General features: G+C 40.2%; 2 protein-coding genes across 2 annotated transcripts; one reads left to right on the top strand and one right to left on the bottom strand.

Annotated features, from left to right (window-relative positions):
• The first annotated feature begins 5,713 nt into the window (after positions 1-5,713).
• LOC108712299 (fumarylacetoacetase) lies at positions 5,714-47,955 on the top strand. Its single transcript, XM_018254547.2, has 10 exons — positions 5,714-6,672; positions 11,700-11,815; positions 15,916-16,022; positions 16,200-16,236; positions 17,144-17,193; positions 18,989-19,079; positions 19,204-19,265; positions 25,332-25,481; positions 46,362-46,453; positions 47,887-47,955. The coding sequence occupies exons 1-10, from the start codon at positions 6,460-6,462 to the stop codon at positions 47,953-47,955; spliced, it is 987 nt and encodes a 328-aa protein (XP_018110036.1). The 5' UTR covers positions 5,714-6,459.
• Positions 47,956-48,127: 172 nt separating this feature from the next.
• On the bottom strand, positions 48,128-109,172 carry adra1a.S (adrenoceptor alpha 1A S homeolog). Its single transcript, XM_018255209.2, has 3 exons — positions 108,745-109,172; positions 71,530-73,095; positions 48,128-49,240 (listed from the first exon to the last, which is right to left on the bottom strand). The coding sequence occupies exons 2-3, from the start codon at positions 72,482-72,484 to the stop codon at positions 48,726-48,728; spliced, it is 1,470 nt and encodes a 489-aa protein (XP_018110698.1). The 5' UTR covers positions 72,485-73,095; positions 108,745-109,172; the 3' UTR covers positions 48,128-48,725.
• Positions 109,173-118,615: the final 9,443 nt, after the last annotated feature.

The raw sequence follows: 118,615 nt of genomic DNA, 5'->3' as shown, positions 1-118,615 counted from the left end.
ACGCCAGGCGAATTTTCACTCTGGCGAATGGACGTAACTACGCAAATTAAGATGCAGATTTTAATGAATGTTACCTCTTGCGCCAGACTTGCCTTCACCACCTCAGACCAGGCGAAGTGCAATAGAGTAGATAGGAGTTCCTCAAAAAAATTTTTTTCCATGTTACAAAAAACGCTGGTGACTTTCCAGTTTTTCAGGATAATAGGCTGCAAAAGATCGTACATTTTTTTTTTTTTTTAGGGTACCTGGCTCCCCCCCCTACATTTCCTAACATATGGCATATAAACTATACACTGAGCTCATTTGTAGGGCAATATAACAACTGTTTTCTTTTATTAAAGGGATCCTGTCATCGGAAAACATGTTTTGTGTTTTTTTCAAAACACATCAGTTAATAGTGCTACTCCAGCAGAATTCTGCAATGAAATCCATTTCTCAAAAGAGCAAACAGATTTTTTTATATTCAGTTTTGAAATCTGACATGGGGATAGACATTTTGTCAATTTCTCAGCTGCCCCTGGTCATGTGACTTGTCTCTGCACTTTAGGAGAGAAATGCTTTCTGGCAGGCTGCTGTTATTCCTTCTCAATGTAACTGAATGTGTCTCAGTGGGACAGTGTTGTTCTTAGATCTACCAGGCAGCTGTTATCTTGTGTTAGGGAGCTGCTATCTGGTTACCTTCCCATTGTTCTTTTGTTTGGCTGCTGTGGGGGAAAGGGAGGGGGGTGATATCACTCCAACTTGCAGTACAGCAGTAAAGAGTGAAGTTTATCAGAGCACAAATCACATGACTTGTGGCAGCTGGGAAATTGACAATATGTCTAGCCCCATGTCAGATTTCAAAATTGAATATAAAAAAAAAATCTGTTTGCTCTTTTGAGAAATGGATTTCAGTGCAGAATTCTGCTGGATCTGCACTATTAACTGAATCATTTTGAAAACAAATGTTTTCCCATGACAGTATCCCTTTAAGTTTCCCTGGGCTTGTGTAGTGTAATGTATTTGCTGCAACATATACGTCCATTCAACTTTAACTTCCGGCCGTATGCAAATTAGCCAACACTAGTGCAACTTATCTTTGCTTGCCAAATTAACGCTTGCAAACTTCGCCATCGTTCGGCGCCCTGGACGCAACTTCGCATTTTTAGTGAATTAGCGTTGTCCTGCCGAATATTCGCCTGTCGATGTGAGCGAAGCAGTCGCTGGCGAATTTCCGCAGGTTAGTGAATTTGCCCCATGGTATCCTACTTTATTTAGTGCCCCATCTCCTACATCTATGACTAGGCACCTTAAAGGACAAGGAAAGTTAAACTAAAGAAGTAGCTAGAAATGTTGTACATTATGTTTTGTGCTTCTGCACCAGCCCAAGGCAACCACAGCCCTTTAGCAGTAAAGATCTGTGTCTCCAAAGATGCCCCAGTAGCTCCCCATCTTCTTTTCTGCTGATTCACTGCACATGCTCTGTGCTGCTGTCACTTACTGAGCTTAGGGACCCACTCACAATATACAGTACACATAGAATAGAAATGTCACAATATAAGGCTGATTAGTAATTAATAGAGATAATTACATCATGGCAGCACAGAAACCAGTGCAATTAACACCAGAGTTTAATAATCAGCCCTGTAGAATCAGCTTATATTACAGACCAACCTCATTTTCTGCTTGATGATTTGTGACGACCCCTAAGCTTAGCTTCTCAACAGCATCTCAGTGCCCACTGAGCATGTGAGTGTCACAAACACTTTCCAAGATGGTGACCCCCTGTGAAAAATTTGAAGTCCTGGATCATTGCTGATATTGAGAAGCTTAAACTTTACACTAGTGCAATAAATTCAGTATATAAAATATGACATTTTAACCATATTTCTTTTTAGGGTTTAGTTCTCCTTTAATGACCTCTGTTCAATATGACATTTTATTTACAAATATGCTCTCAAGATTATGTTTACTCTCAGTGCCAGGGTTTTTTTTCTTTCTCGTGGTGCCGCATGATCGAAGGCTGAAATATACATTGTATTAAAATGATGCTGTCATACAAAATTCGGTTAAGCCTTTGCGCAGTCTGGAGGGCTGTAAAAGTCACTTGGAGGGCTACCTTTAGCCAGAGAGCCTTCTCTAGCTGCAGGGCCTCCAGTTGTATTGTACTCTAGAACACCGGTTTCCACTTTTAGGGGAAGACTACACGACCAACTTTGATGCGATCCAACGATGGGCAACAAAACGCGCGCATCAAGTCGGATGCGACAGGAACAAGGTAAGTAATATAAAGTTGCCCAGCGTCGGATCGCATCAAAGGTGGCCGCGTAGTCTTATGTGTTAAAACAATGTAAAGTTTAACTGTTATTTCATAGTATATTTGTTCAAAAGATTCACCCAATGCTATTGTAACCGTCTTTTTCTTCTACAAGGAACCATACTTTCAAACAATAGCAACAGTATACTAGTTACAGTTTCATAATTGCCCATTGTGAGCATGAAGACAGAATGAAGAGATACAGGTTGCTCAGAGAGGGAAAGTGAAGAGTAATATTTTTGGTTGATGAGGGGTCAGTGAACCCCAGATTACATATTTTAAGTGGACAATGAATAGAGGCAAAATAGGAAGATCAATGAAAGCGTGCTTATAATAGTTCAGTCTGTAACTAAATAGGACTGTACTATATTTCTTTACATGTTGGGGGTTGATTGAAGTATCTGTCACCGCAGGGGTGCTTGGGTGGAGGAAAATTAAAAATGTAAATATGTGCAACACCCAGTAGCAGCAGCTCTTTCCCTTCAGATAAAATCATAGCCTTTTGCCAATAAAATTGGCAAAAGGTGTTCTAATTCAAACTCTTTGGATGGCAAATGTGTATGGGTGAGATCAGCCCCATTTATTTCTGGATTGACGCTTGGCTCAGAACCGCTGTTGATGAGGGGCCATCAGTTGACTTTTTTTTTTTAATGCAATATCTATTTTGGCCACCCCAACATATAATAGTTAAGTCTCGTTTGATCAGAATAGGCCAGATTGGACAATCACAAGGATGGTTGTATCTAAAACTGTGTGTGTGTGTGTGTTAACACAATACAGTTTATGCAATGTGCCCTATGCAATGTCCATCTTGCTTTGAACTGTATATACAGCTGGGTGCCTATCATTTTGGATATCTGTTAGCTGTTCTATTCTTGTCTAAAGCAGTGTTTACATTGCTGAAAGCATAACCAGTTGCTGGCCCATTGCTAGGGATTGGGTGCTATTCCGCTGTCCTACCAGTATCCCTCTCTATATCCTTGCCAGAATTCATTCAGCTGGAAAACAGAGGCAGTATTCTGGCTTTATTGGAGGCTTGTTAAAGGGATTTTTAATTTCATCAATTGGTCTTCATTTTGTTTTACTTTTTTGTTTTTGAGCAGAGCGACAAGAATTTCCACCCTATATGATGAACTTCTCTAAACCAGATATACCGTAAGCAGCTAGGGAAATGGGTTAGTTCATACAGAGCTCATTATCATTATAGCCACAGTAATGGCCTCTGGTGAGGGTGTAAAACACACTGCACGCTAGCGCTTGTGAAATACAACTCCCACAATGCCATGACTTCTAGTAACTGGTGTGTAATTTACAACAGCTGCTCAGCATGTGTTTCATTTGGGCAACTGCCTTAAAAGAAAAATAACATTCAGGATTGTAATGTTGCACAAAAGCTCAAGGAGCGATCCCCATTTTTAGCAGATTGGAAATACTTCTTACAAGTAGGTCATGCTGATTGCAGTCTGGTCAGTGTGTGTTTCCTGTTGGGGTGATTTTTATTTACTATTGGAGACAGGTAGTACCAGCTTTATGAAGCAGAACAACAATATCTGAGTAAACGTGGCCATACACAGGCCTATAAAAGCTGCACACTCAGCTTCTCCAGTATCGGCCATTGTATGGACTGGCTCACCTATATCTGACCAAAAATCAGCCAGCTATCTATTTGGCAGGATATGGAGGCCCATCAGGCAAAAACATCATCAGTATGTTAATGCAGCCTTTTCCCAGTGACTGTAGGCCATCAGTACTATCCAATGGCAAAATGATCAGATCAGCCTAATCTGGTCGAGCCCGTGGACAAAGGTCTAATTGTTTGTCAAGCATATGTATCATGGGCAGCTTTACAAAGAGGTTGCACCTATACAGTGCTTACTTCCAACTGCTATGACAAATATTCCCCCCTTCCTCTAGCATATTTCCCAATCCACACAATGGCACGCACTCCTTGAGTCCGAAGCCAGAAATTCAGAATAAAAAAGCAACAATGGCTCCACATGGCTGGATGATGGAACTGAAACTGCAAATTCTACTGACCAAACTAAGGAAATGTAATTTCCTGTTTATTTATTCCCTTAGGTTTACTAAAACACCAGGACTAGCCTCCTATATTGCATCTATATTGCTCATGCTTTATGGCTAATTAACAATGTTTATACAATAAAGGGGTCTATGATTTGAGTTTTCTAGAGAAGTCGCCTGATTTATTTACCTAGGTACTGAATTGCAATTTGAGCATCTGCCTCTACTTGGCAGCCAGACCTATGATTATATTACTAACTTGATGTCTAAGCAATTAGTATTGGTTACTACAGCTGTGATGTAACAACCATGTTATTAAATTAGCCCCTGAAATATTTGCAGTTTGGACCACCATGTCTTTAAAAATAAAAACTAGCTAATAAGCTTGTTTTACCACCAGTATGGATTAAAGGGGTGGTTCAAATTTAAGTTAAAGGGATACTGTCATGGGAAAAAAACATTTTTCAAAATGAACCAGTTAATAGAATTCTGCACTGAAATCCATTTCTCAAAAGAGCAAACAGATTTTTTTATATTCAATTTTGAAATCTGACATGGGGCTAGACATTTTGTCAATTTCCCAGCTGATCATGTGACTTGTGCCTGCACTTTAGGAGAGAAATGCTTTCTGGCAGGCTGCTGTTTTTCCTTCTCAATGTAACTGAATGTGTCTCAGTGGGACATGGATTTTTATTATTGAGTGTTGTTCTTAGATCTACCAGGCAGCTGTTATCTTGTGTTAGGGAGCTGCTATCTGGTTACCTTCCCATTGTTCTTTTGTTTGGCTGCTGGGGGGGAAAAGGGAGGGGGTAAAGTAAAGAGTGATTGAAGTTTATCAGAGCACAAGTCACATGACTTGGGGCAGCTGGGAAATTGACAATATGTCTAGCCCCATGTCAGATTTCAAAATTGAATAAAAAAAATCTGTTTGCTCTTTTGAGAAATGAATTTCAGCGCAGAATTCTGCTGGAGCAGCAATATTAACTGATTTATTTTGAAAAATAGTTTTTTTCCCATGACAGTATCCCTTTAACGCTTCGTATATTTTAGGCCGTTTGTAAGCAACTTTTCAATTGTACTTCATTATTTTTTTTTTTTATAGTTTTTGAATTAATTACCTTCTGACTCTTTACAGCTTTCAAATAGGGGTCACTGACCCCATCTAAAAAGCAAATGCGCTGTAAGGCTACAAATGTATTATTATTGCTACTTTTTATTACTCCTCTTTTTACTCAGCCCTCTCCTATTCAAATTCCAGTCTTATTCAAATCAATGTATAGTTACTAGGATAATTGCTGAAATTGCAAATGGGAGAAGTGCTGAGTAATGAGCTAAATAACTCAAAAACCACAAATAAAATATGAAAACTAATTGTCTTAGAAAATGACTTTCTACATCATACTTAAAGTTAATCAATGCAGCTTAGTTAGGATCAAGTACACGCTTTTATTATTGCAGAGAAAATCGGTCTGAATTATAGAACTGTTGGTTTAATAGGGCAGCATGGGATGTTGCAATCCTGTATTCCGGAGCCTTCTGGACAGTGGATTCCATATGATAGATCTCATACCTGTGTTACTTTTAGCTCCTCAGTAATCAATCCGTTTATAATTAATCTTGCAGCAAGATGAATTTATATGAGGATGTTTAAAGGCACCATTCCCCAGAGTTAGTAATAGAACAGTCAAAATGTTCTGTTGTTGTGCTATTATGAGCCATAGCCCAGAACCTAGACTTTATATACAACCCCTTTATAAAAGCATTTCATTGCTTTGTAACATTGTTTTGTGTTGGCTTGATAACCGAGTAGCAGTGGCTTGAGAGTTTGAGAGTGTAGACACCTCTCCCTCCCTGTGGCAGGGCCTGGGGATGTGAAACAGCCTGAAGAGCCTGAATTTGGGGCGGTTAGAAATGAAATTGGAGCTTTGCCCTCTGGAATAGGCTGAGTTAGGGTTGCCACCTTTTCTGGAAAAAAATACCGGCCTTCCTATATATTTATCTTTTTTCCCTATTAATATCATTGGGATCAGCCATCATTTTTAAAAATACCGGCCAGGTGGCAACCCTTGGCTGAATCATGGTGAACCTGCTTTTGATTAGTGAAATCCTGGGGGTGGGAGAGCTCACAGCTCCTGGATTGGATGTTTGGGAGGAAGCACAGCAGCAGGCCCCAAATTACTTTTCTGTGTGGCACATCTGGAGTTGTCTGTGCTAGTGTTGGGAGAAGCTCCACTCATAGCAGCTTTGCCTCTCTCTCTGTCTCTCCACAGATCATGTCCTTCATTCAAGTGGAAGCAAATTCAGATTTTCCCATTCAGAACCTCCTGTATGGAGTGTTCTCAACACACAATGAGGTCAGTATGAACCAATTGACAGTCACCGCACTCAGATTTAATTGATGTTAAGGGCAGAGACACACGTGGAGATTCGGGGAGATTAGTCGCCCGGAGACAAATCTCCTCTTCTTTGGGCGACTAATCTACCCGAACTGCCTTCCCACCGGCTAGATTCTAAATCACCGGTGGGATGGCACTCGGAGCGCTTCAATTTCCGAAATCACCCGTTCATTTCCCGAAGTCGTCCAAAGTTTCCTTGTGAGGCAACTTCAGGAGACTTTGGAAAATGAATCGCTCCGATCCCGCCGGCGATTTCGATTCTAGCAGGAAGGAAGTTTGGGGAGATTAGTCGCCCGAAGAAGAGGCGATCTGTCACCAGGCGAATAAATCTCCCCGAATCTCCACGTGTGTCTCTGCCCTAATAGGCGATAACTAATGCATAGTGTACAATGCATAGAAACTTGGACCATGGAAAGGTAACTCACAGCATTCCAGCTATTGCAGAACTACAAATCACACCTTACCCCACAGGCAATGCTTGCAGGGCAAGATGGGATCTGCAACAGCTGCATTGTATGTCTGTAAGAGCCATTGAGTGAATGTAGAGGCTGGGCAAATATATATTGTTCCGCTGGTAATCTTCTACAATATCAGAAAAGGTACCTCATGTGCCAAACACTGTCAAGTCATCAATTTTAACTAGCAGGGACAATCAGTAACAGTCTTAATTCTCTAGAGAAGTTCTGTAGCAGCTTGCAAAGCCATTAAATGCAGTTTCTAGCCAGACACACCTGGTGATTTTATATTTAAAAGGAGAGTGAACCAAAAATAACATGTTGCCTAATGAAATGCAACTTTACAATGAACAATAATTACATATTTTTAAGCTGACATTGTCCTTTAGGGGCTCTTACTGACGAGCGGTGGAAGCTGCGCTCCTCTGCGTTCCAGTTTTCTGCATTCAGCCGCAGGGGAGCGCAGGAATAGAAGCATTACGTTTTTTCCAATGGGGCTGTACTCACACAGGTGCGTGTTGGCGCCCAACGCAGGTTGAGACGCAACAAGCTGCATTTTTCCTGCGTTCGGCGCCTACATGCTCCTGTGTGAGTACAGCCACATTGGAAAAAACGTAATGCATCTATTCCTGCGCTCCCCTGCGGCTGATCACAGAAAAACGGAACGCGGGGGAGCGCAGCTTCAACCGCTCAACAGTAAGTGCCCTTTCTTCAATGCTGGTTCTGGCTCTTGAAACAATGTAGTAGAAGCTAAGCTTGCATACTTCTTCACAGGTCTGTCAATCGGCTAGCTTCTGCTACATTCTGCTACATTGTTTTCAATAGTAACACTAAGGGGGTTATTTATTAAAGTCCGAATGCCAAAAACTCGCAGATTTTTAGTGGAACAAAAAACTCGAATTTTTTTGGAATTTATTTAACCCCGAGGGTGTTAAAAGTCTGAATAAAAAAAGTATTTGCATATGCAAATTAGGGGTGTGAAGGGAAAAACATTTTTTACTTCCTTGTTTTGTGATAAAAAATGATGAGATTTCCCTCCCGCCCCTAATTTGCATATGCAAATTAGGATTTGGATTCGGTTCGGCCGGGCAGAAGGATTCAGCCGAATCCGAATCCTGCTGAAAAAGGCCGAATCCCGAACTGGATCCTGGATTCGTTGCATCCCTAATGAGAACTAATAGAAGTGATATGGGGTGATTTTATAACAGAACCAAGGCCTGGCCTGAGATCAAAATAGGCCCTGGCATTTAAAGTACAAAAGCCTCCACAGGCCCAATACATATAGACTGGAATATGTGGACACGTTTATATTCGCTAAATTGTTGGTTCCTTAAATAGGATTTATGTTCAACACGTTGCTTTTGTGATACAGGCATTTAGAATTCATCACACAACGAAAAAAAGAATAACTGCAGAAACTGGTAACTTACATAGGGAATGTGCTTTATCTCTGTGCAGCATACAGTATGAAACCTCTTGCTCATTATGTGCTAGAGATTTACAGGAGGTATTTGTTTAAATTTGTTATTTCTCCATTTGTGCTATTCGACAGACACATGGGAGCAGATTTACTAAGGTTCCAATGGTAAATTAGAATTTTCTTTTTTTCTTTTTTTTTTTTTAGGGTCAAAACTCACAATTTTGAATTTAAAAGCACCAATTTGAATCTGAGATTGATCACAACTCAACCCTGGAAAAAAGTTCTAATTGGAATATTCGCCACCTAAGGGCAGGACTCCACGGACGATTCCGGTGTTATCCGACGCGCTGTGCATCAACGCAGGTGTCAGGTTGGATGCAACGTAAATAAGGTAAGTAATGCTATTGTCGGATCGTGTCGCATTGTTGATGCAATGCGACACGACTGTCGGATGCAGACGCAGCGTGCAGCGGGTCAGATCACGCCGGAATCATCCGTGGAGTCCTGCCCTTAAACCTGCTGAGTTCATGTAGAAGTCAATGGCAAAAGTCTCTTGAAATATTTGAAAATGTTAATAGTAGTTTCGGTGTGAAAATGACTCCCCATAGACTCCAATGGGTGAAAAAAAAATGTTGCACGTCAAAAGAAATTTTTCTGGACAAAAACTCTATTCGAATTTAATTCGAGTTTTCGGGTTGGGACTATTTGAACAAATTTTAGACATTTGAATTGTTTCATAAATATAATACCCTTCGAATTTTGAAAAAAATCTAATTTATTCTAGGTTAAAAAAATTCACATTACTCTAAACTTCGACCTTTGATAAATAAACCCCATGGAGTCATATCTTAGACATAGGAGCCAGAAAGTTGCTTCATATTAAAAACCTCGGCAGGGTTGTTCTTCATAGACCCCTAATGCAGCCGCACCCCTAATAGATACTTGTGCAACAGCGACCAACTTTATTGTAATTCTCATTCTCATGTATAAATGTAGTTATGGAGAGAAGTAATATGCACATAAGGCCTATGCCCTTATATATAACTGTTTGAGGAAATGGTATAGCAAGTAGTGATGTGTGGGCAGGACTGATACCCGCGGGACCCGTGGGTGGGTCGGGTTTGAGCCAACATCGCACCCCCATTTGCAGGTGGTGGACGGGTCCGAGTCGAGCTCTTCTTTCTGCTCTCCCCACCCGCCACCTTACACTGCTGGCTTCCGACTTCCAGTTTTATAGACCCGCGCCTGCTTGCACCACTACTTTTGTGACGTCATCGATGAGACGGGTCGGTGAGGGTCTATAAAAGGAATAAGGCAATAAAGGCTAGCACACACAGAGAGTTAAACCGGGGTCATACCCCTGGTGCGTTTATTGCATCACAACGTTTCGGGGGCATTCCCCCTTCGTCAGGTGATACAGAAACGTACATGCAAACAGCATATATAGCCAAATTACCCACCCCCAATAAAGAAGGAAATGTCCAATGTATCCAAATTATCCGAATTAGTGTCCAAAAATGTTGCAAACAGGAAAATAGCTTAATAGAAAGGCAATAATAAACTATAAAAAAACATGATAAATTGAATTCTTCATTTAAGCCTCTAGGAGTTGTGTTTGCAGAGTCCAAATCCAATAACTTTTGCGTTGCAGTAGTTTAAAGTCTTGCCCTTGTATCTCATTCACTTTTTCTAGAATTTGCCAACCAATCTGTGAAATCCTATGTTTGTTCTCATAGAAATGTTTCGCTAATGTTGTTTCCTAATTGCTTATTACCGATTTGTGTTCGTTCAGGCGAAACTTGATTGTTCTTTGTGTTTGACTCACGTACGCCATGCCACACGGGCACTTGATACAATAGATCACCCCTTTAGAGTTACACGTATGGAAACCTTTAGTATTATACGGTGTCCCTTTCAGTGCGTGCATTACCTTCTCCCCTTTAATAATACCATTACAATGACCACAGTTATGGCATGGGTGGGTACCTGTAGGGATTTTTTTTGATGTAGTATATCTCCTATTTTGTTTAATCAAGTCTTCAATGTTTTTTTCTCTTTTGTAGGAAAAGATCAGAGAAGAAGAGAACAGATTCGCTACTTTTGGATCCTTCTCTAAGATGCCCCAGTATTTTAATATTGTTTGTTTAATAAACTTAGAGTTGGTATCATATGTTGATACAAATGGGATTCTTTGGAAGGTGTCTTTTTTTTTTTCTTTGTTGTAATAAACTTTCTCTCTGTATTTCATCCTGAGTTTTTTTGTAACATCTCCTGTTTGTAACCTCTATCAATAAACTTCTCTATCATTTTTTCTGATTCCTGTTTAAATAACTCATCTGCAGAAAGTTATTCTCCTCACCCTCATCAATTGGCTTTAGGGTAACCCTTTAAACAGATTTGGGGCATGGAAGCTGGTAGGTCTCAATAGATTATTACGATCAGTGGGCTTAGTGTACAAAGAGGTGACGAATGTACCATTGGTCAAGGAAATATTTACATCCAAAAAATGTATATTAGTAGGATGACTTTCCAGTGTAAATTTTATTGTGGAATGTACCGAATTAAGGTCAGTCAAAAACAGGTCAAGATGCTGCTGTGAACCTTTCCAAATAAAGAAGGTGTCATCCATATAGCGCATATATGAGTCAATACACCCCGCAAAATCTGTGTTGGGAAAAATGAAAGTTTGCTCAAAGGAGTCCATAAATATATTTGCATATGCCGTCTCCTTTAGGCTTTTAGCACCTAGCGGAACCAGCGCTGAAGAGCCTGAGTGTGCACGTGACCTCTCTGTACAGGTCTATAAAAGGAATCCAGAAGTCAGGCGGATGGAGGGAGGGCGGGCTCGGGTCGGGTTTTACCCAACACACACATCACTAGTAGAAAGCCTTCATTCCTTCTGCCTAGCATTCCTTTATTTGCAAAAGAAATATAAGTAGTAATAGAATCAAGGTAAGTAAAAAGGTTAAATAACAAGGTCAATGAGCAGCATAGTTGTTCAGTGGAATAAATTCAGTTGGCCTACTAATGGCATTCAGCTTTTATAGACAAGGACCAAGGTGCCCCAAATTTCAAGTATAAATTTAAATTTTTTTCTTTTGTTTTTGCAGCCCAGACATCGAATAGGAGTTGCAATTGGTGACAAGATCTTAGATCTAAGTGTTATCAGACATTTATTTACTGGGCCTTTTATGTCTGGGAAACAAGATGTTTTTAACCAGATAAAGTATTGCAAGCTTTGTTGTACTGCCTGAGGTTCCATAGCTGTAACTGAACTGCAGGTTCTAGATTCTTATTACTCTGGGGTGTTGGATTTGACATGCACCAAGTATATGATTGGATGGGGGTGACATAAGGATTTTTTTGGGAATTCCTCTCAGCCTGCATAATAATTTACTCCAATTTCAACAAAAAAGATAACAGTGGTATGTATTTCATTTCCCAGGAACATCTGAGGAGTGATGGGCGAATTTATTCGCCAGGCGCAAATTAGCGGGGAATTCCCGCAATTTGCCGCTGGAGAATAAATTCACAAAACCGCTGCGAAAATTCAACAGTGTAAAAAAAAATGGACCCCAGCGCATTTTCATCAGCGAATGGACGCCAGCGCCATTTCGCAAATTTTTCACTGTTTCGTGAATTTCGGGATTTTTTCGGCAAAGCGAAACTCCCCAAATTCGCCCATCACTACAACTGAGTACTGGGGTGATTTCTGAGCAAAGATTTTTAGTGAAGCAGTATTCAGTTGTATGAAATTAAATCAAATGTGAAAAACTGGCTGTGCAAAAATTTGGGTACTCTTGTCATTTTGCTGATTTGAATGCATGTAACTGCTCAATACCAAATACTGGCGACACCAAATTGGTTGGATTAGCTCGTTAAGCCTTGAACTTCATAGGCAGGTGTGTCCAATCATGAGAAAAGGTATTTAAGGTGGCCAATTGCAAGTTCTGCTTCTGTTTGACTCTACTCTGAAGAGTAACAACATGGGAATCTCCAAGCAACTCTAAAAAGATCTGAAAACAAAGATTGTTCAGTATCATGGTTTATGGGAAGGCTACAAAAAACTATTTCGGAGGTTTAAAATGTCAGTTTCAACTGTAAGGAATGTAATCAGGAAATGGAAGGCCACAGGCACAGTTGCTGTAAAACCCAGGTCTGTCAGGCCAAGAAAAATACAGTGGCATATGCGAGGGTTGTGAGGATGGCTACAGACAACCCAAAGATCACCGCCAAAGACCTGCAAGAACATCTGGTGTATCTGTACATTGTTCTACAATTCAGCGCAATTTGCACAAAGAACATCTGTATGGCAGGGTGATGAGAAAGAAGCCCTTTCTGCACTCACGCCACAGAGTCACTTGTTGTATGCAAAAGCTCATTTAGACAAGCCACAGTCATTTTGGAACAAAGTGCTTTGGACTGATGAGACAAAAAGTTATTTGGTCATAACAAAAAGCGCTTTGCATGGTGGAAGAAGAACACTGCATTCCAAGAAAAACACCTGCTGCCTACTGTCAAATTTGGTGGAGGTTCCATCATGCTGTGGGGCTAGTTCAGGGACTGGGGCCCTTGTTAAAGTCACAAAGTTGAAGTTACACAGGGGTTGGATATTCCAACAAGACAATGACTCTAAACACACTTTGAAATCTACAAAGGCATTTATGCAGAGGGAGAAGTATAATATTCTGGAATGGCCGTCACAGTCCCCCGACTTGAATATCATAGAAAATCCAGTGTCGGACTGGGGTGGCTGGGGCCCACCAGGAAACTTTATGTCAAGGGCCCGCACCCTCCCCCCCACACCGATACCGGATGATTGGGAAAGTAGGATTTTTGGAATGAATGGGCAATAATGTGGACAATAAATCTAATTAAATCAAATTAAATACAATGAAATCAAATGCTAGTAGTCACTGAAGAAATGGATAAGTAATTAACCCCAGAAATGCCAATAATCACCATAGAAACTAGATAATCAGCAATAATGCCAGACATGCCAGAAATCACTGCAGTAAATAGAGTCCCCACGCATGATACACAGTAGGCAGTAATACTGTAGGTAGCACCACAAGTATAATATACACGGTTAGAAACACTGAATAGTCACACCCAAGAACAAGCAATTTTTCCAGCATTTCTTTCTATTTTTACATATTGTTTTAACTTTTCCTATTCTTCAATAACCATTTTTTCTCTCATTATCCCCTTTTTCTTCAGAATGCAGCTCCTGCATGAATCTTTTGGGAAAGCTTTCCCAATTTTATTTTCCTGCCCTGGCCTCTTCACATACGTATGTTCTTAAAGTGGAATGTGAATAAATGACTAAAAAAGTCCTAAACTTGCCCCTGGTAACGTAAATCCACCATAGCCAGCAACAATAAGATTTCCTACCCACAGCCCCAAACATCAGCAGGCGAGAGCACATATTTCTAGCAGTACAGTAGTGATGTGTGAGTCGGGCTTTTCCCAACATGTCAGTTAGAGTTTCTAATGCTAACAGACTGCTGAAGCTAAAATATGGCAGCCTACTCAGAGAGGAACATGGGGGATCAGATTGGTAATGTAAATGCATCTGTAAATACTTTATGGCAAAATTATAGATAGTATGCAAAGACAATATTGTGATAGATATAAAAAAAGGTTTAATTTCTGGTGTCAGTATCTCTTTAAACCTAGGGGCTCACAGACAACCATTCAAATGTCTCTTCCTTCAGCTACCCATACTGGGGGTAGCAGGTGATCCCCAGTAAAAATAATAGGAAGACTTACCACCTACAGATACACATAAGTATAAAATTGCTGTCAGATACAAGTGTGATTGTGCACTTGTACGAAGATCTTGAAACCTGTATTTTCTGTATACCCCCCCCAGAAAGCAGGATAGCACAGTAGAAATTTCATGTATCAAGACCCCTAGAACAACTCAATTTATAAATACCCCCAGAATTAATCTCAGAATGGTACAATGGCAATTCCATATATAAACACCCCCAGAGTAAATAGCATGATGGCACAGAGGCAATTTAATTTATAAATACCCCCAGAATGCAAAGAGTTAACACTGAACACTGTAACTGGCAGGTAGTACTAGTAATTAAAGCTGCTTACCACCAGTAGTCTCCATGCTTAGACATGGGGGGGGGGGTGAGGAGGCTAGCCCTGCCAGAACAAACTTTTCAGCATGTCCTCACCAACAAAGCCCTGTACGAAATTCATTGTGTAACCCGATAGCTGCAACTCTTCCTTAGTTGATTTAGTGTACTGCAGCCTGTCTGTTCTCTCCCGACACAGCCTGGCTCTGGGATGCGTCCCCGTCGAACTCAGTATGCACTTGAGGGCTTTACATTAGTGATTGCAACTGAATCACGATCTGATGCCCAGGGCTGTATTGCAGCACAAAAGGTTTGCACGTCAGGGGTTTACGTTGGCTGCCTCCTGCCTGAAACGTAAAATTAACGTGCAGGCACAGACAGTGGGTGCAGCCAATAGCAAATTATAGCACCGCATGTCCTCACGCAGCAGCAGCCTCGGCTCCAGCCTGCTCCAATCAGTACTGGCAGGCACTATGGGCGGAAGTGAAGCAGCTAGTGATGGACACTAGCTGCTTAACGAAGGGGACGCTATTAGCCGGAGACAGTGGGCCCACTGCCAATTACCGGTGCGATTCTGATTTTACTGACTCTGCACCACACGGTACATAATAAATTATTTTATCACGCTATCGCTTGTCGCATTAAGTAAAGGGGCTAGGGGCCCCCAAAGGCTGGGGCCCACCGGGTATTTTCCCGGTGCCCCGGCGGCCCAGTCCGACCCTGAGAAAATCTATGGGATGATTTGAAGCAGGCTGTCCATGCTCAATAGCCATCAAATTCAACTGAACTGGAGAGATTTTGTATGGACGAATGGTCAAAAATACCACCATCCAGACACTTATCAAAGTCTATAGGTGGCGTCTAGAGGCTGTTACATTTGCAAAAGGAGGCTCAACTAAGTATTGATGTAATATCTCTGTTTGGGTGCCCAAATGTATGCACCTGTCTCATTTTGTTATGATGCATATTGCATATTTTCTGTTAATCCAATAAACTTTATGTCACTGCTGAAATACTACTGTTTCCATAAGGCATGTTATATATTAAAAGGAAGTTGCTACTTTAAAAAGAGGGGTTCCCAAATTTTTTCATATGACTGTATACTCCATATTTGTTTTTATTGGACGATGAATAAATATCTTATTGTATACACAAGGAATGTTATCTGCATTCTTACTTTTAGATATGAGCCATAATAATAGTGCCAACTAAGTCCCTAAAAAATAAGAAGATTGTTTATTGTTCCTGCAGTCCTCAACAACTTTATGGCTCTGGGGCTCAATGTGTGGAGAGAGGTGCGACAGTTTCTCCAGAGGCAGCTATCAGCATCAGAACCAGGCCCGGACTGGCAATCTGTGGGTTCTGGCAAATGCCAGAGGGGCTGCTATAAGGTCCCATAGAAAGTCAGTATCTAGTGGGCTGGTGGGGGCTGTTTGGGCCTCTGTGTGGGCTGAGTGGGCCTCTGTGAACCTGAAATGTCAGGGCCTATTTAATTCTCAGTCCGGACCTGATCAGAACCCTTGGTAAGGGACAACATAGAGTTGCGATGCAAGTGAGGCCCCATATAGTATTTTCAAATAATGATAAAAACTCACCCCCCGTTGGCCTTACTCCTCCACTTGCTCCACTCTGGAACCGGGTGCTCAGCCACCAGCGCATCAGCTGTGATGAATAGGTATAAGAACATGTAGTATTGGTCAGGGAAATTAATGGTGCATGGATAGGCAACAGTAGCCATTCCAGATGCTTTAGAACTACTTCTCGCAGCATTCCTATGGCACTTTGAATCATGTTGCACTATGGGTTAGGTTCGGTTGCACTAATGGTACCTTCATGCACAGCTGATGGTAAACTTATCACATGTAATGAGTCTCACACTGTATTTTAATTTAGGGGTGTTTTCCTGATTCATTGCAATTTTGTAGGCCACTGTCCATCTCTTCCTACTGAAACAGTGAGATCTATGTTACTTGGAGAGTGTTAGAAATATATTGTGTTCTACAGTGGTCAGTGCCAGGGACCTAAAACCTGTGCCTTTGCTTATAAGGATACTTACCACTCATAGGTTGTCCTTTCCCTCCAGATGTAAATGTGTTGCAATGAGTTTCCTATTGCATTCAAAATCATTTATTCTTATTAGGGCAGTGGTCCGCAACCAGTAGCTCGCGAGCAACATGTTGCTTGCCAATCCATTGGATGTTGCTCCCAGTGGCTTCAAAGCAGGTGCTAATTTTTGAATTCCAGGCTCGAAGGCAAGATTTGGTTGTATAAAAACCACGTGGACTGCCAAACACAGTCTTTTGTAGGCTGCCAGTCCACATAGGGGCTAACAAATAACCAATAGCAGCCCATTTTTGGTAGCCCAAGAAAACTTTGCATACTTATGTTGCTCTCCAACTTTTTTTTTTTGCATTTGAATGTGGCTCAGGGGTAAAAAAGGTTGGGGACCACTGGTTTAGGGCATTTGTACCAAAAGGTAAGGCAACACTTCATCTTCCAGCAAATATCGGTATGTCTCTATTTTCCAGTATCTCCAGCTTTAGTTTTAAATTGTTAATAACATTAATGGAGTAATATGAGAGCTGCAGTTAGTATTATCCAAAGTGATTCAGATAAAGGCCAATAAAGTCTATTTTGAGGTCCTACGACACAGCAGATTTTAGAATTTCTCAATGTGAGCCCAAATGGATCAGCTAAATGCTTTCTGAAAGTCAACAAGATGGAAATTTACTATAACGAGAACCTACTTTGTTTACCCATGATTCAAAATGTATTGCATTTGGAAATATATTTGAAATCCAGTGATTCATATCCTATTAATTTTCTATCCTTAGGCTAATGATGATTTTTTTTGTTTTGTTTGTGGAGGCTAAAAATGTTTAAGCATCTATTTGCAATGACAGTGAACAGTGGACTGAACAATAGTATTTTAGTTGATACCTATAAAAGCACTGAAGCAAAAATTCAGTTTGTAGCCAAGCAAGGTAATCTAAAAAACTTGAAAAATGTTTTAGATCTTTTTTAAGTCCATTCAATATTGTAACTTTCTCTCTGCATGCACACTAGGGGGCAGATTTATCAAGGGTCGAATTTCGAAGTGTAAAAAACTTTGAAATTCGACCATCAAATTGCATTACTTCGATATTCGAAGTTGAAGGTTTTTTTTTTATTGAATTTGGCCACATTCTGTCGAAGTAAAATCGTTTGATCGTACAATGAAATCCTTCAAATCGATCGATTGAACGATTTTACTTCGACTTCTAAAAATTTTGCCAAATGTTGGCCATAGGTTCTAGGAGGTCCCCATAGGCTAACATAGCAATTCGGCAGGTTTAAGGTGGCGAAGTGCCGAAGTCGAACTTTTTTAAAGAGACAGTACTTTTTTACTAACTAAGTAAGCTTTTTTACTTCTAATCAAAGTCGAATTTAGGCCTATTTGATGGTCGAAGTACCCAAAAATTAGTTCGAAATTCGAAGTTTTTAAATTCAAAAATTCACTTTGACCCTTCGTAAATGTGCCCCTTAATGTTGGACTAATTCAATTCTTACAACTACCTTATACTCACTCACGCACTATATCATGTTTTGTTTTGTTTTTTATAATGTTTTTCTGTCCTTCAGATCTTCTCTTGCTTTTTTTCTGTAAACTCTTAGCAGGCCCAGCCCACATAGCTTCATTTTCTGCAGTTCCAAAACTTTTTAAGCCCCCCCACAAAAACCCCTCTAGCCAAAATGCCCCCCCCTATAACGCCAGTGAAATTCAATATCCTGCCACCCCACACTCCCTATTATTTCCTAGCATGCTTTATTGTCTCCACCTCAGACTTGCCCATTATTAGGTGATTCTATAAAATTTCCCCATTCATTAGAGCCATGCAAAACCTTGCAAAGCAAATAGTTCCTTCAACTCCCATATACCACAAAATCTGTAGAAATACAAATATGTTAAATAAATGATTATAAGGGTGATTATTATTAATCAGTTATGCTCCACACATTCTCTTTCGCTAAAAAACAGGACTCCAAAATTGCACAGCTTCTGCTAAAATGACATGGCTGGGTAATTGACTTTTAAGTACTGAAGCAATTAAGGGTATCCTATGGTAGGATCTTTTATAGGGGTGCACAGTTTAGGGCCTAATCACTGAGCCCTTGGGTCATGGCAATGTTTGGTGGAGGCTGTGCTCTGTACCTTAAGCCAGTTCAAAAATGTAGCACAGGGTGCATTAGGCAGTGTTGTTGGACTTCTTGGATTTGATTGATCTCTAAAATATTCTACTCTAACTTCTGTGCTTTCCTTCTAGGGGATTACAGAGACTTTTACTCCTCCAGGGATCATGCTACTAATGTATGCATTATGTTCAGAGGGAAGGACAATGCTCTGATGCCAAATCGGTAAGTGTAAAACTGACCGTGAGTATACAGAAGCCAGTGTGAAAGTGTTTCTTTAGAAGGGAGAGCTTTCTAACGTGTTGCTAGTTTAACTTATGACAACAGTCCCCACTTGTCTTTTCAACAGGCTTCAGCTTCCAGTGGGATATCATGGGCGTGCATCCTTTGTGGTGGCGTCAGGAACTCCAGGTTCGACCAAATGATGGTAAATTTTCTAAGTGCTTAGGGAAGAACTAGTTTACATTGATATCTGTTACAAATGTGAGAAAAAATATTCCGTATTTATAACTAGCATCTGATGTCCAGAGCACCCCATTGCTTATATTATTCATTCTGTGCTGCCTTTTCATTCGCTTGTAATCCTTCTAAATGATCTTGGGACTTAGAAATCAGCAATACTTTGTGTATACACTTCATGTTATATTGTTGAGACACATAATGCCAAAAAACTTAATCAAAAAGTCATAGTACCAATGTTTAAAGTACATCCATGACACATGTAGTCTGTACAATTATGTTTCTGAGACAGTAGCATTGTTTATTATTGACCTGGAGGTGGGCACTAGTGATGGGCGAATTTGCACTGTTTCGCTGCGCCGAAAAGTTTGCAAATTTCCTGCGAAATTAGCGAAATGGTGAAAAATTCGCAAAATGAAAAACATCTAGTTTTTGCGCTGGCGGCAATCACGCATATTTGCCACGAATTCAAGCCTACCGAATAAATTCGCCTATCACTAGTGGGCACTGAAAATACTGTTTCTAGTTTTACTGATGATACTAAATTGTGCAGAACTATAGGTTCCATGCAGGATGCTGCCACTTTGCAGAGTGAAAACTGGGCAGCAAACTGGAAAATGAGGTTCAATGTTGATAAATGCAAGGTTATGGCAAAAATAATACAAATGGCAGTTATACACTAAATGGCAGTGTGTTGGCAGTTTCCTTAACCAAAAAGGATCTAGGGGTTTTTGTGGATAACACGTTGTCTAATTCTGGGCAGTATCATTCTGTGGCCACTAAAGCAAATAAAGTTCTGTCTTGCATAAAAAAGGGCATTAACTCAAGGTACGAAAACATAATTATGCCTCTTTATAGGTCACTGGTAAGGCCTCATCTGGAGTATGCAGTGCAGTTTTGGACTCCAGTTCTTAAGAGGGATATAAATGAGCTGGAGAGAGTGCAGAGATGTGCAATAATGATGTGTGGGCTTGGCCAAAACCCACTGGACCAGCGGGCTCACCCACAGGTTGGAGGGGTTTGGGCCGACTCCTGCACAAAATATTTGGGTTGCAGGTGGGACCTGTTTGAGCTCTTTTCCTGCTTTCCCTGCCCGCAACCTAGCACTAGTGATGGGCAAATTTGTCCCGTTTCACTTTGCCACAAAATTCGGGAATTTCCTGCAAATCGCCGGCGACATTTGACACTCATTAAAGTCAATGGTCGTCCGTTTAATTGTCACCAACGTCGGAACTGTCGCCGGTGTCAAAAAAATGTTGCCGCCGGTGAAAAGCGTAAATTAGAGGGATGGACGATAGAAATTATGAGGGGAGACTGTCAAGGTTGTGTTTTTTTTCTCTGTAAAAAAGATGCTTGCGAGGGGACATGATTACACTTTACAAGTACATTAGAGGACATTATAGACAAATAGCAGGGGATCTTTTTACCCATAAAGTGGATCACCGTACCAGAGGCCACCCCTTTAGACTAGAAGAAAAGAACTTTCATTTGAAGCAACATAGGTGGTTCTTCACAGTCAGGACAGTAAGGTTGTGGAATGCACTGCCGGGTGATGTTGTGATGGCTGATTCAGCCTTTAAGAATGGCTTGGATGATTTATTGGAGAGACATACAGTAATATCAAACGCTATTGTGATACTAAACTCTATAGTTAGTATAGATATGGGTATATAGAATTTATGTGAAGTTATGGAGGGGTGTGTGTATGGATGCTGGGTTTTCATTTGGAGGGGTTGAACTTGATGGACTTTTCAGTTATTCCAGGCAGTCCCCCACAAGCCCAAACTAATAGACCTGTGGTAAGTCACATTATTGCCTTTGGCATTTGCTAAGTTATCCAGAACTATTCCATGCTTGACACTAGCAAGTGATATGGAGGGACGGCCGTATTGCTGCAACTTCATTCCTCCTGCCAGTTAGACAATTCAATGCAGCATGAATCACAGGCCAGCAGTCATATACATCATAGATATACAACACACGCCATACTCACCTTCTGTTTATTGACATGCTTGTTGATTTTCTATTATTGCCCTTTAATTTGTATGTCTTTGCTCCTGCTTTCCTCCACTAACCTTTTAAAATATTTCCTTTACAGTAAGAAATCGGCACAGATGAACTGTAGGATGGCAGTGGTCACATCATCCAGTAGACTGTTGATCCATCAGGTATTATAGAGAGGCTTTTACATATTATTATTCATTGCACTTCCATAACCAGGGTCGTACTGGGCCAGTGGGACAAAGGGAAAAAACCCGGTGGGCCCCAGCCCTCATGGTTCACTGACGGCCCAGACTCTCCCTGATTGGGGCGAAAGGAAAAAGCAATGTGCTGCACGCTGTATGCAGACATTCACATGTTTTCTTGTGCATGTGCACACCACGTCGGTTTTTGCACATTCGCACGGGGGCCCCAAGGTTTGAAACCCGGTGGGTCACAAATGCATAAGTCTGACCGTTTCCATAACCAACATGGGGTATTTGAGAGCTGCAGAACAAAATCCAATAGATCAGTTGATTTCGATCCATCTTGAAAAAGTTGAAAAAGACAAAATAAGAGCAGGAGAGATCAATCACTATTTGCTCACTTCTAGCTCTACAAAACTGATCTACTGGTGGCCAAAAAGACCAATAGATACATAACAAGCTTCCATTTTGTTAAACCCTACTCTCCCCCCCCCCCACAATCTCTTTCAGTATATTAGTTTATTAAAATGAATGAGATGGAATCATAAACCTTCTTTGTGTGTTAAGTGAAATGATGGGAATAACAGTGTCCCCTGCTAGTGACTGGGTTTCTCCTAATAGAGCAATTAGTTCCAGTCAACATGAAACATTTTGTGGGGTTCACATGTGGCCCCTAAATATTATAAAAGGGATGTCATGTAATTGCTTTATCAGCAGATTAAAGAAATTAATAGTATGTCTGTATGCAACCAATCAATGGTTGGCTTTTAACAGCCAGCTGCAGATTGACCAATGAAAGCAAATGTGTTTGATTGCCCATTAAGTTTACCCGGGTATAGAAATCTATGGCAACCAATCAGCAGGTAGACCTACCTCCCTCCTCCCCCCAGGCTAAACGCCCCCCCCCTGGGGAAATGCCCCATACTCCATACTTACCCCTCGGCTCAGATTCTGCCAGTGAAGTTCCACGCATACATCTTCCACGTCCTTGGTAAGCTGACTGGGAGATCTGCAATTTCCGTGTAATTCTGCAAACTGCTCCAACTGCGCATGAGCCGAAATACCAATCTCCCAGTCATCTTACTGAGGACCCGGAAGAAGGATGAGTGGAACTCTGCACCGAGGGGTAAGTATAAAGTATGGGGAATTTCCCCGGGGGGGGGGGCAGTTAGCCTGGGGGGAGGAGGGAGGGAGGTCTACCTGGGGTGGGTGGTACTCTGTATTTTACAAATGGGTTGAATTCTCCTTTAATAAAAATAGAAATTTGAACTACATAGCAGCACAAGCTTTTCTTCAGGTATTGGTTCTTTAAAGAAACTATTTTTACATCTATCATAACTGTGTTATTTATCATTTTCCCATAACAGTAATTGGCCAATGCTTTTCCATTACCTCTCTGATCCCCAATATTCCCATATGAAGGGGCTACCATATTTGTGCAGCATTGGTCTATTAGCATTAGAAATTCTGACTCAGGTTTAGGAACTTCAGTAACAATTACTTACAAAATCTATCAGTGGAAAATTATCAGAATGACCTCTAGGTATATTTTAATGATCATTAATATTTGAAAGAGTAGTTTTTTAGTGTCAGTATCACTTGAAGCTGTTTCGAAGGTTTAGATCCTGCTCAGATGAGGCTTATATTTTCATGAATATCCTGTGTGATAGGAACTACTGAACTTTCCAGCCCTGGGTCTCACTTAGGTGTGATTTCTGGCAGGACCCTGGAAGTTTTGGATCAATGCTGGAACTGTCCTTGAGGGGAAGCAAACCTATAGATCTTGGTGATGGACACAAGAGGACATGCCTGCATGATGGGGACTGTAGCAGGTAAATCTGCAGCTCTTCAGGATTATTTCTTGACATTCTGGCTTGGAACCAACCAACAGTCTGTACAGTATTCCTATTATTTTCTGTTGACCAATACTTAGACTTCCACCGTATCTGTTTATGTTGTTATGACAGGTTACTATGAAGAAGAGGGATATCGAGTTGGATTTGGGACTTGTTGGATGAAAATAATCTGCACACGGAGGTTGCAGAGACTAAAAGTTAAAAGCCAATGGACACGTTCACTTATGAATAAATTACATAAACATTAAATATATGACAATAAAAGGGAAATCTCAATACATACTAAGTTAGGTTGAAAAAAGCCACACGTCCATCAAGTTCAACCTCTTAACTCTATTTTAACCTAAACTGCTTGTTGATCCAGAGGAAAGCAAAAAATCCCATTTGAACCCTTGACTCCAAAATGGCGATTGGAATAGTCCCTGGATCAACTTGTACAATGAGCTATCTCCCATAACCTACTTAATATTTGGGGAAAAAAAGGGCTCATCATTCCATACACAAACAGCTATGTAAATTAAAGTGTACATGCTACAAACATTCTGGTACTGGCATGTATTTTTGAACATGTTCTGCAGTATATACAATTGTCCACTTGATGGCATACACCGCATACAGTTGAACACAGGCAATTTCATTACATGCATTTTACCATAAGATGGCAGTCACAGTACGGCAGGCAAGGAATCCTCCAAATTTCTTTTCCTTAAAAAAAGTTATTTAATTTCAGTATTTGAATTGCAAATTATATGTTTAATATTCTGAACCTGCAAACGTTTATAGGTTTATTTAGACAGAATAGTATACCATGTAAATTGGCACAAACAGCCCAAGTGTTTATTTCTAAGCTCCTAAGTATCGCTGGGTACAAGCACAAATCTCTAAAGCATGCAGACAAGAGCCGAGAGTGTATTTATTATTTATACCAGACCATTTTGCTATTAGGTCATTATAAAGTTATGGGCAACATTTTTCAGAAGATTGTTGTTTTTTTCTGGCACTGTAACTAGCATTTAAGCCAGGAGAAATCTTACGCACAGGTATGAGATATGTTATCCAAAATGCTCGGGACCTGGGGTTCTTCGAATAATGGATCTTTCCATAATTTGGCTCTTCATACCTTAAGTCTACTAGAAAAATCATTTAAACATTAAAAAAAAAAACAATAGGCTGATTTTGCTTCCAATAAGTTTACTTACATCTTAGTTTGGATCAAGTACAAGCTACTGTTTTATTATTACAGTGATAATAACAAATAAAAAAAACAAATACAAAAAGTATTGTAGAAGTGATACCTATATTGGCTAACAATATATATAGGTATCACTTCTACAATACTTTTTGCATTTGTTTTTTTATTTGTTATTTTTGCTACTGGCTAACAGGGTACCACAGTTTTTGTTTTATTATTACAGTGAAAAGGGAAATCATTTTTAAAATTACTTATTATTTGGATATAATGGAGTCTATTGGAGATGGCCTTCCCGTAATTTTGGAGCTTTCTGGATAACGGGTTTTCAGATAATGGAATCCCATACTTGTAATTGTCTATTGAAGGCAGTTCCATTATTGGTCATGCAAAGGGATTATACTTATTAAAGGATAAGTAAACCTTTAAAATAAATGAATGTAAAATTAATGAGAGTGCTAGTCTAAGCACTTTTGTAATTTACATAATTCGGAGCTTTCTGGATAACGGGTTTCCAGATAATGGATCCTATACCTGTAATATTTATCACAGATTTATAGTTCTCCTATATGCTATGCTATAAGCTCCTCAATGAATAAGAATGAATAAGAGAAAATAGGAAATGGATAATAAATTGATTTAGTTGCACCTCTTCACTGCTAGAAATGGTGGTTCATCTTGTCCAATGTTTTGTTATTTCTAGGTGTCCTGTTGTGTAGGGACCGTTTAAGGTTTTTTTTTTTTACGTTTCTACATATTTTCATGTTGAAAACTTTTTTGTTACAAGGGATGCTGGATTTGGTTCTGGATTTGGCCAAGAGTTTGAATCCAAGAGCCAAAATAATTGAAAAACTTCAGCTTCACACATCGGGAAGTTTCAAGAAAGTTGCAGAAAAAGGGTTCGGATTCGGGATGTTGCTGAGCCCTGAAAAGCAGGGTGCGTCGCATCCCTATTTGTAACTTCCATTGTATGGATCATGTTTTGGCCCTTTGTTCTTCTTGATCTTGTGGTGTTCTTTTGTTGTGCCAGTCATTTAGATTCTACAACCGTGTCACACTTGGGCCTCTTGTAGATAAAAAACATTTATTTTGCTGTATTACATCTTCCATAATTCATTTGTCTTTAATTGTCCTTCATTTTGTATCGCTCATGTAGATAGGTCCTTCATCGTATATTTTTCCCCCCTCTATCGTGTGCTCTATTTCATCTTATGCCGCTCCTACCTCTCATTCTCCTTGTTCATCATCCTATGCTGTCCATTCAACTGTGCCCTACTGATTGATTCTGATCATTTATCCTCAACCAATAATTTATCATCTTGTGCACAACATACTCTTTACCCCTGTGCCAGAATTCCTTCTATACTGCTCTTTATCTCAAAGCCCTTTCATTTCATGTCACTCAATTTAATGTCGACGTGCGGATATGCATTCATCTTGCACTGCTCTTATTACTCAATTGTTTATTTTTTGCAGCTGATTTATCTTGTTCCACACTCATAATATCTTGTTCCACTCGGCTGCCAATAATTTATCTACTGCCACATATTTGTCTTGTGTCAAAGCTGTGCTGCACTGGACTTAATGCCACTCACTCAATGAACTTCCACCAAACACCTTCTTCTTGAGCTACATTCATTCACCATGCACCACTTCATTATCCAGTGCAGCACATATGCACCTTATATCTCACAGCTATTCTTCATTTCATTTGAACCATTCATCTTCCACCTGGTGTTGCCATATCTTGTTATTGCCAAAATGGGGCTTTCCGGGAAAATCGGAGGTGCACCACATTTGGTTGTGTTCAGATTTACGAATTGGACAGATTAAACTCTTGTATCTGGTGCTACACCTCTGCTTCTTTTATGTGCAACACTGTAAAAGGTGCCAATACGCATACAGGTATAGGATAAATTATTCGGAATTACTGGGACATGGGGTTTTTCCGGATAAGGAGTCATGGATCACTTTAGTCTACTAAAGAACGTTTTAACATTAAATAAACCCAATAGGATTGTTTTGCCTCCAGTAATTATATCTTAGTTAGGATCAAGTACAAGCTACTGTTTTATTATACAGAGAAAAAGGACATTTTTTAAAAAAAAAAATAGAATTATTTGATTTAAATGCAGTCTATAGGAGATGGCCTTCCCAAAATCTAGAGCTTTCTGGATAACAAGTTTCCAAATGAGGGATCCCATAACTGTATTTAGTAGTTGCTTGAAATAGAAAGGAACAGATCTTGACACTATTATGAAGGAAAACAAGCAGGTTTTGGCAGATGATTGAATATGATTAGAGAAGTAAAGGAAAGAGTAAAATCCCCATTCATGGTGCCCATCATTCATCTTTCTTGTGCCACTTACCCTTAGTTGCAGCATTGTTACACATTCATTCTGCAGAGGGTTGCACTACTCACTCATCTATCTGATCTAATTGGTTTTCCCATGATGTTATTCATTTGGTGCCACACTCATTAATCTTGTAGCACATTCATCTTCCTGCCGTACACACCTTCATTTGAAATCACTCATTCATTTTACACTCCTCATTCACTGAAATTGCATTCATCTCATGTCAATTAGATCAACCGTGAAAGATAACCTGACTGGTGCATTTTATATTTCCTGATCCTTCGCAGTTTTAACTGTTTTAAGTTTTAATACTTTGTTATTGCCCCTCGCTCCTTCATCATATTGTATCATTAGGTCACAGAGTAGAAAATATATGTAGTTTGCCTGCACCCTTATTTCACCTTGAGCCGTATATTCTGTATATCTTGACGGATGACTGTAGGATCACTTTATGAAAACATTAGGAACATGTATGGATCTTTTACAAGATCTGAATTTATTTAGATACAGTTTTGGAAAGGATATCAAGGCCCGGGCCTAGTGTGGCAGGATTTTAGGGGGCGTCATGCTGCCCAACCACACCCACATTGGTTCAGAAACATTAGATACAATCGTTTTTTACATTTCTCCAGTCCCAATGATGAAAATTGTAAATATAAAACTATTTCAATTACAGAGAGTGCCGCTGGGGAAGAGGGGTTGTTCATACAGAGTCTCTTTTGACTAGTAATTCCTTTTGATTGTGATGGCACTAATAGAAAGTAAAAAATCACTTTATTTTATTTCAGATTTTGCAGATCAGTGCAGGATTATAACAGAAGCCATACATATTTCCTAATTAAAACAATAGGCAAAAAGTATGTTCAGCACAAGTGCTATTCATTTAACTTATTTTTAAAAAGAGAGTATATTGTAGTGATGTGCAGGTTGGGATTTCCCCAACCCGCACCCGACCCTAACCTGCCCTCCCTTAGCCCGCACCTGACTTCCGGGTTGCTTTTAAAGACCTGCGCCGGCCCACCGATGATGTCACAAAAGGGGTGGGGCGAGCAGGTGCATCGCCTATAAAAGTCAAACCCGGAAGTCGGAAAGCCGGCATTTGACGGGGGCGGGGAAAGCACCAGAAGAGATCAACCCGCACCCGCCACCCGCGAAGAAGAATGCGAGGTCGGCCTGACCGCCGGGTAAACCCATGGTTTTTTTTAACATTTTGCTGAGTATTTGGTGGGCTAGTTTATCACTTGGGTAAAGGGGGAGGTGATGTATGTTTGTTTGTTTGAATTAATGAAGTGGAATGAGAATGAGGTTTCCTTAGGACAGTTTATTCAGGGAAAATGAGGAAAGTAACACTATGTTATAATATTGCATGAAGGCTCCAGGTAGTTGATCTAATTTATTAGTATTCAAAGCAGACAAAAGGAATGTGCCTGGATTGGTAAATTAGGGAAGGATAAGGAGTTGGTGGTCTTGTATCTGTGTATTAGGAAACAGAGAAAGAGATAGACTCCTGCAAGTTAGAGGGGAGGAGTAAGTGAACAAGGAACAAGGGGGTGTCTAATGTCTGACATCCCAGGTGTTTGTATATAAAAAGAAGGGGGATGTGGGTGCCTTTGAACAGTTGTCTAAAAAGCTAGAGAGATAGTTTATTCTTTAAGTACTCAGATGCCATAGAGCAGGAGTGCCTATCCTATATACTAATCGAAGGCCTATCTATGTCCCGAGTGGAGGGGAGGCAGATGCGCACGCAACTTCGGTTAGGATCTATGAGATGCGCGCGCAACTTCAGCCGAAAGACATAGATGCGGCCTTCGATTAGCAGATGTGCTGGAAGGTTAGGATCAGAACAGGTTAGGATCGGGGAGGCAGATGCGCTGGAAGATTAGGATCTAGGGAGGCAGATGCGCTCACCGTCTCCTTCTGCCTCCCGCCGCCTCTTCTTTCCTGCTCACTCAGGCGGCGACCGCTGGAAGGTTAGGATCTAGGGAGGCAGATGCGCTCACCGTCACACTAGGGGAACCGGTTGCGTACCTGCACGAAAGTCTGTATAAGCGTCGGCCATCTTGCTACTCCTCTGCGACTTTGTCATCCGCCCACTGCCAAATCCGCCCACTAAAGTCTGTATAAGCGTCGGCCATCTTGCTACTCCTCTGCGACTTTGTCATCCGCCCACTAAAGTCTGTATAAGTGTCGGCCATCTTGCTACTCCTCTGCGAGTTTGTCATCCGCCCACTAAAGTCTGTATAAGCGTCGGCCATCTTGCTACTCCTTTGCAAGTTTGTCTAATGGCGGCGCTAGCGTCACTCTAGGAGGGGAACCGGTTGCGTACCTGCGTGGGTGGCCATTTTTAGCAAAACGGGCTATATTATCTCCAAAAAATATTGATGTTGACATGATAAACAACCAAGTGATTGCATTACTTCCTGGACAAAGCTGTGTCTTTCTGAGTACTGACTGTATTGATTCTGAAGACGAAAGTGAGAAACTTAATTTCCCATTAGAATATTTAAACACTATCAACCCTGCTGGATTACCACAACACAATCTTATACTCAAAGTAGGAACAATAGTCATGCTGTTAAGAAACCTTAACACTAAGCAAGGTTTATGTAACGGTACACGGTTGGTTGTGAAGAGCATGAGACAAAATGTTATCAAGGCAGAAGTGCTTACAGGATCCCATAGCGGTGATACTGTTTTGATTCCCAGAATTGACCTTACCAGTTCTGACCAGGAATTACCTTTTAAACTTAAACGACGACAATTCCCCATTAAGGCTGCATTTGCCATGACAATCAACAAATCACAAGGACAAACATTGGATAAAGTCGGCATTTACCTATCTGAGCCTGTGTTTGGTCATGGTCAACTTTATGTTGCATTTTCAAGAGTGCAGCGTTCATCTGATGTTAAAGTCAAGATTTTAAGTACAGCTCACCAGGGAGAACTCATTCAAGGACAGGAGAACATTTTCACAAAAAATGTTGTTTATAAAGAAATTTTTCAGTAACACTTTACTACCAATAAACTCAAAATTTAAGAATTCTAATAGCAGATAGGTAATAACAAGCAATAGGCACAGATTCACTCTACATCCCCACAAATTAGCGTCGCCAGTTGCTGCCTGGGGATGCAGAGTGAATCAGCACCCATCGCATTTTGCTGCCTCACTGTTGTTACCATTCTTTCATTAACGATTCTTTAGAGAATCGGGGGTTTACTGGTACTTTACTAATGCAGGGTCTACTTGTAGTGATGTTGTCCCATTATGATCTACATCAGTGCTGTCCAACTTCTATGGTACAGAGGGCCCGAATTTTTCCAATCTACGCGGTGGAGGGCCGATAACGGAAGCCAGTGTTAGCCACTCCCTGTTTTTAGAACACACCCACTTTAAACTACACCCATGTTACCCCAAGACCATGTCCACATTAATAGCACACCAAAAAACCAATTGGTTGGTGCTCACTGCAGGGATCAGGGCTGGATCTAGGGGTAGGCAGAGTAGGCAGCTGTCTAGGGCGCCATCATTGAGGGCCGAACTTTTTTCAAGCATTTATTTAATAATTTGTTTCAGTAATCATGGTCACTCAGTCGGGTGGAATCCATCTCCTTCCCCTTCTCCCTCTTGCCGGCAAGTAATAGCTCCTTCTGTGCGGTGCACCGCGACGTGCGTACATACGTCAATGATGTCACTGATGTGATGACAGAGAGAGGCAGAGAGCTGGGGGGCTGCTTGGTGTGACTCTCGCTGCTCTCAGCCCTACACAGTAGCACTGAACTGAAGACATTCTTTCTATTACTGTGAAAGTTCGAAGCTTCCTGCTGGCACAGCCAGGTACAGATTTGGGGCCATATGTTTGTTGTTGCTGCTGGGCGCTGGCACCGTGACATAAATACCTGGGGACAATATGATGTGATCAGATTTAGTTTTGGCTGCTGCTGACACAGGTGAAGATTGGGGGCAATATGATGGCTGCAGGAGGGCTGTATAATGGATGGCTGTATAATGGATGGCTGCTGAGCTTGCTTGCACAGGTACAGGGGGCAGTAATATAAATAAAAAAATGTTGTACACTTTCTTGCTCTCTTTATTTAAAAACCATCATGGTAAGGAGGGAAATAATAATGCAGGACAGGGGGGCACTGATTGAAGCTCTTGTCTAGGGAGCCAAACTACCTTGTGCCTGACCTGGCAAGGATGTCGCTCATATGTGAAAACAGTTAAGTCATATAAGACATAAATACATACGCCTCCTCCTCCCCTGTGTATAATACAGAACCCCAGCATATGATTAAACACCTTAGGGGCCCCTAACAATAATTTTCAAATGCTAACAAACCCCCAGAACAAATACCAAAGTATGGCACACACAGGAGCATAGGGAAGGCAGAACAGAGCAGGAGACAGGAATCAGGACCAGTCTGATATGTACTACATACAGTGACACAGTGCTGGTGCTCCATTAGCATTTTGAATAAAGTGTGAACAGGTGAACAATGTGGGCAGTTTCAGTCTGGGTCTCAGGTGTGAACAGTACAGGGGGATCACATGTGTGAACAATGCAGGGGATTATAGTGTGAATTTGAGGTTTAGACAATGCAGGGGCCAGTTAATCTCTGTAGTGATACCTTTTAAAGTTTACATATGGTAAACAGATACAGCAGACAGACATGATATGAAGGGCCACATAAGGGGGGGGGGGGTCGCCAGTTGGACAGCCCTGATCTACATCCATAAAACATTGCTGGCCTTCTGTTCCATCGAAAATATTTCTTAAATATTATATTGATTTATGAGAGAATTTCTAATGATTTATTTAACAAACAACTATTTCTGTGTAACCGTAATATAATAAATATCTGAATGAAAAGTATGTAACAGGAAGGTGATTAAGACAAGCTGATTGTGGACAATGTTTTGAGATCTACTGATCACCAGCTAAAGGTCCACTGGTAGATCCCGATCTACCTCTTGGGCACCCCTGCTATAGACATAAGTCTTCATTGTAGATTTAATTGCAAAGCATTTCCAGTATGTGCCAGTTATGCAGGAGGGTGCAGGTCTCTGTTTTAAATGAGCAAAAAAGGGTTACAGATTACAGTATATGCAAAAGAGGAGGTACTTCTAAAAGTGATATGAGGGGATATGAACGGTGTATTTATATGAACGGTTAACCTATGTGCTCTGTTTTGTCCATGGGAATTAAGTAAGGTTACTATGCATTAGAAGAAGAAGAAGGAACAGAATGTGCTTAGAGAAGTTCTTTACAGGAATACAGTGTACTTGGCTTCAGATCTGTCTGACAGGTACATATTGTCTGTGTCTTTGATGCTGTCTGACAGGCGTGTATTTTCATTTTTTGGGATTTGTCTGACAGGTGGGTATTGTATACAAGTCCTTGATGTCTCCCAAGGAACAAATGTCAGAGTCGTGCACTGGAAAATGAAGTGAAATAGATGGATGGATCTCCGGTATATTATTATTCCATCATGACAGCTCTATAAAAAGACAGAACATCGTCTCTTCTCTAAAATGAACGTGTATGCAAATCCCAAAGAAGCGGCAGAGATGGTCCATCTGTTATTGCATTAAGGGATGAGCAGAGGGGCGATAAAGTATCCTGCCTACCCCAGGAGAACTCTCCTGATCTTGTTGACATTCATTCTGAATTTAGTTTGCACCCGTTGAAGTCACAGAACCAGAGATCTGACAAGGTTATAGCAATACATAAAAAGGACAACCGACTAATGAATTGAGATTTCATCTCTCTTTTGAAATCGGAGAAAGCGTTTAGAGAGAACAGAAGGAAGAGCCACCTTTTCACAGTCATTGCAGTTTCTTACAGTGTACAATTATTATCCCAGATGTAAAGTTGTGGAGAGGATGTGTTTCATTATAGAGTACTTAAGCGAAGATATCCCATGTAAAAGCAGATGTAGACTTCCTGAGAACACTCCCAAGATATCCTAGATGAAGGGTTCTTGGAATGTGTTATCCCACATGTATGTTTCCTAAGAGTAGTTATCTCCTGCAACATACATCCCAACATTTTGGAAGCAGAAAGAGGGACAAAGATAGTCTGACCACTCCCATTTTTGTGGCCACACCCCCTAATTACCATGTTCATTTTACAAAATTTGGCAGGTTATGAAAAGTTTCTGTGGCCTGCTTATCTTAAATTGTTACAATTGCTTCTTTGCTTATCTTAAATTGTTACAAATGTATCTAAGTGCACCTGCCACGTATTCTGGGCTCTCTGCCAAAAGCCAATTAAGTTTTAGAAACTTTGTATCTTTTTCTGGCTGTTCAGTGCAGGAGATCAAAGAGAAAGTCGGGACATTTCAGGAAATTAAAATCCAGAACTGTGTGCCGAGCTGTCAAAATCGGGACTGTCTTGTGGAAAACAGGACAGTTTGGAGGTATGCCTGCAGCCCCAGGTTATGCTTTACTATCCATAATGTAGAGTTCCTGGGAGAAGTTGCAGTATGTATATTGGAGTGGGTACAATTTTGATAGTCTTTTTCTTTTGCTCAAATGCTTGTGATTCTTGGTTGTTTAAGGAGAAGCTAAAGGATGGCTCTCAGTATTAAGTCAACCTGTTAGTAAGGCCCCTCAGTGACAAAGGATATGCTGAGGACTAACAGAAAGTTTATTATGAGTAGTTTAACACAACAGCAAAGAGTAATAACACATAAAAACCACATAAATGGATGTGAGTCCTCTGGTGTAGGCTTGTAGTGCAGATAATAATATGCTAAGAATTGTCCAATCATAGCACCCGGGCACAACCCTGTTAGAAAATAGATTTGGAATTGCATTGATGTCTTCCACACTCATACACAGTAACTGACAGGAACTAGGCAAAAATACATTTCAAATGTTTGAGGATAATCACATTGGTCACATATTCTTCCCTATAAATACAGATAAACCATAGGAGAAAAAGAATGGCCCATAAAGTTGCACCCCCCCCCCCACTGTATCAGTCAGAGGTTCCCACCATATGAGTGTAGTTAAAACTTGACCTTTAATCGTAAATAGATAAAAGAAAAAAAGTATGCCCAGAATTTAACAAAAAAGGTTAAAAAGAAATTAGGAGAGAAAGCTATACCAACTCAAAGGTCACCATCTTATAGACGGATTATAGAGGGTTAAATGTAAGTGGATGACTAATCTCAATCAGTACATTCTTATCCTCTATTGTACAGTACTCGGCTTGTAATATGTAGGGTGATGGAATTTTTGTTAATGTGGATGTGGGTGGTTCTCACGCTGGATACGGGTGGATTTGGGCAGATGGGACTATAGGCAGGACACTGGAACTTTCCCCTAACGGCACCTGAGTGGAGCCTGTAAAGGGAGCAGCGCCGGTGGAACAAGTCTCCTTTATACTAATCAGCATTTCTAACAGGACAGGATATGCTACTAGAGCAGAGCAGTATAATGTACTGAGAATGGTTCACATATATATATATTTATATATCTAACAAAACTAGGGTTGCACCGAATCCAGGATTCGGTTCCGTCAGAATTCGGGCATTTTCAGCAGGATTCGGATTCAGCTGAATCCTTGTGCCTGGCCGAACTGAATCGGAATCCTTAAAATCATGTGACTTTTCATCACAAAACAAGGAACTAAAATGTTTTTTTTTTCATGCTCGGCTCTCTTTTTCCCTCCCCCTCACTGATTTGCATATGCAAATTAGGGTTCGGGATTCGTCCGAATCTTTCACAAAGGATTCGGGGGTTGGTCGAATTCAAAAAAAGTGGATGCGGTGCATCCCTAAACAAAACAGAATGTATATACAAGCCTGTATACTACAGAACTATAGAAAAAGCCTTCAGTACCTTCTTTGAGGTGTTGTTGCGAATCAGTCATTTCTCCTACATATAGATAAAGAATGGAATATTTTTTTATTCTGACTCGACTAAGAGCTATTGGCCAGGGTATTGTATGCGTAAAGGCCAGTGAATGCAAGTAATCTTTTCCCAGTAGTGAGGTTCTCTAGTTAAGGGCAGTAATGTGTTCAGCAGCAGCCCTGCTTTTCTCAGATTCCTCCCTGCTCTATATGTTGCAATTAGTAGTAATGGGGTCAGTTTGGAGCTTTGATCATTACAATGTGGTTCCTGTGGCCCTTACTTTACTTCTTACTAATGGTTATATGTACTCCCCAAATCCATCCAGCTAAACTCTAAAGCAGGATCAATTCAGTAAGGTCACTGATCCTCGGATGTTTAAGGAAAGAATGTAGCACATTATATTGTATTAAAGAAATATCAAAAGTGAACTAATATTTACTATATGGTACTGTCAGCCAGCATCCAGACTGCATATATACAGGAGCAGTGTTTCAGTTCCAGTGTTTTTGAAATGGGCCTAAACTATGTGATTGATTGTAAATCTTGTTTCTATTTATTGCTTTGTTTTTACCCCGCTGTACAGAATATATGTGTGTGTGGTCTAATTCTATGTACTGTATAGGCTAGGGTTGCCACCTGTCCAGTTTTCACACCCGGTTTTGAAAGGGCTGTTCAGGAGAAAACTGCCTATCCGGATTCCCAAATTAGGAAATCTGGACATAATACTGATGTAAATGGTATGGTGATCAGCCAATCGCTGATTGCCATGTTGGAAATCTCACCCCAACGTCATCAGCCCCTCCCCTACAGCACTGGTCCCTCCTCCTCCATCACTTACCCCGCCCCACAACGTCACCCACCCTGCCCCGTGCCCAGAGTTGGGCAACCCTAGTATAGGCTGTATTCGCTAGCATTCAGGGATGTTGCCTTTATTAAAAAATCTGGTTGCTTCTTTATTTTACAGTTAGCTGTATCAATGACTTTTACTCATATTGCACAAATCAACTCATTTTTTAACCCCCCCCCCTTTTCTTCATCCTTTTACCGAGGGCTAAAGGTCATGATGGGACCATGAGAATGGCACCTCCAGGTAAATGTATTGATTGTGCAGATGGACGGAGATCGATAAGTGACTTACTGACCTTGTGGTTTATACATGGTGACCAGTTCTTGCCTGCAGCTGTCTTCTGGGTGGACACGCAGCGGGGGACACACGTCAGAAACAAGTTCTAATTCTGCTGTGGCAGGTATAATAAAAACCTTATTTTTATTCCACTAATTAATTATTGAATATAGTGCTTAGCAAGGACATGCATACATGCTAGCACAGCAGATCTTTCCAGCACGTGTAATTGTCGGTGCATTGGAGTGTAGAAGGCATCTGATGGAGCATATAAAAGACATCAAAGCAAAAGCGAAAGAACAGAAAAAGTCAACCAAAGTTACAACATTAGAAGCTAGAATATGGTAAATGCAGTACCCCAATGACAGGAACTAGTGCAATATGTTGGCGCTCATGTTAATAATAATAGTGCAGAGATACTTTACCAACTGGCAGTTACACAAACACCCTTATTTAACAGAACTGTAATACATACTGCATACTTTACATAGAATACAGTATATAATTGTTCCATTAAAGGGGTTGTTTACCTTCAAATAACAAGTTGTTTTCTGATAGATCACCAGAAATAATGACTTTTTTCAATTATTTTTCATCTTCTATGTATCAACGTTTTTCTAATATTGAAGTGCAAAGTGTCTTTTTTCATCTTCTGAAGCAGCTCTGGGAGGGAGTGTCAGCGACCCAGTAAACTATTCTAAATGGATACATATAGTTAATACATTTCTTATCTTTGTCCCTGCTGAGCAGCATCTCTGGGTTTCATTACAGACGGCTGTTAGAATTGATACAATAGTTGCTAATACTCCAGAGATGCTGCTGAGAAATGTATCAACTAAATGTTTAACAGTTTAGAGTCTGCACCTGAATTACTGAGCTGCCAGACTCAAACACCAGAGACAGGGACATTCAACTTTAAACTTAGATTTTGGAAAAACCAGTATAAAATAAATAATGGAAAGTCAATGAAAAAAGTCTTTATTTCTGGGGAACTATCTGAAAACAACTCAACTGGAAAAAAAGTGTTTGGAAGGTGAACAACCCATTTAATACAATTGCCAGCTTTGTTGCACTGTAAGCCTGGTTAAATAAAGGCTCTTTACGGTACAATGGAAGGCATTAATTAAGAGATCGGGATCAGCCCAGAAATGTGTGCAGATTTTCCCTGTATACTGTATAGAAGTTCTTCCGTTGCCATGATAACACAGTGGTTTTTTTTTTGTGTGAGTGGAGGAAGACAATTCATTAGTTATTGCAAAGTACTCTTAGCCACCCAAGCACATGGGGAGAAGATAATATGGGTTTAATATAAATGGGGAAATATCCTGTTTTAAGCATTATAATAGTTCCCTGAGCAATAATTGCTCCCTGTGAACCATAAGTGTGTGCGCTCTGTAATGTATGTGTAAAATGGCAAATATAGTCACTTGTTAGTCTTAACTCCTTCCTTCCTGCAGTCTTTTTTTATTTAATTTTACAGCCTAACATAATTTATTGGTAAATATCAGTGGTTTACCCTCAATGTGCTGGGCCCCCACAGAGGTGCACTAGCAGACCTCTGACCCCTACCTTCCCCTTGAAAGTAGCCACCAAAAGCAAACCGTGAGAGTGTAGCTACCAGTACGCTTATTCACTAAAATGCAAAGTTGGAGAACTTTCGCTAACGTTTGTTTCGTTTCATATAGGTTATATACATCTTTATTAGTGATGTTGGGGAAATGACTTGAAGTGGCCACTTTAGATGGCAAAAGAGATCATCTATCAACGTAGACATGAGCCCACCCTAAAACAAATGTGGTATGACCCTGAAATGGTTAAAAAAAATGTTATAACAAAATTTTTTTTATATCATTTACAACTTTTAAATACAATCCCACTTTAAATTATGAAAAAACGCCAGCGGCATACAGGATATGATGTCACCGACATGAGGAGGATGTAGCTTCATCTTATCAGTTCGCCAGGTCTAAGCTGGTGAAGGAAACTCTGGCGATAGGGGTAACGTTATGGAAAATTCGCACTTTATTGAATTTGCGGAGTAACAATCGTTCGATTGAGTGAAAATTAGACTGGCAACAGGCAGTTATGTCCCTTTTGCTGGGTCCATTGCATTTCAAGGTTTTACCCAGTAAGTGATGGTGTTTAAGGGTTTAAAACATGCTCAGCGCAGTCTCTTCTTGGGTACATGAGAGGGTATGAGCGGTGACAGACCCTGGTTAGGGAAAGTTTATTTAGCAGCAGAAGTTCGTGTAATAGTCACTCTAGGAGCAAAAGTTAGAGGCAGGTATTTAATGAGTAGCACACTTACACTTACTTGATTAGCCGGGCCCCCCATCCTTCTGAGAGCTGCTGACTTTGGGATGGCATGGACGTTTAAGGGGCCCTGGCCACCAATTTTCTCATAATGTCGAGGGGGGGCCCTGGCCACCAATTTTTCTGAGAGCTGCTTACTTTGGGATGGCATGGACGTTTAAGGGGCCCTGGCCACCAATTTTTTTTCTCATGTGGGGTCCTAGCCACCAATATTTTTTAAACGGGGGGCCCTGGCCACAAATATTTTTTTATGGGGGGCCCTGACCACCAATATCTTTTTATTTTTTATTAACATGTGGGAACCCTAGTCACCAATATTTTTTTTGTTTTTTTACGGTGTGGTGGGGGGCGGACCTGTGGGTGGGGAGGGCAGAACTGTAGGTGGGGCTTGCGGTGGGTGCAGCCCAGGGGGCCCAGGAAATTTTGTTGAATGGGGCCCTTCGATTTCTGATGGAGGTACTGTCCCTGGTGCTGGGGAACATCACCAAGACAGGCTGCACTACCCCCTGAGAGGGATCTACTGGCAATATCAGAAAGTGTGAAGGTTTTCTATTGTGTGCTGTGATTGTACTTGGAGAGCTATACTGCCTGCCTGCTGTGAGCCATATCAGAAGTTATCTGTTGGAAGCAATTAATCTTGACTGCTGTTACTTTCATCCTGATTGATCTGTGCACCAGGAGACACCCACGATCCACCTGAGGGTAAGGTGCTTAAAGGGGCCACTACACACTGCAGTGAGTTGCCCACAGCCAAAGGGTCTCCAGGGTACACTGTCTGCAAGTCACAGTACTCACACACTTGTAAGGACCACCCATGGGTGTGCTACACTAGCATAGGCCTTGTTTTTGTAATAGCGCACTATAATAGTGTCCGGTGAGAACAGGACAGCAAGAATATGCATCTTAGGCCCTATCAAGAAGCAAGAGGGTGTAGTGTTCCAGCTGTTAATGTGCCAGACAGGGTTGGAGTGAGTTTTCGGGATATACTATAGATAGGCTCTGATTGTTCCTGGCAGGAGTCCAACCGAAGTTTTAAGACCAACTGCAGAGACCTGGAAATCCGGTGCCTCAGGCTAAGTCCTGTAGAGTGTTGACTGGACTCCTAGAGAGGCACTGGAGGCTGATGGTGAGAGTGGGACACTGAAGGGACTTGTAATGCCTAAATGCCTGTGTTCACCTGACTCTTTAAATCTGAGCATGTCTAGATTGTGAAGGGTATACTGGTGTTATATGGAAATGTAAACGGGCATAAACTGTAAGTGAACCTTGGCAAAAAGAAAAAAATAAAACATTTCGGATTTACAAGTCTTTTACAAATCTTTGCCCAGTCAAATTGATTTAAAATGAAGCAAGCCAATAGTTACCTCAAATGGTGCCTATGGCTGACTTGGCCGATCAAATTCTGCCCATGTTACTACATATTATAACTGCCATTGATTTTGTGCCATTGCTTGTAACAGCCCTTAAGCCATTTATTCACTTGCTATGATTACTGGATACCTGGTTTGTTCCACTAATGGGAATTGTATCTACATTGTGTTTTCTATGGCACACACAGCAAAAAGCTATGAAGCACTTGCTCCAAATCCCATCAGCAGCTGAATTTAATGGCCTGTCGTTTCTAATGAATAACTGTTGTGCTTATTTCAAGTTTCACTTATTCCGATCTCTAATTTATGACCAGTTTATGTTTTTTTATGCACTGCATACAGTTAATGTGAAGGAGTCAATGACTGGTGAGAATTTCCCAGATAGTCTATAGCAGATTTCCCCTAAAGACCAAGTGCTCTGTGCTGTATTCCATTATAGAACAGCTTCAGTGCTAGCAGGACAGCTTAAATAAATGCTATATGCTGGCATCATGTACTGCTTCATTTATCACCTGGGCAGCAACCCTTAGCAACCAAATAGTGATTAGCTTTTTTTTCCAGCCAGTTACAGGTAAAAAAAGTGAAAGCAAAAATTTAATTGGCTGCCATGGGTTACTTGGGTGCCAAATAGCCCAGTGCAGGTATGGGATCGGTTATCTGGACATCCGTTATCCAGAAAGCTCTGAATTATGGAAAGGCCGTCTCTCCATATCCAAATAATCCAAATTTTTAAAAACAATTTCCTTTTTCTCTATAACAATAAAACAGTAGCTTGTACTTGATCCCAACTAAAATATAATTAATCCTTATTGGAGGCAAAACTAGCCTATTGGGTTTATTTAATGTTTAAAGTATTTTTTAGAAGACTTAACGTATGAAGATCCAAATTATGGAAAGATGTCAGACTGGGGTGTCTGGGACCCACTGGGGCTGCCGCCTGGGGGGGCCCCCCATCCCCATCCCAGTTGTGATTGCCACACTTACCCGCCAAACTGTGAATCTTGCTTACCTCTTGCGAACATGATTACGTGGGAGTGCCAGTGCCCACAGTTGCCAGCGGGGGAGGTGGATCTGGATCAGTGGGGCCCACTGGATTTTCCTCTAGTGTCCTGCTGTCCCTGCTCGACCCTGATGGTGGTTACCAGGGCTGGAAGTAGGGGTATACAGAAGAATGTTCCTAGGGTGCAATGATGAGGGGGCACTGTGCATTCCCTAGATTCAACCTGCCCTAAGTAGGTAGTTCTGTGGATACTGCACTGAGTGGGGTACCAAAAAAATGATTGGGTGTGTGTGTGTGGGGGGGTGGGGTGGAATTGAGGCTTACTTTGAGCTCCAGGAACTATAGGCCTGGCAATGGTGGTTACTGAACTAGAGAAATCACACTGACTGACCTGCTCCAGGCTTTCAGTATTTATGCTCCTGGTCAGCAAATCCCTGCAGCAGAGCCTGAAAGAGATTATGTGGTCAAACATGGCTTCCACTGACTTCCCTGGGCAGCTCATTTGGTGCACAGTTATGATGGAACAGAGAGTCTTGTTATCCAACATCATTTAAGATAGGACAGCTAGCGTTAGGGCAGCTTGCATTGAGCTAACCTCTGGTGAGAGATAGGAGTAGGCCAGCTAGCTGAGCAGTTAAGGCTCCACCGAGGAGGAATGGAGGGTTTACTGACTTTACAGCACCTACCAGTCAAGGATACAGGCAAATCCCCTTTGAGGTGTGCTAGGTGTAATAAGTAAGACATTTCTCAGTTCTCAGTTGCTATTCATCTGTGTAATTGGGAATCATTAAGGACTGGTATGAAGCTGTATTGTGACAGTGAATCAAGTCCAGGCCCAGATTTGTGGAAAGGCCACCAAGCCCGGGCCTAGGGCAGCAGAATTTTAGGGGGCGGCATGCTGCCCAACCACACCAACACTGGTTCAGAAACACTGGGGATATAAGAAGAAGATACAATTCCCTGTGCAACAATCCCCATTGCTCCGGTCCCGATGATGAAAAATTGTGCAAATAAAGGGGAGGGGATGGGGTGACCAACTGCAGCGGGCCTAGGGGCGCCCGCAATGTAAATCTGGCCCTGATCAAGTCTGTGAGTTTATCTGCAGATCATACAGATGACTCTCCAGTTTATTCAACACTACACCTCCTCTGGTATGCACAGAAAGGATAGTGGCCATTCAATTTGGCTTTGTTTCGTAAAATAGTCTCTGTGACGCAAATAAAACCCTGCGCGGCTTCATTTTTCTTATTACTTCACCCAGCACACTGAGCCTAATTCTGTGGTGTGGGAGAAGGACATGGGCTGGAATTTGACCTATTTTGGAACTTAAAGCAGCCTAGGAGCAAACACTGATCAAACTGAAGCTGCTATGGGAGGCAGGTCTGCTGTGCAGAAATGTGATGTGTGTTCCACTATAGACTGTAACTATATGTTTACATGAACATATTCATTTCCACCTACACTTGTCCTTGTGCACTTTCCTCTCTTGTCACCATTACTAAGGTCACTTTCTAGGACAATGCATCCCTAGCACGAGCTCTACAGTGTGCAACACAAGAAACAGGGCAAACTAAGGACATGACCTCAGGGTAGTTATTTAAAGGAGACATATTGTGTAAAAACACAAATGTGGCAGTGCATTATACTTTTTTAAATATAGAAGAAATGTACTGAAAATTCTTGTGATTTTTGGGCTGATTTTTTTTGAGAATTTCTGCGAAAACCCTACTAGTCCCACCCATCTGTTCTGCTTCCTGTTGCTTCCTTTTCCAGGCTGTGCACAGGAGCTGGTGGCACTCAGAACACCGCACTGTAGAACAGGAACCAGAATATAGGCTGACCTGATAGGGAACTGAAGCCTCTCTTTGCTTGTGATTGGCTGTCCTTCTCCTGCTGTGCTTTGGGTACGCATTTGAAACATTGACAGGGACCCTAGTAGATCTATAGGAAGCTCCAATAAAGGGACCCCTTTTAACGTTAATGATCATTTTTAGCCAAAAGTGAAACTAGCACAAATATTTCATATATTACTGCCTACAAGGAGGAGTTTTTAGTTATGCTAAATGTTTCCTTTAGCAACTGAATTACTTATAGGAGATCAGTCAAGGAAAAATAGCAACAGCTGTTGATATTGATCAGATATTGATGAATTTTGATATAGAACTATATGGGCATGTTTAGGCATCAACCCTCTAGGAAGAGTTTTAAACATTTTTCCCCCTTTATTTTAAATGCTGTGAACATGTGGAACTCTTTGCTTAGTGACTATCTTCTCAGGTACAGTATGTACAGCAAGTAGCAAGATGCTCTAGGCTTAACCATGCTCACAAGGGTACTGGCTGGGGAAGGGTTGCAGCCAAATCCACTGGGAGCAGTAGAAGACTGGGTGTTGGCAAAGTCATTTCCAGCTTGTTTCTTGCTTGTTGTTTTCATAAAGCAAGAACTTTCCTTAAAGAATAAGGGAAATAAAATCAACGGGGGAAGGGGGTGCCTATTTATCAGACACCCCTTGAATTCTTTTCCTGGGCTGTGCTCCTCTTTGTTGAAAAATGCACTGGCCCAGAGTATTGTAGCCGCTTCCATATGGTCATTTTGGCTATCCAGGACTGTGCACACCTGCAGTGTATCTTGCACATGTGAAGTATAGTGAAAATCAGACAGAAGTATATATTCTACTAGTCCTAGACAGTGGAAAGTAGAAAAGTGGCTAAGCATGGTGTGCAGAGCTGTTTAGAGTATCCCCCCCTATATGTCTTACTCAATATGTCTTACTCAAGCTCTTTATTAGATATTACCCCCCGAAGTATAAAACCTTTGCTGAATTTATTTATGGCTGCCGCTAAAAAAAAGCTTTTTTTTTTTTTTTACCATTGATTAAAGAAGGATTCTCCTTTGGTAACAGATATAATTTCATATCTGAATCAACTAAGCTGTCAATGTAAATTTAAATGAAGGTAAATTCAGTGAATCTTTCAAAAATACTTGGTCACTATTTTGAAGAGTTTGATTCCAAAAATAAAGATCAGATGGCTAAGTTCCTCCATATCTAATTTAACGCATTAGTCTGGAAACAATGGTTAATCTTTATTTAATTATGTCTATTTTTATTCCTTCACATCCACTGGGTATACTGATGGCACAAACTGATGTTAATTGTTTCTGAGGTTTCTTTTCAATCTTCTTTTTGTTATTCTCATAATTTGAAAACGTATCAAATGTCGTGTCATTTATGTCACTGGTTATACGATACTGCGTGTTATATCCATCACTTAAACGTACATGTCTTATTATTGTAAAACTTCAATAAAATGTTTGAAAATTGAGTATCACCCAGGCCAGACCATTTTTCAGCAAAGAGGAGCTGAAAAATGGTCATGATTTGAACGATAAGGAATAAGAATTATTACCATCCTCATAAAATGGGTTTAGTTGACATATTTGGATGTTCCTCCGAATTATATTTTTATGAAGATATATATCTTTATACAGTAGATATATATGCAGTATATCAGTTGTTTATTTTAGAAAGAAAACTAGTGATGTCTTAGCTGTTGCTGCTGCTGGTAATGGAAGTCTGGGAGTTGGAAAGGAAGCTTTGAATGAACCAAGTTAAATACAGTATTTGTGCAACTGTGTGTGTGATTTCCAATGGACCATTTTTTCTGACTCCAATCCTGCAAATTCAGGTTGTCTGGTCAACTGTGTACTTTAGATTTAGAGCCATTAGGCCCCTATGGTTTTGGGCAGTGATGTAATTATAGAGAAAGCAGACCCGACGGTTGGGGAAAATCCAGGGAACAGGGGGACCCAGAAAGCAGGGACCACTTCCTCTATAGTTCTAGAGAATCCCTCCCCAGCTGTTCACCTACCTGTGAGTGGGGACTCCAGAGAGGGAGGACATAGGAAGGCAAGAAAATGAGGGGGGGGACGGGACATCACTGGTTTTGGGTAATGACACACAGGAAGTTTTGACCATTGCTGCACTTCACTGAAGAACAACAGAGGTCCAAATACCCATCTGCCAGTCACTACTCCAAATATAGTAGAATATACAGTAAAGCACCCTGTCTGAGGCACATAGGGGTAAATTTACTGTAAAGGGCGAAGTGACTAACGCTGGCGACAATTCGCCAGTGTTACCACTTTTGGGCACTTTGCCGATTTACTAACGGTGCAGGCGACAATTCGCTAGTGAAGGAGATAGACGCTAGTGCTGATTCTCACTCTAATGACAGGCGACTTTTCACTCTGGCGAATGGACGTTACTCCGCAAATTCACTAAGATGCGGATTTTACTGAACGTTACCTCTTTCGCCAGACTTGCCTTCGCCAGCTCAGACCAGGCGAAGTGCATTGGAGTGCATAGAACATCGTCAATCTTCAGTTACTTACATAATAATTTTTGAGTGGAAAATCTTCTAAGTCCAAAAAACACAGGCAACTTTTCAGTTTTTCAGGGTGATAGGCTGCAAAGGGCATAATTATTTTTTTCGTGTACCTGGTTTCCCCCATACATTTTCTAACGTACGGAACATTATTTTAAAGTGGGCTCATGTGTAGGGCATTAAAACAACTGTATTGGCTTTATTGAGGTTCCCTGGACTTGTGTTATTAACAGTGTAAATGTAATGTATAAGCTGCAACATGTAACATACAGACCTGCATTCAAGCTTAAATTTTCTGCCCTATGCAAATTAGCCTGAGCGAAATCCTCTACGCAGACTTGAATGCTAGCGCTTCTTCGTTTTTATTTGCTCGCGTTGCCGAAGTAACACTAGCGAAAATTTGCCAGTGTCCGATGCCCAGGACAAAACTTTGCATTTCAGTAAATTAGCGTTGTTTGAGCGAATTTTTGCCTGGTGAAGTGTTGCGATGGCTGCAAATTTTGACCTCTGGTGGAGGATAGTGGCAATAAAAATGCCCCATGTGCCATAACCCTTATTCAGTTATATGACTGGAAACATCATGTGTAATGGTATGGAGCTTGTTTCATCAGTTAAGACATTACACAATCACTGAAAAAAATGGAAATACGATATATGACCTCAAATAACAAATAGCTGTTTTGCTTATTTCCATCACAAAACTGTCATATTTTCACTTTAGGAAGACAGAGTCTTCACAGATTTCTAAGGTTTAGGTTTATCAGCCTTTGGTCAAAAGCTCCTTTACATGTGCAAACGCCTCGGATGAAAAGCCTCATTCTATCAGCAGAAATGACTGCCTTTGTGAAGGTGAAAGAAAAAAGAACTGATTTAAGCTGACTTTTGCCAGAAAGTCCAAAGACAGACAATAACAGCCCTTTCAGTGTTAAACATTACAGAGGCAATAGGAATCATTATACTGTATACTGGAACCCACAATAACGCGCAAAGGCAGGCAGAAGAAGCATGAGACCCGCATTAGCTAATGATAGAGTTAAGAAAAATCGCCTATAAATCTACATCCAAGGTACCGGCCTGCAGATTAACTCCTGAGCAGAGTCGATCACTATACACGCTGTACGTACCCGCTAAACCCATAATTGTCAGTGTTCTTTTAAATCAAACAAACAACCGTGTGTTTGGAAGCTCAATCTGTTTTGTTATGTTTTATTTCCAGTAACAAAAATGAAGGACACTATGGAGTGCAATTTTACTGCAGGTTGCTGAATTTTCCATCTGCAGGCAGAGGACACTCACTGTGTTATCTAATGTGAAACATTGCATTTTGTTTTTACTTTTGTTTGCTCTGCAGTTTACATAAAAAAATGACTTCAATGAGTCAAGTTTTACTGCCCTTGTTGTTTTGTAGCTCATAAAATAGAAGTAATTGCACAGACAATTGGCATCTACGGTTTCCACCTGTTCGATTTTGGACTGGACGGCTGCGTATTGTCTGACCAGGTAAAACCCACACAACAGATCTTTCTAATGGGCACGCCTGATGTCACAAGCCACTCCCTTGATGTAACTGATCATCCACTCTGCATCATCGCATTATCATCAAACTTGCAATGGTGCCAGTCCTACTTGCAACTTTAAATATACAGCTATATACTAACTGCCATGTATACAGACACAGTTATAATGGTAACTTTCTTACACATTTAAAAGGCTTGCCATATACTTATTTCCTGCAGGTATGTGCTGAATGCCAATGCTGGCATAGTTTGTGGCATTTCGCTCTGTACTGGCACTGAGAAAACTTAGGAGTTATTCTTGATTCGGCAGCAGCTATGCGTGGATCCATCTTTGTTTCATATTCACTGACCACACCCTCTTAGCCTCCCCTCCCTCTGGCGCCTTGTAAGGGAGAAACAGCACAACAGTAAGAATATGGGTACAACTACACGGACGATTTCCCCTTGATTATGCCGGATCCGACTCTGTGCGCCAAAAAGCAGGCGTCAAGTCAGATGCAACGGAAAACAAGGTAAGCAACAGGAACGTCGGATGGTGTTGCAACATTTGTCCGACGCGACAGGACTGTCGAATGCAGAGGGCAGAGCGTCGGATCCGGCACAATCGCAGGGAAATCGTCCGTGTAGTTGTACCGTATGGGTGATGAGTAGCTGTATGGCAACTATGCCCAGGTGCAGAAACCCATACCAACTTAACTAGGAAATGCTACCAGCTGATAAGGTTGCCAACTTTTCTAGAAAATAATACCGTACTATATTGTATTATACTATATTTTTTTCTTTTTTTCCTGTTAATTATTTTGGCACCATTTTTACCAGCCAGACTTGTAAAATACTGACCACGTGGCAATCCTACTAGCTGATTGGTCCTTGAAAGTTACTCCACTTGGGCAAAATTGAGCATCTTATATTACATTATCCCATTAACCTGCAAACTACAATAACACCTAGTAGGGAAATAATGCAAATATATATTATGCAGCCATCTTTCCATAAGACAATGAAAAAAGGGAAAGCTAAAAAAAGAAATCAGGGCTGAGTGACCCTTAAATGCTTAAAAATAATTCAAATACCAATAATGCATTTTTACAGGACCTTATGGTTAAATCACATGATTAAAATTGAACACTGAGAAAAATAGCTTACCAAAAATAAATATTCAAAATAAATTGGACATTTTGATGTTATCATTGAAGGTCAAGTTCACCTTTAAAAATACTTTTAGTACGTTATAGACAGACCTATTCATTGCAGTTGCTCTTCATTTTTTTTCCTTTGTTTTTTGGATCATTAGCCTTCCTGTTCTTCATCTTTCTAGCCTTCAGCTTCAAATTGTTTGTTGTTGGGTTTCATTGATGCTGGCCACCAAACCATTTTATAGATCATTTTTTTAATATTGCTTATATTTGTTTTCAGGCCCTCTACTATCCGTCTGCCATCCTGACTTCTAAACTGCATGCTGGAGGCCTGGGTAATAATACCTAGAAACTCCAAGAGCTACACAAAAACAAATCATTAATATATAATAATACAAAATGAAGACCAACTGCAACTTGCATTAGAACATTGCTGTCTACATCATACTAAATTAAGGGGAACTAATATTTTAAATGACTCGGTATGCACATTTGATGTTTGGCATATCATACAGCACATACATAGTCATATCGGTCACATTGGCGCAATAATAAAGCCAATATGGTGGTTGTAAAGTGCATAAGTGAATAAAAGACTTCAACCAGAATTAGCCAGATCCTCTCTGTTTTAATGTAGAAAGACGCACAGACCTGTGTTAAACACTGGATTTTTAAAGGTTGGTGGTTTTGCCGGCATGCAAATCACCCCGCAGGTGTTCGCCACCTGGACTGAACACTGATGAAGTGATGCTATGTGAATACAAAACTGGGCACACTATAGTCACCAAATGAACTTTTGTTGGTTGGCATCTGGATGCCTTAAAGACACTGCATTTCCCATGCATGTAGCACCATTCGGTCCTTGAAGGTAAGTTATGGTGCAGTCAGGTGGAATGATAGCAGCATAGTTAAAATTGTCAGTGCTGGTCACACATAAAGGTGTTATTCTGAACCACTTACACATGGGGAAGTTGAGGTTCAAAAAAGACAAAATGGAATGTAACCAGCTCAGGCTGGAACGGATCGGTCTCCTGTGTATGTCCCATGAAGTGTATACTCCACAAATACAAGTATTAGAAATGCCCTAGGATAATCCCATGTCTTAATACGTTTCCTTGTTCAAACGGCTTCACCGTTCTCGCTCACAGAAATGGTATGTATCTTGATGGTGGGCACGTCATGGCATGAGCGAGTCTGTTGAGTGCCAACACAACAGCAGGTTCTCAGAAAAGACTTACTGCTCACTTTGGCCGAGCAACAGTTACCAAAATCTCTTGGAGCACCATACGACGTGGCCGGGCTGGACAGGGGGGTGAAATATTTCCATTCACAACCCTCATCAGACTTGGAGATCCTGTAAAACATCTCCCCCGCACCCACTGGAATTCTCACCACATTTTTGTTTTCCTCGGAACTCCGGTGCCCCGGGCTGTTCAGGAGGAAACCAGAGGAGTACTTGCTTGCAGCCTGCCTCCTGTGCGAGCAGCGAGCGTGGAGGATGTTTTGGAAGGCCTTCCGGAACTCTGGGCTGGAGCAAGGATAGATCATTGGGTTGATGCAGCTGTTAAAATAACCCAGCCAAAACGTAATCTTGAAAATAGTATCCGAGGAGTTGGCTGCGGGATAAATGGATCCTGTAAAAAAATAAAAAAAGGAAAGGCAAAGCATCACTAAACACAGTATAATACATCAGATTGTAGCTGCTGAATCATTTAGCATTGAATTTATACACAAACCCTCAGCCTTTAAAAAATTGCTGGAGATTCTTTGCTACGTATAACATTGTGACCCACCCTCCTATTCATATTACTTTGTGCTTAAGTCATATACAGTAAAACCTCGATTTTACATACCCTGATTTTATGTTTTCAGTCTTAAGAGTCAGTAGACGTAGCACAAACTTTTTTCTGTTACAAGGTTTTTCGGCTTCACTGTATTTAAATTCCAAGGAAACGCAAAGGAGATTGCCGGATAAGCCATCAGAGGATGAAGCATCAATGTGCTACACTATCACTGATACTTGGCAGGCCATTGCCCCTGGCCCTTCTGAAGTGAAAATTACATCTCTCACGTACCTGCTATAAACTTATCTTCCTTAAAACTTGTATTATTTCTCCAATAAGGTAATGCACAGCTTTGTTCCAATAGCACTGTACGATAGGGTGCTGAAATTGGCCAATAACCGGACATCCATTTCCATATGGTCAGGCAGCATGGCCAAAATCAGCCAAACTAAATATAAAATTTTGTTTACAACAGCTCCACCCGCTGGTCAGTTCTTCTGTCCGGTCTCAGAAAGATGTTCAGAAGGAAAACAGAGAACTGTTCTCATTTGCTCTGCTCATGAAAGAGATTAGAGCAATCTCTTTTCTGATCAGGACAACACCATAACAGTTGTCTGTTTCCTTCTGAGATTATATCTTTCCTAACTCTCTAAACATAGAGTCTGAGGAACTGACCAGTAGGTGGTGCTGTTGTTACAAAATTCATTATATGAGCGGTTAATAAACAGCTTAAAGGAGAAGGAAAGTTCCGAACCAGTTTATTGCCAATAGATTAGCCATGATAGTGCAATCTATAACACTATATTTATTCTGCAGAATGCTTTACCATACCTGAGTAAACAGCTCTAGAAGCTCTCTGTTTGTTAAGGATAGCAGCTGCCATGTTCACTTGGTGTGTCATCACTTCCTGTCTGAGTCTCTCCCTGCTCACTCATAGCTCTGGGCTCAGATTACAGCAGTGAGTGGAGGAGGGAGGGGAAAAAAGGGAGGGGAGAGGGAGAGAGGAGCAAATTGAGCATGCTCAAGCCCTAGCCCTGGAGGTTTATGCTGAAAACAGGAAGTCTGATACAGAAGACCATGTGTACACAATAGAAGGAAAGAAATGCTGTGTTTCTTTTTACAGAGGACTCAGAGCAGCATTACTTTGAGAGTTTACTGGTATATTTATATAGACCTTTCTGATGAAGCTTACTTAGTTCTAAACTTTCCTTCTCCTTTAATTAATGCAAATTACAAAAGTGCTTAGAAAAGCACCCTGAGCAATCAAATTCATTTTTTCAAGATTCACATATCCTTTACAAGGTGATATTTTCACATGTGTTTTAAAATGTACACAGATCTTGGTCAATTTAGGCAAATGGTTATTTGCAAATTAAGGAATAGTCACTGGTAGGGCAGGGGCTTTTTTTTGAAGGGCAGTTTATATTTAAGCCCAGCTTGAAGCAAAGTTAAGATGAGATTTGGGGTGAACATGTACTCGCTCCCTCAATATTCTTGGTTGATTCACCAATGTTTTCCTATATATCACCTTATTATGAGCCAAAGGGGCCCTGACTGAATACTGGACCACCAAGGAGTAGGGGCTTGAATGGAAAAACAGCTACTTCATTAGAATAAACATGATAAATCATACTACTGTCATTACTGGTGAGAAGTTTTAGTATACAAATACAAATCAAATCATCACATCATTCTAACGTCTGGGAAACTGATGGAGGGGGCTGAAACATTTTCTTGTGAATCTGTTAAGGGGTGTGTATCATCATGCCCCACCCCTAGAATTCATATTGAACAGAGTTGTGAGAGTTTTGCTGAGGATTCATGTTCTTGTTATTGTGTTTAACCTGCTGATGAGACAGATGAAGTTTATATATGTTGATGTCTTTGGAGAAAAGATTTAAGTAGTTGTCTTTCTACTTAATAAATGAGGCCAGTGTGTTTTGATTATCTCCTAATGCTTTGTACTAAGTACTCCCCAGGGGATACATAATCCTTTTAGCTCAGACTGGGTGTTTGTTTTCTTAGATTTGTTAATAAGAGGTTAAACAGTTGGGGTGAGATGTATAAACTGACTCACTGAGATAAAAAGATTCCCATTAAAGATGCATAGATTGTTATGGAAGTTATGCTATCTACATAAGAAGAAATTACTTTTCATCAGGTTTTTCTCCAACTTTCTCGATCTGAGAATTTAGCTATACTTTAAACAGACAGTTTCTCTGATAGGAGATTAAAAAGAGGAAATATTTGAACAGCAAATCTATCAGCCAAAATCAAAACTGCAAATGAATCCACAATACAAGCTGACATTCAAATCATCAAAGACCACAGAATCAATCTTATTGGAACAGATACAACACTTGATTTCAGTTTTTTGCATAAAACTGGATTGTGCTGAGCCAACAGTGCAGCTATGAAGTGAGCCTGGGAGCTCTGACTCCAATATTGTATACGCTGAAGAAAAAATCTGATTTAGCACATTTGCCATTTCTGTTACAACCATATTGCTACCATTATTTAAAGGGGCAACACTCTCAATCCACATCTTTTTACTATTAATATATTTAAAAAACTTTTCGGGGTTAGTCTTAGCCTCTGCCGCAATGCACTCCTCATTTCCTATCTTTGCCTTCCAGATTGTGGTTTTACAACCTTTATTATAGTGTTTATATACATTAAAGAGCATGTATAGTCTAAAATAGAATAAGGCTAGAAATGCTGTATTTTGAATACTAAATGTAAACATGAACTTACTGCACCACAAGCCTTATCAAACAAATAATTTATGCTTTCAAAGTTGGCTACAGGGGGTCACCATCTTGTAACTTTTTTAAACATCTTTGCAAGACTAAGACTGTGCACATGCTCAGTGTGTACTGGGCTGCTTAGGGATCATCATAAACAAAGCTGCTTGAGTTCTGCATGGCTGGTAAGTAAGGTGGGGGCTCCCCCTGCTGTTCATAAATATGATTGTTTCCCTGCTCAGCAGTTAGGGACCGTCTGACAATTCCTATCCACAGCAGTAAATGAAGGGAGAATTTCACTGCATACAGTCAGGTTTCTTTTAAAAACGGTACACATTTTTTAATTAAAGTATATTGGAGATAGGTTTCTTTTTCATTAAAGAAAGTAAAAATGGGATTTTATTGTTTTGCCTTTACATGCCCTTTAAATGCAGCTTCTGTCTTAAGGTAATACATTGAGAGCAGTAATGATTTAATATCATTTTAAATGACAACCATTTCTGTTCTGGGTTTTTAGTTGAAAACATAATGCCCCAATCACGGGTGTCCGCAAAGGGGAGGCATCTTCAGCAAGTTCCAGGACATTGTTTTTAAATTTGATTTCCGACAACACAAAATGTTTTTTAAACTTCCTACCCCAAAGCAAGCCTTAATCATCTTTTACTCGCACAGTGATATTGTAAGGGACAGACCGTGTCGGCAGCTTATTGGCCCGTGTATGGGGCCCCCCGACGGGCTTCACCGATCGAGATCTGGCCGAAAGTCGAGGCCGATGCAGTAGGGATGTTCTGCCCTTTTCCCTTACTGATGCCTGGCAAGTTCTCATATAAGCAAATAAAAGGCACTAACATACCAGGGGTCATTTATAAAGTGTGTGCATATTTATAAACATACGGTTATTTTCCGCATGTTCTCCCCTAAACACTTGGAAATATTGTACTGCTGTGCAATCTGTGAAGGAATTTTTTGTGCATTGTGCACTAGTATTCGCAAATGTGTTTTATAAGTGTGGCCATTTTTGCGAATATGAATTCACAATTTAACCATAAACATTCACAATTTGTGATTATGCCATATTGAAGAGGCTCTTCAGGACAATCACAGTGCTAATGACAACTCATAATTGTGTTTGAATATTAAATGAACCAATCTTGTCTCGTGCGAATCATTCTGCGATGTGCACAGTTTATAAACGAGCCCCACTGACTGTGATCTGCTGCTGAATCAGACCCGCTGATGAATAGGAAGGGTCAGGCAATTCCACTGCTAAATCATCATGACTTAAACATTCTTACATAAATAAGCTGAATACCCACTGGCTAATATTTCTGCGCTGTTAATATTTTACACTTTGTGCTATTGTTTTCCTTCTGTTTCTTCCCATTTTGATTCTCTCCTGTGAATGGAACATAAATTCTACAGGTTTCTTATGAAATATCAGGCAACATCCATAAAAACACAGATTTTTCAGTGAAGGATACATACAGAGCAATCTATGTCTGTATAATGTCATAGTGGTTTATGTATAGTTCAGGTGAACTTTTAGCATTTATCTTGGGATGAGCCAGAAATAGTTCTACATAGTAAAACTGAATGACTTGGCTATAAATATGGCACAAAAATGAAGCGTGTGATTGAACAGAAAGGGAAAGCGTTCCAGTTGCTGTTTAGGGAAAAGGAACTGGATTAACATAAAGAAGATGGAAAGGAAAGCGATATGATACAATAAGGAAGTTTGGTCCACGTGTGTTTAGCTTTCAGAGGGTTTGGGCTACAGGGCCTGTGCCTCTGGTTTTTCAGGTGCTCAAATATGGAAAGAAAAATCACAGGAAAGGGATTAAAGCTGGTTCTCAGTCATGTATATGAATATTTTTATTTACATAACGCTATTTGTATAAGCGACAGACAGAGGGAACAAGAATTGGAATAATATATATATATATATATAGACAAATACAAGATTCCTCTGCACTCAACCCATTATCAATATATTTAAGACAGAGACATTTTGTGCATACTGCTACTGAAAAATGCCTTACCCTTTAAACAAAACAGGGATTGTTTGTCCATATATTGCAATATATTTAAGCTGGCCAACTACGTCAAAGTCATCCCATATCTGGCCAGTCCTATGCTCAATTTTCATTTGATTCATTAAGAATTCTATGGTTTCATTATACATTTTATAAAAGGGACGAATACGTTTTACCTGCAACTTACTAGCTGCTTTCAAAGTAAAACTCCCAAACTTGGCTGCCCTTTTATTAGACACCAGTGGGATCACCTGACTATAGTTGGAGGGGGTGGGAGCTACAACATAGAGCTGGTCACTGCTCTTGTAGAACTATAACAAACAAGGGAAAGTTGTGCTCACCACTAGTTTTTAAAATCATTAGGCGGGGGTGCAATGAGGGTGTGACCACAAAATACATATAGACAAATACAAGATTCCTCTGCACTCAACCCATTATCAATATATTTAAGACAGAGACATTTTGTGCATACTGCTACTGAAAAATGCCTTACCCTTTAAACAAAACAGGGATTGTTTGTCCATATATTGCAATATATTTAAGCTGGCCAACTACGTCAAAGTCATCCCATATATATATATATAGTTACAGAGATTAAACAGCGCATGCACATATAACGATCTCTGTAAAATATGACTATGTAGATTTCCATTCATCCAGGTCATGGTATATCTAGTATAGGTAAATCTAAAACCAACTGGACTTGCTGAATAATCATTGAAGACGTTTCACTACTCATCCGAGCAGCTTCTTCAGTTCAACTGACTGGTGTGGAAGTCCTCGGCATAGTCTTGCCGTGTAGAGTTCGAGACAAAACAACTGCTCACCAAACTAATGGCTCAGCATAGGAGGGAGAACTCTACAGGGCAAGACTCGGCTGTCTTCCTACACCTAAAAGACAAGGGACACTCCTTTGAAGATAGCAAGGTCCAAATCTTGGATAAAGAAGGCCGCTGGTTTGAACGAGGCGTGAAAGAGGCGATTCATGTCAAGGTGGAGAAACCATCCCTGAACAGAGGCGGGGGCCTTCGACACCACCTGTCTGCTACATACAATGCTGTTCTAACATCTGTACCCCGGCGGATTCAGAACAATTCACGTATCCATTTATGCAACTTTCACAAGTAACACCTGTATCTAGGAGTTGCATGACACATTGGATAATCCTATCACAGTAACTACACAGAATCAACACCTCTGTGAATTTCTTCAAATGTCACCTCTATGAAGAGTTACAATGTGCCATTGTGATTGGATTAGTGGAACAGTTTATATGCCGAGAATTTCCCACACCAGTCAATTGAACTGAAGAAGCTGCTCGGATGAGTAGCGAAACGTCTTTAATGATTACTCAGCAAGTCCAGTTGATTTAGATTTACCTATACTAGATAATCTCTGGGATGCCAGGGGATGGGATGCCAGGGGCCCACCAGAAAACCTTAGACTGTTTGCCCACTTCCCAAACTATTATTCCAACTCTCCCCACTCAACCTCTTTATTCTCCTAGTCTTTTATATCTACCTACTATTATATTCCATTATAATGCATTTTTTCCCATTAAGAAATAGGAAAGAACCATGAAATAGGCCAAATGTTTAGCAGCATGAGGCCCACTGACACCTGGGCACACCGGGAATTTTCCTGGTATCCCAGAGGGCCAGTCCAACACTGGTTATTGTTCATTTATTAAAATAAGAGCTACACTGCACAAGTACAGTTGCCATTAGCAACCAATATGCCATATGGTTTGTTCAGGGTACGACTAGTTAAAGGGACAGTGTACACCCCATTTCAAACTGAACTCAATGAATAAGGCTTGTGCTGAACATACATTTTGCCTATTGTTTTAATTAAGAAAGTGATAAGGGGTGATATAATAGCTATGTATAAATATATAGGGGGATCATATAATAATCTCTCTAATGCTTTATTTACTAGTAGGTCTTTCCAGCTGACACAAGGTCACCCATTCCGATTAGAAGAAAGGAGGTTCCGCCTAAATATTCGGAAGGGTTTTTTTACAGTGAGAGCTGTGAAGATGCGGAATTCTCTCCCTGAATCAGTTGTACAGGCTGATACATTAGATAGCTTTAAGAAGGGGTTGGATGGCTTTTTAGCAAGTGAGGGAATACAGGGTTATGGGAGATAGCTCATAGTACAAGTTGATCCAGGGACTAGTCCCATTGCCATTTTGGAGTCAGGAAGGAATTTTTTCCCCCTCTGAGGCAAATTGGAGGCTTCAGATGGGGTTTTTTTGCCTTCCTCTGGATCAACTGGCAGTTAGGCAGGTTAAAAAAAGTTAACAGGTTGAACTTGATGGACGTGTGTCTTTTTTCATTCTAACTTACTATGTTACTATGTAAATAGCTAGATTTTTGTCATTCACCGAAATGCATTGAAATCTACGGCCGACAAATTTTTGACCATTATAGAGTCCATGGCGTCATTTTTGCAATTTCACTCATCACCACTAACAATACCAGTCCACTGAGAAATCTATGATAATAGTTTGTCTCTTTTATCATTTTACACAAGCATTAATAGAGTCCTGTTATTGTCTAAGAGCTAATGCATCCACAACATATGATAATGAGCCATTCAAGGTAAAGGGTAATTGATGCTGCTTTGGCTTGAGGGACAGCAGCTCTGATCCTGTGAATATATATAGAAGACAGGACTGTGGGAGAATGCCAAAAAGGAATCAATTAGCAGTAATAAAGGAAAGCATCAATTTCCAAGTCTACACACTATTGAATAACTGACCTGAGGCAAATGTAAATATCTTTTATTCTGATGACAATATTTGACTTACCAATACCATATGGGTACGTGAATAAAGGGGAAACCTGAACACTGCTTGCTCAAGCACACTTTACTCAGTCACTGCTGGACTATAAATCCCATTAAACTTTAATCAGGGGTTAAACCATTCTGGGAACTGTAGCAACATCAGGGTTTATAATAAAACTTTTCCCCAGCTCTCCAGAGTCAGAGAGACCATTGATGCAAAGACATAACTACTGCCCCACTTGCACTCAGTTCCCTACCTTGCTTGTACCCACGAGAAAGCAAATACAGGTATGGGACCTGTTATCCAGAATGCTTGGGACCTGGGGTTTTCCGGATCTTTCTGTAATTTGGATCTTCATACCCTAAGTCTACTAGACAATCATGTAAACATTAAATAACCCCAATAGGATTCATTATATCCCAAAATGATTCATTGTATCTTAGTTTGGATCAAGTACAATCTACTGTTTTATTATTACAGAGAAAATGGAAATCATTTCTAAAAATTTGGATTATTTGGATAAAATGGAGTCTATGGGAGACGGCCTTTCCATAATTCTGAGCTTTCTGGATAATGGTTTCCGGATAATGGATCCCATACTTGTACTGTGCTTTCTTTTTTTTTTAGAAGATTGCACTGACGTATCCCCAGTGGACCCACAATGGGGGGACCAAGGTGCAGTTTTTTTAAAAAAAATCCTGGCCACAGTGTTGTTTTTAACTTTTACAGAGGGAAAGCCCTGACCACCAATGTTGTTTTTACTTAAATGGGGGACCCTGGCACGCCCGGATTTACAAACGGCGTGCCCCTAGGCCATCTCCGCTCATTGCTCCCCCCATATGCCTCCCCCTCTCTGTCTGTGTCCCCTTCCGCCTCTGCTTCCCCGTCTGCTCTCTCTTCCCTTTCTTTCCCTTCCCCCCCGTCTGCATCACCCTCCCCCTCCGCGTCACCCTCCCCTTCCTGTCCGCGTTGTCCTCCCCATCCACTTCTGCCTGCACATGTATACGCATATGCGCAACTTACTGCGGCAAGCAGCCCCTGAAATTCTGCCGCCCTAGGCCCAATCCTTTGTAGCCTTGCCACAAATCCACGCCTGGACCCTGGCCACCAATGGTTTTTTATCTTGGGGGGGCTGGCCACCATTTTTTTTTACTTGGGGGGAGGGGGGCTGGACAATCTATGCATTTTACACTCTCACCATGTCATTGTAAATCACATAAAGAAGAGCAAGAGTCCTAATACTGCTTAGGCAGTCGAAGGCACCTGTAAAAGGAAATTTAAAATAAATGCACACTGACATTTACGTGATTATTATATGTGTATTAGAAAATATAACTGAATATAAACACGATGAAAGAAACTATTTACACACAAAACAGAACAATAGATCCCTTTTAAAGGTTTACTTCCCCTTTAATAAAGACACCTACTATTTGCTAAATTCTTGAAACTGTATTGTACTTTATATATTGTCGGGGCCTGGGGTAGACAGTTTCAGATTGATTTAGTGTAGTTTCCCTATAAAAGAACTTCAATTTATTTTAGACTTTTATGTAATAACCTGCAAAATGAGGGATTGGTAGGAAAACATCTGCCTGAGGAACCTTCCAGCTTTCCAAATGAGTCACGAGTTCTTGTAAAATTCATTCTGTGTTTTTGGGGGACTGGGAGATAAGAGGGTGTGGGTGAAATTGTGTAGCAGCTTCTAAATCTTTCACACGAAATGAGATTCAAATTGAATAAGTTGAAGAGGAACAGTTAAATAATTTCGTTTTAAGGCCTTTGATTGGAAAATAAAAGAGTTTATTGAAAAGCGCCTGCCATGCTCTTGTCTGTCTCCTTTTGTGATTCTAAACATCTTTACAGATCGTTCTGTAACAGCCAGCCTATGGGTGCCCACACAGACAGGGTTTTATAGAACTGCCTCCTATTGTCTATAAAGTACAGACATTTTGTACAAATACAATTAGACACATATATATAAATATACACCCAGGAAGAGATTAAGGTATTATCTGCCTTAAAATATAAGGATATTATGAGTCATTGAGGAGTTCCATGCCCATATAAAGGCTGAAGGCTAAGTGCTTTTATACAGGTCATGGAACTTTGAGGTGACTTCTAATATCCTCTTATTTTATAACAAGGAACTTTATTTGTTATAATACACAAGTAGTTATAATGTGTCATGTGACACAAATTACATCAGTAAGTACCGATTATAACTGATGACATCACTAAGCACAGTGTATAATAATATAGTGTACAGAATATTCTTGGCTCTTGTTTTTTAAAGGGGAAGGAAACCTAGTCGGCGCATATCCCCCACCCCCCTCCCGTTTGTTGCCCACCCTCCCTCCTCCCCCCTGGCCTACCCGTCCCACTGGGCAAATGCCCAGTTACTTACCCTTCTGCGCCGGTCCAGTCCAGGGAGTTCACCGACGACATCTTCTTCCACGCGATCTTCTTCCTGCTGTGAGCGGCGTTTTGGCGCATGCGCAGTAGGATAATTTCGCCGGTATGGATCTACTGCGCATGCGCCAAAAGTCACGCGCATGCGCAGTAGATCGTACCGGCGAAATGATCCTACTGCGCATGCGCCGTTCAAAGCAGGAAGAAGATCGCGTGGAAGAAGATGTCGTCTGTGAACTCCCTGGACTGGACCTGCGCAGAAGGGTAAGTAACAAGTTAGGGGCATTTGCCCAGCGGGACGGGTAGGCCAGGGGGGAGGAGGGAGAGTGGGCAACAAACGGGAGGGGGGTGGGGGGTTTGCGCCGACTAGGTTTCCTTCCCCTTTAAGGATATTCTATATCAAGGATAAATTCCAATACTATATAAAGGTATCAGGTTGTTCGTAGAGATGGGGTTGAAATTATTCGGAAGGCGCAAATTCGCTGTGAATTTCCGCAGCGTATTCACACCGGCGACGATTAACACAATTCTCTTTTTTCCCTTCGGTAATGTATGGAGGACCTGCCCAGTGGCCACTCATTGTTGCTCCCTAGGCAGACGCCTCTTCTGCCAACACCTAGTTCTGACCCTAGCGTATGCGTGATTCAGTTAATACTGGACTGGCATCACATGTGCCAATAAGTTCAGCGTCGGCGCATTCTTAGCTAAGATATCTGCTGAGATAGAAGATGGTGCCCTTGAGCCCGCTGCCCTGCTCTTCATTGATAGGTCAACGTTACATCCCAGGACGCCTTTTCAAGTAATAGACTGTGTGGGGGGAAGCGGGGGGAGCTCAGTGCATGGCGGATTTTCCCTTTATGGGGGTTTTATTAAAGAATATACAAAGCCATGCTTTTAAATAAAATAATTCACTGATACAGTGCAACCTCAATTTTACATCCACTCATGTTTTGGTTTTTCTGTATTTTACACCAGTTTAAAACGCATAATGCATATTACAATTTCCAGGATTTTACACCATTTTTTTTTTGGTTTCCCGAAAAACAACAAAAGTGGCTTCTGTTGTATATCAATTAGCTATTTAAAAAATGTGTAAAAACTAGGATATTAAAACATCAAAGCAAATACATACATTAATAGAATACATTAAAACTGGTGAACTATAAAAAAAGTTTCAATGGGGTGTTCTCTCTCTTCCACGATCGGCATATTGTCCTCAGCGATGAAGGTCAGGTACCTTGGGCAGCAGCAGACATAAATATAGCACTGGTGACATACTGAAATCACACGTCTGAATAGGACTCCATGTTATTATTATATTATAGGCGACAGGCCCAGGGGATATGTGTGTGTGTGTGTGTGGGGGTTCCCTAATGTGGTAGCTCCAGTGAACCCTAGAACCCCTAGTCTGGCATTTTAGAGAATAACTCATAATAATATGTCCAAAATGAATGGCCGCAGGCAGCTTTGATTTGATCAAAGATTATTTTGTCTGTTTTCCTTGTTGTCCATGTAATATTAAAGGTCTTCACCAACATTTTTGAAGGTATTAATTTTTCTGTTTCTATTTCTGTTCATCTTCTTTCACATAAGTAACCTTGCCAGGACAATGCTGATCTACGTTTTTTTATAGACATTGAAGATTCTTTGTAGGAACAAGTATGTGATCCCTTAGCCATAATCCCATTATCCAGAAAGCTCCAAATTATGGGAAGGCTATCTCCCATAGAGTCCATTTTAAGCCAATAATTCTATTTTTTTTTAAATGATTGCTCTGTAATAATAAAACGAAACCTCGTAATTGAGCTACATGAATCCATAATGGTGGCAAAACAATTCTATGGGGGTTATTTCATGTTTAATGATTTTTAACAAGACTAAAGTCATGGAAATACAAAATAATAGAAAGATCCCATATCCAGAGATCCCCAGGTCCCCAGCATTCTGGATAATAGATCTTATAACTGTATTTTTGTGTGGTTCTACTTACTGCCAGTCTGAGTATTATATTATTGTATTGTTGAATTGATTCGAAGAGGAAGAATCTGTAAACGTACAGTAGTTCATTCCTGTTTCTTCATATGTAGCTGTAGCATGCGACATAGAGGTTATAATGAATGTTTGCTTTGCACTTGTATTAAAATATACTTATTTACGCAGTAAAATAATATATTCATGCCTGCAGCTGCTGCTGTTTAAATAAACCGGCAGTTATTGCAAACAGTTTGAGCGGACAGTAATATTCTACAACTTATATCTTCATTTGTATTTCTTCAGGCAAAAGGAAAATAATGGAAACTCTGCATGAGACCCTGGCCTAATATATACCTATTTATAAAGCAAATATCCTGTACCTGTCAGGCCTCTGTAGGTGTCCGTTCTCATTAAGAAAATGAAATAGGAGTAATATATAGTATTGTCTATCTACTGCACATAACATTTCAATGTAAATGATTCAAGCATTTTAGCAGGGCATTATAACAGATATGTGACTTTATTCCAGTAAATAGTAAATTGAAGTGCTTTTTTCCTTTCTTTTCCAGGCAGAAAATATACTATTTTTCAGATGAGATTAATAAAAGGCCACTTCTGGATTTAGAATACAAAACATGATTTGCAGTTTATTGGAGGCACAGTGAAACAATATTTTTACATTTGCCCATAAATGATTCCTTCGTGAGCCAGATAAAATATTCTGTTGTTTTTTTTTTTTTAAATAATACTCTGGCCTCCATGGATGTAGGGGATTTATAGGAGGGCGACGTTAGTAAACTGTTCTGTATCCCACTGGAATTCCCTTGGGTGCAAAGCTCTAAGCTATATCATTAAATACAAAAGTGCTACTGTATGTCCTTCATTTACATTCCTCACATGTAACACAACCTACTGCACTTCTACTTTCTGCCACACCCTTCACTGTCTAGTTGAGGATCATTCATGGTGCATATGTGGCTCCATTGCTCTCCCCCCCCCAATGTTCTTGACTATACTATATACTCCCAGCTACATTTGTTTGCTCCTGCTCTTTCAGCACTGACAAAGCTTTGCACAGCACTGCCATGAAGCAGGCACCACCTATCCAGGAAAAAAAATTGTGACATTCCATCGGCATGCCATATACTACCATTAAATTCCTGTTGATCTCTGCATAAGATCAACCTTATCGGAGCTGTACCAGGTATGCTGGTAGAATTAAAGGAACAGTAACACCAAAAAAATAAAAGTGTTTTAAAGGAATGATAATGTAATGTAGTGTTGCCCTCCACTGGTAAAACTGGTGTATTTGCTTCAGAAACACCACTGTAGTTTATATAAACAAGCTGCTCTGTAGCCATGGAGGGCAGCCATTCCAGCACAGGATACACAATAGATAACAGATACTGTGGGGCAAATTCACTAAGCGCCAAACGCTAGTGTGAATTCGCCAGCGTTAGGCATTTTCGTTACTTCACCAATTCACTAACGGACGCTAGCATAACTTCACTAACGCGCGCATTGTTCTGAACGCTTCCTTTTACGCCAGACTTTCTTCGCCACCTCAGACCAGGTGAAGTGCAATAGAGTAGATAGGGATTGCTTCAAAAAAAGTTGAAGTCCCAAAAAACGCTGGCGTTTTTTTCCTTTATTATGGGTGATAGGCTGAAAAAGATCGAAAATTATTTTGGGGCTCCCCTCCTTTCCTAACTCATGGCACCTTAACTATACAGTGGGCACATGTGTAGGGCAAAATAACAACTTTATTTGCTGTTTGGAAGGTTTCCGAGGCTTGTGTAGTTCTGCTACATATACCTCCATTGTAACTTGAATTTGGTGCCGTATGCAAATTAACCATCGCTAGCGTAACTTCGATTTGCTTGGCGAATTAACGCTAGCGTGACTTCGCAACCTTACGCTACTGTAAGGGGTCCCTTACAAGGGCAGCCAGGAGTGTGGTCGTTCTAAAATATTCTCAAAAGTGCCCAGACGTTACACTTATTCATTAAAGGGCATGTAAAGTCTAAAATAGAATAAGGCTAGAAATGCTGTATTTTGTATACTAAATATAAACATGAACTTACTGCACCACAAGTCTAATCAAACGAATAATTTACGTTTTCAAAGTTGGCTACAGGGGGTCACCATCTTGTAACTTTGTTAAACATCTTTTCAAGACTAATGGTGGCCATACACGGGCAGATAAAGCTGCCGATATCCTTTGGACCGATTTAACAGCTTATCTGCCCGTGTATGGGGGCTTCCGACGGGTCTTCCCGATCGATATCTGGCAACGATATCGATCGGGAAGGTTGGATTTTTACCCGACCGACCCGTCGGAACCGCTTGGCGCATCGTAATTCGATCGTTCGGCCATACGGCCGAACGCTCGAATTACCCCCGATATAGCCACGCAGTTTAGTGGCATATCGGGGAAAGATCCGCTCGTTTGGCGACATCTTTGAGTCTATGGCCACCTTAAGACTGTGCACATGCTCAGTGTGGTCTGGGCTGCTTAGGGATCGTCATAAACAAAGCTGCTTGAGTTCTGCATGGCTGGGAAGTAATGCGGGGGCTCCCCCTGCTGTTCATAAGTATGATTGTTTCCCTGCTCAGCAGTTAGGGACCATCTGACAATTCCTATCCACAGCAGTAAATGAAGGGAGAATTTCACTGCATACAGTCAGGTTTCTTATAAAAACGGTACACATTTTGTAATTAAAGTATATTGGAGATAGGTTTCTTTTTACATTAAAGAAAGTAAAAATGGGATATAATTGTCTTGCCTTTACATGCCCTTTAAAGGGATGGTTCACCTTTAGGTTAACTTTCAATTGGTCTTCATTTTTTTAAAATATTTTTTTTAATTATTACCCTTCTTCTAACTCTTTCCATCTTTCAAATGGGGGTCACTAGCCGCATCTAAAAACAAAAGCTCTGAAAGGCTACACATGTATTGTTATCATTACTTTGTATTGCTCATTGTTGCTTTTTTTACAGGCCCTCTCATATTCATATTCCAGTCACGTATTTAAATTGGTTGCTAGGGTAATTTGGACCCTAGCAAACAGATGGCTGAAACTGCAAACTGGAGAGCTGCTGAATAAAAAGCTAAATAACTCACAAATAATAAAAAAATGAAAAGCAACTGCAAATTGTCTCAGAATATCACTCATCATACCAAAAGTTATATCAAAGGTGAACAACCACTTTAAGAAAATGAAATAGGAGTAATATACAGTATTGTCTATCTATACATGTTCCTTGCACTTTGGTATAGTTGTACCAAGCTAGTATACCCATTGACTGAGACTGTTCCAGATCACAGTTTCATCTTTAAAGTTCCAACTTAATAGACTGCTGCTTCTTATCATATTTGCAACACTGAGACAAATTGTGGAATAATAATGGATATATGACTTTATTCCTGTGATTTTGGAATATCCTTTTTCTTTGGCCAAGCAGCAGCAACAGCAATCAGTGGGCAGAAAAAAATACTGTTTTTCAGATTTTCAGATTTATTCAAACTGCTAAGAACAGAACGGTAACAGCAAAATTGCCCCTAAATTACTTTCAACAACTGTCAGGCTACTAGAATTACAAATTGAGTATACTGCTATACATATATATATCTTAAACATCACCTTTGGGTTGTTATTTTCTCATTTCTGCATCAATAGGACAGTCTCTCATCGCTACGCTAAAGAGTGGAAATCTTCCTCGCAGCGCTGGGCTGTAAAAGGCTTTCACGTGTTAAGGCAAAGGCTTTTAGCACATCAGATCTGCAAAGACTACAATGTACTTTCTGCCAAAATATACAGGAGATAAAGACAAGTGTGATAAACTCCCAAACACCTTGGCTTAAGAGTAACAGACACGGTTTATGGAAATATTAACTAACACACATTTTCTTTCTGAGATGACGTTTGCTCTATCCAGACATCAAGGCAGAAGCTTAAATTGTTGTCTTAAACTATGATTGATTTTTAAATATTTCCTTCTTGTAAAATATGTATTTCTACAGTGACTTGTCTTTAGCACCTATATAATCAGGTACGCAGGGCCGCCATTAGAAATCACGGGGCCCGTACAACAACATTTTTGGGGCCCCGCCCACCTAGGCCACACCCCAGATCCCGCCCACTCAACACCACAGTTAAAAGTCCACACAGACATCAGCGCTAAAAAAAGGTAACCCCCCCCCACATACAAGTTATAAAAAGCTATTGATGGTCAGGGCCCCCTTATAAGTAAAAAAAAAAACTGTGGTGCCAGGGCCCCCCATAAAAGTTTTTTTTTAAAAAAAGTTAAGAAAAAGTTAAGGGTACAGATAACTTTATAAGATTTTTTTTATGAAACACAGAAAAAAGTATTTTCTTAATATTTAGATGAGGGTGGCTGTTCAATACCTCTGTCATTTACTAAACAAATCAGGTGTAAATATAAAAATGTGTGTGTGGCTCGCGGTGTGTGTTTAGGAAAGTGTTACTGATTAATGAACGCATTTGCGTATGTGTAGAAATTCATAGCAACTAATCCAAGACGGCTTTAACTGTGCAGCTAGAATCATGAAAGCAAACTTTTGATTGGTTGATAATCACTATATAACCACAAAACACGTTTTGTTAATATTAACACTAGCACAGGTTTAAAGGAAAAGTACATATGAACTGTATATAAATAGCCAGCTTATAAAGAAAAAGACAGAACCTAATAATATTGAATCTGTTATCTGGCATGCTTTGTACCTGGGGCTTTCCAGATAAGGGATTTTTCTGTAATTTGGATCTCCTTGCCTTAAAGAGGTAGTTCACCTTTAAGTTAACTTTTAGTATGTTATAGAATGGGTAATTCTAAGCAACTTTCAATTGGTCTTTATTTTTTCCTTTTTATCGTTTTTGAATTATTTGCCTTCTTCTTCTGACTCTATCCAGCTTTCAAATGGGGGTGACTGACAAATGCTCTGTGAAGCTACACCTTTATAGTTATTGCTACTTTTTTATAGCTCGTCTTTATATTCAGGACCTCTCTTATTTACAGTCCAGTCTCTCAATCAATGCATGGTTGCTAGGGTAATTTGGACTGTGGCAACCAGATTGCTGAAATTGCAAACTGGAGAGCTGCTGAATAAAAAGCAAAATAACACAAAACCACAAATAATAATAAATGACAACCAATAGCGAATTGTCTCGGAGTAACCCCTTTAAGTCAGCTAGAAAAATCATTTTAAGCTTAAATAAACACAACAGGATTGTTTTGCCACCAATACAGATAGATATGCAGCTTAGTTACCGTCAAATACGAGTTCATGTTTTTACAGATAAAAGTGAGCTCTTCCCAATTTCATTGTATCAGTTCCTTTATACTCACAATGAACATTTTTGGAAGGCACCGGAAAAAGGAATTTACATTGGAATGCATTTAGTATGGCAGACAGAATTACTTTCTGCCGGAGAAGTATAAAGGGTTTGTACAGAAGCTGCATTGTGTAGTGTAGGTTATTATTAGAACATTATTTTCATACATGGTAAGTAATTTAATTCCTTGTACTCAAAACACTACCTTGGATGTTAGTTATTTCAGGGAAAATAACTGCACATAACACTCTATTCTTCCTACACACTCCTCTATCCTGTATAATGCTTTGTATGGTTCTCCGTAATGCCCCCTTTGTCTGCTACCCACTCCTTTTAGCTTGTACACTTGGGGGACTGTCCTTCCCCCCGGTTTCCAAATTGACTCTCAGTCAACGTCCCCTATAATTTGCAACGCACTTACTTAATCATGCACATATTATAATAATGATGATAATCACAATATTCAATCAGAATCTGGGTCTTTGCTGATTTTTTTTAAGGCAATTGCGAGTGGTATGTGCTAGATGGCTCTTAGGATGCTGACACTTGCCCATAGAGCCCATATACAAAAACCAATGTGCTGTCATTTTACTTCAAGGTTTTTTGCATTACTGAAAAACAACCTATTTGGAACTTGTGATGATTTTCTGGGCTGCCGATGCTTTCCAGCTGCTTTATGTTGGTGCGTGTGCAGCTGAGCTATGTGAATACCGTATATACTCGAGTATAAGCCGAGTTTTTCAGCCCCCAAAATATGCTGAAAAACTCTACCTCGGCTTATACTCGGGTCAAGCGCAAAAACGGTCGTCGGCACCTAAGAATATTCTCCGGCGCCTAAGAATATTCGCCGCTACCTTAGAATAGTAGCCGGCGCCTAAGAATAGTCATCCAAAAACGAGATTGAAACTTACCAGAAGCTGCTGCATTTCTCACCCTCGGCTTATACTCGAGTCAATAAGCTTTCCCAGTTTTTGGAGGTAAAATTAGGTACCTCGGCTTATACTCAGGACGGCTTATACTCGAGTATATACGGTACTCACACTTAGTTTTTCCGTACTGTGTGCTACTGCAGTGCAACCGGGCAGTGACTGGCACTATTTAGTAAGTTCTGCACTGAGTGTTCTCTGGGATGGTTCTGGATATATCTTGGTTCACCTGGGACTATCCAAGTCTAGAGAAGGGCTTAGTGCAGGGGTCCCCAAACTTTTTTTTTACTCGTAAGCCACAATTAAATGTAAAAAGAGTTGGGGAGCAACACAAGCATAAAAATGTTCCTGGGTGGGAAAAAATAAGGCCTGTGATTGGCTATTTAGTAGTTTCTATGAAGACTGACAGTCCACAGGAGGCTCCGTTTGGCAGTACACCTGTTTTGCAACTATAATTTCCCTCCAAGACAGGAATTCAAAAATAAGCAAATGCTTTGAGGCCACTGGGAGCAACATCCACAAGCTACTTGTTGGGGAGAAGTAAAGGTTAAAACTAAGTAAGCCTTATCAGAAAGGTCCACCTAAATATACCAGTAAACCCTCAAAGTAGTGCTGCTCTGAGTCCCAAAAGAAACACAGCATTTCTTTCTTTCTATTGTGTACACATGGGCTTCTGTATCAGACTTCCTGCTGTCAGCTTAAACCTCCTTGCCCCGGGCGTGAGCATGCTCAGTTTGCTCCCCTCCCTTCTCTGCTGTAATCTGAGCCCAGAGCAGGGAGAGACTCAGGCAGGAAGTGATGTCACACCAAGCTAATACTGCAGCTGCTATCCTAAACAAACAGAGAGCTTCTAGAGCTTTTTACTCAGGTATGGTAAAATATTCTACAGAATAAATATAGCATTCTAGCTTTCACTATTGCAGCTAATCTATTGGCAATAAAATGCCTCCGTAGCTTTCCTTCTCCTTTAAGAACACAATAGGGGTGGTGCAGTAGTAGTGACACTGCACAAAACACTGGAAGTATGCTAAGTTCCCCCAACAAACTACTTTCAGCAGCTTGTGGAATGCTGGGAAAGTACAATGAGCATATGGTTGCCACCTGGTTTTTGGATGGACCGTATGAGGTCAAAACTGCCTGTCAAGTTTTTCAAATTAGGAAACCTGGACAGGACTCTCCTTGAGCTTGCAATTGTCATTCGCTGTGTAATAGTCCCAACCCTGACATCAACCACCCCGTGACATCACTGCCCTGCCCCTGTGACTGGAGTTCCAGAAGCAGTAATGTGGCAAGCCACAGCATTTTAATATATGACCCATTTTTATATATCACTGAGTAACCTTACTGAAGGTAAGGAGACGATTTCCCTTGTCTAAAGTAAATTTAAAGCCTCAATGCAAATAAATGCAAAACTAGAGCACTGTTTTATGCATCTTTGCAATTTATTTGAAACAAGAGCTCCATATGCTGTTTGTTATGCTGACAAATTACTATAGAAATCAATAATACTTTGCACACTTTTGAAAAGTTATTCTTAAAAGTATTATGTCATGGTTTTTATGGTGTCGTTTTTATTTTTACATTTTTTTAGTTGTAATGTTAGTGTGTAGGCTGCTATCCCAGGTCATTGTGCCCGAGCCTGTGCTTTCAGAAAAAGCCAGCACTGCACAATGGAAATGCTTTCAGATAAGCTGTTGTTCCTCCTGTAACTGGAGGAGTCAAAATGGGATTTTTACTATTGCGTGCTATTTTTATATCTACCAGGGAGCTGTATTTGGTTACCTTCCATTTGTTCTACTGAAAGGCTGCTGTTGGGGATACGGGGGGGGGGGGGTGATATCACTCAAACTTGTAGCACAGTAGTAAAGAGTGACTGAAGTTTATCAGAGCACATGACTAAGGGCACCTGGGAAACTAACAACATGTTATGCACTTTGGCAAAAATAATATAAATGCAAGTTATACACTAAATGGCAGTGTGTTGGGAGTTTCCTTAAATGAGAAGGATCTAGTGGGTTTTGTAGAAGTTGTCTAATTCTGGGCAGTGTCATTCTGTGGCTACTAAAGCAAATAAAGTTCTGTCTTGCATAAAAAAAGGGCATAAACTCAAGGGATGCAAACATAATTATGCCTCTTTATAGGTCCCTGGTAAGGCCTCATCTGGAGTATGCAGTGCAAGGCGCTTGTGAGGGGACATGATATACACTTTACAAGTACATTAGAGGACATTATAGACAAATAGCAGGGGACCTTTTTACCCATAAAGAGGATCACCGTACTAGAGGCCACCCCTTTAGACTAGAAGAAAAGAACTTTCATTTGAAGCAACGTAGGTGGTTCTTCACAGTCAGGACAGTGAGGTTGTGGAATGCACTGCCGGGTGATGTTGTGATGCTAATTCAGTTAATGCCTTTAAGAATGGCTTGGATGATTTCTTGGACGACATAATATTAAAGGCTATTGTGATACTAAGCTCTATAGTTAGTATAGATATGGGTATATAGAATTTAATTAAAAGTATGGAGGGGTGTATGTATGGATGCTGGGTTTTCATTTGGAGGGGTTGAACTTGATGGACTTTGTCTTTTTTCAACCCAATTTAACTATGTAACTATGTAACTATGTTTAGCCCCATGTCAGATTTAAGAATTAAATATAAAAAAAAAAATCTGTTTGCTCTTTTGGAAAACAGATTTCAGTGCTTAATCAGTACTATTAACTGATAATTTTTTTTTAAAAAAAAAAGCGTTTCCCCATGAAAGAATCCCTTTAATAGTGCTTGTCTGAAGACGACTACATAAGCCATGAAGACATTTTACCATTTTCATAATTCAAGTCTACAGGATTTTATACATTATAGCATTCAGTGCAACCAATATGACACGTTTCACTCAAGTGAATAATCATGCAAATATATATCTGACTCCTAAGGAAGAACAACCGATAATACAATATACAGAAATATACTTAAGAGTTTTATACATATAGAAAATGATCATAATATTTATAAATGGAAGAGTACATTTTACCTCTAATTATAACAGCTAAATATTTAGCATTCATTTCCTTAAATGAGCTTAAATAAATTTTGGCACACGGTAACTACTGACTAATTTACCTAACGTATTTGATAAATAGGACATTATGACTACAGATGTAAGAGTTAAAATAATGGTGATATTAATGGGAATGTTTTTTTATTATGCAGTTAACAAAATAAGGATTCCGACAAACCCTAGGAGCAGTTTACCTTTAAATTAACATTTTATTTTTATTTAGGCTTCTCAGACCGGGGATAATATCAGCCCCTATTTTCCTAAAAGCTTCATGATGTGCCTGCACCCAGAGCCATTGCGTTGACCAATGGAGTCGCACAGGCTTAATTTTGGCACCAAAATCTGCTCCATGTACCTTCACCCAGGCCAAAGCAATGGTTTTGGGTGCAGGCACATTAAGAAGCTTTTTTAGGAGAGTAGGGCAGATTCCTGTCTCATTGCCAATAGCCTTAGTGTTTTTTTCAATTCTTTGTTGCACTGTTTGTTCCTCAGATCTCCAGTTTTAATTGCAAATTATCCTAGCAAGGTGCACCAAATCCAGGATTTGGTCAACATTCAGACTGAACCAAACCCTGAGTACTTGACTTCAAATTAATGGACAACTGAAGGTGATGTTTTTTTCTAGATAATGCAGATGTTTGATTATTTGTTCAAATATGAACATACAAAGTAGAATTTGTTTTTTGGCCAAATCCAAAAGTTACTGATTGGGTGCACCTCTACTGGAACTAGGCAATAGCTTGAATGAATGGCAGACGAAGATGCTAAGGATAGGGTACACATAATAATATAAATAAAATCTAAGTTCTAGGTAAAATGTAAATGTTAAAAGAAATTGTTCCTTACCTATAGGCATGACAAGAAAAAATGGAAGCCAGCACAGCACAAAGCATCCTACTACAATACCCAAAGTTTTGGCGGCTTTCTTCTGTCTGGAAAACTTGAGGAGACGAACTGAGAAATTAGTCTTTTGCTTTGAACTAGAGGTGGAACCAATGCTCTCTGGAGTACATTTTCGATGGATTCTTAAGGTTACCTCCTCAGAATCAGACTTCTCAAGTTTCATTCCACTGGTTAACACTTTGCTTTCCCTTTTGGCCACAATATAAACCCTAAAGTACATAACTAGAATGATACTGAGAGGCAGGTAGAATGACCCAAAGGCTGAAAAGAGTGCATACCCTGGTTCTTTAGTGATTTCACAGATTGTATCATCTTCTGGGGCTGGTTGTTTCCAACCAAAAAGAGGTCCAATTGAGATCACAAGGGACAAAACCCATATACAAAGCAAAGCTAGAACACCTCTCCTTTCAGTCATGATGCTGGGGTATCTAAGTGGGTAGCTAACGCCTATGTACCTGTCAATGGATATGGCACATAGGCTCATTATAGAGGCCGTACAACAGAGGACATCCACAGCAGCCCAGATGTTGCAGAAGATGCGTCCAAACAACCAGTAACCTTGGATCTCAAAGGTTGCAGAAAATGGAAGCACCATGGACATTAACAGCAGATCAGCAACAGCAAGATTGGCAATAAAATAGTGAGTTACAGTCTGCAGATGCCGATGACAGACCACCGAAAGAATAACCAAAATATTTCCAAGAAGTCCAAAAGTGATGAACACGCCAAAAATAACACCAACCACAATGGCCTTAGAAATGTTGATAGTTGCCACCGGATGGGTGCAGTTTAAGCAGAGCTGGATGCTTTCTACTGTGTTATTTTCATGAAGAATTATCATATTGAAGGAGATGGAAGAGGATCTTGCATAGATGTTGTATCTCCAGCTCTTAATCATATCAAATCCAGAAAGGTATTGTTTTTGGTTGTTGAATTATCAATCCCTAGAAATGTTTTGCAGTAATACTGTACATCTAACAAAAATAGGCACTGAGGAGCAACATTTAGTATGCAGCCAATGCTATATTTATACTATCATTATTTACGACTGGTTAGAAGATGGCAACTCAGATTCTTCTCCATGACTTTTTGGACATTTCCCAGTTAGCTTGATGAATCGCAGATGTTATAGACTTGAATGTGACATCTTTTTTAAAATTACTGAAACTTTTATCATGAGCCTCACAGCAATGTTTTTATAGCTTTTTTGGTTCAAATATCTCTGTTTTAGGATTATTTTGGCAATATGAGCTTAATTATGACTTATACAAACTTGTTTTAAATTCTTCTCTGAATGCTAGCTTCTTGTGCAACACATTTGAACAGTCTGATAGAGGTACTTTCAGATGTTCCATGGACCAAGGGGGGATCCTTTTTCAGGTAGAAGGCCTTCAATGAGTAGTACAGTTACAAACCCATACACTGAATGGCTGCTCTGAAATGTATTGTTATCAGTGTGAAGAAATAAGCCGGTCATTGCATCTTCCGAAATTTCTTATAATTCTTCTCCTGAAAGAAGAAGAAGAAAATTAAAAATGTGTCTCAACACAATAATGGTTAAGAAATAACATAATAAAATGTAATAATAACTGCCTATGTTTGTTCATAGCCAGTACAGAGAGCAACCATAAACCCTATACCAGCCAAGTTCTTCTATACTCAAATTATATTCTTTGAAACCTTACTTATGCATCTAAAGCAACGTGCAGCATAGAGGTAAGAAAATCATGCCCGGGCCTAGAAGGGCTTAGTTACTTTACTGGCCCTCCACCAGGTCATTAACAAACAAGTTAAAAAGCAGAGGACCTAGTACAGAGCCCTGCGGAACTCCGCTAACAACACTGGTCCAATTAGAAAATGTTCCATTTAATACCACTCTTTGTAATCTAGCCAGTTCTCTATCCTGGTACAAATTCTATGTTCCAGGCCAACATTCCTTAATTTAACCAGTAAACTTCTGTGTGGCACTGTATTAAATGCTTTAGCAAAGTCTAAGTAAATCACATCCACTGCCATCCCAGAATCAAGGTCCCTGCTCACCTTCTCATAAAAAGAAAGAAAGTTAGTCTGGCAAGATCTATTATGCATAAAACCATGCTGGCACAAACTCATAGTATTATTATTTTCTATGAAGTCCAATATCTTAACCATTCGAAAAGCTTTCCTACCACTGACATCAGACTAGCTGACCTATAGTTTTGAGGCTGAGAACGGGATCCTTTTTTGAATAGCGGCACCACATTAGCAATTCACCAGTCTCTCTGCACCATGCCAGACCTCGAAGAATCCTGAATAATAAAGTAAAGAGGTTTGGCAATCACAGAGCTAAGCTCGTTAACTAACCTGGAATGAATACCATCTGGCCCTGGGCCTTTGTTTATCTTAACATGTTCTAGTCTCTTTTGAATTTCCTCATATGTGAACCATGCATCATTTGTTGTATTACTAGAATTAGGACTATTAGGAAGGAAACCTTCATTAACTGGTTCCTCATTTGTGTAGACAGACAAAAATAACAGTTCAGAATCTCAGCTTTATGGCAATTTTTACTGTGACATTTATGGACATTTATTGACTGATGATTATACCATCCAACAACATTACCAGAGTAATACCAATCAAACATGTATGCATCATATAAACCCTTCTACCAATGGAATCATATGAACAAGAAATCATACCAGTCAATCTCTTTGTTTCATATACAATTTAATGTAGCCAATCACAATGAAACCAAAAAAGCGTAGACGAACCCTTGGACTGTGATGCCCGCTGCCAATAACGCCTCTGAGCTGAAACCGCTGCTGTTGCAGCAGATAGAAGCAGAAGCTAAAACATCCTGTCAGCAATAGCTACAGATCTCTCTCCTGTCAGCAAAGAATGATGTGTAAAAAAAAGTTTTTTGGGATTATTTATTAATACTTTCCCAAAAATTTGCAGGAAAAAATTGTGAAAAATTAGATTTCCACGATTTTTTTTGAATCATGATTTTTTTTCGGATTTTTCATCCGAAAACTCAGAATTTTGCCCGAAAACTCCAAAAACTTCAAGGTATTGCCAAAAACCCAGCACATCAATCATTGGGACTTCTCCCATTAACATATGCAACCTCGACAGGTCTGAGATGCCGGATTTTCAGATACTGACTTTTCCATCCTCTGGGTTTAATAAATTCCAAAAAATTCATGATTTTTTTAAAGGTCAGAGTTTAGTAAATAACCCCCCTATTCTTGCACATGAAAATGCGCAAATATATATTTACCGTAGGTTAGTAAACTGTCAAAAAACATATTTGACGATAAATTTGTATGTGCGCATATATTTACGCGCTTTAGTAAACGGACCCCTTAGTTGTGAAGCTGCTTCTAATTGTAAAAGTAGCTGGGGTTCATTCTCGTCAGTTATACAAGGTGGTTTATAGCATACACCAATGATAATTTTCTTTGTAATGATTATAACGTTTTTGTCCATATTACACTACAGGCAATATGGGCCAGGAGCAGTGCTTGAATTGGGGCGGGATGCGGTGGTATGGCATCCGGCCACTTCTTATTCTTCATTAAATTGCATCCCCTGTGGCTGGATGGTAAGGTTGAGAATACAGGAGCTTTTTTTTTCCGGAGGCTTTTTTTTTCCTCACGTAGCAGCACGTAGTGGCCCTAACCTTACCCTGATAATTTAAAACTTAGTGAGCAACAAGTTACAATCAGTCTTGTAGCCTTAACTCCCCCGCCTCCTTACCGGTTATCTTCAAACAACAGCCATCCAGCACTTCACTGACTAAAAGCGTGTAGGAGGATTGGACTGCAGGAGTGTCTGTGGTTTACTGTAGTCTACAGTCACTTGTGCTCTGGAGAAGTGCGCTCTTACCAGACGGCTGCTCTTTTAAGTTACAGTAACTTTTATAAGGGGAAGTTAAGGCCACACGATGGATCGTAATTTGTTGCTGCTATTTAAGCTAGTTAATGGGGTTTTTAATGTCACAACACAGATTGCATTGTTGGTCAATGCTTGCAAGCTGCTGTTTAACTATTTCAGGGTGGTAGAGACAGAAAACAAGAGCGGTAGATTATTGCTGACTGTCAAAGGATTTATGCTACCAGGGCAAGGTTAGGGCAATCATCATTCAGTGCACAGAACAAATATGAAGAGGCCAGGGCACAACAAAATGGAGAGCTGTCCAAAAGAGCCACATTATGAAAAGAAAGGGGAGTGTGGGAGATACAAAGAAAAGAGAGACGCTAGCTGAAGATCAGGAAAAACTCAAGCAGAACATGTAAAACTGTAAAGAAATGCTGGAAGAAAAAAGTAAAAGAATGAATAGAAAGCAAGACAAAGATGTATGAGAAAATAAACAGGGAAAGAAAATCAAAGCAGGGGACCCATATATATATCTATAATACACAAAAGCCATGAATATCTTGTAAATTATATCCTTATAAACGGTGAGTTCTGATGTCATCATCAGTTATAAACGGTGAGTTCTGATGTCATTTCTGTCACATGACTCACTGAAACTTGTGTATTATAATAAATAAAGTACCCCCAGTTGCAAAATATGAGGATATTAGAAGTTACCTCGGAGTTCCATGACCTGTATAAAAGCACTCGGCCTTCGGCCTCGTACTTTTATATGGTCATGAAACTCCTCGGTAACTTATAATATCCTTATATTTTACAAGAGGGGTTACTTTATTCACTATATAATGTGGGTCTTTCCAATAGGCAATTTATTTCCACAACAACGTGTTGTTTGTGGTGCAAAAGGGGCATGTTGGTGGGACTGCCCTTACTTTTGTAATGATTGGACAGCATTGTCCTGACAGACCTGCAGTAGACCTGCTCGGTAGTATACAATAGGATTTTTCAGAACTTATGTTTTATCTCTGTATCCTGTGCTTGAATGGCGGCCCCCATGGCTACACAGCAGCTGGTTTATATAAACTACAGTTGTGTTTCTGCAGCAAACACCAGTTTTACCAGTGCAGGACAACACTACGTGGCCCAGGCATTCTTCCCTGCATTCTCGCCCTATACCACTCACAATAAACAAATGCGTGATACTTCTAATTGGAATGTTCCTGGCCACAGCTTTATTAGCGATACAACAGTATCCTCCAACATTAACATCATGTACATATAAATAATATAGAACATAACCAACTTTCATTATACATTCTGAACCACAATATATTACAATGACATTGTGTAACCAATTATCCCCTGAGCCTATGTCAGTCTGCCCTTCCTTTATAAAGCAATATCCTCTAGCCACAACCTCCTGGCTCAGTGTATATGCCCTCAATCTGTAGCTCCTTTTAGACCCTCCACCAAGTTGGGGCCCGCCATCTCATTCTGAATCTCAATTTCCGACCTCCAGTTCCCCCAATGGTCACCCACCTTAGGGGTTAAACCATCCCCACCATGAGCAGCGCCGGATTTGCTGGACGGGCGCCCCTAGGCCGAGTGGTCCGCACTACCTCACGCAGGTGCAATAGCGCCAGCATTCAAGCGCTAGAGCACTGGGGAGCAGCGCGTCCCTAGTGCTCCCAATAGAGCGGCTGGGCAGCATGCTGCTCCCAGGCCTAGGCCTATGTGGCCTCGCCACAAATCTGGGCCTGACCATGAGAATGCCTCTCCTAGCGGCACAAATTTAAGTACCCAGCAGACTGACAAGGGCCCGCCACCTTGCTGTGACTAATATCTTTTAACTAGGCCAGTACATACCCCTCATGTTCCTTTTCCCCAGGTCTCATTCTAAGAGATGGAGGGTGGGGAACCTTACTATCCACCAGCTCCTATAAAATGGTGGCACTATGCTCTTAACATGACATTAAGATGGTCACCAGTGCCCAACCCTAGCCATAACTCCCCCCTTTTTTCTTAACACCCAATTGGTATCCTGCTTGTGCTAAGCCTGGGTCATGTTGCCCCTCCTCCAAGCTTTGCTGCTATACGTGGCATTACTTTATATTGTTGTAGGGACCCATAGGTTTTCTATGTTCCTATGGTTTTAAGCCCTACCATTTTTCCTTTTCCTTAGTTACTAGGCAAAAGCCTATGTATCCATTTAAGTATTTACATCAGTGTTATTGGCCAAGAGGTGTAATGACCACTTCCTGCCACACTTCAATATAGTGTTTGGAAAGGGGTGGATCTTCCTCTTTGGCTGCTGGTGTCCTAATCATCTGAATGTGGCCATTGAGCCTGGGTACACCAAGGCCCAGTAAAGCCATTGTCCTAAAGGGACCTGAACCTTTAGCGTTTTAGTCGGGGACCAGGGAACCCCGTGAACGAGGTTTAGCTAGAACAGGATAGTTCTGTTATAGACTCTCTAGGAGAGTGAGATAGAGAGCTTAACTAGCAAGAGCAGCTGTGTGCTCCATCGAGGACCTGTAGCAGGGAGTAACTTCCCAAGGCTTCTTGATTGCCTAGGGTGTCAGGCTTAGACTCCTTCTCCCTGACAACTCCACTGGGTGGGATCCAGATCACTTTGAGGTATATCTGCCTGATGGATTTGATATACTCTTTGACTACAATGCCTTACGGGAGTCACATTCTCTATGCTGTGTCATCTGCCTGTTCTGCCATATGTGATGTACATCTGCTAACACCTCCTCATATGTGTGTAAAACCTGTGGTCATTGTCTTGGACTAATAAATCCTCCTTTTTGTTTCACCCTAAGAACCTCCTGGCGTCCAATCATTCCTATTTTTCTATACAGTAGCTTGAGTGTTCCACTACACCCTTATGGGAAACTTCCACTTAGTGAAGGCCCTGATCCTGATGTGTGAGTCTCAATGTAACCCATGCTCCTATCCCTAGCTGGACATTAACTAGTTGTGGTCTGGATAGCCCAGATTACCATTATATTGGCATTCCTTTAAAACACTTTTGTGTTACTGTTCCTTTAAATGGCTTTGCTTTAAAGTCAGGGAAACCAGAAAGTGTCAGTGGACGAGGCTTATTATACCAGTGGGTGTGGTTTATAATTGTGAGTGGGGCCCAATTCAAGCACTGCCCGGGAGAGATACCTCCAAAACTGCCACTTCGATGTTGGAGCTCCAAACTGCTCATTCCTAACTGACTTACACTCCTGGAGTGTACTGGTATGGGAGCTACACCTGCCACTATCTAATGCCTCATTCAAGGGCCCTGTACCCTGACTTAACTGGGCCCATGGCTGAGCTCAAAGCAGACATCCACCCTGTTCCTAAGGTGGCAGGCAAAGAGGAAGTGCCAGTCCTTTCCCAGCTCTATATCAAAGTGAGGCAGGAAGTGATCTCCCCACCTACTAGGCAAAAGCATTCATATGCAAATGAACTTACTTAGATACATTCCCTTCTGCCCAGCAACTAAGGGAAATGGAACTGTAGGGATTTAAAGCCATAGAGGCTATTAACACTATAGGTCCTTACATTTACAATTGTATTGTGGTGCTATCTAATCATTAATGATTAGATAATGATTAACAGCAGTGTCAGACTGTGATGCCATGGCCCACCAGAAACCTTAGACCATTTGCCCACTTTCCAAACTATTATTCCTCCATTCATCCTCTTTATTCTCCTAGCCTTTTATCTATTTCCTATATTCTTCCATTATTATGCATATTTTTCCAATTAAGAAATAGGGAATGACCATAAAACAGGCCAAATAGGCTTGAAGCAAAATGGCCCACTGACACCTGGGCCTACGGTGAGTTTTCCTGGTATCCCAGAGGGCCAGTCCAACACTGATTAACAGCCTACAGATCCCCAATAGAAAGATTAAGTGTGATCAGGGACACATGCCACAGTCATGGCTACCATGTTTAACATGTTCTGCTTCAGTAAATAATTATTAGTGTGGCATTCCCCTCTCTTCTAAGACCTAAGAGAAGCTAGTTTTTCTTTAGGTGGATAATAAATGCATGTATAGCCCATCAACAAGGTCATTAAAAGAAATTATCTTACATCCCAGCTTTAAGATGATTGTTTTTTTATAGCCCTTGGTTGCCCAGACCTACAACACATGCAATACCAGGCATCTCATTTAATTCCATATTTCTATTGTGCTCTGATGTCCTCCTCTTTTATCATCATATCTGAATAATGAGTCAGAAAAGGGCATTAATTGCAGAAGAATAATATGGCTTTCGGATATCTTTGATTATAATGAGCTCTTAAAGGGGATTTCAACAAAAATAGGATATTTAATGAGTGCACCTCTGAGCGCTTTTTGCAATTTACATCCATTTGCTATTTTTATTAGTTGTTGAGATATTAGCAGTAATCAGGGATTTGCCACAGTCAGGAAAATGTTCCGGAAGTTTCAGAAAGTGTTTGAAGACTGTGACACATTTATCAAAGCAGATCACTGGGTCAAGTCTGTTGTTACCGTTTTACAAAAAATAATGAGCCATTATACAGTTTATCTACCAGTTAATCTTGATGTGCCCTATGACCAGACCGTTCCACATCATTCAGATAAACACTGGGATTTTACTCTGCAGTGAGAATAATTGGTCTGACCCTTCTGGTGACAACAGCAATGGCATAATAGGGGCTCCTGTCCCCTGCCCAACTTTGGCAAAGGGGAACACAGATGTTGAAGTTGACTTCTGACCTGAGATTATTTTACCTGCCAATGCATGAAAGAGCTATTTAACACTTACAAAAAAACAATATTAAAGGAAAGGTAACCCTTGATACAAATTAAAGTAAAATGATTTTGCTCTTTGGAGAATTTTGCAATTGACATTATTAGTTTTCAAGATTGTTATGATTTGGGTAGTTGAGGATGAGTAGAGTATACAAGTGCTTTATTTGCAGGCTCTCATGCAGCCATTACACAACAGTAACATTCACTTTCACTTTTAAGCTTCCAGGAAGTATGCACAGTATAAGTATGAGCACAGTGACATCTACAGGCCATTTGCATGAACACCACAAAGATAGTAGTAGTTTTTACACCAATAAAACCAATAAAACAGCACCACCTCCTGTTCATTTCAGCTGGCTGGACACATTTGGTAATACAGTTGTTAAGTCCATTTGGTAGCTTTTAGTATGCCCTATTCTTACCAACTTTTTAATTGGTCTTCATTTTTTAATAGTTTTTGAATGATTTCTTTCCTGTTCTGCCTCTTTCCAAATTTCAAAGGGGGGTAACTCTGGCAGCCAAAAATCGATGGCTCTCTGAGGCTGCAATTTTATTGATATTGCCATTATTTATTATTTTTCTTTCTCTTCAGGCTGTCCAATTCATCTTCTGTTCTCTCATTCAAATCATAGCCTGCTTGCTAGGAATCCTAATGAATAAACAACAAATACAAACATAAAAACCAACTGTAAATTAGTTCAGAATGTCACTGTCTGCATCAGTTTTTTAATAGTTTTTTTTTAATTATTTGCTTTCCTCTTCTGCCTCTTTCCATCTTTTGAATGGGGGTTACTGACCTTGGCGGCCGAAAAACTATTTCCCTGTGAGGCTTTGTTACTTATAATTTATCATTCTGTTCAGGCTGTCCTATTCATCTTCCATACTCTCCTTCAAGGCATTGCCTGCATGCTAGGGATCCTAATTAACTGGCAACTCTAGCAATCAGACTGCTGAAACTCCAAACTGGAGAGCTGCTACACAACAAGTTAAACTTTTCAAAAACTACAACAAATAAAAAATGAAGACCAAATTGCAGAATATCACTCCATCATACTAAAAGTAAACTCAAAGGTGAACTACCCCTGTAAGTAAGAAAAGTCTTGTGACGTGGAAGGTCACAGAAATGTGTTTATTCTCGTCCAAGGACTCCAAATGCAAGAATATTTGTTTAAATTTGCCAGCACTGCTCAGGCATTCGGCAGTTCCCCTAAATAAAATTCTTTCTTTGTTTTCTTTTTATCTGTAGTTACATTTTTCTTTAAGCATTTAATTTCTGAACAAAGTTCCACAACTTAATAAGGGCTCCTTCATTGTGCCACTCCCCAACCTGCCCATAATGTACCGTTGGAACCTGAAACGCTCTCTTCACAAGGAGGCACAAAGTTGTCTATACTCTATAAGTCAAATCAGAAAAACAATTAAACAAAAACAGCGTGATCATTCATTGCTATCTGCCTGGGAGAGCAGCCACTGGTGCAAAAGTTGTCAATACTCAAACAAATATTTTTAGTTAAGCTTTTAGGTAAAATCTGCTGCAGATTCCCTCTCTTATTTGCTAGGGGCTACCCAGCTAACCAAAGGGAGCACGGAACAAGACAAATTCTGAAGAGAATGTCAGAAGAGATTAGGATGCAGGAGGCTACTTGTTCTTTAGAGACGTTGGGCTTACACAGCCGGGGACACAGCAATCAATCTCAGCCTCTCAGGCTTCATTTCACCTGACGACTCCAACAAGCCTCCGCACCACCGTGCCATGTTTATTTAACACTCTTCCTTTTTTGCCACTTGGGAAATACAAAACGTGTTAAATAATAATAATGCTTATGTAGGAAGGAATGTACAGCTCAACAGACAGGGCTCAATCTGCTGAAGGGTGAAAATTCACCTCGCCCAATTTGTCTTCTGCTTTGGGGTGAACTGAGGTAAATAATTCCCCATGGGTTTCGACACAACCAAGTCCTACAATAAATCTCTTTGCAAAGTTTTTGTTTTCTTTTTTTTTACTTTTATGGGGTTATGAAATAAAAGGCACTACGTTTTTCCAAGAGCAGTGACATGGCAAACAATTAGCGGTAGTAGTATTTACTGGTCACCTGTTTAAAGGAGAAACAAACCCCTTATTAAAAAAAAACGATCCCTGAATCTGCACCGAGGGGTAAGTAAAAAAGTAGGGGCATTAGAATGGGGTAGCAGCTAGCCTGGGGGGGAGGAGGGAGGGGGTCTATGTGGGGTAGAGTTTTTTTTAATAGGGTTTTTTTTTCTGCTAGCTGTGCAAACTTAGTGCCTTTTATTAAATATGGGGGGGTTAATATTCTATTACTTCCAGGTCACACTGTACTAGAGAAAAGAAAGGATAACTTTGCCACTAACATGGATTTCTAATACATACCCTCTGCGTTCTTTGTGATAAAATAAGGCAGGTATGGGGAGCAACAGCCCATCACTTGCTCATTGATTATCTTATCAAAAGAAGGCAGGAACCTCTTAAATTCAGAGAACCTACTTGCTGTCTCTACTCATGGCTTCAATGTTACTTCTGCAAGTAAAGACTTCTTAGGCTCTCATGGGAGTTGTAGGTTTTCAGCGCATTACAGGGATGGTAGACAACAATAGGAGGAGCATAACAATTTGAGAGATGCAATGGAAACCTCAGGGTTTATGTCAAGAACATTGGTTGAAGAAAACAAGAATACTTGCGTAGGGAAGAGATGGATTTACTATTGTGGTTTCCAAATTGTATTGTGTTATAAAGCATAACATCTACTATACTGGTGCTATATACGTGCTATCTTATAGGCTAAAGCCCTTGCAACTGTGTAGTAAGGCGTACTTCAATTATGGGACCTGTTATCCTGAAACTAGTTATCCTTTAAGAATTATGGGAAGGCCATCTCCCAGAGACTATATTATAATCAAATTACGCAAATTTAAAAAAATGATTTACTTTTCTTCTCTAATAATAGAGGATAGATAAAACCGTACCTGGTACTCGATTACAACTAAGATAAAATGAAACCTTATTGGAGCCAAAACAACCCTATAGTGTTAATTTAATAACTACTTATTTTTAAGTAGACGTAAGGTATGGAGATGCAAATTAAGCTTCCCAAGTCTTAAGCATTCTGGTTTAACAGGTCCCACTGCCTTCCCAGTACAGTAAGTCAATTAGTACAGTAAGTGGACATTAAGGGGCAGATTTATCAAGGGTCGAATTGAAAATCAATTTTAGAATTTTAGAAATTAGAATTTCGAAATTTATCATGTACTGTCCCTTTAAGAATTAGAATTTGACTATTCGCCATCTAAAAGCTGCCGAATTGGTCTTTTAGCCTAGGGGGGTCCTCCTACAATAAATCTGGAGTCGTTTGGTGGACTTTTGAAAACCAAATTTTTTTTGGTGAAAAAAAACTCGAATCGAGTTTGCAGGTCGATCCTATTCACCCGAATTTAAACAATTAGATTTTTTAAATAAATTTGGAGTGGTCGTTTTTATAAACCCGCATAAACTCTAAATTTGACCCTTGATAAATATGCCCCAAAGTCTCATTTATTACATTAATATACCTACAGAAATATATACAACTTCTTCTTGACTTAACCCTTTATGTGCTCAGACCAAAGACTTAACACGCATCACAGAAAGATCAAAGTATCCCGGCACACAAATAGTTAAACTATAATGTAAAGTTGGAATAATTCAGTCTATGTATAACCTTCCATTGTGCTAAGGTCCTCGGAATGAGTCTTATTGTAATTCTTATCAGTTCTTGCTTGATTAGATCAGCTAATCCAAAATAGAGTCGCTCATCAAAATTTTAAAGAAAAGAAGACAAAAGCTGCATAAGGACAATGGCACATGGAGTGCTACCTTGACCTGGACTGCATAGTGTGCCGCTGCTTTTAAAGGGGCACTCCTCTTAAAATTTTTGCCTAATGAAGGAGAATGTACTTCTAAGCATTTTCCAATGTATATTAAAGGGGTTGTTCACCTTTAAATTAACTTTTAGCATTATGTAAAGAGTGATATTCTGAGACAATTTGCAATTGGTTTTCATTCTTTTATTATTGTGGTTTTCCAGTTATTTCGTTTTTTAATCAGTGGCTCCCCACAATTTCAGCTATTTGGTTACTGCATACCTTCCAACATTTTGGAAATAAAATGAGGGACAAAAAAATCTGTGGTTAATTTTTTTTTAATTTCCATGTTCATTTTACAAAATTTGGCAGGTTATAAAGGTTGAACATATTTCTGTGTTTTTTTCCCCCAGTTATTACAGTTCTGCTAATAAGGGTGAATTGCCCTTTAAGCTGGGAGTCTTAACTTTTCCCAAGGGAGCTGTTATCTTATTTTGTTACAATTACTTATTTCCTTATCTTGATACTGTTACAATTACTTATTTGCTTATCTCGAAATTGTATCTTCTTTGTTTCTTTTTCTGTCTGTTCAGTGCAGAGAAAACCAGGACTTTCCAGTACAAATGAGCTGTCAAAAGAGGGACTGTCCCTCTAAAAACTGGACAGTTGGGAGGTATGGCTTACTGCGGTCCAACTTACCCTAGCAATGGTGCCCTGATTTGAATAAGAGACTGGAATATAAATAGGAGAGGCCTGAGTAGAAAGATTAGTAATTAAAAGGAGCAAAAGCAATACATTTGTAGTTTACAGAGCGTTTGTTTTTCAGATTGGGTCAGTGACCCCCATTTGAAAGCTGGAAAGAATCAGAAGTGAAAGGCAAATAATTAAAATAAATAAAAAATAAATAACGAAGACCAATTGAAAAGTGGCTTAGAATTCGGGCTTCTATAACATTCTGAAAGTTAACGTAAAGGTGAACCACCCCTTTAAGATTTCTCATTGATTTCAGAGGCCGTTCTCCTTTTAATTGGCTTGTTTGCAGAGTCAGAGCCAGGCAGATACTGACAATGAAATGACACTTACAAGCAATGTTAAAAGCTTAGTATGTTTTAAAATGATGTTTATTAGGAAGTTGCTTAGATTTTAATTTTGTTTACTATACAAAAAGTGTTTTACGGTGGAGAAATCCTTTAATGAGCCAGGAATATTCTTTTCTACTGAAAAAGCTTTGTGATTTTTTTTAATTTCTAACCTTGTTTGGTTTGCTACACCCATGACTACACATCTCACTTGGGCATTTGTCAAACAACTGGCAATTTATTAAAATCAGGGCGAAGCTCTGGCTACTCTTCCACAGATTGGTGCATAAAACTAGGGCGAAAGTTGCAAACGTGCCTCAGTCCTTTTCTACTGCTGTAATAAGCATGCTAATAACAGTTTAAATGTCAGAAATGTTGGGCAGTTATGGAAACTGGTTTGGCTTCTTCACAATTCATGGTGTAATTAAACAGAAAAACTGTACACTGGACTACTGAGTCAGAAGCTGAAAATCCAATTATCTGTGAAGAACTGATTTTGTTGTTCTCTAGGCAGGGTGCAGAAATCACTGTATCGGATCTCTTTTTTTTGGATGCCATTTACATTGACAGCTGCTGACAGAAAAGTTATTTGTGTAAATTAATCATATATAATACCCAATGTTCCCTTTAATTTCTTGTAGGCACTATGTACAGCATATTTTGGGTGGTGGGTGGCCCCAAGTAGTGAGGTGTGGGCATACAAAATATTTTGTGTTCACTGTCGTCATGACTTGAGTCTTTCCATGTGCCAGGAATGAACATTTTCAGCACCCCAAGACTGAAAAGAACAGCTGACATTATGGGGGAAAATCTGTGGAGTGGTTTAAGGGAAATAGTTGTTCTTTTATGCAATTCACTGTGGTCAGGGTTTGATTGTTGCAAATTTCATCATGCAGTAGGACAATGATTCAAGCACACTTCTAATGCAATCGTCACCAAATTGTGGAGCTAGCGGCTTGACCATCTGTGTCATTTACAGACACATAGGGGCCCATTCACCAAGCTCGAATGAAGGAATAGAGGAAAATAGAGGAAAAATAGTTCGATTTTCGAATGTTTTTTTTGGCTACTTCGACCATCGAATTGGCTACTTCGACCTTCAACTATGACCTTCGACTTCAAATTGAACGATTCGAACTAAAAATCGTTTGAATATTCGACTATTCGATAATCTAAGTACTGTCTCTTTAAAAATGTCTTCAACCCCCTAGTTCGCCACCTAAAACCTACCGAGGCCAATGTTAGCCTATGGGGAAGGTCCCCATAGGCTTGCTAACACTTTTCTGATCAAAGGATAATCCTTCGATCGGTGGATTAAAATCCTTCAAATCGTTCGATTAGAAGGATTTATTCGTTCGATCGAATGAATTGCGCAAAATCCTTCGACTTCGATATTCGAAGTCAAAGGATTTTAATTCGGCAGTCGAATATCGAGGGTTAATTAACCCTCGATATTCGACCCTAGGTAAATGTGCCCCATACTGTAGGTGGATATTGGTGGTGTCTACTAGCACTGCGTCAAAGAGTGATGGCATCCCATTGTGTTTCATATCAATGCCCAATTATACTTGTTCTGTAAGTTCCTGCATGTGCTTCAATTGCCTTTTCTCTCTGATCTAAGTTCCTGACCCTGCAATCCTATTTTGCTGCCAGCCCTGACCTCTGCCTGAATTTGATTCTCTCTAAGACTCTCTAAGCCCACAGGAAACCTCATTTTTTACTTTTTGTGCTTGTCATTAGTCCACTTGCTCCCTGGTCCCTCCTTATCTAGGCCTCGACAGATATATGTGTAGCAGTTTACAGTGGTTTTCAATGCATTATAAATTAAGAGGATGGCCATTTGTCCTCCTAGATATACCTGAATGGTCAGTTCGGGCCAATATATATTTGCTGTCCTAGATATTCTTTAAACGATGACTAAATACACTAACATTTTCCTGTATCTGACCTATATCTTTACTCATTTCATAAGCTAAAAGTTAAAACTTCAAGTGGGGCTTGAACTGAAAAAGACAACCACTGCTCTATTTGAAAAAGATACAGGTCGTCAGAGTACTGTCTTTGATACTCTGGCCCACACAATCACCAGACCTCATCCTTAAAGTGGACCTGTCACGCAGACACAAAAAGCTGTATAATAAAAGTAATTTTCAAATTAAACATGAAATCCAATTTAAATGTTTGATAAAGCATTCATAGCTGTTGTAATCTCATTTAAAAATCTCAGCTGTCAATCAAATATTTGCTGCCCCTCCTCTATGCCTTAGGCTGGGCAGACAATTACTTTCACTTTCCATTCAGCACTTCCTACATGTCACTGCTCTCCCCACATTCCCCGTTCTCTTCACCGTTTAATTGTGTAGTCAGGGCATAGGGTTGAACATCGGATCCCCCATTCTGGTGCACAAACAAGATTTTGATATGATTTATGGCTTGCGTTAATAATAAGTGTCAGGCTCCTGCCTGCTTGCTAGAATTGTGAGTTCCCAGACTGAAGGAAACAAGTTTCAAATAATTTATATAGTGTAATTAAAGGTCATTTTGCTTGACTAATGTGATAAAATTGGATTTTGAATAATTTTTTTGGGTGACGGGTCCCCTTTAATCATGTGGCCAGAGGGTCACAGGGCAAAATGCTGGACACAGATTAGCACATGGCCACTTTTTCAATCATAAATGGGTCTTTATAACTGATCGTAATGGGCAAAGATTGGCACATAGTTAATAGTTCCATGTGACACTACCCCTGCAGAGATGAATGTTCAGTGCAAGTGTTGATTTTTTTTTTAGCAGAAAATGTGAAACTGGATAGAACTAAAGACAGTGATCTAAGCAGGACCAAAAATACACCGTGCATAAACTACATCCATATTTACATCCACTGCTAATCCCTCCTTGTAGGATTTCCAATCTTCTGTCTATCCTGACCTCTTGTTTATGACAATTGTACAACACAGCAGGATACCAGTTTGAGAAAATGTTACCAATACGAGATGAAAATGGTGTTTGTGCAGCTGCATATGACTCTGGCCAATCTAAGCACAAAGTTAAACATGTGACTTTCTATCTTGAGCAGAATTATTCCTAACATCATTCTTCTCAGAAGGTGGCTGGAGGATAAAGGTGGCTTTACCAACCTCTGCCCTAGTCCTGTGAGTTTTAAAATTAAAGTGTTGGCCTTCTGAATGTGTAATTAAAGCAATTGGTTAATGCTTAATCCATAAATTGCATGGACCTATACATCGATCGATGTTCCATTGGGATGAAACAATCTATTATAATCTCAACCTTCTAATGTCTTATTCTAAAAGTATGGATGCACCGAATCCACTATTTTGGTTTGGTCGAACCCCTGAATCCTTCGCGAGAGATTCGGCCGAATTCCGAACCAATCCTAATTTGCATGTGCAAATTAGGTGTGGGAAGGGGAAAACATTTTTTACTTCCTTGTTTAGTGACATAAAGCCATATGCAAATTAGGATTCGGATTCAGTTCGGCAGGGCAGAAGGATTCGGCTGAATATGAATCCTGCTGAAAAAGGCTGATTCCTGGCCAAATCCCGAACTGAATCCTGGATTCGGTGCATCCCTATATAAAAGTCAGGCTGCATATGGAACAATGGTCCATCAATTTAGAAAAAGAAACTCCTATGGTATGTAATTAAGTATGGAGAGGACTGTACAAAAGGCATGGATACAGAAGTAAAAGTATTCACTACTTCATTATACTTTCCTCAGAGATGGGAACATCAATCTCCAAATCTACCAGATAATCTGGATGCTCTATGAGAAGAAACTACCTCCTGGTCTGAGGGGCTAAAGTTCTTATTACAGATACAGCTATTACTTATGAGCCTCTGGTAGCAGTTGAAGAAACAGACAAGGATCAACTGCTAGTGACTGTGCCTTCCAGCTCTTCCTATATTTTACGTAACATAACCATAACAAAGGGTTATACTAGGCAGAATATTCAGCAATATCTGGAAGTCATATTCAGGGCCTATCGTCATCTGCTTTCCATAGAGAGAGAAAAATACCCAACCAGCCCATATAATATATTATTTTTATAGCATGAGGTCACAAATAGAAACCAAATGCTTATTAATGGGTAAGGGACATAAGCACATACAAGTACCGTTGATTTGTGTTGCCATTGCCCAGGTGTCCTTCATGGCATGGTGAAAGACATTGCTGTCTACCTTGTGGGCTTGGAGACATCTGTGCTGTGACTTTTTTTTGCTTTGAAGTTTCCCATTTCATCAGTAGAAGGTTAGCCACATGGCACTAGTACCACCCCCACTACCTACTTAAAACAGTAGTGGAAAAAATGCTTTGGTTACTGAAGGGTCTATGCTGATGCTTTATGGCTTGCTGCTCGCTAAGTAAATGATAGGATTCCTGTTAGATTATGTTTTACACCCCCACGGCTCAGATTAATGATTTCTCTCAAAAACTTTTTGTGCTTTTATTGAAAACATGTGCCGTAGATTAAAGGCACCACATTACTATTCAGGTTGAACTGGGTCCTTGTACCTCATCTGGTGTCCAAATCTAACTACTGGATAAAGGGGGTTTTCTTCCTTTTATTAAACATTGTCACATTTTCCTTTCTACTTTTCTTCATGTTTGCACGAGACCAACTCTCCGTGTGGTGAAGACATTCGACAATCTACAAAATGACCATTATCGTCAATCCTGTAAAAGCTTTCATATACAAGAAAGGTGCAAAATGTGCTGAAATCTTGAACTAATGTAACCCTATGGGTTGTATCATGTTGCAGGGTAAGTTAAAAATAATACAAATACGTTCCTTCTCAAGCCCCTGTTGTTATTTTAATAAAATGTGATGCCTGTGATGCATATATACTGTATATGAACTTTGCTGCCCCTGCAATTTCTAAGGAAGAGCCCTTATTACCTGACATTTCTAAATTCTAGCAACAGGTTGGTTTTATAATGAGGACTAAGTAAAAAATGTTGGACAAAAAACACAACAATTCCATCAATGTAACTATTTCCAGTCAATAACTAATGACATAACTAAAAATAATACAGAATTGTTCTAGAGGTGGCATCACCTGGGCAACAACAGATGTTTACTTATAAAAGGTAGGTACTACAACTGGCAAATTTGCACCATCTACATTTCTTCTTGATATTGCATAATATAAGAATATGTGCTTGTGCCAGATATATACTGGGCTGATTTACCTTGATCCCAGTGCAAAGACACTATTGTTGAGTCCCTGCAGCCCTCCTCAGAAATTGGTGTCACTACTAATCTTGTAGTCAGGTAAAGAAGTAGTCAGGAAGAAACACAGAGCCCCTCATCTTATTATCTTTTTTTTTTTTTAAAGTATATTTTTATTTGAGTTTTCAACAAAAAAGGGGAGGGGAACAGAAAGAAAAGGGGAGAAAAACACATACATACACAATAAACAAAGGTTATACAGCAGTCTACAAAAGTGCACCAAACCTATCAATACAGCTATCTGTGGGTACACAGGCCTAACACCGAATCCAATATAAACATTATTGACAATGTTGGGGGGCATGAGGTAGGAAAGAGAGGGAGTCATGCTCAGGGTGTACATCAAGCCATGGGGACCATACTTTTTCGAATTTAGACGGGCAGCCACGAGCCTCGTAGGTCAGTTTAATGAGAGGAAGTCCCTTATTAACTAGTGATAGCCATTGTTGCCTAGTAGGGGGTTGGGGAGACATCCATCGCATCACTACAGATTTCTTGGCATAATACAAAGCAGTCTTAATGAGAATTCTTGATTTGGACAAGGGGAGGAAGTCTTCTACCAAACCCAACAGGCACACCTCAGGGGTAGCAGTACCAGGGAAGGCCAAGTGTTCTTTTAGGTGGTCAATCACCACAGTCCAAAACCGGAAAACTAAATGGCATTCCCAGATCAGGTGGTGGAAGTTAGCCTCTGGCTGGCGGCATTTGGGACATCTGGCCTCGGGGGATCTGCCAAGTTTATGTAGCTTAACAGGTGTTATATAAAGCTGATGGACAACTTTAAATTGAATGAGGCGGTCCCTAGTCGATATCAGGAAGCTATATAGTCCCTCGGTAGCCTGGTCCCAATCTTCCGAACTCAGAGTGGGGAGCCCTACCTGCCATTTCTGAAAGGCTTTGTCAAAGGGGTCTGGAGCACAGAGAAGCAACACCTTATAAAGTCTAGAGATCAATTTGGCATCCCTTCCATCCCAGAGAATGTCCTCAAAGCCTAGAGGGGAGTATACCAGTTCAAGGGAAGAAAATTGCGTTTTGAAGGCCGCCCGGAGTTGAAAGTACCTAAACCATTGAAGCTCCTGCTGGCCGGTTTTGTCTCTAAGCTGAGCCATGGAGGGGAAAACTGAGTCGACTAATATGTCGTCCAGGCACTTAACCCGGAGCTGGGGCCAATACTGAAGGTCTGGGATCACCTGTAGGTGTGGGAGGTTGCCATTCCTCCAGAGGGGTAAGTGTGGAGATCTGAGAGGGGGTGACACCTTAAATAACTTGCAGGCAAAGCCCCAAGCATGGTGGGGAGTAGTAACAGTCATGGGCAGCCTATCATAGTCCCTTAACTTCCTATAAGGAACATTGCGAAGCGCCTCAAGGGACCCCAACAGCGTGCCCAGCAAAACACTATTAGGGTTATCGTCAGCCGGGTGAAACCAAGAGTGGATATGGTAAAGTTGCCCAGCAATATAATATAAGTATAAATGAGGAAGACCCAGGCCACCTCTGTCTATAGGAGCTACTAGGACCTTCCAGGAGAGTCTCGGTGGTTTATTGTCCCACAAGAAGGGAATAAGCAAGGAGGTGACTTTCTGGAAAAAAAGGGGTGAAATCTTCACTGGTGAGTTTAACAATACATATAGGAGTTTCGGTAGGTATATCATCTTATAGATATTCACCCGTCCCCAGAGTGTAATGGGTAATTTAGACCACGTTGTGAGGGCCTGCTTAAAACGAACCAGGATCGGGTCCAGGTTATTCGCTGGGAAGGAGGAATAATCCTTACTAATGATAATACCGAGGTATTTAAAGTGGGGCACACAACGTAATCCCTGGATAGTGGCAGTTTGGACAGGAAGCGGGTCCAGGGCCATAAGCACAGATTTGTCTCTATTAATAGTCAGGCCAGAGAAAGCACTAAAGTCATCCAGGATTTGCATGGCTACCGATAGCGATTGGTTGGGATCAGCGAGAAAGAGAAGGAGATCGTCGGCATAGAGGGCCAGTTTTTCTTCTAGGGCACCCAGGCGGAATCCCTGCACCGCGTTAGTTTGACGGAGTTTAAGGGCCAGGGGCTCAATAGCTAAGGCAAAAAGCAGAGGGGAGAGAGGGCACCCCTGACGGGTACCCCGTGATAGAGGGAAAGATTTGGAGCTTACATTATTGACCCTAATTTGGGCAGATGGGGCCTTATACAACAACTGGACCCATTTAATAAAGGTAGGGCCAAATCCAAATTTGTGCATAACAGCCCAAAGATATTGCCATTCAACAGAGTCGAATGCCTTTGCCGAATCTATGGACACAACTACTCTGGAGCCTACATTATCATGGGCAATTTGGAGATGGGTATGGAGCCGCCTGAGATTAATAGCAGTAGATTTTTGGGGCATAAAGCCCGATTGGTCGGGGTGGATTATAGCAGTGATAACTTTTGCTAGGCGAGTAGCCAGTAGCTTGGCAAGGATTTTAGTATCGGTATTTATCAGCGAAATAGGGCGATAGGAGTCCCATTTTTCCGGGTCCTTCCCTTCCTTGTGAATTAATATTATAAGGGCTGAATAAAAGGAGGGCGGTAAGGTGCCCATTTCCATTGCATCCGCCAATGTGGTACCCAAATTAGTAAGTAGAGCGCTACCTTGGGCTTTATACCAGCTAGGTGGAAGACCATCAGGTCCTGGGGTTTTACCGGAGGATAGTCCCATTAGCGCTTCTTGCACTTCCAGGGCAGTGATAGGGCTATCCAGAAAGGCCGACTCCTGTGGTGTGAGGGTAGGAAAGTCAATTAGCGAAAGGAAGTGCCCAAGGTGCTGAGGAGAAGCAGTAGTACGTGAGGTATACAAAGCAAAGTAGTAATCACCCATTGTATCTGCAATATCATTTGGATTGGTAATGATCTCTCCCAAGGGGCCCAGTAGTCGGGGAATTACCGTGGGGGAGTGGATCGGTCGAGATAAATAAGCCAATAATTTCCCAGCCTTAGCAGCATGTTCAAATGTCCGCTGACCAGAGTACAACAACTTTTTACGTGTAAGACTGGTTTGCACTAATTCGAGGGCCCTTTGACTCTGCTGAACCAAGGCATAGCTGTCAGGAGTATTATGTAGAACGTAGTCAGCTGCAGCCTGGGTACAGATTTCAGCCGCCTCCTCCACCTCTTTTTTGGCCACGCGCCTAGCTAGTGAGATACTATTGATAAGTACACCCCGGGCTACCGCCTTAGAAGCATCCCAAAGCGTACCAGTGGGAGCCGACCCAGTATTATGGTCCCAGTAATCCTGATAACCCTGTTGGCTCTGAGCCAGCACTTGCGGATTGGACAACCATAGAGGGCTGAGGCGCCAGCATTGATGTGATCTTGTGGACATGTCCCGAAATGTTACCAGAAGGGGAGAATGATCCGAAAAGGCACGTTGGACATACTCCACTGACTGAATATATTGGGTAAAGTCAAGATTGCAAAGTGCCAGGTCTATACGGGAGAAGGTCTTATGTGTTGCCGAGTGGCAGGAATATTGCAGTGACTCGGGGTGTTTCCACCTCCACAATTCTATGAGGCCCAGATCTCGGACCCAGTCACGAAATATCGTGGAGTGGTCAGTAACATGTCCTAATCGATCCCTGTCCCCATCCAGCGTGGCATTGAAATCACCAATCAAGCAAAGGGGTAGTAATGGGAAGGAGGCAAGTGCTGAGAAGATGTGTTCCAAAAGGGGTAGAGAAAAGGGGGGAGGCATATATACATTCACCAGCAGCAGTTCCTGATACAGTAATCTACAGTGTACAATAATATACCTTCCATAATAATCTGTCCGTATAGAGAGTAATTCAAAGGGAAAGTTCTTCCTAACTAAGATGGAGACTCCCCTGGAATAAACAGAATACGTGGCGTGGTAGGTGTGGGCCACCCAGTGTTTTTTAAGAGCCAGTAATTTCTGACCGACTAAATGAGTCTCCTGTAGGAACAGGACTGAGGGTTTAAAGCGATTAACATAATCAAACAGGGCAGCACGTTTGAACTTTGAATTGAGACCCCTGACATTCCAGGATATCAAAGTGGGAGATCCCATGGCATAGACATTGTAATCAGACACCCAGATAGTGAGTTATTGGTCCGGAGACCGGAAAAGTGGCATAGTAAGGTGCATAGTAATAGCAGACTAACAGTACAAAACAAAGGAACTATGGCGGCCAATGCAAGCATTAACCTGTTTGTACCCTGTCTACCCCCCAAACTTGGGTAGACCTGTACCCCTAACATGAGAAAAACAAACCGTTAAACTTTTAGCAGGTTGAGGTAGTGGCGATCTGAGGTGATACTGACGCCAGGGTAGCTCCCCTGCATCCTATGGAAGGCAATCGGAGAAAGGTGAAAGTCACTTGATAACGGAGATTACAACAGGCTGAGATGTTAAAGTCCCGTCAGGAGAAACCTGTGTGGGAAATTACCGTCCGGAGACCCGGAAATAAACACAGGCAAGCACCAGGGCTTGCAGAGGAAAAAACATTGTAACCCAACAGCCATAGGATAACAGGAGCCACTGCATAATCAAGTAATAAGTGGTGCGGGGCAAACTTCATCTTATTATCTTTGCTTGAAAACAAATAAGCAGCACCTCATAACCCATCATCACATGGGAGTGGACACTGCAAGACAGAATAGTCTCCACTAAGAAAACCAAATAGAAAGATTCTTTGTTCCAATAGAGTCATATTAAAAAAATGATTATGATAAGGGGCATCCCCTTTTTCAGGATGCTTCATGTAGCACATGACTATAAAAGTCTGATAGAGCCCCCTTACCCTGAAGGGCTCTAGGAAAATGTTCATTTTACCCATTTAATAAAAAGGCCCTGAGTACATAAAGGCTGGTTTACGATTCACAACCGCAGTTGCAGCTGACAAAAATAGATGAAGTTGTTGCTTGAAGCAACCTTGTTCAATAAAGGTACTTGCTGTCTCTTGTGGTAAACTGGAACGTAAGTACACCTACTGATGATAAGTCGGGTTGCCACCTGGCCGGTATTTTACTGGCCTGGCTGGTAAAAATGATGGTTGATCCCAATGTTATTGATAAGGTAAAAAGATAAATATATAGGAAGGCCGGTATTTTTTTCCAGAAAAGGTGGCAACCCTAATGATGAGGGAACCCTGACTCTACCATTATCTCGAAGTTGGTGGGAACTCCAGGCCTCCCCCAGTGGCTGACATCAATAGACACTACGGAGAGAGAGGACAAACATTTTCAGCGCTTCTCCTACTTGTAGCAGCAGCACCAGCAATTATGCTGGAGTTATGAGAAGAAATTCTGCATTAGGGTAAATAACAAGGCACTTGGAGTCGGGTATTGCACTATACACTGCACTTGCAGTATATAGTGCATATTCATGGTTATTCCCACATCTATTTTGTTCTGTTTTTACAGGTTGGACACCTAGGGGCCGATTCATCAAGGGTCGAATATCGAGGGTTAATTAACCCTCGAAATTCGACTGGGAATTAAAATCCTTCGACTTCGAATATCGAAGTCGAAGGATTTAGCGCAAATACTGCGATCGTACGATCGAAGGATTATTCCTTCGATCGAATGATTAAATCCTTCAAATCGAACGATCGAAGGATTTAAATCCAACGATCGAAGGAATATCCTTCGATCAAAAAAAGTTAGCCAAGACTATGGGGACCTTCCCCATAGGCTAACATTGACTTCAGTAGCTTTTAGATGCCGAACTAGGGGGTCGAAGTTTTTTTTAAAGAGACAGTACTTCAACTATCGAATGGTCGAATAGTCGAACGATTTTTACTACGAATCCTTTGATTCGAAGTCGTAGTCGAAGGTCGAAGTAGCCCATTCGATGGTCGAAATAGCCCAAAAAAACCTTCGAAATTCGAAGTTTTTTTACTTCGAATCCTTCACTCGAAGTTAGTGAATCGGCCCCCTACTGTTTGGCGATAAATGGATATGGAAGCAAGACTACAAGTCTACAAATGCCCATATCCAGGACAGTCTTCAGACTCCCCAACCGCACCTAATTTAAAGACTTCTCCACAATACACATACAAGAGAGGGATTGCAATAATGAACGAGAAGCAGATTCATTTCTTTCTCTACTCTAGCAGATTAATTTCTTTCTCTACTCTCAAGTCTAACTCCCGATTTCTTAGATGTCAGTTTAGTTATGAAGTTTGACCAGCAAATGCAATTTAGATGTTATTAAATTCCTCTCTGGGTGTTTAAAATTCTAGGCTTTTCCCATTCCAGGCATGGCATGGCATTTCGAGAAAAAAAAATATCAAAAGCCCTTTATTAGTCAAAAATAACAGACACAGCAATTACCGATTTCATTAGGGAATAGATTTAATTCCACTGTGATACGAGAAAAATCAATTACTTTACCCTGTCTAACGCTGTCTAATAAATGGAAGCCAAACACGATGATAAGAGTGACATTAAAGCAACCATGCCATGAAATATAGTGCTGCTGGATATCCATCACACCTTTTGCCCCTAATATATTAGCCTTTAATCTCTTATTCTGCTATATTGATTGACTGCTTTACAGCCTAGAATTATCTGGGCTGAATACGAGAGTGTATGCATATTGTGTGCAGGTCAGGCAGAGACCTCCTCTTGTAAAACTCTTAGATACATTGCTGTTTGCAGAGCATAAAGGGAAAATTATCAGTCCATGAATGAGATGTAGTTTGAATGCTAGTCCCTACAAATTTCAGCTTGTGCAGTTTAAGGATAATGATGAAATTGAATACAGTGTAAGGCTTATTAAAGGCTGTGCTGTGAGTATATCACTTATATTGGGCTAAGGTGTTTTTGGACAGGCTGCAATTTATATCAGACCTTAAACCTATGGGGACTTTTAGCACTGGCACCAATGTTCCCTCTAAACTGTGCACGTGCAAAAAATTTTGATGCTAGAGCACACATTTTATGTGAAAACACAACATTCTACATTTATTGCAACCTGGGCACACAGTATTTAAAAATGAGCACACAAGTTTAAAAAGTGCACACACAAGAATTATTTGGGGCACATAACCGAGATTAGAACATGGACTTTGACCAGTGGTATCCAGAGGTTACAATGGGCTGAGAGGCAGAGTTCATAAAACAGGACAGAGCTTTAAATCACACTGACATAATTCCAATAAAATTCGGGAAAGTGCCAGGGCTGCTTTATACACAAGTGAACGCAATGATTATGCAAAGCATTTATGTATTTATTTTATATTATGGACTGTGTTTTCTGCTTCAATGGAGGACTTAATTACAGGCAATGATGTGAACAACGTTTCCTGTTTATAAAGCAAATATTAGCAGTCCAGGCATGCCGTACGGCACAGCTTTTGTTGCCTTGTCAGTGGGATTCTGGGAAGTCACCAAGGGCAGAAAAAACATGTGACGTGACACTGTCAACAAATTCAGCCAGAGTTCAAATAGCTGAAACTGAAAATATAATTGGAATTCAGCCATGTTTTGGTTCTGCACTGTTTTTCTTTATTTGTTACAAGCAGGATATAAGAGTTGATCTCTGTATCTGTGTGCTTTGCTTTTCATTGTCAAGGCATTGTCTACCAGCCCACAGAAGTGTCTAGAACATCTAGTCTTCTTTCTTAGCATATTGTTCTTTGCGAGGGACCTTAATACACATATCAGTTTAACACTGACAAAGTCATTAACTATTTCATAAGGAATACAGTTATTACCAAACTCTTGTTGTACCATATAATGCAGTTCCAAAAACCTAATTAAAGAAGAACCCAAAGATGCTGAAGAATTCACCCCAGTTCATCTAAAGAAACAAAAAGGAGGCCTAACTGCCCATGCCAAAATGTAGGTACAGTCCTGGGCAGGACTAGTCTCTCAACATCCCTGTTGACTGTTTTGATATTTATATTCACCGACCTCCCCTATTTCCTGCATTTAACTGTTTCCACATTTCTAATGTGTTTCTTCCAGCCTGTATCCTTGTTTTGAAACACACAGCGTATAACTACAGGTATGGAACCTGTTATCCAGAATGCTTGGGACATGGTGGTTTTTGGATAATGAGTAATGGATCTTTATACATAAAGTTTACTAAAAAATCATGTAAACATTTAATAAGGATTCTATCTTAGATATCTTAGATTCGATCAAGTACAAGGTACTTTTTTATTATAAAAAAAAAAAAAGATTTCTTTTTAAAATTTGGATTATTTGGATATGGAGTCTATGGGAGACAGCCATTCCTAATTAAGAGCTTTCTGGATAATGGATCCTATACCTGTACCAGGGGAAATTTACAGCTGCTTATTGACCAAGATATCTGAGGGTGTCTTATAAGCACAGAATTTAGGCTTTTGCAACTAGGGATGCACTGAATCCAGGATCCGGTTCGGGATTCGGCCTTTTTCAGCAGGATTCGGATTCGGCCGAATCCTTCCGTCTGGCCGAACCGAATCCTAATTTGCATATGCAAATTAGGGACAGGGAGGGAAATCGCGTGAATTTTGTTACAAAACAATTAAGTAAAATTTTTTTCCCCTTCCCACCCCTAATTTGAACATGCAAATTAGGATTGGTTCGGTATTCGGCCGAATCTTTCACGAAGGATTCGGGGGTTCGGCCGAATCCAAAATAGTGGATTCGGTGCATCCCTATTCACAACAGAAGAAAATGTAAGCGTTAAGGGATATGAATGGGCAGAGAAGGTGGCAGATGGATTTTGGAAATGTTCTAGTTCATCAAAAACGAGATTTTCTGAAGAGCAATCAAATGGTAGCATTGGTCCTTAACTGTATCCTATATTCTATATATTTGTTTTATTTACTATATCATAGATACTGAGTATGTATGAGAACAAGGATATCTTTTTAGTTGGTTAGTAGGAAGACTGTACATTCTTGCTGGTTCTGCCCAACAGCAATGGCAACTATTCCTGTTCTGTTATTTTTAGAAGTTGTAGGTGCTTGGATTACTCATACATTATCTAATAAGTTGACTGATGCTCTTTGCTTTGTCCTGCAGAAATATCATCTGTTGCTATAAACCATGACATTTCTATAATGAAGCCTACAATACAAAGCAAAATGTAATTTTCTGTTGGTTACCCAAAGCAAATGGAAAAGCCAGATGGGCTTTGTAAAAGAATCACATGGTCTGGCTTTATCATTGTGCTGAATACTAATAAGTGGAATAAAGAAGCTGCAATGGGGAACACATGCCTGAGTCTTATGGTTCAAAAAGTGCAAAGGGCTGTCATTTTGCCTATCTTGTAATTGTAACTTTACAACAGCTCATATAAAAAACAGTGACACCTACTGATTTCTCAGAACCATAGAATTAATGTCATCATAATATTATACACTAACCAATCTGTTTCTAGCTCAAACCCATAGAGACAGAAAATGTGAGGTTTATATAAATTGACCCAAGGTTTGCACATAATCTCCAGCCACTAGTTGCAATACAGGTATGGTACCTGTTATCCAGAATGCTCGGGACCTGGGGTTTTCCGGATAACGGATCGTCCCGTAATTTGCATATTCATACATAAGTCTACTAATGTAAACATTAAATAAACCCAATAGCCTGGTTTTGCTTCCAGTAAGGATTAATTATATCTTATTCAAAACCAAAAAAGTTATCCCAAAACTGTATATTATATTAAAAAATAGTCTTTTTTCAAAAATCATGTTCAAAAGATAGGCAGACCACATGGTATTCCACATGATCGCCTATGATTACGGGGCCAATTTACTTAGCTCGAGTGAAGGAATAGAGGAAAAATAACTTTGAATTTTGACTGTTTTTTTTTGGCTACTTCGACCATCGAATGGCCTACTTCGACCTTCGACTATGACTTCGAATCGAACGATGCAAACTAAAAATCTTTTGACTATTTGATAGTCTAAGTACTGTCTCTTTAAGAAAAAACTTCGACCTCCTAGTTCGCCACCTAAAAGCTACCGAAGTCAATCATTCGATCGATGGATTAAAATCCTTCCTTTTTCGTTCAAATCGTTCGTTTAATTAACCCTCGAGATTCGACCTTAAGTAAATTTGCCCCAACGTATCAGGGGGTATGAAACGCGTAAGGCGGAATACCATGTGGTCTGTATGTCTATATTATTAACATGATTTTTGAAAAAAGACTATTTTTTATATAATATAGAGTTTTGGGATAATTTTTTTGGTTTTGAATGTTTATAAAAAAGCAATATTTGCCTCCCCTAGCTGAAGGTTTGAGGCTTGAGCTCCTGGACCCCCCTTCTTTCTGGGTAAATTAACCCCTGTGGATTTATTGCACTCAACACTGAATACCTTCTTATCTATACCCTTTTGAACTGGGGGCTTTATCCCAAAAATTATGGGTCCTTTTTGACAGGCCCTGTAGAGACTAGTATCCAATTATATATATTTTTTCTATGTTAATTCCAATTAGTTTGGATCAAGTACAAGGTACTGTTTTATTTTTACAGAGAAAAAGGAAATGTTTTTTTTAAATTTTAATTATTTGGATTAAAAGGAGTCTATGGGAGACAGCCATTCCGTAATTCAGAGCTTCCTAGATAACGGTTTCCGGATAACGGATCCCATACCTGAATATTAGACTGCAGAAGAGGTAATTTCTTACTATCCCAGAAATATGTGCCAATTGAAATATATGTTTTCTTACTTCTTACCACAAGAACTTGAGAACTTTGCATTGAGCAAGAGCCCAATTTCATGTCCTAAAACCGACTACGCTCCAGATCTCAGTGATTTTAGGAATCTAGTAATGCCGTGCTCTTTTCATTGAAGGTTTGTAAATCAAAGACTATTGGTATGTTTCCCCTCAGATACTATCACACAGAGTCTGCATACACAGACACAACATGGCTTTTATAATCGAATCAGCCTAATTGAATTATTTATCAGTGCTTAGAGGAAACATTTGGCTTCTTCTATAGAAAGTACAAACACAAGTCAGAATTTAGAAATGTTGGCATGCAATTTTTTTTTAGTTTTATTAGCAATGATGGTGGTTACAGAAATCACTTGCTCACTGTGTTAAGTGTTAATACTCTCACTTTGAATGTTGAATAAATTGTTCAACGTTCATATTTGGCCAAAGAAGTGGAAAATGCGAAAACAAGAAAAATACTTTGGTGTCCCTGTTATTATTGAGTATTGCTTTATTATAGGGTTCCTCTGTAGACCATTACAATTGGGCATCTCCATTTCTGAAGAAAACACTGTCGGAGGAGTTGAGGTTTGAAGGGGAATGTTCCTGGAGCATTACACTCAGGATATATGTATTTCGACTGACGTTTTGTAACCTGGGGAAATCAGCCCTGAAGCCCACTGGAGTTGAAGCCCACTGGAGTTGAAGCCCACTGGAGTTGAATGGGATTTCATGAACATGCTGCCATTGGGTTACACTCATATGATTCTCAACCAAGAATTTTTTTTGGCAAAAAAAACACACCCGCAGCCTCAGTGGGAAGTTACTGCCCTTAAAGTAAAATAGGCATGTTTTATATCAGAGTTTTCATATGTTATTTCAGAACTGTGGGGCTTAATCTACACATCAGTATTTGAGCATCAATCTTAGGAGACAAGAATGTTATAGATATTACAGATTCACACATGGACACCTGTCTGGAAACAATGGGTCCCAGGCATGCAGAAAAGATGGGGTCCCAATGCAAAACATTGTATATTGATCTTCAACTTTTCAACAACTTGCATCTCCTCCCTATAACAGCCTTCAGGGGGTTAAACAATTTTGAGGTATGAACTAAAATTGAAACAATAAAACAATATTAATACACCCTTTGGACGGTTCCTAGTGATAGTAGAGCCTAAGGACCTATCTGTAATACTTTAAACCAGACCAGACCACAGAAATATACTCATCAGCTCTAATGATACATTTAGAAAAATAACAATGTCCCAGTTTCTTTGATAGTGAACTTCATGATAATTCCATAATCAAAGTTCCTAATCCATGCAATTGGACAATATGGAGTCTTTCAATGTAATAATGTAGTATGCTGCCAATCCTGCTGCTAGCTTTATGTCAGAATTATTAGTTATGGGGTTTAAATCAGTAGTATCCAAACTGTGGGTCTGGTCCTTCTTGTGATTGACTGCCGAATCCCCCTCCTCCTCCAGCCCAAGATGAAGAATGAAAACTTTTCTGCTGACCTATATATCCCTGGAATTATGGCTAAATATTCAGCATTACTATTAGTTTATTCATCTGTAATCTTGTTATGGGTTATGCTAAGGGTTTCCCTGAACACATTTTGTGCATTAAATGGGGGCTTAAGCTCAAATAGGGTAAAAATCACTAATTTAGGGGGACAATACAGGTATGGGACACATTATCCAGAAATGCTTGGGACCTGGGGTTTTCCAGATAATGGATCTTTCTGTACTTTGAATTATCATACCTTAAGTCTACTAGAAAATATTTAAACATTATGGGGCAGATTTATTAAGGGTTGAATAGAAATTTTTGATTTATTTTTTTATGATCAAAACTTTCAAATTTGAATTGTGAATAATCCAAACTCGACTCAAATTTTAATTTTAATTTCGAGATTTATCACACCTTGGCATTTTAAAAACTCAAATTCGACCACCTAAAACCTGCCGAGTTCATTTATAAGTCAACGGGACAAGTCCAGGGACCAATTTGAACATGTAAATAGCCTTCCTGACATTCGATTCAAATTTGATTCAAATTCGATTCGAGCTTTCGAAATGGTAAAATTAGTGTGAGTTTGAGATATTAAATTTTTTTGTCAAATAACACGCCAATCGAATTTCGAGTATATTCAAATTTATTAGAGTTTAAAAAAACTCACATGAATTTGAAATTTTACCTTTGATATATGTGCCTCCCTATAAACCCAATAGGTTTGTTTGACTCCAATAAGGATTAATAATATCCTAGTTTGGATTAAGTGCAAGGTACTGTTTTATTATTAAAAAGGAAATCATTTTTAAGAATTTGGATTATTTGGATAAAATGGAGTCTACGGGAGCTTCAGAGCTTCCTGGATAATCGGTTTCCGGATAACTGACCCCTTACCTGTACAATACTAAGATGATTTTTAGAAATATTTAGGGCATAGAGTTGCTGTACAAATAATTAATGCCATTAAAACCCATTAGGCTTATGCATTGTTTTGGACACTGCAGTCTTCTCTGGGAGAACCAGTCTGGAATTGTGTCATCATTTGGCCCAGTTCTACTTTGTTCATTTAACGTGTAATTCCAGAAGAGTTTGATCAGCCAAACTTAAGAACCTGTATAGGTTTTGTGCATTCTAAGTGTGTGTGTGCAGGTATATTCCATGTGCATATTCTTCAATTTTAGCTGTCTCCAATTTCTCTTTCAGTCTAGTGCTTTAACTATTATTTGGCTAACAGGACCATGCTACAATATAATTTTTAACTTAAAGTTCTGTTTTTTTTTAACAGAAACCCACTATACACAACAGTATATGGTCGGTAGCAAGGCAGGTTAGTTAATTGGAGTCATGCATTGATCAGAAGGAGAATAGAGAAATAGAATTTACACTAGCTACAGTAGTACATATACTATATATAGAAGCAAATGTAGGTACAGTAGCAAATATACTAAGTACATTAGCAGTACATAATATTAGGGACAGTAGCACATACTTACATACTTGTATACTAGGTACAAAAGTTCATTCTGTACATTAGCAGTACACATACTAGGTACAGTAGCATATATAAAAGATATACTAGGTTCAGCAGCAGTACATGCACTAGGTACAGTAGCAATACATATACTAGGTACAGTAGCACAGACAGTAGGACAGACAGTAGGTTCAGTAACACATATACCAGGTACAGTAGCATATACACTAGGTACAATAGCTGTACATATACTAGGTACTGTAGCACATATACTAGATACGAAAGCACAGATACTTGGTACAGTAACTGTACATATAGTAGGTACAGAAGTGCATGCTCTATGTACAGCATCAGTACTAGGGATGTCGCGGACTGTTCTGCGGCGAACTTGTTCGCGCGAACATCGGCTGTTCGCGTCCGCCGCAAGTTCGCGAACGTCGCGCGACGTTCGCCAATAGGCGTTCGCGTCAAAATCGTTCGACCATTCGACCATTCGGTCGCTAAAATCGAACGATTTTCGTTCGATTCGAACGATTAAAATCCTTCGATCGTTCGAATCGAACGATTTTCGGATGTTCGAAGTTCGCGAACTGTTCGCGAACTGTTCGCATTTTTTGCCGGTGTTCGCGAACGGCGTTCGCGAACACATTATCGGCGGTTCGCTACATCCCTAATCAGTACATATGCTAGGTATAGTAGCGCCGACACTAGGTACAGCAGGACATATAGTAGGTATAATAGCACATTTATTAGGGACAAAAAACTCACACACACTAGCTATAGAAGTGCAGACGCACACTAGGTACATTAGCACACTTCCCTTTTTGCATACAGTATTTGCCCAGTGTTGATAAATCACACCCACTGGGTATAGAAGTACACACATGCACAAGTACATTAGCACATATACTAGGAACAGTAGCACAGCAGTACTCGGAAAAGCTACTTTATATAGAACAGAGCAATTGGAGAAGATATTAAAAGAAACACGTTATATGAGTACAGTTCCTGATGGGTGTAAGAAAGATAGTACAGTATTTATATCAGTCATTTAGAACTGTTGTCCATAAAAGGCATAAATATCTGGCAGCATCCATTTAGACTAAAATGTCAGTGTTATATATTCAGTAGCTTTAAAACCATGTTAAATTCACTGGAATAGAAAAAGGTGGAGTTGTGTATGCCTACCGATCATTGTTTTATGGTTTTGTGAGCGGCTCTTGCTGCTTTCTGGTTCTCAACTTAGTGACAGAAGTGATGATGTAGATCTGGATTTTGTAAAAAGAATTTTTATTCACAGCTGCATAAAAAGATGCTCTGCCAATGACTGGCTATGGGACTGCAGGAAACCCTTTGCATATGGTATGTTAAGCAAAAGTGGTTTGATGGAGATTTTGATTGTGAAAACTTTTATATACAGATAAACTAAACAGAAGAAACTGAACAGCTGAAGGTTCAGATATGGGCCAACTACTTTCGGTCATTTTTAATACTCTAGCTGTTTCTGCCTAGTATTGTTTAAGATGAATCATATTCATATAGATAAATTGTCTGGAACCCTGGGGTTGGGGGACTAAACTCCTTTAAAATGACTACATTCAGACTAGCCCTAACTCCTGTTGGACAATCCTGTTCCAATGCATAGAGGGTGGAAACCTTGCTCAGAACAGTGTCCCTGTGTTGAGATGGCTCCTTTAAGAGCTAAGTGAATAAGGACATGTTGGAAGTTCAAGAAACGAAGTTGCTTTCATAAGGTATGGCAACCAAGGAAAATATCTTATCTTGTAGGTCAAAAGCTGGTGTCAGTCTCGCACTGATATCGTCAGATCGGCAATACATGCAGAGATATTATCGGTAGCCGAAGTTTTCTAACCTGTCCAATAGTCTTAATGACCGAACGCCATGGCATGGCGCGAAAATCGTATGAAACTGAGATTCGTACGATCAAATCTTTGCGTCTAAGGCAAGCTTAAGAGACATTGATAGGACAGGCACCAGGCAAACAAACAGCTGTGTATAGCCGTATACATTACATGGAAATGACAACAAACAATTTGGACTGGTTGATAAGGACAGACTACAAAAATAATGATCCCTGTCAGGTCACTTTAACAAAATCTGACGAAGTATCAGCAGCCACTGAAGGAGACAGTTATTAGTCTAGTGACATACGCTATGATTCGGGGAGATTAGTCGGCCATCGGCAAATCGCCTCTTCTTCGGACGACTAATTTCCCCGAAAAGCTTTCCCGCCGGCTAGAAGGAAACGTTGGGTGACTTCTTAAAACGAAGTGCTCCGAGTGCCATCCCACCGGCAATTTAGATTCTAGCCGGCGGGAAGACTATTTGGGGAGATTAGTCGCCCGAAGAAGAGGAGATTTGTCGCCGGGCGACAAAATCTCCCAGATTCTTAGCGCATGTCATTAGCCGTATATAAGGGTCGCTTTGTTACTTCACAAATCCCTTGTCAGGCCCCATTTCAAATATTTGCTTTTAGAATCGATCATCTTATAAAAATCTTTTAGAAAAATTCATCTTATTAAATCAGTTGTACAAAGTGCACAAAGGAGCAGCTAAATTAATAATGGGGATGGGATTATCAACCTTTAAGGAGATAACAACCAGGCTGATCTTGTTTACTTTAGAAAACACACAAGAAGGTACAAATAATAGCGGGCTCAGGATAAGAAACCAAACCTGACAGATATGATTTCAAACCCTGTTTCCCACCCCTCCACAATAAGACATTATACACACGTGGTTGTCTATTAAAAACTGGGGGAAGGGGGAACCGACACTAAAAAGGCAAGAAAGTTGTTTTAATGATTTTTGTCAGTTGATAAGGTATTGACTGCAGATGTTTTAAAAGAGTTGGTGACATTCCAACGACATTTATTTATTATTATTTTTACCATGGAGGGCTGTTGATCCAGGGATTAATAAAGGAGTCGGTTTCAGCCCTTTCCCATAGCCTTTTGGATGAAGGGTAGATAACAGAGAGTCGGCTGTGTAATCTGAGATTTTTCTCATTTGAATACAGTTTATTTATATAAACAATAGTAGTGTTTCTGAAGCAAACACAGACGTTTTATCAGAGCAGGGCGACACTGCATTATATTTTTATTACTTTAAAACACTTTCCATTTTTAATGTTACTGTCCCTATAAGTTCAATGTCTCAACCTCTCAACCAACCAAGCCCGTTCCTGCTCCGTATTTATGAATGTTTAGGAATGTCTCTCTTACTCTGCGGGCCCCATATATATTTCTATATATTTCTTACAGGACCCATAATTTACATTGGGAAGAGAGAGAGGGGAGATAAAGCAGAAACGTGTGAATAAATTAGGAGGGTAGCACGCTTGGTTGTCACCTGGCTCATCAATCTGTGCTGCCATTATTATTATTATTATCATGTATATGATAGAGAAGCTGGTGGGAAATAACACCCGGGCAGCCCAAAGTCACCAGGGCAATTTTATATATATAAACATTTAATAAACGTCATGCAGAAAGGAATGTGCAACAAGAAAAAGAGACGGGTGGGAAGAAGCAAGATCCCATGATAGGACAGTGCTGACAGGAGGCACATGCTTTCTGCGGCTGTTATTATTACGAAGAGGGAGGTCAGTGGAAGAGGTTTAAGGATCCAACTGGTGTACAACAAATGTAATCTATAGCGGATCAACCAGTGACCTGGACTACAATTCTCTGCACTGGTTGAGATTCTGGAAAGGACGAAGGACCATAATGAATTTTGTGACAGTGTATAATTTGTACAGGTGCCTATTTATGGCCAAGTGGGCACCACAAACAGCGCTGATGTCCCTCTGTCAGCTGTCTCTGTATGGGGCAAAGCTTGTGTATAATCAAGGGCTGTAACTACAGAGGAAGCAGACCCTGCGGCTGCAGGGGGGGACCCTAATTCATGTTCAATTTCAAAAACTATTGGTAAGACAGGTCAACCTTTAGACATTTTGGGGGCCTGAAAAAGAATATACTGTGGGACTGTAGGAGGATCTGTGTGTGTGATTGTATCAGATTAGTCTGTAGCTGTGTGAATATGCAGTGCCCGTTCCTGTATATAACAGTGAATGACAGCCGCTCTGATTGGACGGAAGCTTAACCTGCTCGTTCACGCCACTCTCAATTAATGAAGAATAAATAGTTAACCCTCTTTATGCCAGTGGCGCTCCTGCCCTCACAGCCCCACGTGTTAGAACTTGTTTCTTGATTATGTTTCCAGTACCTTTGGCATTCAGAGTAAGCCCTGGCCAACATGTGACACCGTTTGTTTGGACGGCTAATAGGATTAGCGGGGTGTCAGGCACTTCTAAAACACTAAAAACAAAATGTTGAAAAAAAATAAATAAATGGGGAGGGGGAATAAACCCTATTCCTTTTGTTTAACTAAAATGTTCTGCCTGTGCATAATGTGCTGTGCAATGTATAACAACCTTGGCAGAAGCAATGTCACACTCAATAGCCAATCACATTTCTGATTTACACATGAAAAAGAAAATAAAAGTTAATATTCTGTTTATTTCTAGGTGGAAGCTGGAGAATTACACACACATGGATAAATGCTAACTAAATACATATAAACACACAATAAAACTGAAGTGTGCTAAAGAGGGAAATAATAAAGGGGTTAACACAGTGGCTGATAAATGCAGCCCTTACCTTGTGCTTGGCTGGCAGTTGTAGAGCAGAGGTGGCAGTTGTGTTTCCAGCCTGGCATTCCACAGGCAGCAGCGAGTGTCTGGCCGGACACTGATTCCCTCACATTCACACCCGCATTATGTGACTGCAACTTTACTCATCTGCACATGTACAGCAGGGACAGGGAATCTGGCTGCTACCGTAATCTTCTGTGTGCGAGAGCACTTTGAGCATCTTCTCATGCTTATTGCTCGGTACAAGCCCGTCTATTAAGCGCTGTAGCTGCCTTGTAAGGAGCGTCAATCCATAGTGATGATTGTAGGCATCAGGCACCGCTAGTGGGTAACCCCATTGGCTGATTCACACACACAGGAACGGCACATTTGCTCAGGAGGGGGAGGCAGGGGACCTAGGGCAGCACATTGGCACAGCCTATGCCCTCTGCTTCAATTCTGTAACCCCAGTGCAATCCAGAGTGGGATCCAGGGCTCAGCCTACTTTTCTACAAATGCCTTCATTACATTTAATGGAGATGGATAAATGTTGGCCAACTGTAATGACATACCTCCCAACATTCTGAAACTAGAAAAAGGGACAGAAACCTTTGCTGTGTGCAGTGCATTGAATTTTCTTGACCACGCCCATTGTATGGCCACACCCCTAATTACCATGTCCATTTGGCAGGTTATGGAAAGTTTGAACACATTTCCGGGGGTTTTAGGGTCAGGTTTTATGTGTTACAACAGTTTTGCTAATGAAGGTGAATTGCCCTGTAAAGGGGACCCGCGACCCCTAAAAAATGATTAAAAAATCCTATTTTATCACATTAGTCAAGCAAAATGTACTTTAATTACACTGTATGAATTATTTGAATCTTGTTTCCATCAGTCTGGGAATTCATAACTATAGTAAGCAGGCAGGAGCCATTTTGCGGACATTGTTATTGAAGGGATGGTTCACTATTTGTTTTCATATAGATCACCAGAAATAAAGACTTTTCCAATTACATTCTATTTTCTATGAGTCACAGTTTTTCTAATATTGAAGTTTAAAGTGTAATATTTTACCTTCTAAAATAGCTCTGGGAGGAGGGGGTTGTCGACCCTGCAAACTGTTCTAAATTGATTCATTTAGTTGATACACTTCTAATCTTTGTCCCTGCTAGAGTCCTGCTCGGGTCCATTTTTTGGGACCCGTACCCGCAACCTGCAATCCGTAACCCGGAACCGCAACCCGCATTCTTACCTGCTTGGAACTGTACCTTATCCGCAACCCAGACCCGAGACCCGCTGACCATCAAGAATCAGGAAGTGCTGTCATTGTAAACCGAAAGTGACATCATCGGAAGTAGACGTGACCAGAAAAAAGGAGTAAATATCGCTATTGAGAAGACCCGCAAACCCGCAGAACTGCTGACCTGCGTCTTTACCCGCACCCGGAACTTCTAACTGGGTAACCCGCGGGTACCCGACCCGCTGCAGGACTCTAGTCCCTGCTGAGCAGAATCTCTGGGTTTCATTACAGGCAGCTGTTAGAATTGATACAATAGTTGCTAATAGAATAATAGAAATGTATCAACTAAACGTTGCAAAAATTGTAACAGTTTAGAGTCTGCGCCTGAATTACTGAACTGCCAGACTGAATTCAAAAACTTTAAACTTAGATTTTGGAAAAACTGTAAAAAAAATAAATAATGGAAAGTGATTGGAAAAAGTCTGCATTTCTGGGAAACAATCTGAAAACAACTGAACTGAAAAAAATGTTTGGAAGGTGAACAACCCCTTTTAGGCAAGTCTTGCATCATGTCCGAATGTTGTTTGTGCACCAGAATGGGGGACCTGATGTCCATCCCCATGCCCTGGTTACACAATTAAACTGTGAAGAGAACAGGGGGAATGTGTGGAGAGCAGTGACATCTAGGAAGTGCTGAATGGAAAGTGAAAGTAATTGCCTGCCCCGCCTCTATGACTAAGGCATAGAGGAGGGGAAGACCATATTTGATTGAAAGCTGAGATTTTTAAATGAGCTTACAACTGCTATGAATGCTTTAATAAAAAACAGAAATTGGATTTCATGTTTATTTTGGAAAGGACTTTTATAATACAGATGTTTGTGTCTGGGTGACAGGTTCACTTTAAGCTGCAAGTCATAGTTCCCCCTGCTTATCTGAAATAGTTACAATTGTTTCTTTGCTTATCTTATATTGTATCAAATGTAACTCCACCAGCCACCTATTCTGGGCTCTCTGCCAAAAGCCAATTAAGTTAGACACTTTGTGTCTTTTTTCTGGCTCTTCAGTGCAGGATATCAGAGAGAAAGTCGGGACATTTCAGTAACAATCCGGGACTATGGGTTGAGCTGTCAAAATTGGGACTGTTCCACAAGAAACAGGACAGTTGGGAGGTATGTAAGCAGCCTTATTAGATATATATGTATTGGAAATATTTCAGTGGATTTTATTTTATTTATTTTTACATATACAAAATCATAAAGTGGAAGCATCTTCCATCCAAACAAGAAACAAATGGTGGTGTGCAGGGTAAAATGAGTTAACCAAAAAATGAGGAGAGAGGAAGATAAAGAATGACCCATTGTGTCTCCACCGTGATTGTCCTTCATTCTCTATATAATGAATTAAAACGTTAATGCCACTATAAAACCAGGTATGTCCAGATTATATATACTGCTAAAATATCCAGGCAACATATGGCAGTATTGACTGGGAGTTTGCCCGACTGTCTAACCCATTCAATTGGGTCCCACCGCAGTACCCCACCTCCAGCAAAGTGCCCTCCCAACCAATTGATACCCCATTTGTGCAAAGTTCCGACGCCCTGCCTAGTAAAGCTAAAACAGATTGCACCTGACACGCGTTTCGCTCGGTATACCCGAGCTTTAATAAATTCCTTTGATAAGTGTTGCCTGGCTATTTTAGCAGTGTATGTAGCAATCAGGCAGATGTAGCACTGTACTTCACTGCAGCTGACCAGTGAGCTGCTAACTCGATACCCAGTTAGCAGCTCAAGATGTATGTTTAGGAGGAACTATAGTACATAAGTGACTGGACTTCAAAATAAATATTCAGTACCATCAATTGAATCATGAAAGTCTATGAAACCTTTTTTGTTTAGGGCCCCAGAATGTTAATTGGGTTTTTGATGATCGCGTTGCTCAGGAAACCCTGAAATGACCTAGGAAAGGCAATAGAGACAAGACATTGGCTGGAAGCATTGCCCAACATGTTGGGTAGATAGATTGTCTGACCCGGAACAAAGGTCTCTATTATTGTTTTTGTTTTTCATAACTTAAACTGTATTAAATGCAATAGTGTTGTTTTACATTTATTCAGGCTGGTTTACAGACACAGCTATTACAGTTGAGAACAAAGAATATGTAGCAAATTACAAAAGTTCAGAAACTGGGAAATCGGTCCAGAGCCTGGTGAAGTGAAATGGAGGCTCAGTTGTTGGAAGCTTACAGTTCCCAGGGCGCCCATAGTTCTCGGAAGTGCGGAGTGTTTTTGGGTATTGTGGCAATGCCCAACTCAAATACCTTGGTAGATTACACCTTTCACTGGGGGGGGGGGGAGAGTAGAAGTTTTTCATTTGGCGGCAATGAAGAGATGGAAGGCTATAAGAATTTTGTTAAACAAGGCCTGAGTGGACCTGCGGATATTTGAGAATGGTTCACCTAAAAAAAATCAACAGGTGTTGGGTAATATCCTGCTCAATAACTGTAAAACTTGAGACCATATTGGTAGAATACCTTGAAAAGGGTACGAGTCTCCCAACAATTCCTCCAGCAAAGTGAAGAATTATTAGGAAACAGGATTTGTAGCTTAGGGGTATGATGCCAGAACCTGCCATCTTTTTGCATTCTCCGAAATAGAGGCCCAGTCCTGGTCTGCAAAAAGTTGGGTTGAGTCCCATTCGACCATTTTTTCGCACTGCAAATGTCTATAAGAGCTTTTTAAATATAGCAGAAATTGCAAGTTGCAAATATTTACGAACACACTCTGCGTTTGAGTTACGCCATGACTGTTAATGCTATTTTCGCACAAAAACCTTGCACAGTGGTTGCACTCACACAAACACCCATCTCATTTGCAAAACTGATGCAAATTCACATTGCGCACAGAATTGCCATATTTTAATATTCAGGAAAACAAATTGGGCAATACAACCATTTGCAAATAAATATCCTCAGCTCAAACTTTAAAAAATGACCCCCTGACTGCATACCAGATTGATAACATGTGTTGAGTCGATGACTATAAAGTGGTCACACTGCGTGAGCCTATAGACCATATTTTATTGATTTCTCTTAAGCTGCAGTATGAACCTAAGATTCTTCTGAACCGATGTTGAGAAACTGGGGACCTGGGACACTTCTTCACTCAGTAGGGTCTGGTGGATGCACATAAATTACACACATACCAAATAAGAAACTAATGAGATGCTTTAATGATTAGGCAGTGGAATAAGAATACAGACATAGAAAGTGCAACGTGAAAAGCACAGGCAGCAGCCAAATACTCTACAAATACTACCCTACCGGTAAAAATGGCAACATTTTGTAGCTGTAGCTTAGTTCCTATTTGGATTCAATTCTCCCTAAAAGAAAAAATGAACTGTGTATATTTATTTTTTGCAGTGTTGGCTCCCCCTCACTCCTATTAATGTATTGTAAATTCTGCTTTTACAAGTAGTGTAGATATACATAGGCGCAGATTCACTAAGCTCGAGTGAAGGATTCGAATGAAAAAAATTCGAATTTCAAAGTATTTTTTGGGTACTTCGACCATCGAATTGGTTAAATTCGTTCGAATACGAATGAAATCGAACGAATCGAACGAAAAATCGTTCGACTATTCGACCATTCGATAGTCGAAGTACTTTCCCTTTAAAAAAAACTTCGACCCCCTACTTCGGCAGATAAAACCTACCGAAGTCAATGTTAGCCTATGGGGAAGGTCCCCATAGGTTTGCTAACCTTTTTTTGATCGAAGGATTTTCCTTCGATCGTTGGATTAAAATCCTTCGAATCGTTCGATTCGAAGGATTTAATCGTTCGATCGAACGAAAAATCCTTCGATCGATCGAACGAACGTTTAGCGCTAAATCCTTCGACTTCGATATTCGAAGTCGAAGGATTTCAATTCGAGGGTCGAATTTCGAAGTATTTTTAACTTCGAAATTCGACCCTTAGTGAATCTGCCCCATAGTGTAGATATACATACAGCATCTACTCTAAGGATAATTACATGCTTATACTCCAAAATATTTCCTTTTCCTTCTCTGGCACTTACAGATGGTTCCTATGTAGTCACCTGGGAAGTTCCTTAAAAAAAGAAAAAGACAGAGCCAAATTAGCAACTGCTGAAAGATTGATTTTTTTACATCAGGGTGCCATATTTGAACCCTGAGTTCTGGCCTTGCATGGGTGGTGGAAGGTTCTGCTGTTTTATCTTCATTGCTCCTGTAGCTGACACTCTATAACGTACACCGATATATATTTCTACTTTCTGCCTACAGACATCCTGCTTCTTGGAGACATGGCTATGATGACTTTCCTGCGACTTTCCACGACCAAAAACCCCAACTGTAATCAAATATCTGAACACTGCTGTTTGTCAACTTTCATACAAAAGGCAGTTTTGTAGTAAACACGCAAGGAGCGGATAGAAGCTAAGATGAATGCAAAATGTTATTTTCATAAGGAATATTTTTGTGAGGACCTATTTAAAGTATATTTCGCTTATTTGATTCATTCTAAATTTGTTTGGGTATAAAAGACTCTATGTATGTGAGCCTTGATCTTTCGGTAGGAGAACTGTTACTTTTGGAGAAATTAATGATCATTGATTAATGCACACACTCACCATAAGAACTCTATGGAGTGAATAGTGCTAAAGAGTGTGTCTTGTGAGTACCCTACTTGTCTATAGCCACTGGTAGAAGGTATATAAGAAGTAATGTTCTTTCATGTTTTGGTTTTGTGGGGCAATGCTAGATGTGTAGCAGGAGGAATGTGAATACCTTCTTTTTTAAGAAGTCTCTTACTGTAAATATGGCTGGAGGGATATCTGGGACATGTTTCAATTTGTAAACCTGGATTCTCTTAAGCACAACTGCATTCTGCATTCAGTGCCACCATTATGATGGATTTCGGAATCCACTGATTAATACCTATACGAAACATGGCTTATAATTTGCAGTGCGGTAGACAAAGAAGATTACCAGTGTGGCTTTTATCATTGGTATTTCTGTGCATCTAGAACCATAGTCTTTTGCTCTTTTTGTGCGGCAACCCCATTGCCATCTGCTATAATTGTCCCTGATATTTTTATCACTTTTAACATGACTGCTATGCTGCCAACACTTGGGACCTTGTAACTCCGGGATGCTGGTCTTTAATCTGTATGTTGTGTAGGAAATACATTTATTGAAGGAAACATAACTTAGCCAGTTATAGCCATTTTTATGTCGATGGGATCTGTTGCAAAATAATTGGCAAAACGGCGAAAACATTCGCGGGCGGCTAAACACAGCAATTTGCCACAAATCCATGCCTGGCGAATTTATTCAATCATCACTACATTTTTCCATTTCATTAAAAAAAACAAATCATCATATTTCCAAGTTTTTCGATTCTGTAAAAGGTATATATGTAAAGGAAGCACAACAGTACCTTGTTATGGTAACTAAACTGCATGAATCCATGTTGGTGGCAAAACAAACATATTGGGTTGATTTAGGGGCTGATTCACTATGGGTCGAATATCGAGGGTTAATTAACCCTCGATATTCGACTAGGAATTGAAATCCTTCGACTTCGAATATCGAAGGATTTAGCGCAAGGATTTAGCGCAGAAAATTCGAATATCCTTCGATCGAAAAAACTTAGGCAAGCCTATGGGGACCTTCCCCATAGGCTAACATTGACTTCGGTAGCTTTTATCTGCCGAACTAGGGGGTTGAAGTTTTTTTTAAAGAGACAGTACTTCGACTATCAAATGGTCGAATAGTCGAACGATTTTTAGTTCGAATCCTTCGATTCGAAGTCGTAGTCGTAGTCGAAGGTCGAGGTAGCCCATTCGATGGTCTAAGTAGCCCAAAAAAACCTTTGAAATTCGAAGTTTTTTACTTCGAATCCTTCACTCGAATTTAGTGAATCAGCATCTTAATGTTTAGGGGGCAGATTCACTAACTTCGAGTGAAGGATTCGAATGAAAAAAATTCGTATTTCGAAGTATTTTTTGGGTACTTCGACCATCGAATTGGTTAAATTCGTTCGAATTCGAACGAAATCGAACGATTCGAACGAAAAATCGTTCGACTATTCGACCATTCGATAGTCGAAGTACTTTCCCTTTAAAAAAAACTGCGACCCCCTACTTCGGCAGATAAAACCTACCGAAGTCAATGTTAGCCTATGGGGAAGGTCCCCATAGGCTTGCTAAACTTTTTTTGATCAAAGGATTTTCCTTCGATCGTTGGATTAAAATCCTTCGAATCGTTCGATTCGAAGGATTTAATCGTTCGATCGAACGAAAAATCCTTCGATCGAACGAACGAACGTTTAGCGCTAAATCCTTCGACTTCGATATTCGAAGTCGAAGGATTTCAATTCGAGGGTCGAATTTCGAAGTATTTTTAACTTCGAAATTCGACCCTTAGTGAATCTGCCCCTAAATGTATTTTAATAGACTTAAGGTATGGTGATCTAAACTATGGGAAGCAGGTCTGGACTGAGAATCAAAATAGGTCCTGACATTTCAGGTACCAAGAGGCCCCAACAGGCCACACAGAAGCCCAAACAGCCCCCTCACCAGTCCACTACTGAGTATCTATGGCATCTTACAGCAGCCCCTCTGGCATTTGCCAGAACCCACGGATTGCCAGTCCAGGCCTGATGGGAAGATCCATTATCCAGAAAACCCTAAGTCCCAAGCATTCTGGATATCAGATCTTATACCTGTACCTGCAATCTGACTCAGCTCCTTCAAAATGCATACTGTATGTCTGTCTGGGTCAGCCTAAAAATGTAAATCATTATGTTCAGTCTTTACTCTTCCTTGAAGATTGTACAAATTATATTCCATGATGAGCACGCTCTGCTAAATCAGGATCTTCGTCATGGTGCTGACTCACTGTCTTTAACTTAATAGATGATTTCCTAAATAAGAAACTATGACTTCATTCTAAGAGATGGGCAATGACATTATGTTTGAAAGTTGTCTGAATTCCATAACCAAACGCTCTCTTATGGGTTGGGTCTGTGGACCAGCCATATTTTTTATCCACTTTTTAAGGTATAAACTGCTCCGTGTTCTTGTAACACTTCTAGGATTGAATTAACAAAGGAGACACCATTTAATCTCAAGGTTCTGACTAATAGTTGCTATAAAAATAAACAATGTTTGAAGGTTATTACTCTTTCCTTTTCAGTAAGGTTGACAATACATCCATGCTAGGTTTATTATGCGCAAGAGCCTCTAGTATATATCAAGTTTTGTGAGTGTCTGGAATTTTCAAAGGAAATGCGTTTGTCGAGACCAGTCTTACACGTATAGCTTTGTATACAAGATTTATTTACATGTCAATGTGTAGATTTACAGGTTGAAATGAATAAAACACAGATTTTTGACGCTCTGCGTTACGATAATTTATCCGCTTTTACATTCAATAAAGGCGACAGAAATGTTTGTGTGAACCATGACCTGATTATAAGGTGGAGAAGTTGTTTCCCCTTTAAAACTGGGGTCAAATCTGAGCTCTCTTAGATTTTAGCTACACAAGGGGGTCAAAGGAAGATAGAAAAACACTGTTTGGGAATGAGTGTATCACATATATAGTAACTACTGGGCTAGTGAAAAAGCAACTTGCAAACCTGTACATAAAGTGTGGTGCAGAAACCCTGAAATGTTTAAATACTCAAGTATTAAAGTAGCGTTTTTTGTACCTGCAGCCCCCTTAGTGCTGTTTCAATTGCACCCCCAGGGATCATGAATGACCCCTTATATGAGTATCTACATAACGGACATACTTTGCAGTGAATGTGAACATTGCTTTCCACTGAAGCACCCTGCATTTTGCTTTAAGGAAAACAACAATGTGAGTTGCAGATTCATTTGCAAAGGATTTGGATTCATGTTTAAGAAGTTTATTTTCTCCTTGACCAGTTTAAATCAGTAGGAGGGTCATGTTTTATAATGTTCGGTAGTCGACACCAAGCAGACTTCTGACTGAGGAAGCCGATTGGATCGGTGAAACGCGTCAGGTGAAAGTGACATCACCACAAGCTGCGAGGAACGCAACGAGGAGAGAGAGGGGGGGGGGAGAAAACAACTTGCAAAACATCACTCCCTATACTCCAATGCCAACCTGCATAAGGACTTGTGTTATATGTGACTAAACTTCATAGCAAATGTGAGGGTAAAAAAATGTAAATGTTTTTTTTAATAAATAGAATTACACTATGGGATTTCTATGTTCCCTTTTTGGAGCTTAAAGGTATACTGTGAGGAGGATCTACACCTGGGAATTAATACATGCAATGGTCTTGTAAGTAGGCACTTCTGCTAAATCGGTGAAGGCTGTTGAAGTGAACCGGTGGTGTTATATTCAAGGGGAGAGGAAAAGTCCATCTAAGAATCTGCATAAATAGGAGCTATATCTACACACGGGTGTTATTTAACATAATTGGGACATACTACACCATATAGTGTTTCTGATTGCCTCAGGCACTGATCCACGTTTGTGATTGGAAATAGGGAATGAATGGGGATTTGCCTGCTAGGTACAATGGTCCGTACTGTGGAGCCTTAAAATCCCTTACTTGATCCCTTACTTTCTTCTGTCCCACATCCTTAACTCCAGACCACTTGAAA

The sequence above is a fragment of the Xenopus laevis genome, chromosome 3S (genome assembly GCF_017654675.1).
Source record: "Xenopus laevis strain J_2021 chromosome 3S, Xenopus_laevis_v10.1, whole genome shotgun sequence".
Lineage (NCBI taxonomy): Eukaryota > Metazoa > Chordata > Amphibia > Anura > Pipidae > Xenopus > Xenopus laevis.
The sequence above is the reverse complement of the archived record's forward strand: the minus strand, read 5'-3'. Positions and strand labels throughout refer to the sequence as shown.

Bases quoted from the DNA above. Each gene is read 5' to 3' on its own strand.
- LOC108712299 (XM_018254547.2), top strand. From the start codon at position 6,460: ATGTTTGGGAGGAAGCACAGCAGCAGGCCCCAAATTACTTTTCTGTGT. The intron at 16,237-17,143 runs GTGAGGCCCCAT...CCACTGGTTTAG, and splicing joins AACATAGAGTTGCGATGCAA to GGCATTTGTACCAAAAGGTA. The intron at 19,266-25,331 runs GTTCGACCAAAT...TTTTGTTACAAG, and splicing joins GGTGGCGTCAGGAACTCCAG to GGATGCTGGATTTGGTTCTG.
- adra1a.S (XM_018255209.2), bottom strand. From the start codon at position 72,484: ATGATTAAGAGCTGGAGATACAACATCTATGCAAGATCCTCTTCCATC. The intron at 49,241-71,529 runs GTAAGGAACAAT...ATTTTTTTACAG, and splicing joins TTTTCTTGTCATGCCTATAG to GATCCATTTATCCCGCAGCC.